Genomic DNA, 117,052 nt, shown 5'->3' with positions numbered 1-117,052 from the left:
TCTGTCACACACTGGCACACAGCAGGCCAGGAGACCGCTAACGAGATAGACTAATAGATTCTGAATGGGGGGCTGACAGAGCTGCTTGGCCGTGCTGCCAGCGGGAGGCGTGTTAAACGATCTCAGAGATAGCGAGCCGCTCCAAGAGGCTAAACGGCCATCTGTGATCCTGCTGGGAAGAGTCTGGCCTGCCCGTCGCCTTGGCAACCGCTCCGTCTCCCTTTCGCACTGTCTTGTCAGGCCCGGGGCTGTGTGCCGAGGGGCTGTCAGCGCGTCTGTACAACACACAACACACACTGTCAGGACCAGGACTGTGTGAGAGGAACTGTCAGCACGTCCGTACAACACACAACACACACTGTCAGGACCAGGACTGTGTGAGAGGAACAGTCAGCGTGTCTGTACAACACACAACACACACTGTCAGGACCGGGACTGTGTGAGAGGAACTGTCAGCACGTCCGTACAACACACAACACACACTGTCAGGACCAGGACTGTGTGAGAGGAACAGTCAGCACATCTGTACAACACACAACACACACTGTCAGGACCAGGACTGTGTGAGAGGAACAGTCAGCACATCTGTACAACACACAACACACACCGTCAGGACCGGGACTGTGTGAGAGGAACAGTCAGCACATCTGTACAACACACAACACACACCGTCAGGACCGGGACTGTGTGAGAGGAACAGTCAGCGTGTCTGTACAACACACAACACACACTGTCAGGACCGGGACTGTGTGAGAGGAACAGTCAGCGTGTCTGTACAACACACAACACACACTGTCAGGACCGGGACTGTGTGAGAGGAACAGTCAGCACGTCCGTACAACACACAACACACACCGTCAGGACCGGGACTGTGTGAGAGGAACAGTCAGCGTGTCTGTACAACACACAACACACACCGTCAGGACCGGGACTGTGTGAGAGGAACAGTCAGCACATCCGTACAACACACAACACACACTGTCAGGACCGGGACTGTGTGAGAGGAACAGTCAGCGTGTCTGTACAACACACAACACACACTGTCAGGACCGGGACTGTGTGAGAGGAACAGTCAGCACATCCGTACAACACACAACACACACTGTCAGGACCGGGACTGTGTGAGAGGAACAGTCAGCACATCCGTACAACACACAACACACACTGTCAGGACCGGGACTGTGTGAGAGGAACAGTCAGCACATCCGTACAACACACAACACACACTGTCAGGACCGGGACTGTGTGAGAGGAACAGTCAGCACATCCGTACAACACACAACACACACTGTCAGGACCGGGACTGTGTGAGAGGAACAGTCAGCACATCCGTACAACACACAACACACACTGTCAGGACCGGGACTGTGTGAGAGGAACAGTCAGCACATCCGTACAACACACAACACACACTGTCAGGACCGGGACTGTGTGAGAGGAACAGTCAGCACATCCGTACAACACACAACACACACTGTCAGGACCGGGACTGTGTGAGAGGAACAGTCAGCGTGTCTGTACAACACACAACACACACTGTCAGGACCGGGACTGTGTGAGAGGAACAGTCAGCGTGTCTGTACAACACACAACACACACTGTCAGGACCGGGACTGTGTGAGAGGAACTGTCAGCGCGTCTGTACAACACACAACAACACACTGTCAGGACCAGGACTGTGTGAGAGGAACAGTCAGCACGTCTGTACAACACACAACACACACTGTCAGGACCAGGACTGTGTGAGAGGAACAGTCAGCACGTCCGTACAACACACAACACACACTGTCAGGACCAGGACTGTGTGAGAGGAACAGTCAGCGTGTCTGTACAACACGCACACACACCGACACGCTGAGGCGCGCGCACAGAGAGCCCGACACACACACAGTCGGCCTGCTCTCTCTGTGCGGCGTGTGTGTGTGAGGCAGAGGCAGAGGCAGAGGGAGTGCGCAGTAGGAGCTCCGCTGGCTGTGCTTGTTTAGCAGAGCCCCGAGAGAGAGAGAGAAACGGGGCCCGGCTATAAATAGCCCTTCCGTGCCGAGCTGATTCCAGCCTGCGAGGAGAGGAGAGCCCCACACACACACACACACACAGCACCACGCCACACAGAGTAAACAACTTCTCTTTATTTCAAAGAGCTGGAGTCGTCAATACTGTGCTGCCATGTTCGTGTGGAGACACCGAGGGAAACCGGGAGAGAGAGAGTGGACATGAAGACCGAACCGCACACCCCCCAGTCTGTCTTCAGAAAGCCCTGTCCCCCAGAACTCCCCCCCCCCCCCCAAAAGAGAGAGCACCTACCGGCCCACATTCAGACAGCCTGACTCCTGCATCTGCTGTGAGCTCACTGCTGGAAAAACCACAGTACAGTGGGGGTCACGCCCAGCGAGATCGGGGTACAAACACAGTACAGTGCAGTAAAGCCCAGTGAGATCAGGGTAAAAGAAGAGTACAGTACAGCGCAGTAATGCCCAGTGAGATCAGGGTAAAAACACAGTACAGTGAAGCAAAGCCCAGTGAGATCAGGGTAAAAGAATAGTACAGTGCAGTGCAGTAAAGCCCAATGAGATCAGGGTAAAAACACAGTACAGTGCAGTGCTGTAATGCCCAGGGAGATCAGGGTAAAAACACAGTACAATAAAGCCCAGTGAGAACAGGGTAAAATCACAGTACAGTGCAGTAAAATCCAGTGAGATCAGTGTAAAAACACAGTCCAGCGCAGTAAAGCCCAGGGAGATCAGGGTAAAAACATAGTACAGTGCAATAACACCCAGGGAGATCCACACAATAAAGTGTGGTATAGTCTAGTGAAAACAGGGTACAATACTGCAGTAAAACCCAGTCAGATCAGGGAACAGCAGTCATGGGCTCATGTTACAGTACTGCAGTAAAGTCAAGTACTGTATGATTAAAGCAACGTAGTGATGTCACGTGACTTTACTTCAGGTTACAGTCCTGCAGTAAATTCATGCGAGATCAGGTTACAGTACTGCAGTAAAGTCATGTGAGATCAGGTGACAGTACTACAGTAAAGTCACATGAGATCAGTAGTGGAGTAAAGTCATGTGAGATCAGGTTACAGTACTGCAGGAAAGTCACGTGAGATCAGTAGTGGAGTAAAGTCACCTGAGATCAGGTTACAGTACTACAGTAAAGTCACATGAGATCAGTAGTGCAGTAAAGTCATGTGAGATCAGGCTACAGTACTACAGTAAAGTCACCTGAGATCAGGTTACAGTACTACAGTAAAGTCACCTGAGATCAGTAGTGCAGTAAAGTCACCTGAGATCAGGTTACAGTACTGCAGTAAAGTCACATGAGATCAGTAGTGCAGTAAAGTCATGTGAGATCAGGCTACAGTACTACAGTAAAGTCACCTGAGATCAGGTTACAGTACTACAGTAAAGTCACATGAGATCAGGTTACAGTACTACAGTAAAGTCACATGAGATCAGTAGTGCAGTAAAGTCATGTGAGATCAGGTTACAGTACTACAGTAAAGTCACGTGAGATCAGTAGTGCAGTAAAGTCACCTGAGATCAGGTTACAGTACTACAGTAAAGTCACGTGAGATCAGTAGTGCAGGAAAGTCACCTGAGATCAGGTTACAGTACTACAGTAAAGTCACATGAGATCAGTAGTGCAGTAAAGTCATGTGAGATCAGGTTACAGTACTACAGTAAAGTCACGTGAGATCAGTAGTGCAGTAAAGTCACCTGAGATCAGGTTACAGTACTACAGTAAAGTCACGTGAGATCAGTAGTGCAGGAAAGTCACCTGAGATCAGGTTACAGTACTACAGTAAAGTCACATGAGATCAGTAGTGCAGTAAAGTCACCTGAGATCAGGTTACAGTACTGCAGTAAAGTCACATGAGATCAGTAGTGCAGTAAAGTCACCTGAGATCAGGTTACAGTACTGCAGTAAAGTCACATGAGATCAGTAGTGTAGGAAAGTCATGTGAGATCAGGTTACAGTACTGCAGGAAAGTCACGTGAGATCAGTAGTGGAGTAAAGTCACCTGAGATCAGGTTACAGTACTACAGTAAAGTCACATGAGATCAGTAGTGCAGTAAAGTCATGTGAGATCAGGCTACAGTACTACAGTAAAGTCACCTGAGATCAGGTTACAGTACTACAGTAAAGTCACCTGAGATCAGGTTACAGTACTACAGTAAAGTCACCTGAGATCAGTAGTGCAGTAAAGTCACCTGAGATCAGGTTACAGTACTACAGTAAAGTCACATGAGATCAGTAGTGCAGGAAAGTCATGTGAGATCAGGTTACAGTACTACAGTAAAGTCACATGAGATCAGGTTACAGTACTACAGTAAAGTCACATGAGATCAGTAGTGCAGTAAAGTCATGTGAGATCAGGTTACAGTACTACAGTAAAGTCACATGAGATCAGTAGTGCAGGAAAGTCATGTGAGATCAGGTTACAGTACTACAGTAAAGTCACATGAGATCAGGTTACAGTACTACAGTAAAGTCACATGAGATCAGTAGTGCAGTAAAGTCATGTGAGATCAGGTTACAGTACTACAGTAAAGTCACATGAGATCAGTAGTGCAGTAAAGTCACCTGAGATCAGGTTACAGTACTGCAGTAAAGTCATGCGAGATCAGTAGTGCAGGAAAGTCACCTGAGATCAGGTTACAGTACTACAGTAAAGTCACATGAGATCAGTAGTGCAGTAAAGTCACCTGAGATCAGGTTACAGTACTGCAGTAAAGTCACATGAGATCAGTAGTGTAGGAAAGTCATGTGAGATCAGGTTACAGTACTGCAGGAAAGTCACATGAGATCAGTAGTGTAGGAAAGTCATGTGAGATCAGGTTACAGTACTGCAGGAAAGTCACATGAGATCAGTAGTGCAGTAAAGTCATGTGAGATCAGGTTACAGTACTGCAGGAAAGTCACATGAGATCAGTAGTGCAGTAAAGTCACCTGAGATCAGGTTACAGTACTACAGTAAAGTCACGTGAGATCAGTAGTGCAGTAAAGTCACCTGAGATCAGGTTACAGTACTACAGTAAAGTCACATGAGATCAGTAGTGCAGTAAAGTCATGTGAGATCAGGTGACAGTACTGCAGTAAAGTCATATGAGATCAGTAGTGGAGTAAAGTCACCTGAGATCAGGTTACAGTACTGCAGTAAAGTCACATGAGATCAGTAGTGCAGTAAAGTCATGTGAGATCAGGTTACAGTACTGCAGGAAAGTCACCTGAGATCAGGTTACAGTACTGCAGTAAAGTCACATGAGATCAGTAGTGCAGTAAAGTCATGTGAGATCAGGCTACAGTACTACAGTAAAGTCACCTGAGATCAGGTTACAGTACTACAGTAAAGTCACATGAGATCAGTAGTGCAGTAAAGTCATGTGAGATCAGGCTACAGTACTACAGTAAAGTCACCTGAGATCAGGTTACAGTACTACAGTAAAGTCACATGAGATCAGTAGTGCAGTAAAGTCATGTGAGATCAGGCTACAGTACTACAGTAAAGTCACCTGAGATCAGGTTACAGTACTACAGTAAAGTCACCTGAGATCAGTAGTGCAGTAAAGTCATGTGAGATCAGGTTACAGTACTGCAGTAAAGTCACATGAGATCAGTAGTGCAGTAAAGTCATGTGAGATCAGGTGACAGTACTGCAGTAAAGTCATGCGAGATCAGTAGTGCAGTAAAGTCACCTGAGATCAGGTTACAGTACTGCAGTAAAGTCACGTGAGATCAGTAGTGCAGGAAAGTCACCTGAGATCAGGTTACAGTACTACAGTAAAGTCATGTGAGATCAGTAGTGGAGTAAAGTCATGTGAGATCAGGTTACAGTACTGCAGTAAAGTCACATGAGATCAGTAGTGCAGTAAAGTCATGTGAGATCAGGTTACAGTACTACAGTAAAGTCACATGAGATCAGTAGTGCAGTAAAGTCATGTGAGATCAGGTTACAGTACTGCAGTAAAGTCACATGAGATCAGTAGTGCAGTAAAGTCATGTGAGATCAGGTTACAGTACTGCAGGAAAGTCACGTGAGATCAGTAGTGGAGTAAAGTCACCTGAGATCAGGCTACAGTACTACAGTAAAGTCACCTGAGATCAGGTTACAGTACTACAGTAAAGTCACCTGAGATCAGGTTACAGTACTACAGTAAAGTCACCTGAGATCAGTAGTGCAGTAAAGTCATGTGAGATCAGGCTACAGTACTACAGTAAAGTCACGTGAGATCAGTAGTGCAGTAAAGTCACCTGAGATCAGGTTACAGTACTACAGTAAAGTCACATGAGATCAGTAGTGCAGTAAAGTCATGTGAGATCAGGTGACAGTACTGCAGTAAAGTCATATGAGATCAGTAGTGGAGTAAAGTCACCTGAGATCAGGTTACAGTACTGCAGGAAAGTCACCTGAGATCAGGTTACAGTACTGCAGTAAAGTCACATGAGATCAGTAGTGCAGTAAAGTCATGTGAGATCAGGCTACAGTACTACAGTAAAGTCATGTGAGATCAGTAGTGCAGTAAAGTCACCTGAGATCAGGTTACAGTACTACAGTAAAGTCACGTGAGATCAGTAGTGCAGTAAAGTCACCTGAGATCAGGTTACAGTACTACAGTAAAGTCACATGAGATCGGTAGTGCAGGAAAGTCATGTGAGATCAGGCTACAGTACTACAGTAAAGTCACCTGAGATCAGGTTACAGTACTACAGTAAAGTCACGTGAGATCAGTAGTGCAGTAAATTCATGCGAGATCAGGTTACAGTACTACAGTAAAGTCACCTGAGATCAGGTTACAGTACTACAGTAAAGTCACATGAGATCAGTAGTGCAGTAAAGTCACCTGAGATCAGGTTACAGTACTGCAGTAAAGTCACGTGAGATCAGTAGTGCAGTAAAGTCATGTGAGATCAGGCTACAGTACTACAGTAAAGTCATGTGAGATCAGTAGTGCAGTAAAGTCACCTGAGATCAGGTTACAGTACTACAGTAAAGTCACATGAGATCAGTAGTGCAGTAAAGTCATGTGAGATCAGGCTACAGTACTACAGTAAAGTCACCTGAGATCAGGCTACAGTACTGCAGTAAAGTCACGTGAGATCAGGTTACAGTACTACAGTAAAGTCACGTGAGATCAGTAGTGCAGTAAAGTCACCTGAGATCAGGTTACAGTACTACAGTAAAGTCACATGAGATCAGTAGTGCAGTAAAGTCATGTGAGATCAGGCTACAGTACTACAGTAAAGTCACCTGAGATCAGGCTACAGTACTGCAGTAAAGTCACCTGAGATCAGGTTACAGTACTACAGTAAAGTCACCTGAGATCAGTAGTGCAGTAAAGTCACCTGAGATCAGGTTACAGTACTACAGTAAAGTCACATGAGATCAGTAGTGCAGTAAAGTCACCTGAGATCAGGTTACAGTACTACAGTAAAGTCACGTGAGATCAGTAGTGCAGTAAAGTCACCTGAGATCAGGTTACAGTACTACAGTAAAGTCACATGAGATCAGTAGTGCAGTAAAGTCATGTGAGATCAGGTTACAGTACTACAGTAAAGTCACGTGAGATCAGTAGTGCAGTAAAGTCACCTGAGATCAGGTTACAGTACTGCAGGAAAGTCACCTGAGATCAGGTTACAGTACTGCAGTAAAGTCACATGAGATCAGTAGTGCAGTAAAGTCATGTGAGATCAGGCTACAGTACTACAGTAAAGTCATGTGAGATCAGTAGTGCAGTAAAGTCACCTGAGATCAGGTTACAGTACTACAGTAAAGTCACGTGAGATCAGTAGTGCAGTAAAGTCACCTGAGATCAGGTTACAGTACTACAGTAAAGTCACATGAGATCAGTAGTGCAGTAAAGTCATGTGAGATCAGGCTACAGTACTACAGTAAAGTCACCTGAGATCAGGTTACAGTACTACAGTAAAGTCACGTGAGATCAGTAGTGCAGTAAAGTCACCTGAGATCAGGTTACAGTACTACAGTAAAGTCACATGAGATCAGTAGTGCAGTAAAGTCATGTGAGATCAGGTTACAGTACTACAGTAAAGTCATATGAGATCGGTAGTGCAGGAAAGTCACCTGAGATCAGGTTACAGTACTGCAGGAAAGTCACCTGAGATCAGGTTACAGTACTGCAGTAAAGTCACATGAGATCAGTAGTGCAGTAAAGTCATGTGAGATCAGGCTACAGTACTACAGTAAACTCACCTGAGATCAGGTTACAGTACTACAGTAAACTCACCTGAGATCAGGTTACAGTACTACAGTAAAGTCACATGAGATCAGTAGTGCAGTAAAGTCATGTGAGATCAGGCTACAGTACTACAGTAAAGTCACCTGAGATCAGGTTACAGTACTACAGTAAAGTCACCTGAGATCAGTAGTGCAGTAAAGTCATGTGAGATCAGGTTACAGTACTACAGTAAAGTCACATGAGATCAGTAGTGCAGTAAAGTCATGTGAGATCAGGTGACAGTACTGCAGTAAAGTCATGCGAGATCAGTAGTGCAGTAAAGTCACCTGAGATCAGGTTACAGTACTGCAGTAAAGTCACGTGAGATCAGTAGTGCAGGAAAGTCACCTGAGATCAGGTTACAGTACTGCAGTAAAGTCACATGAGATCAGTAGTGCAGTAAAGTCATGTGAGATCAGGCTACAGTACTACAGTAAAGTCACATGAGATCAGTAGTGCAGTAAAGTCATGTGAGATCAGGTGACAGTACTGCAGTAAAGTCATGCGAGATCAGTAGTGCAGGAAAGTCACCTGAGATCAGGTTACAGTACTGCAGTAAAGTCACATGAGATCAGTAGTGCAGTAAAGTCATGCGAGATCAGGTTACAGTACTGCAGTAAAGTCACATGAGATCAGTAGTGCAGTAAAGTCACCTGAGATCAGGTTACAGTACTACAGTAAAGTCACGTGAGATCAGTAGTGCAGGAAAGTCACCTGAGATCAGGTTACAGTACTACAGTAAAGTCACATGAGATCAGTAGTGCAGTAAAGTCATGTGAGATCAGGTTACAGTACTGCAGTAAAGTCACATGAGATCAGTAGTGCAGTAAAGTCATGTGAGATCAGGTGACAGTACTGCAGTAAAGTCACATGAGATCAGTAGTGCAGTAAAGTCATGTGAGATCAGGTGACAGTACTACAGTAAAGTCACATGAGATCAGTAGTGCAGTAAAGTCATGTGAGATCAGGCTACAGTACTACAGTAAAGTCACCTGAGATCAGGTTACAGTACTACAGTAAAGTCACGTGAGATCAGTAGTGCAGTAAAGTCACCTGAGATCAGGTTACAGTACTACAGTAAAGTCACCTGAGATCAGTAGTGCAGTAAAGTCACCTGAGATCAGGTTACAGTACTACAGTAAAGTCACCTGAGATCAGGTTACAGTACTACAGTAAAGTCACGTGAGATCAGTAGTGCAGGAAAGTCACCTGAGATCAGGTTACAGTACTGCAGTAAAGTCACATGAGATCAGTAGTGCAGTAAAGTCACCTGAGATCAGGTTACAGTACTGCAGTAAAGTCACATGAGATCAGTAGTGCAGTAAAGTCATGTGAGATCAGTAGTGCAGTAAAGTCATGTGAGATCAGGTTACAGTACTACAGTAAAGTCACGTGAGATCAGTAGTGCAGTAAAGTCACCTGAGATCAGGTTACAGTACTACAGTAAAGTCACATGAGATCAGTAGTGCAGTAAAGTCATGTGAGATCAGGCTACAGTACTACAGTAAAGTCACCTGAGATCAGGTTACAGTACTACAGTAAAGTCACATGAGATCAGTAGCGCAGTAAAGTCACCTGAGATCAGGTTACAGTACTACAGTAAAGTCACATGAGATCAGTAGTGCAGTAAAGTCATGTGAGATCAGGCTACAGTACTACAGTAAAGTCACCTGAGATCAGGTTACAGTACTACAGTAAAGTCACGTGAGATCAGTAGTGCAGTAAAGTCACCTGAGATCAGGTTACAGTACTACAGTAAAGTCACATGAGATCAGTAGTGCAGTAAAGTCATGTGAGATCAGTAGTGCAGTAAAGTCATGTGAGATCAGTAGTGCAGGAAAGTCATGTGAGATCAGTAGTGCAGGAAAGTCATGTGAGATCAGTAGTGCAGGAAAGTCATGTGAGATCAGTAGTGCAGTAAAGTCATGTGAGATCAGTAGTGCAGGAAAGTCATGTGAGATCAGTAGTGCAGGAAAGTCATGTGAGATCAGGTGACAGTACTGCAGTAAAGTCATGCGAGATCAGTAGTGCAGGAAAGTCACCTGAGATCAGGACACACTCACAGGGGGGGTACTCAGAACCAGGTACGTCTGGGACGTGACATTCCTCCTCTCTGGGGTACCACAGCCCCCCAGGCCTGGGGTCAGAGCTCCGGGGGCACTGTGGGGCTGTGGAGGTGTTGGGGGGGGGGACGGGTCTCCCGAACGTCCTTCTCCAGCTCCGGCTGGGGCACCCCCGACACACCGAAACCGGCCGAGCTTGGCATGGGAGCAGTGCAGAGGGGTCTAGACCCGACTCTTTGACAGAGAAAAACCACCAGCCCGGGAAACGGCCTACAGGGACAGGAACCAGCAAAACACGCCTAGAAAGCAAGTTCATCATCAAGGAAGCAGCCACAAAACGTGTATATATATATATCAAAATGGCGCAAAGGGGGAGGAGGTCCTCCAAAGGATTCTGGGAGTTGTAGTCTTTTTTTTTAGAAAAACAAACATGTCCGCAGGCGGGGTGAGGCTTCGTCCGATTTCACGTTTGTGTCCCGCGGGCGGCAGACCAGAAACTGGTGCCATCCCGGCTCTGGGCGCGGGGCCCGGCCTCCTGAAGCGGTGGGTGGAGAGCCGGAGCCAAAATGGCGGCCGGCGGGGGCTCGGTTGCCCCGCGTGCGTTCCTCCAGGTGGCGCCGGCGATGCTGGGGCTGTTCTCTTCTGAAGCTCCCGATACTCTCACCGGAAACTCAGAAACACTCACCCGCCACGCAACGGCAGCCTCAGCCAGTACATTACTCACTCCTTACTCTACACACTCCTCAGACACTGACCACACTCGCGTCCGATACTCAAAACAGTCCTTCGATACTGACCACAGTCTCGTCCGTTACTCAAAACAGTCCTTCGATACTGACCACAGTCTCGTCCGTTACTCAAAACGGACCTTCGATACTGACCACAGTCTCGTCCGTTACTCAAAACAGTCCTTCGATACTGACCACAGTCTCGTCCGTTACTCAAAACAGTCCTTCGATACTGACCACAGTCTCGTCCGATACTCAAAACAGTCCTTCGATACTGACCACAGTCTCGTCCGTTACTCAAAACTGTCCTCTTATACTGACCACAGTCTCGTCCGATACTCAAAACAGTCGTCCAATACTGACAATACTCTCGCGTCCGATACTCAAAACAGTCGTCCAATACTGACCACACTCTCGTCCGATACTCAAAACAGTCCTCTAATACTGACAATACTCTCGTCCGATACTCAAAACAGTCCTCTAATACTGACAATACTCTCGTCCGATACTCAAAACAGTCCTCTGATACTGACAATACTCGCGTCCGATACTCAAAACAGTCCTTCGATACTGACCACAGTCTCGTCCGTTACTCAAAACTGTCCTCTAATACTGACCACAGTCTCGTCCGATACTCAAAACTGTCCTCTAATACTGACAATACTCTCGTCCGATACTCAAAACAGTCCTCCAATATTGACAATACCCATGTCTTATACTCAAAACAGCCCACTAATACTGACAAAACTCGCGTCTGATTCTCAAAACAGTCCACTTATACTGACAAAACTCGCGTCTGATTCTCAAAACAGTCCTCTAATACTGACCACACTCTTGTTTAATACCAAAGACACTAATCAAACACTGACAAAATTCTTGTCTGATACTCAAAACAGTCCTCAAATACTGAGAAGACTCTCGTCCGACAGTCAAGACACTCCAACACCGACGACACTCTTGGCTGTCCAGGAGGAGAGCGAGACAGCCGCCTGCCTTGTCCTCTTGCGCCCCCTGGGGGAGACTGGCGGAGTCGCAGCAGGAGGGAGAGCAGGTCGAACCCCGGCCAGCAGTGCCTCCAGACCAGGAAGTCCTGTATCCGGGGGAGACTCCTCTCGCGCAGATGTGGTCCAGTCGGGCCAGGGGCAGGGTTGAGGGTCCGGCTGGCTCGGGGTTGAGGGTCCAGGGGCCGGTCCAGTCCAGGGTCCAGAGTGCAGGGTCCAGGGTCCAGGGGCCTGTCCAGTCCAGGGTCCAGGGGCCTGTCCAGTCCAGGGTCCAGAGTGCAGGGTCCAGGGGCCTGTCCAGTCCAGGGTCCAGAGTGCAGGGTCCAGGGTCCAGGGGCCTGTCCAGTCCAGGGTCCAGGGGCCTGTCCAGTCCAGGGTCCAGAGATCAGGGTCCAGGGTCCAGGGGCCTGTCCAGACCAGGGTCTAGAGAGCAGGGTCCAGGGTCCAGGGGCCTGTCCAGACCAGGGTCCAGGGGCCTGTCCAGTCCAGGGTCCAGGGGCCTGTCCAGACCAGGGTCCAGAGAGCAGGGTCCAGGGTCCAGGGGCCTGTCCAGTCCAGGGTCCAGAGTCCAGGGGCCTGTCCAGTCCAGGGTCCAGGGGCCTGTCCAGACCAGGGTCCAGGGGCCTGTCCAGACCAGGGTCCAGAGAGCAGGGTCCAGAGTCCAGGGGCCTGTCCGGTCCAGGGTCAAGGGGCTGGTCCAGTCCAGACCAGGGTCGAGGGGCCGGTCCAGCCCAGAGGCCGCCTGCTTCAGGGGCCGGTCCGGTCCAGTCCAGTCCAGGGTGCAACTGGTCCAGTGGCCGGTCCAGTCCAGGGTCCAGGGTTCGACTTCTCGGTCCAGGTTGGGAGGCGGTCGCAGTGTCAGGCAGGGGAATCCGGGAGCGTTATCGATCGCCGACAGGGCAGCAGGGGCAGTGAGCGAGGCCGGTCGGACGATCGGTCAGTGGGTCGGTCAGTCGGCGGGTCGGTGAAGGTGTCCGAGTCTCGGCGGGGGCGGGGCTAGGGCTCCCACTCGTCGTCGTGGTGCTGGGAGGCGATGATGACGACGACGGTGAGGATGGTGCACAGCACCATGGAGGCGATGCCCACCGCCAGGCTGATGAAGGAGAAGTTCCGGGCCTCCCGGGAGGCGATCTCCGCGGACACCATGTCGCCCCGGGCGATCGCCGTCCGCACCTGCAGGAGGAGGAGGAGGAGGAGGGTGAGACGCCAGCTGGGAGACCCGAGAGAAAGAGCGGAGAAGAGGGACGCAGGCCGGGAGAGAGAGAGCGCTCTGGGAACCGAGAACAAGAGGAGCCACTCTACACAGAGGGGGGCGGGGGTGGGGAACAGGCTGCCCAACCCTGTGGTTGAAGCCGATACCCTGGCTTCTCTCCACACACAGCTGGGTGAGCTCCTCCAGTCAGGACAGGAGGCTCTACTGTACACAGAGGGGGGTGGGGAACAGGCTGCCCAGCCCTGTGGTTGAAGCCGATACCCCGGCTTCTCTCCAGACACAGCTGGGTGAGCTCCTCCAGTCAGGACAGGAGGCTCTGCTGTACACAGAGGGGGGTGGGGGCGGGGAACAAGCTGCCCAGCCCTGTGGTTGAAGCCGATACCCCGGCTTCTCTCCAGACACAGCTGGGTGAGCTCCTCCAGTCAGGACAGGAGGCTCTGCTGTACACAGAGGGGGGTGGGGGTGGGGAACATGTTGTTGAAGCCGATACCCTGGCTCCTCCTGGGAACGAGCTGGTTGAGCTCCTCAGATCAATGAGCTGCCACCTGCCCAACAGGTTAAAGGGGCCAAGTAGCTCCTCTAGTTTGTGACCCGTCTTGTGTTCATTAAAAAAAAAACTCACTGTAATCGTAATGATGGCGATGAGGTCAGAGGTCAGCACGAGAGAGGACAGAGGGGGACAGGAAGGAGACAGAGAGAGACCCCTCTCACCTGCACGGCCTTGATGATGGCGATGATGCCGGTGGGCCAGAAGCAGCAGACGGTGGTCAGCACGGCGATGGGCAGGTAGTCGTGGGGGGGGCGGCGGGGCTCCATCAGGGCAATGCCGGGGGGCATCTGCATGGCCATCTGCCCCTGGGCAACGCCGGGGGGGGCAGGGCCGGCCTGCATGTAGGGCTGCCCCTGAGAGGAGAGAGAGAGAGGGGCAGGATCATACACTGACCGACTGGACTAACTCAGCACCGCCCCGACCCCTGACCCCTGACCCCCGACCCCACTCACCTGGGCCCCCAGCGGGTAGACGGGCAGGTAGGCAGTGCAGGGCTGCAGCTGGAGGGGGTACCCCGTCTGCAGGTACCCCGCGGGCGGCATGGGCGCGGCCGACCCCTGGGTCTGCACCGTGTAGCCCTGGGGGCGCCCCAGCGTGCCGCAGTGGAACTGGGTCTCCTGCATGTACCCCTCGGGCGCGGAGTGGGGAGGGGGCGCGGGGGGGTAGGGGGGCTGGGGGTTACAGTGCGGGGGAGGGGGCAGAGGCCCCCCGTCCTGCATGTAGGGGGGAGGGGACATGGCGTGTCGACCGCTGTCTTCTAGACCTGGAGACACAGAGAGAGAGGGGATATTAATACAGCCCAGTACACCAACACAGCCCAGTACACCAACACTGCAGTCCAACACAGCCCAGTACACCAACACTGTACACCAATACGGCCCAGAACACTATCAATCTGGTCCAGTACACTAACACTGTACACCAACACAGCCCAGTACACCAACACTGGACACCAATACAGCCCAGTACACCAACACAGCAGTCCAATACAGCACAGTACACCAACACAGCAGTCCAATACAACCCAATACACCAACACTGTACACCAATACAGCCCAGAACACTATCAATCTGGTCCAGTACACTAACACTGCAGTCCAATACAGCACAGTACACCAACACAGCCCAGTACACCAACACTGCAGTCCAATACAGCACAGTACACCAACACAGCCCAGTACACCAACACTGCAGTCCAATACAGCACAGTACACCAACACTGTACACCAATACAGCCCAGAACACTATCAATCTGGTCCAGTACACTAACACTGTACACCAATATAGCACAGAACACCAACACTGCAGTCCAATACAGCACAGTACACCAATACAGCCCAGTACACCAACACTGGACACCAATACAGCCCAGTACACCAACACTGGACACCAATACAGCCCAGTACACCAACACTGGACACCAACACAGCCCAGAACACCAACACAGCAGTCCAGTACACCAACACTGTACACCAATACAGCCCAGAACACTAACAATCTGGTCCAGTACACTAACACTGTACACCAATACAGCCCAGAACACCAACACTGCAGTCCAATACAGCCCAGTACACCAACACTGCAGTCCAATACAGCCCAGTACACCAACACTGTACACCAATACAGCCCAGTACACTAACATGGCACACTGATACAGCACAGTAAACTAACACAGTACACCAACACTGTAAACAAATACAGCCCAGTACACCAACACTGTACACTAACACTGCAGTCCAGTACACTAACACTATACACCAATACAGCCCAGTACACCAACACTGTACACCAATACAGCCCAGTACACCAACACTGTACACTAACACCTCAGTCCAGTACACCAACACTGTACACCAATACAGCCCAGTACACCAACACTGTACACCAATACAGCCCAGTACACCAACACTGTACACTAACACTGCAGTCCAGTACACTAACACCGTACACCAATACAGCCCAGTACACTAACACTGCAGTCCAGTACACTAACACTGTACACCAATACAGCCCAGTACACTAACACTGCAGTCCAGTACACTAACACTGTACACCAATACAGCACAGAACACTAACACTGCAGTCCAGTACAGCACAGAACACCAACACTGGACACCAATACAGCACACCGATACAACCCAGTACACTAACACCGTACACCAATACAGCCCAGTACACTAACACCGTACACCGATACAGCCCAGTACACTAACACCGTACACCGATACAGCCCAGTACACTAACATGGCACACTGATACAGCCCAGTAAACTAGCACTGTACACCAATGCAGCCCAGTACACCAACACTGCAGTCCAGTACACCAATACAGCCCAGTACACCAACACTGCAGTCCAGTACACCAATACAGCCCAGTACACCAATACAGAACAGAACACTAACACTACAGTACACTAATACAGTCAAATCCATTAACACTGCAGTCCAGAACACGAACACTGCAGTCCAGAATATTAACACTGTACACTAATACAGTACAGAACATTAACACTGCAGTACATTAATACAGTCGAGAGAGACAGTCCAGACACACTGACAGGCTCTAGAGACAGACAGGTGACAGAGAGAGAGAGACAGACACACTGACAGGCTCTAGAGACAGACACACTGACAGGCTCTAGAGACAGACAGGTGACAGAGAGAGAGAGACAGACACACTGACAGGCTCTAGAGACAGACAGGTGACAGAGAGAGAGAGACAGACACACTGACAGGCTCTAGAGACAGACAGGTGACAGAGAGAGAGAGACAGACACACTGACAGGCTCTAGAGACAGACAGGTGACAGAGAGAGACAGACAGACACACTGACAGGCTCTAGAGACAGACAGGTGACAGAGAGAGACAGACAGACACACTGACAGGCTCTAGAGACAGACAGGTGACAGAGAGAGACAGACAGACACACTGACAGGCTCTAGAGACAGATAATTTAGAGATTCCAGGACAGTCGCGATGATGGGGAGAAGCAGAGGGCGGACTCGGAGAGATGAGAGACGGGGACAGACGGACAGACGGTCCAGACAGAACCGGAACAGCAGCACCGGACGCGTCTGTACAAACACGCCTCACAGCAGCCTCGAAAAATCATTCTACACGACACCCCCCAATTTCAAACCCGCAGAGGGGCAGAGAGCCCCCCGCTCGGACACGACACGACACCCCGAGTTTCTCACCCCCCCCAGAGGGGCGAGAGAGACAGATCATACCGAGCCCACCAGCCCAGCCCCCGCCTCTCTCCCGGTACCGGTACCGGCTCCACACCGGCCCGGCGGACGGGCGACCCTACCGTGTTTTTCTGACGACATGGCGGGCGGAGAGACGTCTCTCCCCTGGTCGTGCGATTTCTCCTTTATTTTTCCTTTCTTTTCTTTCTCTCGCTCGCTCGCTCGCTCGCTGGTCTCCGCGTTAAGAACCGAGACGCCCCCCTGTCGTCGTCGTCGTCGTCGTCGTCGTCTTGGTGGTCTTGGTGGTCTTGGAGACGAGGAGGACGAGGATGAGGAGGAAGATGCTCACGGGGCTGGTGCTGAGGCTGAGGCTGTGAATTTCACTCCGCCCTGTCCACCAAGGCGCCGCCCATCGCCGCGACGACCCCCCCTCCCGCGGTTCTCGCCGGGCTGTTGACGAGGGTTAGTGAGGGTGCACACACCAATGATTAGTATTATGATGAGGAGGAGGAGGAGGAGGAGGATGAAGGCAGTCTCGCAGAGCCGGCAGCGTCAGTCCGGCGAATAAGGGTTTTCTGTCGTTTTTCCTCTCTCTCTCACACACAGCGCCGCAGTAACAGAAACAGCCTCTCCTCTCCTCCCCGTGTGTGTGTGTGCCTCTCGCCTCTCTCCTCTCTCCTCTCTCTCTGTGTGTGTGTGTGCGCGCGTTCCCTCCCTCTGTGTGAGAGAGTGCGTGTGTGTGTGTGAGAGAGAGAGCGCGCTCCCTCCCTCTGTGTGTGTGTGTGTGTGTATGCTTCCTCCCTCTCTGCTCTATATTAACGTGCCGGGGTCTCCCGGCGAGGGTCCCGCATTCCGCAGTGCCCGCGATCACGCGTGTGTGTGTGTAGGGGGTCCCTTCTGCCAGTCACACACACACACACACATACTCTTAGACACAGTGACGCATAATAACACTCGCACACACTGCCCCACACAGTGACACACACTCACACAACGACACTCGCACACTGTCACACACAATCACACAACGACACTCGCACACTGTCACACACAATCACACAACGACACTCGCACACTGTCACACACAATCACACAACGACATTCACTAACACACAGTCACGCAAAATCACACAATGACATTCACTAACACACAGTCACGCACAATTCCACCTGCACCGTCACACAGTCACACACTCGCACACACTGTCACACACAGTGACACACCATCACACAATGACATTCACTAACACACAGTGACACACCATCACACAATGACATTCACTAACACACAGTCACGCACAATTCCACCTGCACTGTCACACAGTCACACACAGTGACACACAACGACAAATACTTACAGGGTGACAAATGGCACTCGGGCGCACAGTGCACACAAAGGGGTCCCCTGTCAAACGCGAAGCCCCCCGGGGACGAAAGGCGCTATAGAGACCGAGGGGCCGGCGGAAGACCCCTGCTCGGCGCCTACGCCCGAACCGGAGCCGGTGCCGACCCGCTGGACCGGATCCTGCCACGCTGCTGCCCCGCGCCCGAACCCAAATTTAAAACCCAGCTCCAGTGACCGAGCACGGGGAGGCGGAAAACTTCCTTTCCTTCTCGCCTTTAAAAAAATAAAAATATATTTTTTTAAAAAAAATCAATAATCAATAAGCCGGCAGAGGCGGGATAAAAGACTCAGGGTGTCGGAAACTAAAACCCAGCCAAAACAAAAACCCAACAAGAACCGCCCCCCACATTAATAAGAATAAGTCTTCGTCATTATTATTATTATTATCATTATTATTATCAGAACGCAAATATCAGCACTAACACGAGAGAGAGAGAGAGAGAGTGGGTTGGGCGGGAAGTCGGGGCGAGGTCCGGCCCCGTCGAAAGCGAAACTCGGAACCGCAGAGCACCGAGCCCCGAGCCCCGGGAGCTGGGATTCACAGACACCCCGAAACAGCACCGGGGGAGAGAGAAGGAGGGGGTGACGCCCGCCCGCCCGACCGACCGACCGACCGACAATGGCTCAGGCTCCGGCCAGCCTGGAGACCACCTCCGCCCTGGCCGCCGATCTGGAGTGCCCGGTGTGCCTGGAGCTCTTCCGCGACCCGCTGCTGTTGGACTGCGGCCACAACATCTGCCGGGCCTGCGTGGCCGCGGTCCTGCGAGGCGGGGGGGCCGCGGCTGCTCCCGCGCTGTGCCCCGAGTGCCGGGCGGCCGTGCCGGACCCGGCCTCGCTGAAGACCAACCGGGCGCTGCGGAACCTGGCGGACCGCGCCCGGCAGCTGCTCCTAAGCGAGCCCGGGGATCGCGGTGGGCGGGTAGGCCCGGGTCCGAGCCCCGGTTCGGGCCCGGGCAGCTGGGCGGACCGGTGCCCCCGGCACGGCGAGGAGCTGGAGTTTTACTGCGACACGGACCGGCGGCTGACCTGCCGGGCGTGCCGGGCCACTGGCGATCACGACGGACACGCCGTGCGTCCGCTGGCGGAGGCGGCGGGCGTGTACAAGGTGGGGTAAAAACTTAACAAAACCAAAGAAAGAAACCCACGCAGCGTTCAGATATCGCCTCGCAACAAGCCGAGTCATTATCATTACTATCATTACTATTATTATTATTATTATTATTATTATCATTATCGTGAAACTCCACCCGACGATATTCTGCTTCGAAAAAAAAGCCAGAAATGAATCGTGGGGGTTTTACCCAACATTTCCCGAGTACTGACCACGCGTGACGAGACCGCGCACGGCATCGACCCCTCCATTTCCACGCGCGCACGTGCAGACGTGGGCCAGCTGGCCCCCGCTTCGCCTAATTGAATAATTAACCCCTCCTCACGCGCGGCGTCATCGGGTCGGCTCTGTAGAAAGAGTGTTCTGTTTTGTTTTGTTTTTTTGGGAGGTTGCCGAGTTTCGGGGTACCCCCGGTTAGTTCTGCGACCCGGCAGTGAACAGACGTGTTCATGAACCCGGGAACAGTAACGACTCCCGTTACTAGATTGATCAGTCAGTCAGTCCTGTTACTGGGGCGATTGGGGATCAGTCAGTCCTGTTACTGGGGTGATTGGGGATCAGTCAGTCCTGTTACTGGGGGCGATCGGGGATGAGTCAGTCCTGTTACTGGGGCGATCAGGGATGAGTCAGTCCTGTTACTGGGGGCGATCGGGGATGAGTCAGTCCTGTTACTGGGGTGATCGGGGATCAGTCAGTCCTGGTATTGGGGCGATCGGGGATGAGTCAGTCCTGTTACTGGGGCGATCAGGGATGAGTCAGTCCCGTTACTGGGGGCGATTGGGGATCAGTCAGTCCTGTTACTGGGGGCGATCGGGGATCAGTCAGTCCTGTTACTGGGGTGATTGGGGATCAGTCAGTCCTGTTACTGGGGCGATCAGGGATGAGTCAGTCCTGTTACTGGGGTGATTGGGGATGAGTCAGTCCTGTTACTGGGGTGATCGGGGATCAGTCAGTCCTGTTACTGGGGCGATCAGGGATGAGTCAGTCCTGTTACTGGGGTGATTGGGGATGATTCAGTCCCGTTACTGGGGTGATCGGGGATCAGTCAGTCCTGTTTTTGGGGCGATCAGGGATGAGTCAGTCCTGTTACTGGGGTGATTGGGGATGATTCAGTCCCGTTACTGGGGTGATCGGGGATCAGTCAGTCCTGGTATTGGGGCGATCGGGGATGAGTGAGTCCTGTTACTGGGGCGATCTGGGATGAGTCAGTCCTATTATTGGGGCGATCGGGGATGAGTCAGTCCCATTACTGGGGCGATCAGGGATGACTGAGTCCCGGTATTGGGGCGATCTGGGATGAGTCAGTCCCGTTACTGGGGCGATCAGGGATGACTGAGTCCCGGTATTGGGGCGATCGGGGATGAGGGCGGGCTCGGCGATGTAACCGTGAGCTCGCCCGCGGTGAGAGCTGTGCTCGGACCCGAGCCCAGCAGTCACGCCGGCCCTGCTCTGTGCGCTGCAGGCCGAGCTGAGCGACGCCGTGCAGTTCCTGCTGACGGACAACCAGGCCCTGCGGAGCCTGCAGGAGGCCCAGCGGGCCGAGATCGCCGGGATTCGGGTGAGACCCCTCCCCCTCTCCCCCTCTCTCCTACCCCCGGCTCATACCTGCAGCCCTGACTCGGGGCGACCTGAGAGACTGGGGTCCCCCAGGAACAGTGAATTGGGGTTCCCCCTGGACCGGAGGTACAAGCCCCTGATTTAGGGTGACCTATGACGCGATCTTCATTGGGGTCCCCAGGAGCAGTGTAGACCCCTGATTTAGGGTGACCTTTGACAGTATCTGTATTGGGGTCCACCAGGTGCAGTGTAGACCCCTGATTTAGGGTGACCTATGACACTATCTGTATTGGGGTCCACCAGGAGCAGTGTAGACCCCTGATTTAGGGTGACCTTTGACGCTATGTGTACTGGGGTTCACCAGGAGCAGTGTAGACCCCTGATTTAGGGTGACCTTTGAAGCTATGTGTACTGGGGTTCACCTGGGTCAGTGTAGACCCATGATTTAGGGTGACCTATGATGCGATCTTCATTGGGGTCCCCAGGAGCAGTGTAGACCCCTGATTAAGGGGTGACAGAGTGACCTATGACACTATCTGTATTGGGGTCCACCAGGTGCAGTGTAGACCCCTGATTTAGGGTGACCTATGACAGTATCTGTATTGGGGTCCACCAGGTGCAGTGTAGACCCCTGATTTAGGGTGACCTATGACAGTATCTGTATTGGGGTCCACCAGGTGCAGTGTAGACCCCTGATTTAGAGTGACCTATGACACTATCTGTATTGGGGTCCACCAGGTGCAGTGTAGACCCCTGATTTAGGGTGAGCTATGACAGTATCTGTATTGGGGTCCACCAGGTGCAGTGTAGACCCCTGATTTAGGGTGACCTATGACACTATCTGTATTGGGGTCCACCAGGTGCAGTGTAGACCCCTGAGTTAGGGTGACCTATGGCACTATCTGTATTGGGGTCCACCAGGTGCAGTGTAGACCCCTGATTTAGGGTGACCTTTGACACTATGTGTACTGGGATCCACCAGGTGCAGTGTAGACCCCTGATTTAGGGGTGACATAGGGTGGCCTATGACACTCTCTGTACTGGGGTGCCCTGCCCCAGGAGCGGGGCTCGCTGCAGTGTCCAGTGAAGTACCCCACGGCTCCTCTGCGCCCCCGGCAGGAGAAGTCGCGCTCGCTGGCGGAGGGGCTGGCGGCGCAGTTCGGGGAGCTGCACGCGTTCCTGCGCCGGCGGGAGGACGAGCTGGCGGGCGAGCTGGCGCGGGCGGAGCGCGCGGCACTGGCGCCCATGGAGAGCGGCCTGGCGCGGATCGAGGCCGCGCTGCGCGACGGGACGGCCGCCGAGAGCCAGCTGCTGCCCGGCCTGGACCTCGCCGCGCCTCAGGACTTCCTGCAGGTGCGCGCGTGCGCTGCTCCGAGCCCTGGGGGGGGGCGACGGGAAGCACGGGCTTTACACAGAGGGGGGTGGGGGTGGGGAGCAAGCTGCCCAGCCCTGTGGTTGAAGCCGATACCCTGGCTCCTCTCCAGACACAGCTGGGTGAGCTCCTCCAGTCAGGACAGGAGGCTCTTCTGTACACAGAGGGTGGTGGGGGCGGGGAACAAGCTGCCCAGCCCTGTGGTTGAAGCCGATACCCCGGCTTCTCTCCAGACACAGCTGGGTGAGCTCCTCCAGTCAGGACAGGAGGCTCTGCTGTACACAGAGGGGGGGTTGGGGTGGGGAACAAGCTGAGTGAAACCGATGGGTTGTTTAAGAGCTCAGCCCTACCTGTGCTGATGAGAGTCTGCGCCTGTCTCGGCAGTGGTGGGGTGAGAGGGGGACCGCGGCCGTGGACAGCCTGAAGGAGAGGGACCCCCCGACTCAAGAGGCAGAGGAGTGGGAGGTGATTACAGTCAGCGGGTGAGTCGCTGCCCTTCCGGAGAGAGAGACATCATGATGATAATAATAATCATTATTATTTCAGTTTCAGAGATCAGCCTGGTCTCTAGGCTAAACACCCCCGACTCCCGACTCCTCCTTCCTGCTTCCTGACTTCAGACTCCAGCTTCGTAACTCCCGTCTCCCGACTCAAGACTCCCGCCTCCTGCCTCCTGCCTCCTCCCTCCTGCTTCCTGTCTCCCAGACTGCTGTCTCCCAAACTCCTGTCTCCCGTCTCCCAGACTCAGCTGTATCCCGTCTCCCAGACTCAGCTGTCTCCCAGACTCAGCTGTCTCCCATCTCCCAGACTCAGCTGTCTCCCAGACTCATGTCTCCTGTCTCCCAGACTGCAGTCTCCCAGACTCAGCTGTCTCCCAGACTCGGCTGTCTCCCAGACTCGGCTGTCTCCCGTCTCCCAGACTCAGCTGTCTCCCAGACTCCTGTCTCCTGTCTCCCAGACTCCTGTCTCCTGTCTCCCAGACTGCTGTCTCCCGTCTCCCAGACTGCAGTCTCCCAGACTCAGCTGTCTCCCAGACTCGGCTGTCTCCCGTCTCCCAGACTGCAGTCTCCCAGACTCAGCTGTCTCCCAGACTCATGTCTCCTGTCTCCCAGACTCCTGTCTCCTGTCTCCCAGACTGCTGTCTCCCGTCTCCCAGACTGCAGTCTCCCAGACTCAGCTGTCTCCCAGACTCGGCTGTCTCCCGTCTCCCAGACTGCAGTCTCCCAGACTCAGCTGTCTCCCAGACTCATGTCTCCTGTCTCCCAGACTCCTGTCTCCCGTCTCCCAGACTGCAGTCTCCCGTCTCCCAGACTGCAGTCTCCCAGACTCAGCTGTCCCCCAGACTCCTGTCTCCTGTCTCCCAGACTCGGCTGTCTCCCAGACTGCAGTCTCCCAGACTCCTGTCTCCCGTCTCTCAGACTGCTGTCGACACCCCTGTGGCCCCCCTGCTCCCCCAGTGTCGAGTGGCCTGTGTGACCCTCTCTCCCCCCTGCAGGTACGAGTCCAGGCTGAAGTCTGTGAGCGTGACACCCGGCTCTCTGTCCCTGGGGCCCTACGAGACTCACCTGCAGTACTTCATCTGGAGGGAGATGCAGCAGGTCCTCAGGACAGGTGTGTAGCAGTGTGTGCAGGTGTGTGCAGATGTGTACCAGTGTGTGCAGGTGTATGCAGGTGTGTACAGTTGCATACTGATGTGCACCAGAGTTTTCAGCTGTGTAGGGGTGTGTATTGGATGTGTTCAGGTGTGTGTGGGTGTGTACAGTTGCATAGAGGTGTGCACCAGGGTGTTCAGGTGTGTACAGTTGCATACAGATGTGCACCAGGGTGTTCAGGTGTGTACGGGTGTGTATTGGATGTGTTCAGGTGTGTGTGGGTGTGTACAGTTGCATACATGTGTGCACCAGGGTGTTCAGGTGTGTACGGGTGTGTATTGGATGTGTTCAGGTGTGTGTGGGTGTGTACAGTTCCATACAGGTGTGCACCAGGGTGTTCAGGTGTGCGCGGGTGTATATTGGATGTGTTCAGGTGTGTGTGGGTGTGTACAGTTGCATACAGGTGTGCACCAGGGTGTTCAGGTGTGTACGGGTATGTATAGGATGTGTTCAGGTGTGTGCGGGTGTGTACAGTTGCATACAGGTGTGCACCAGGGTGTTCAGGTGTGTGCAGGTGTATATTGGATGTGTTCAGGTGTGTACAGTTGCATACAGGTGTGCACCAGGGTGTTCAGGTGTGTACAGGTATGTATAGGATGTGTTCAGGTGTGTGTGGGTGTGTACAGTTGCATACAGGTGTGCACCAGGGTGTTCAGGTTCAACACCCATAAGGGCCAATACACAATACGTGCAGAAGCCGCCTGAGCCGAGCCAGCCAGTCACATCCGCCCTGGCCAGGCAGCGACGCCCCTCAGCTCACGGGGTACCCCCCTCTCCCCCCCCCACACCCAGTCCCCGATCGGCTCACCCTGGTGGACGCCGGCGACCCCTCCCTGGTGGTGGGCGCGGATGGGTGCAGCGTGCGGCGCGCGGACGCCCCGGGCCGCCAGCGCGGAGGCCCCCCGCCCGACCCCCCCGCCGCGGCCGTGCGCAGCCGGGAGACCTTCTCCTCCGGCGCGCACTACTGGGAGGTGGAGGTGGGGCAGAAGACGGACTGGAGCGTGGGCGTCCAGCTGGAGAAGGTCCAGGTACCGCAGCTCAGGGGCGTCGCGAGGGGCGGGGGTCGGGGGTCGGGGGTCTTGATGGGAGGGTTGCAGGTTCCAGTCCCGACAGGGAAAAAGGGTGATGGGGTGGGGCTCTTCTGTACACAGAGGGGGGTGGGGGTGGGGAACAAGCTGCCCAGCCCTGTGGTTGAAGCCGATACCCCGGCTTCTCTCCAGACACAGCTGGGTGAGCTCCTCCAGTCAGGACAGGGGGCTCTACTGTACACAGAGGGGGGTGGGGGTGGGGAACAGGCTGCCCAGCCATGTTATCCATGTTGGCTCCAGGGAGGGATACAGGTGTCCAGGGGTCCAGGGGTCCAGGGGTGCAGGTGTCCAGGTGTCCAGGGGTCCAGGGGTCCAGGGGTGCAGGTGTCCAGGGGTCCAGGGGTCCAGGGGTCCAGGGGTCCAGGGATGCAGGTGTCCAGGGGTCCAGGGGTCCAGGGGTCCAGGGGTGCAGGTGTCCAGGGGTCCAGGGGTCCAGGGGTGCAGGAGTACAGGGGTCCAGGGGTCCAGGGGTCCAGGGGTCCAGGGATGCAGGAGTACAGGGGTCCAGGGGTCCAGGGATGCAGGTGTCCAGGGGTCCAGGGGTCCAGGGGTGCAGGTGTCCAGGGGTCCAGGGGTCCAGGGGTCCAGGGGTCCAGGGGTCCAGGGGTCCAGGGATGCAGGTGTCCAGGGGTCCAGGGGTCCAGGGATGCAGGGATGCAGGTGTCCAGGGGTCCAGGGGTCCAGGTGTCCAGGTGTCCAGGGGTCCAGGGGTGCAGGTGTCCAGGGGTCCAGGGGTCCAGGGGTCCAGGGGTCCAGTCTCTAACCCTGCCTGCCCCCCCCCAGGAGAAGCAGACCCGCTGGATCGAGAAGCTGGCCAACTTCCTGTGGCCCCACAGCCTCGTGGTCCTGGAGCTGCGCGAGGGCAGCGGGTACCGGGTCAGCGCCGGCGCCGGGGGGGGCCCGGTGCGGCCCGCGGGCCGGCCCCGGCGCGTGGGGGTGTACCTGGACTGCGGGGCCCGCCGGGTCACCTTCTACAGCGCCGACGACATGAGCCCCCTCCACACCCAGGAGCACTGCCCCTCCCCCAGCATCGCCGCCCACCTGTGCCCCGGCCCGGCCCGCGGGGGGCGGAACCGCGACCCGCTGACGCTCTGCCGCTACTGAGGAGGGGGGAGGGGGCCTTCCTCGCCGCGCAGAGGCTCACTGAGGAGGAGGAGGAGGAGGAGGAGGAGTCTTCCTCACCGCACTGTCTCACTGAGGAGGAGGAGGAGGAGTCTTCCTCACCGCACTGAGTCTCACTGAGGAGGAGGAGGAGGAGGAGGAGGAGGAGGAGTCTTCCTCACCGCACTGAGGCTCACTGAGGAGGAGGAGTCTTCCTCACCGCACTGAGGCTCACTGAGGAGGAGGAGGAGTCTTCCTCACTGCACTGTCTCACTGAGGAGGAGGAGTTCCTCACTGCACTGAGTCTCACTGAGGAGGAGGAGGAAGAGGGGCCTTCCTCACCGCACTGAGGCTCACTGAGGAGGAGGAGGAGGAGGAGTCTTCCTCACCGCACTGAGTCTCACTGAGGAGGAGGAGGAGGAGGGGCCTTCCTCACCGCACTGAGTCTCACTGAGGAGGAGGAGTCTTCCTCACCGCACTCACTGAGGAGGAGGAGGAGGGGCCTTCCTCACCACACTGAGGCTCACTGAGGAGGAGGAGGAGTCTTCCTCACCACACTGAGGCTCACTGAGGAGGAGGAGGAGTCTTCCTCACCGCACTGAGTCTCACTGAGGAGGAGGAGGAGTCTTCCTCACCGCACTGTCTCACTGAGGAGGAGGAGGAAGAGGGGCCTTCCTCATCGCACTGAGTCTCACTGAGGAGGAGGAAGAGGATGAAAGGGATAGAGTGAGGAAGGGATGTTCATTTAGTGAATCGAGAGGATGTGTGATGTGTGAGCCTTCATCATCGCACTATTATTGTTCCAGAGAGAGAGAGTGAGGAAGAGGGGGTGGGGAACATCCCAGGTCAGGGTGTGAAAGGTCAGAGGTCAGGGTGTCACAGGTCAGAGCCTTCGATCCACCGTGCCAGTGGCCTCCTGAGTCACGTCAATAAACGGGGAAAACGCACGCCCGCCTGGTGTCACTTTCTGTCGTCTGCTTTTCCGTCTGGCGTTCGCTCACATGCACTGTCTGTGTGGAGTCTGCATGTTCTCCCTGTGTCTGCCTGGGTTTCCTCCCACAGTCCAGAGACAGGCTGGGGGGTTAATGGGCTTCTGGGAAAACTGGCCCTGTGTGTGTGTGTGTGTGTGTGTGTGTGTGTGTGTGTGTGTGTGTGTGTGTGTGTGTGTGTGTGTCCTGTGATGGACTGGTGTCCTGTCCAGGGTGTGTGAGTGTGTGTGTGTGTCCTGTGATGGACTGGTGTCCTGTCCAGGGTGTGTGAGTGTGTGTGTGAGTGTCCTGTGATGGACTGGTGTCCTGTCCAGGGTGTGTGAGTGTGTGTGTGTGTGTGTGTGTGTGTGTGTGTGTGTGTGTGTGTGTGTGTGAGTGTGTGTGTGTGTGTGTCCTGTGATGGACTGGTGTCCTGTCCAGGGTGTGTGAGTGTGTGTGTGTGTCCTGTGATGGACTGGTGTCCTGTCCAGGGTGTGTGAGTGTGTGTGTGAGTGTCCTGTGATGGACTGGTGTCCTGTCCAGGGTGTGTGTGTGTGTGTGTGTGTGTGTGTGTGTGTGTGTCCTGTGATGAAATGGTGTCCTGTCCAGGGTGTGTGAGTGTGTGTGTGTGTCCTGTGATGGACTGGTGTCCTGTCCAGGGTGTGTGTGTGTGTCCTGTGATGAAATGGTGTCCTGTCCAGGGTGTGTGTGTGTGTGTGTGTGTCCTGTGATGGACTGGTGTCCTGTCCAGGGTGTGTGTGTGTGAGTGTGTGTGTCCTGTGATGGACTGGTGTCCTCTCCAGGGTGTGTGAGTGTGTGTGTGTCCTGTGATGGACTGGTGTCCTGTCCAGGGTGTGTGAGTGTGTGTGTGTGTCCTGTGATGGACTGGTGTCCTGTCCAGGGTGTGCGAGTGTGTGTGTGTGTGTCCTGTGATGGACTGGTGTCCTGTCCAGGGTGTGCGAGTGTGTGTGTGTGTGTCCTGTGATGGACTGGTGTCCTGTCCAGGGTGTGTGAGTGTGTGTGTGTGTCCTGTGATGGACTGGTGTCCTGTCCAGGGTGTGTGAGTGTGTGTGTATGTCCTGTGATGGACTGGTGTCCTGTCCAGGGGGTGTGTGTGTGTGTGTGTGTGTGTGTGTGTCCTGTGATGGACTGGTGTCCTGTCCAGGGTGTGTGAGTGTGTGTGTCCTGTGATGGACTGGTGTCCTGTCCAGGGTGTGTGAGTGTGTGTGTGTGTGTCCTGTGATGGACTGGTGTCCTGTCCAGGGTGTGTGTGTGTGTCCTGTGATGGACTGGTGTCCTGTCCAGGGTGTGTGAGTGTGTGTGTGTGTCCTGTGATGGACTGGTGTCCTGTCCAGGGTATGTGTGTGTGTGTGTGTGTGTGTCCTGTGATGGACTGGTGTCCTGTCCAGGGTGTGTGTGTGTGTGTCCTGTGATGGACTGGTGTCCTGTCCAGGGTGTGTGTGTGTGTGTCCTGTGATGGACTGGTGTCCTGTCCAGGGTGTGTGAGTGTGTGTGTCCTGTGATGGACTGGTGTCCTGTCCAGGGTGTGTGAGTGTGAGTGTGTCCTGTGATGGACTGGTGTCCTCTCCAGGGTGTGTGAGTGTGTGTGTGTGTCCTGTGATGAAATGGTGTCCTGTCCAGGGTGTGTGAGTGTGTGTGTGTGTGTGTCCTGTGATGGACTGGTGTCCTGTCCAGGGTGTGTGTGTGTGTGTGTGTGTCCTGTGATGGACTGGTGTCCTCTCCAGGGTGTGTGAGTGTGTGTGTGTGTCCTGTGATGAAATGCTGTCCTGTCCAGGGGGAGCCCTGCCTTGTGCCCAGTGCTTGCTGGGACAGACTCCAGCCCCCCCCCGTGACCCTGAACTGGGAGAAGTGATCCGACGGTGGGCAGGTGGATGTGCGCCGCAGACTGGTCCTTCTGTGGCTGGATCAGAGAGGAGGGAGCTACAGCATCTGTGCCCCACCTGTGACTCGAACCCGCAACCCCCGGCTGGTGATCCCACCCCCCCCCCGACTGCTGTGCCCTTTCGAGCTTTCTGAATAGAGGGGGCTGAGCCGCAGAAGACACCCCCACCCCTCCACCCTCGAGCTTCTGTAGCTTCGTGAGCCTTATCGTTCATCTGATCGCTCGGGAGATCGTTTCTACGGCAACCAGTCGGCGAATGAGCCGCTGCCTGCGGTGTCCCGGCTCTTGCCGATTCTGCAGATTCCTGGGGTGGATAAGGACGGGGGGGGGGGCGGGCGAGGAAACGGGGTCTGATCTGATGGGTCTCGATCTCTTCCTGAGGGGTGAGGAGAGGAGAGAGAGAGAGGGGTTATGGTGAGTGTGTGAGTGTGAGAGAGAGAGAGAGAGAGAGAAATATCACAGACACTGGACACTTCTACTGGTGCTGCTACTCAACACTGACAGGACAGGTACAAGACACACACTGCAGTCTGATCACAGTAGATCAGACAGAGAAGACACACTCTGCAGTCTGATCGTCAGTGTGATTCAGTAGATCAGACAGGAGACACACTGCAGTCTGATCATCAGTGTGATTCAGTAGATCAGACAGAGAGAAGACACACTGCAGTCTGATCGTCAGTGTGATTCAGTAGATCAGACAGAGAGAAGACACACACTGCAGTCTGATCGTCAGTGTGATTCAGTAGATCAGACAGAGAGGAGACACACACTGCAGTCTGATCGTCAGTGTGATTCAGTAGATCAGACAGAGAGGAGACACACTGCAGTCTGATCGTCAGTGTGATTCAGTAGATCAGACAGAGAGGAGACACACTGCAGTCTGATCGTCAGTGTGATTCAGTAGATCAGACAGAGAGAAGACACACTGCAGTCTGATCATCAGTGTGATTCAGTAGATCAGACAGAGAGAAGACACACACTGCAGTCTGATCGTCAGTGTGATTCAGTAGATCAGACAGAGAGAAGACACACACTGCAGTCTGATCGTCAGTGTGATTCAGTAGATCAGACAGAGAGAAGACACACACTGCAGTCTGATCGTCAGTGTGGATTCAGTAGATCAGGCAGAGAGGAGACACACACTGCAGTCTGATCGTCAGTGTGATTCAGTAGATCAGACAGAGAGGAGACACACTGCAGTCTGATCGTCAGTGTGATTCAGTAGATCAGACAGAGAGAAGACACACACTGCAGTCTGATCGTCAGTGTGATTCAGTAGATCAGACAGAGAGAAGACACACTCTGCAGTCTGATCGTCAGTGTGATTCAGTAGATCAGACAGAGAGGAGACACACACTGCAGTCTGATCGTCAGTGTGATTCAGTAGATCAGACAGAGAGGAGACACATCAGATCAGACACACTTACAGCCCAGCAGTGTAAGGGAAATTGCGTCACAGCTCTCAGTATAAGACACCGACTCTCACACACCCTGAGGCGCTGTGCTTGTCCTGGAGAGATACAGAGCAGAGAGTGATCACAGGGACAGGGTGAGAATGAGTGTGGACACTGAGAGAGGACTGCTGCTGGTGCTGCTACTCCACACTGCTCACCTCGGCACAGGTAAAAGCCTCCCTCCTCAACACACTGCACCTCACAGGACAGGTGATGTCTGCAGAGAGAAATTAGGGAGTTGAACTGCCAGGTTTTACTCTAATCCTCGATGTGAGTACCTGGAGCAGTGTCAACTTGATCAGGATCAGCTATACTCCTGGACTTGACTACCTGGAATGTGCTTATGTGACCGTGTGTGTGAACAGTGTATGAGCAGTGCATGTGTGGACAATGTGTGTGTGTGTGTGGACCGTGTGTGTCTACCATCAGTGTGTGTGTGGACAGTCAATGTGGACAGTGTGTGTGTGTGTGTGTGTCCTGTGATGGACTGGTGTCCTGTCCAGGGTGTGTGTGTGTGTGTGTGTGTGTGTGTGTGTGTGTGTGTGTGTGTGTGTGGACAGTCGGTGGGGACTGTGTGTGTGTGTGGACAGTCAGTGTGGACAGTGTATGTGTGTGGGGAAAGTCAATGTGGACAGTGTGTGTGTGTATTTACAGTCAGTGTGGACAGTGTATGTGTGTGGGGACAGGCAGTGTGGACTGTGTGTGTGTGTGGACAGTCAGTGTGGACAGTGTATGTGTGTGGGGACAGTCAGTAGGGACAGAGTGTGTGTGTGGACAGTCAGTGTGGACAGTGTGTGTGTGTGGATAGTCAGTGTGGACAGTGTATGTGTGTGGGGAAAGTCAGTGTGGACAGTGTGTGTGTGTGTGTGTGTGTGGACAGTCGGTGGGGACTGTGTGTGTGTGTGGACAGTCAGTGTGGACAGTGTATGTGTGTGGGGAAAGTCAGTGTGGACAGTGTGTGTGTGTGTGTGTGTGGACAGTCAGTGTGGACTGTGTGTGTGTGTGGACAGTCAGTGTGGACAGTGTATGTGTGTGGGGAAAGTCAATGTGGACAGTGTGTGTGTGTATTTACAGTCAGTGTGGACAGTGTATGTGTGTGGGGACAGGCAGTGTGGACTGTGTGTGTGTGTGGACAGTCAGTGTGGACAGTGTATGTGTGTGGGGACAGTCAGTAGGGACAGAGTGTGTGTGTGGACAGTCAGTGTGGACAGTGTGTGTGTGTGGGGAAAGTCAGTGTGGACAGTGTGTGTGTGTGTGTGTGGACAGTCAGTGTGGACTGTGTGTGTGTGTGGACAGTCAGTGTGGACTGTGTGTGTGTGTGTGTCGACAGTCAGTGTGGACAGTGTGTGTGTGTGTGTGGACAGTCAGTGTGGACTGTGTGTGTGTGTGTGTGTGGGGACAGTCAGTGTGGACAGTGTGTGTGTGTGTGTGTGTGTGTGTGTGTGTGTGTGTGTGTGTGTGTGTGTGTGTGGACAGTCAGTGTGGACTGTGTGTGTGTGTTTGGGGGGGGAGGACAGTCGGTGCTCTGGGCTACCCTGCTATCCTGTGTCCTCCCCTCTCCCCTGCAGAGCAGCCACAGCCTGATGCAGAGCTGCAGTTCGCCAGCAGAGGGGGGGCGATCTCCCTGACGTGCAGGAATACCGTCATCGAATGCAAAATCTTCCGGCAAACTGCGGATCGACCGGAGGTGGTTTCTGACTTGTCACGGAACACGAGCGCTGTCCCAGACCTAACGGGCCGGGTATCGGTTTCAGGGATGTCTAGTCAGTATTTCGATTCTAAAACCAGTAAGGCATTCAGCGCAGGAACACAAACCATCAAGATCACCAACCTTACTGAGTCTGACTCGGGATTGTACTGGTACGAGGAATGGAAAGATGGCCGCCTCATCAGTCGCAGACAGTACAGCCTGACAGGTGAGGTGAAGGCCTCCTCTCTCTGCCTCGGGCTGCTTGGTCATTTCATACCTGCTGGATAGGCTGTCGGGAAAGAAGTCAGATCTGCTGCCTGTTAAGAGGGAAGTCAGATCTGCTATCGGAGAGGACAGTCCTCAGATCCGCTGACAGTAGCTAGAGAAGTCAGATCTGCTGCCTGTTAAGAGGGAAGTCTGTTTGCACTTTGTCTTGCTTTTTACACTTGTTTTACAATCGAGAGACTTTCTGTAAGTAAGAATTCCATTGTACCAGTACCGGTTACATACGGCAATAAAGTTCAAGTTCAAGTTCAAGTCAGATCTGCTATCGGAGAGGACAGTCGTCAGATCCGCTGACATTAGCTAGAGAAGTCAGATCTGCTGCCTGTTAAGAGGGAAGTCAGATCTGCTGCCTGACAGAACAAGTGAGATCCACTGACTGTAATGAGAGAAGTCAGATCTGCTGCCTGTGGGGAAAGAGAACAGATCTGCTGCCTTTAGAAAGAGGTCAGATCTGCTGCCTGTTAAGAGGGAAGTCAGATCTGCTATCGGAGAGGACAGTCGTCAGATCCGCTGACAGTAGCTAGAGAAGTCAGATCTGCTGCCTGTTAAGAGGGAAGTCTGTTTGCACTTTGTCTTGTTTTTTACACTTGTTTTACAATCGAGAGACTTTCTGTAAGTAAGAATTCCATTGCACCGGTTACATATGGCAATAAAGTTCAAGTTCAAGTTCAAGTTCAAGTTCAAGTTCAAGTTCAAGTTCAAGTTCAAGTTCAAGTTCAAGTTCAAGTTCAAGTTCAAGTCAGATCTGCTATCGGAGAGGACAGTCGTCAGATCCGCTGACATTAGCTAGAGAAGTCAGATCTGCTGCCTGTTAAGAGGGAAGTCAGATCTGCTATCGGAGAGGACAGTCGTCAGATCCGCTGACATTAGCTAGAGAAGTCAGATCTGCTGCCTGTTAAGAGGGAAGTCAGATCTGCTGCCTGTCAGAACAAGCGAGATCCACTGACTGTAATGAGAGATCTGCTGCCTGTGGGGACAGAGGTCAGATCCACTGCCTTTAGAAAGAGAAGTCAGATCCGCTGTCTGTCAGGAGAGGATCTCAGATCTGCTGCCTGTCGGGAGAGAAGTCAGATCTGCAGCAGTTAGACAGAGAAGTCAGATCCGCTGCCTGTGGGGACAGAGGTCAGATCCGCTGCCTTTGGAAAGGGAAGTCAGATCGGCTGCCCGTCAGGAGAGAAGTCAGAACTGCAGCAGGTAGACAGAGAAGAGAGATCTGTGGCTGCCACCCACCCACTCAGTTTCCCTGCACCTCCCACAGTCTGCGCCAGGAAGCTGGAAGACGTCAAGGGGACCTGTCACGAGGGGGACAGCACGAGTCTGAGCTGCACCGATGGCTCTGCGCCCAAGGGCAGGACCGTCCTGTGGTACCATCACCGGAGGGCGGTCCCCACTCTCCCGGGCACCGACCCACCGTCGCTGGCGGAAGATCTGGGGGAGTGGGCGCGGGTCTCCGACGGCAACTCCTCCTCCCTCCTCCTCCGGGACCCCCGCCGGGAGGACAGCGGCGATTACTACTGCGTGGTGCTGGAGGGGACACGCTGCCTCAGCTACCAGGTGACGCAGCTGACCGGTGAGTCACTGCGGGTTCTGCTGCTGGACCCCCGGGCCCAGAGTCCGTTTCCGCTTCAGTTTCTGAGTCTGAATCTGAATCCGCTTCAGTTTCCGAGTCTGAATCCGTTTCCGCTTCAGTTTCTGAGTCTGAATCCGAATCCACTTCAGTTTCCGAGTCTGAATCCGAATCCACTTCAGTTTCCGAGTCTGAATCTGAATCCACTTCAGTTTCCGAGTCTGAATCTGTTTGCATTTCAGTTTCTGAGTCTGAATCTGAATCCGAATCTGCTTCAGTTTCCGAGTCTGAATCCGAATCTGCTTCAGTTTCTGAGTCGGGATCTGTTTCCACTTCAGTTTCCGAGTCTGAATCTGTTTCCACTTCAGTTTCCGAGTCTGAATCTGAATCCACTTCAGTTTCTGAGTCTGAATCCGAATCCACTTCAGTTTCAGAGTCTGAATCTGTTTCCACTTCAGTTTCCGAGTCTGAATCTGAATCCACTTCAGTTTCCGAGTCTGAATCTGTTTGCACCTCAGTTTCCGAGTCTGAATCCGAATCTGAATCCACTTCAGTTTCCGAGTCTGAATCTGAATCCACTTCAGTTTCTGAGTCTGAATCCGAATCCACTTCAGTTTCAGAGTCTGAATCTGTTTCCACTTCAGTTTCCGAGTCTGAATCTGAATCCACTTCAGTTTCAGAGTCTGAATCTGTTTCCACTTCAGTTTCCGAGTCTGAATCTGTTTGCACCTCAGTTTCCGAGTCTGAATCCGAATCTGAATCCACTTCAGTTTCCGAGTCTGAATCTGAATCCACTTCAGTTTCCGAGTCTGAATCCGAATCTGAATCCACTTCAGTTTCCGAGTCTGAATCTGAATCCACTTCAGTTTCTGAGTCTGAATCCGAATCTGAATCCACTTCAGTTTCTGAGTCTGAATCTGTTTCCGAGTCTGAATCCGAATCCGCTTCAGTTTCCGAGTCTGAATCCGTTTCCGAGTGTGAACCCTGTCTAGACTTCAGGTTCTGTGGCTGCTGAAGCCGATACCCCGGCTCTGCAGGGTTGAGATCCCGGGGTCCAGGGAACCTCTGTCTGACGCGCCGGTGTCCCCCCCCCCCCCCGCAGTTCAGATCTATGTCTCCGTGGCAATGGGAGGTCCGGTCGAGCTCCCCTGCTTCCGTGGCTGCTCCAGGGTGGGATGGCCGGTCACCTGGCACACCCCCTTCGGGCAGGTGTCCTGCCCGGACACGGGCGCGGCGGAGACGAGGAGCGCGCGCAGGGAGAAGGGACCCGTCGTGTCCGGGAACGGGTCGCTGGCGATCACCGCGGCGTCGCTGCGCCACAGCGGGCGGTACAAGTGCTCGGCGGGCGAGGCCGTGTGGGAGTTCGTCCTGACGGGTGAGGGCCGCCTCTCCCCTCTTCCTCCTACCCGCCCGCCCCTCCCCCCGCTGACGCTGACCCCCGTCCGCTCTCTCCGTCCCCTCCGCCCAGTGTGTCCCGAGCAGGACCCCGTCCGCCTCTCGGTCCCCCCGGGCGGCCCGGCGGCTCTGACCTGCGTCCCGGACCTGGTGGGCCCCCACCGCGTCGCCTGGTACCGCCGGGCCCCCAGCCATCCGGACCGGCCCCTGTCCGTGCAGGGCGCCCGGGGCCACTCGCTCCCGATCCCCTCGCTGGGCCCGGGGGACGGCGGGGAGTACTGGTGCGAGGCCCTGAACGACGGGATCTGCTTCGCCCGGCGGAGGAGCCGGCTGACAGGTACTGCGCGGGCTGCGAGCGCTCGGTCGCGGGGGGCCGGGGGGGGGGGGCGGGGCTGCAGCGATCTATCTGCCGGCCGCCGGGGCGATCGATCGCGTGGGTTGAGGTGATCGACCGACGCGGACAACAGATGATAAGATGGACCGTGGACCGTGCGGGTGATCGATCAAGCAGGAAGTTGAGCGAGTGGACTGGCGGAGATCTGCTTGGCAGGAGATCGATTATGTGGGCTGCCCGGAGATCGGTTATGCAGGAAATCGATTATATGGGCTGGCAGCGATAGATTATACAGGAAATCGACGATATTGGCTGGAGGAGATCCGAGTACGCAGAAAATCGATTATATGGGTTGGCAGCGATAGATTATACAGGAAATCGATTATATGGGCTGGAGGAGATCCGAGTACGCAGAAAATCGATTATATGGGCTGGCAGCGATAGATTATACAGGAAATCGATTATATGGGCTGGAGGAGATCCGAGTATGTAGGAAATCGATTATATGGGCTGGCAGCGATAGATTATACAGGAAATCGATTATATGGGCTGGAGGAGATCCGAGTACACAGGAAATCGATTATATGGGCTGGCAGCGATAGATTATACAGGAAATCGATTATCTGGGCTGGAGGAGATCCGAGTACGCAGGAAATAGATTATATGGGCTGGCAGCGACAGTTTATACAGGAAATCGATTATATGGGCTGGAGGAGATCCGAGTAAGCAGGAAATCGATTATATGGGCTGGCAGCGATAGATTATACAGGAAATCGATTATATGGGCTGGAGGAGATCCGAGTACGCAGGAAATCGATTATATGGGCTGGCAGCGACAGTTTATACAGGAAATCGATTATAAGGGCTGGAGGAGATCCGAGTATGTAGGAAATCGATTATATGGGCTGGCAGCGATAGGTTATACAGGAAATTGATTATATGGGCTGGAGGAGATCGAGTACACAGGAAATCGATTATATGGGCTGGCAGCGATTAATTATACAGGAAATCAATTATATGGGCTGGAGGAGATCGAGTACGCAGGAAATCGATCATATGGGCTGGCAGCGATAGATTATACAGGAAATCGATTATATGGGCTGGAGGAGATCGAGTACGCAGGAAATCGATTATATGGGCTGGCAGCGATAGATTATACAGGAAATCGATTATATGGGCTGGAGGAGATCCGAGTACGCAGGAAATCGATCATATGGGCTGGCAGCGACAGTTTATACAGGAAATCGATTATATGGGCTGGAGGAGATCGAGTACGCAGGAAATCAATTATATGGGCTGGAGGAGATCGAGTACGCAGGAAATCGATCATATGGGCTGACAGCGATAGATTACACAGGAAATCGATTATGTGGGCTGGAGGAGACGGGTTATGGAGGAAATCGATTACGCGGGCTGGCAGTGATCGAGTACGCAGGGGGCGAGTATCAGGTTGTCAGTGTGAAGTTCCTCCAGGCGGGGCAGAGTGTGGCACCAGTGCCCTCAGCCCTCTCCCTCTTCTGCCCCGCCCAGTGCAGGGGAACCCCTTCGGCATCACCTCCACTTTCTACTCGGCGTACGCGGCGCTGATGGCCGGCGGCCTGCTGGGGATGATCGCAGCTGTGGTCACCGCGTGGCACAAGGCCAGGAGGAGAGGTGAGGGCACTAAAGACCTGACCCCTGGACAGCCAGACCCACACACTGCGCCCAGACTGGCACACTGACTGACCCACACAGACTGGCACACTGGCACACTGACTGACCCACACAGACTGGTACACACAGACTGGCACAGTGGCACACTGACTGACCCACACAGACTGGCACAGTGGCACACTGACTGACCCACACAGACTGGCACACACAGACTGACCCACACAGACTGACCCACACAGACTGGCACAGTGGCACACTGACTGACCCACACAGACTGGCACAGAGACTGGCACACACAGACTGACCCACACAGACTGGCACAGTGGCACACTGACTGACCCACACAGACTGACCCACACAGACTGGCACACTGACTGACCCACACAGACTGGCACAGTGGCACACTGACTGGCACAGTGGCACACAGACTGTCACAGTGGCACACTGACTGACCCACACAGACTGGCACAGTGGCACACAGACTGGCACACACAGACTGACCCACACAGACTGGCACAGTGGCACACTGACTGACCCACACAGACTGACCCACACAGACTGGCACACTGACTGACCCACACAGACTGGCACAGTGGCACACTGACTGGCACAGTGGCACACAGACTGTCACAGTGGCACACTGACTGACCCACACAGACTGTCACAGTGACACACTGACTGGCACAGTGGCACACTGACTGGCACACTGACTGGCACACACAGACTGACCCACACAGACTGTCACAGTGACACACAGACTGGCACAGTGGCACACTGACTGACCCACACAGACTGGCACAGTGGCACACTGACTGACCCACACAGACTGCCACAGTGACACACAGACTGGCACACCCAGACTGGCACAGTGGCACACAGACTGGCACAGTGACACACAGACTGGCCCACACAGACTGGCACAGTGACACCCAGACTGACCTACACAGATTGGCACAGTGACACACAGACTGTCACAGTGGCACACTGACTGGCACACACAGACTGACCTACACAGACTGGCACAGTGACACACTGACTGACCCACCCAGACTGGCACAGTGGCACACTGACTGGCACACCCAGACTGACCCACACAGACTGGCACAGTGACACACTGACTGACCCACCCAGACTGGCACAGTGGCACACTGACTGACCCACCCAGACCGCTACAGTGACCCACAGACTGGACACTGAAACAACAGCTGGCCACTCACACCGGTCCAGCGCCCGGCCCAGGGACCGATCGGCTCTCACAGTGGCTCCTCCCCCTCTCCCGGCCCCGGGCCCCCCCGGCGGCAGTCTCTTCCCAGGCGCGGACGCGGGAGCGCCGCAGAGAGCCCGGAGAGGGCCGGTCCTGAGGGGCCCGTCTCCCCCCGGGGCGGCGAGGAGCACCGCCGCCGTCTCTACCGCTCCCCGGCGCGCATTCCTCATTCCTCACGGGAGCCGGCCGCATTCCGAAGAGAGGGAGCGAGGACCAGCAGGACGGGGAGATCCCAAACCCCCAGGGGACACAATACCTCCACCCCACCCGTCTTCTACCCTCTGTGTGCGGGACGGGTTCGAGACACCAGCCCACTGCAGGGCACGCACACTCACACACAGACACGCACCCAGTCAGGACAGGAGGCTCTGCTGTACACAGAGGGGGGTGGGGGTGGGGAACAGGCTGCCCAGCCCTGTGGTTGAAGCCGATACCCTGGCTTCTCTCCAGACACAGCTGGGTGAGCTCCTCCAGTCAGGACAGGAGGCTCTGCTGTACACAGAGGGGGGTGGGGGTGGGGAACAGGCTGCCCAGCCCTGTGGTTGAAGCCGATACCCTGGCTCCTCTCCAGACACAGCTGGGTGAGCTCCTCCAGTCAGGACAGGAGGCTCTACTGTACACAGAGGGGGGTGGGGGTGGGGAACAGGCTGCCCAGCCCTGTGGTTGAAGCCGATACCCTGGCTTCTCTCCAGACACAGCTGGGTGAGCTCCTCCAGTCAGGACAGGGGGCTCTGCTGTACACAGAGGGGGGTGGGGGTGGGGAACAGGCTGCCCAGCCCTGTGGTTGAAGCCGATACCCTGGCTTCTCTCCAGACACAGCTGGGTGAGCTCCTCCAGTCAGGACAGGAGGCTCTACTGTACACAGAGGGGGGTGGGGGTGGGGAACAGGCTGCCCAGCCCTGTGGTTGAAGCCGATACCCCGGCTCCTCTCCGGTCTAAGGGGCTCGTGTCGTGAGTGGCCCGGCTGATGTCCAGGAGGCGGTCTCCCGGACAGGAAGTGATGCGGGGCGGCGCGACAGACGGAGGAGGAAATAAAGATCAGGAAGCAGCAGACCTGAGAGCTCGGGCGGTTCTTTTATTCTCCAAATCCGCGGACTGGCGGGACCAGTCCACCCCTCTCCTCTCCCACCCTGCCTCAGAGACTCCCAGTGACCCCCCTGTGACCCTCAGCGACCCCGAGTGTCGACCCTTCTGATACTCCCAGTGTCCCCCAGTGTCCTCGATGTCCTCCAGTGTCCAGCCGGACCCCCCCCGTCTCTGTGTCCCCAGTGTCCCTGATGTCCTCCAGTGTCCAGCCGGACCCTCCCGTCTCTGTGTCCCCAGTGTCCTCCAGTGTCCAGCTGGACCCCCCTGTCTCTGTGTCCCCAGTGTCCTCCAGTGTCCAGCTGGACCCCCCTGTCTCTGTGTCCCCAGTGTCCTCGATGTCCTCCAGTGTCCAGCCGGACCCCCCCGTCTTTGTGTCCCCAGTGTCCTCCAGTGTCCAGCCGGACCCCCCCCGTCTCTGTGTCCCCAGTGTCCCTGATGTCCTCCAGTGTCCAGCCGGACCCTCCCGTCTCTGTGTCCCCAGTGTCCTCCAGTGTCCAGCTGGACCCCCCTGTCTCTGTGTCCCCAGTGTCCTCGATGTCCTCCAGTGTCCAGCCGGACCCCCCTGTCTCTTTGTCCCCAGTGTCCTCGATGTCCTCCAGTGTCCAGCCGGACCCCCCTGTCTCTGTGTCCCCCGTGTCCTGGATGTCCTCAGTGGGTGTACAGGGAGGCGGTGAAGACGATGTCCCTCTTGATGGCGGTGGAGGCCTGCTCCATCTTGGAGTGCAGCACCGAGTCGCCCACGATGCGGGCGGCGTTGCGCACGTCCTTCAGGACCTCGTCCAGACGCTGGATACAGCGTACCACGATGCCCTCCTGCACGTCCGTCAGCTGCGCGATCTCCGAGAAGGGCTGGGCAGAGAGAGGACAGGGTCAGACACACACACACACACACACACACACACACACACACACAGACACACACCGATCTCCGAGAAGGGCTGGGCAGAGAGAGGACAGGGTCACACACACACACACACCGATCTCCGAGAAGGGCTGGGCAGAGAGAGGACAGGGTCACACACACACACACCGATCTCCGAGAAGGGCTGGGCAGAGAGAGGACAGGGTCACACACACACACACACACACACACACACACACCGATCTCCGAGAAGGGCTGGGCAGAGAGAGGACAGGGTCAGACACACACACACACACACACCGATCTCTGAGAAGGGCTGGGCAGAGAGAGGACAGGGTCAGACACACACACACAGATCTCCGAGAAGGGCTGGGCAGAGAGAGGACAGGGTCAGACACACACACACACACACACACACACACACACACACACACACACACACACACACACACACACACCGATCTCCGAGAAGGGCTGGGCAGAGAGAGGACAGGGTCAGACACACACACACACACACACCGATCTCCGAGAAGGGCTGGGCAGAGAGAGGACAGGGTCAGACACACACACACACACACACCGATCTCCGAGAAGGGCTGGGCAGAGAGAGGACAGAGTCAGACACACACACACAGATCTCCGAGAAGGGCTGGGCAGAGAGAGGACAGGGTCAGACACACACACACACACATCTCTGAGAAGGGCTGGGCAGAGAGAGGACAGGGTCAGACACACACACACACCGATCTCCGAGAAGGGCTGGGCAGAGAGAGGACAGGGTCCACACACACACACACACACACACACACACACACACACACACACACACACACACACACACACACACGACCTGAGAGGCGCTCTGAGTGGTGCGTCCAGAAAGGCGCTATACGCGGTGAATGTCGGGGACGATGCATTATTAAAACGTTGTGCCTGAAACCCAAACCCCTCCTTCCTTCCTTCACGCTGGCTGCTGGACGCGGCATGGGCCCTGCGGGGGGCGCTGTCTCTCACCATGCCCCGGGCCCAGCAGTACACCACCTCCGTCAGCCCGAACTTGTACTGCCCCACGAACTCCTCCACCGACTGGGCCAGCCCGCAGTCCCGCTGCAGCTCGCCGATCCGCTGGGCCACGGCGACCACGCGCTGCACCCCCTGCAACACAGGGGACACGCCTGCTGGACACTGCGCTGGCTCACTGGACACAGCACAGACTGGACACTGCACACGGCACAGACTGGACACTGCACACGGCACAGACTGGACACTGCACTGGCGCACTGCACACTGCGCTGTCTGACTGGACACTGCGCTGGCTCACTGCACACAGCACCGGCTGAACACTGCGCTGGCTCACTGGACATAGCACAGACTGGACACTGCGCTGGCTCACTGGACATAGCACAGACTGGACACTGCGCTGGCTCACTGCACACAGCACCGGCTGAACACTGCGCTGGCTCACTGGACATAGCACAGACTGGACACTGCGCTGGCTCACTGCACACAGCACAGACTGGACACTGCGCTGACTCACTGTACACTGCGCTGGCGCACTGCACACAGCACAGACTGGACACTGCGCTGGCGCACTGCACACGGCACAGGCTCACTGCACACTGCGCTGGCTCACTGCACACTGCGCTGGCTCACTGCACACAGCACAGACTGGACACTGCACACAGCACAGACTGGACACTGCGCTGACTCACTGCACACTGCACTGACTCACTGGACACTGTGCCAGCTGGACACTGTGCTCACTGCACACTGCGCTGTATGACTGGACACTGTGGCGACTGACTGCACACTGCACACTGCGCTGACTGGACACTGTGCTAACTCACTGCACGCTGCACTGACTGGACACTGGACCGACTGGACAATGTGCTAACCCACTGCACACTGCGCTGTATGACTGGACACTGCGCCGACTGACTGCACACTGCACACAGCGCCGGCTGGACACTGTGCTAACTCACTGCACACTGCACTGACTGGACACTGCGCCGACTGGACACTGCGCTGATTCACTGCACACTGCACACTGCACTGACTGGACACTGGACACTGCGCCGACTGGACAGCGTGAAATCCAAGTCCAGACAGACGGAGGGAGCCCCCGATCCCTCCCCTCCCGCGCCGAGCGCCCCTACCTCCTGCAGCGAGGAGTTGATCTCGGGGGTGACCTGCGTCTTCTGGGTGAAGACCAGGCAGGACAGCAGGGCGGCGCTCTCCTCGGGGGGCAGCGCGCTCAGGCCGCCCTCGAACAGCAGCTCCGTCAGCAGCAGCTCGTGGCTGCTGAGCTCGCAGGCCACCCGGCCCTTCAGCTGCACGGCCCCGCCGGCGTCCACGTAGCTCAGGGACTGCAGCACCTGCAGGACGGACGGGGGACACGGGGGGCTCGCGGATCCAGCGCACACACAGGCCGTCCGGCACGGCGGGGCAGAGGGGGGGCGACACGGCGGCGACCACACACCTTAATTCTTTGTTGGTACTCGGGCAGCAGAGAGAGAGACTGGTCCGAGAGGAGGAACTGCAGCCTGTCCAGCTCTTCCTGAAAAGACATCCGCTCCTGCAGCCTGGAGAACTGAAAGATAGAGTCCAGACCCTCACACAGACCCCAGAGACACTCCTCACACAGAGAGAGGAGTCCAGACCCTCACACAGACCCCAGAGACACTCCTCACACAGAGAGAGGAGTCCAGACCCTCACACAGACCCCAGAGACACTCCTCACACAGAGAGAGGAGTCCAGACCCTCACACAGACCCCAGAGACACTCCTCACACAGAGAGAGGAGTCCAGACCCTCACACAGACCCCAGAGACACTCCTCACACAGAGAGAGGAGTCCAGACCCTCACACAGACCCCAGAGACACTCCTCACACAGAGGGAGGAGTCCAGACCCTCACACAGACCCCAGAGACACTCCTCACACAGAGGGAGGAGTCCAGACCCTCACACAGACCCCAGAGGCACTCCTCACACTGAGAGAGATGCCATGGAATTACCTCGTCCGAGAAGCGGGGGCTGTGCACGCAGGTGAACTGGCTCAGGCCGTCCTGCAGGACGCGGAGCCTCATCGACGCCTCCACCACCTCCACCCCCTTCAGCTGGATGTCGTTCACGGGGTCAAGGGTCGCCACCCCGCCCGGGTGAGCCTCGGCCAATCGCAGCAGCTCCTGGGTGGCCGTGGAGATGGCCTGCCCGGGGGGGTCCATCCTGCGAGAGCCGCCGAGAGCCCAGGAACAGACGCCGGGGCGGGGAGAGGAGACGCGGGCCGGTGACGCGGACGGAGAGAGGAGAGGAGACGAAAGAGAGAGAGAGAGAGAGAGAGAACGTTGCTGAACGGAGAGAGGAGACACAGAGAAACGGACACGGGCGGCGAGGAACAGGGAGAGGAGACACAGAGAGTACAGGTGCAGACAGGGAGAGGAGACGCAGGGAGAAGTGGATCCAGACAGAGAAAGGAGACGCAGAGAGAATTGATGCAGACAGAGAGAGGAGACGCAGATGCGGACAGAGCGGGGAGACAGGGAGACGCAGACGCAGACAGAGAGAGGAGACGCAGGCTCCAGACCGACTGGGTCTCACCTGAAGCGAGGCATCTGCCTCTTGTTGAAGTCGTCGATGATGCGGTCCGGGCTGACCCGCAGGGTCTTCACTGTGATGGCGGCGATGTCGCCGGGCTTGATCTTCTGCACCGTGTGCCCGCAGGGGCCTGGGGGGAGACGCAGCACGCCGGTCACGCCAGGGCACCCCCCAGACCACCAGGGTCAAATCTCTCACCGGATGGAGCCCCGAGTCTCTCAGTGTGAATCGTGCACTGAATCGAGCCCCGAGTCTCTCGGTGTGAATCGTGCACTGAATCGAGCTCCGAGTCTCTCAGTGTGAATCGTGCACTGAATCGAGCCCCGAGTCTCTCGGTGTGAATCGTGCACTGAATCGAGCCCGGTATCTCTCGGTGTGAATCGTTCACTGAATCGAGCCCCGAGTCTCTCGGTGTGAATCGTTCACTGAATCGAGCCCGGTATCTCTCGGTGTGAATCGTGCACTGAATCGAGCCCGGTATCTCTCGGTGTGAATCGTTCACTGAATCGAGCCCGGTATCTCTCGGTGTGAATCGTGCACTGAATCGAGACCGGTATATCTCGGTGTGAATCGTTCACTGAATCGAGCCCCGAGTCTCTCGGTGTGAATCGTGCACTGAATCGAGCCCCGAATCTCTCGGTGTGAATCGTGCACTGAATCGAGCCCCGAATCTCTCGGTGTGAATCGTGCACTGAATCGAGCCCGGTATCTCTCGGTGTGAATCGTTCACTGAATCGAGCCCGGTATATCTCGGTGTGAATCGTGCACTGAATCGAGCCCGTATCTTTCGGTGTGAATCGTTCACTGAATCGAGCCCCGAGTCTCTCGGTGTGAATCGTTCACTGAATCGAGCCCGGTATATCTCGGTGTGAATCGTTCACTGAATCGAGCCCGGTATCTCTCGGTTTGAATCGTGCACTGAATCGAGCCCGGTATCTCTCGGTGTGAATCGTTCACTGAATCGAGCCCTGAGTCTCTCGGTGTGAATCGTTCACTGAATCGAGCCCTGAATCTCTCGGTGTGAATCGTTCACTGAATCGAGCCCTGAATCTCTCGGTGTGAATCGTTCACTGAATCGAGCCCCGAGTCTCTCACAGGTGAGCCCAGGCGAGTGACAGTACCCTCGGGGATGAACAGCCCCGTGTTGAAGAGGAGGTGGGGGGCGGCCGGAGGGCTGCTGCCGGGGTTCGGGGCGCCCCCACTCTCCCTGCCCCTCTCGCACAGGATCAGAGCGGTGAAGGAGCGATTGGCTGCGTCACTGGACACCTGCGAGAGAGAGAGAGAGTGAGAGAAGGCGAGAGAGAGAGAGAGAGTGCAGCGAGCACCAAGAGACCGGGCGGCGCAGAGACGCGCCACGCGACCCTGTCCTGACCTGCAGGACGACCCCCAGGGCGTTGCTGTGCTGCGCGTTGCCGACCACGACCACCCTGCCCACGGAGAGGGCCTTCACGCCGTTCACCGACTCCATCACGGCCTTCTGCGGGGACACGGAGACAGGCGTCCACGTCAGGCCCTGCGCCGGGGCGCCGCGCACCGCGGGGGGGCGGGTCCCGCGCAACGGTACCTGCAGCGTGTCCCGGATCTGCACCAGCTCCTTCACCGTGCGGTAGTACGTCACCAGGTCGGCCAGCTGCCCCTCGGTGTCGACGGGAGGGAGAGACGACAGGGTCTGCTTCAGCTCGGCGATCCTCTTCTCATGGACCTGCGGGGTCACGGAGCGTCAGTGTGAGTCCGGCAGGGCACTCCTTGTATCAAGGCTCCGTATGGGGGTCTATATGAGGGCGTGTGCTGGTCTCTCTGTGTGAGGAGTGCCTCCGGGGTCTGTGTGAGGGTCTGGACCCCTCTCTCTGTGTGAGGAGTGTCTCTGGGGTCTGTGGGAGGGTCTGGGCTCCTCTCTCTGTGTGAGGAGTGTCTCTGGGGTCTGTGTGAGGGTCTGGGCTCCTCTCTCTGTGTGAGGAGTGTCTCCAGGGTCTGTGTGAGGGTCTGGACTCCTCTCTCTGTGTGAGGAGTGCCTCTGGGGTCTGTGTGAGGGTCTGGGCTCCTCTCTCTGTGTGAGGAGTGTCTCCGGGGTCTGTGTGAGGGTCTGGACTCCTCTCTCTGTGTGAGGAGTGTCTCTGGGGTCTGTGTGAGGGTCTGGACTCCTCTCTCTGTGTGAGGAGTGTCTCTGGGGTCTGTGTGAGGGTCTGGACTCCTCTCTCTGCGTGAGAAGTGTCTCTGGGGTCTGTGTGAGGGTCTGTCCTCCTCTCTCTGTGTGAGGAGTGTCTCTGGGGTCTGTGTGAGGGTCTGTCCTCCTCTCTCTGTGTGAGGAGTGTCTCTGGGGTCTGTGTGAGGGTCTGGACTCCTCTCTCTGTGTGAGGAGTGCCTCTGGGGTCTGTGTGAGGGTCTGGACTCCTCTCTCTGTGTGAGGAGTGCCTCTGGGGTCTGTGTGAGGGTCTGGACTCCTCTCTCTGTGTGAGGAGTGTCTCTGGGGTCTGTGTGAGGGTCTGGACCCCTCTCTCTGTGTGAGGAGTGTCTCTGGGGTCTGTGTGGGGGTCTGGACTCCTCTCTCTGTGTGAGGAGTGTCTCTGGGGTCTGTGTGAGGGTCTGGACTCCTCTCTCTGTGTGAGGAGTGTCTCAGGGGTCTGTGTGAGGGTCTGGACTCCTCTCTCTGTGTGAGGAGTGTCTCTGGGGTCTGTGTGAGGGTCTGGACCCCTCTCTCTGTGTGAGGAGTGTCTCTGGGGTCTGTGTGAGGGTCTGGACTCCTCTCTCTGTGTGAGGCGTGTCTCTGGGGTCTGTGTGGGGGTCTGGACTCCTCTCTCTGTGTGAGGAGTGTCTCTGGGGTCTGTGTGAGGGTCTGGACTCCTCTCTCTGTGTGAGGAGTGTCTCTGGGGTCCGTGTGAGGGTCTGGACTCCTCTCTCTGTGTGAGGAGTGCCTCTGGGGTCCGTGTGAGGGTCTGGACTCCTCTCTCTGTGTGAGGAGTGCCTCTGGGGTCTGTGTGAGGGTCTGGACTCCTCTCTCTGTGTGAGGGGTGCCTCTGGGGTCTGTGTGAGGGTCTGGACTCCTCTCTCTGCGTGAGGAGTGTCTCTGGGGTCTGTGTGAGGGTCAGTGTGAATCTGTGGGCGTCGGGGCGGCTCGGCACCTGCGAGTCCTTGCGGGTGTGGCACTCGGAGAAGCTCCTCTTCATCATGTCGGTCACCCTCAGGGCCTCCACGCGCAGCAGGTTCAGGATCATGGTGTAGGTGAGCCGGAACTGAGACTGCAGCAGGGTGGGCTTGCCCTGACGCACGGAGGGGGAGAGGGAGACGTGACTGCCGCCGGCCGACCCCCCCTTCACCCCTCCCAGCGTCCCTCAGCGGGGGGTCGCAGTGACCCCGAGTCGGTCCGGGGAGAACAAGTCCAGAGACTGACGGGGGGGGGGGTCACAGGAACCCCGAGTCGGTCTGGGGAGCCCTGACACTGAAGTGGGAGCTCCGGACTGCACCCGGTGGTTGCTGGGATAGCCCCCCCCCCCACCTTGACCCTGCACCAGATAACGGGGTCACAGCCCGCCCCGTTGCCACCCCCGCCCCCCCCGTCTGCCCCGGGAGACGCCCCCCGGCCCCCCCCGACTCACCAGCATCATCTTGTAGAGGTCGCTCATCTCGTGAACCGCCCCCTTGCACAGGATGATGACCGTGCCCGTGGTGTCCAGCCCGCGGCGCCCCGCGCGGCCCGCCATCTGGATGTACTCTCCTGGAGACGGGGGGGGGGTGGTGAGGAGCAGTTTCAGGGGAGGGGCTCACCTACTCCCTCTGTACCCCAGTGTCCCCCCCTGTACCCCAGTGTCCCCTGCTCCCTCTGTACCCCAGTGTCTCCCTCTGTACCCCAGTGTCCCCTGCTCCCTCTGTACCCCAGTGTCCCCCTCTGTACCCCAGTGTCCCCTGCTCCCTTCCTGTATCTCTCAGTGTCCCCCTCTGTACCCCAGTGTCCCCTGCTCCCTTCCTGTATCTCTCAGTGTCCCCCTCTGTACCCCAGTGTCCCCCCCTGTACCCCAGTGTCCCCTGCTCCCTCTGTACCCCAGTGTCTCCCTCTGTACCCCAGTGTCCCCTGCTCCCTCTGTACCCCAGTGTCCCCCTCTGTACCCCAGTGTCCCCTGCTCCCTCCCTGTATCTCTCAGTATCTCCCTCTGTACCCCAGTGTCCCCCTTCTGTACCCCAGTGTCCCCTGCTCCCTCTGTACCCCAGTGTCTCCCTCTGTACCCCAGTGTCCCCTGCTCCCTCCCTGTATCTCTCAGTATCTCCCTCTGTACCCCAGCGTCCCCTGTCTCTCACCAGGCACCAGGTCCCGGAACGCTGTCCCATCGTGTTTCCGGATGCTGTCGAACACCACGGTCCTGGCCGGCATGTTCACCCCCATGGCGAACGTCTCCGTGGCGAAGAGCACCTGGGAAAGGTCAGAGGTGAAAGGTCAGGGAGAGGCCCGAGACGGACCTTTTAAAAGAGCATCCAAATACATCCATGAAGAGCTGGATGAGCAATGCCTTATTCACATTAAACTTTCCAGGTGTCGGACCTGCGTGACGTAGGTGCTCTAGAAAGAGACACCGTGCCTCTCACCTTCACTAGGCCCTTAGTGAAGAGCATCTCGATAACCTCCTTGAGGATGGGCAGGATCCCACTGTGGTGAACACCTATCCCCTTCTTCAACAGCTCGATCATCTGGAGAACCTGCAGACAGCGGTTTGTGACAGATTAATACAGAACAAACATGGACCTCACACAGACCCCAGAGACACTCCTCACACAGAGAGAGGAGTCCAGACCCTCACACAGACCACAGAGACACTCCTCACACAGAGAGAGGAGTCCAGACCCTCACACAGACCCCAGAGACACTCCTCACACAGAGAGAGGAGTCCAGACCCTCACACAGACCCCAGAGACACTCCTCACACAGAGAGAGGAGTCCAGACCCTCACACAGACCCCCAGAGGCACTCCTCACACAGAGAGAGGAGTCCAGACCCTCACACAGACCCCCAGAGGCACTCCTCACACAGAGAGAGGAGTCCAGACCCTCACACAGACCCCAGAGACACTCCTCACACAGAGAGAGGAGTCCAGACCCTCACACAGACCCCAGAGACACTCCTCACACAGAGAGAGGAGTCCAGACCCTCGCACAGACCCCAGAGACACTCCTCACACAGAGAGACGAGTCCAGACCCTCGCACAGATCCCAGAGGCACTCCTCACACAGAGAGAGGAGTCCAGACCCTCACACAGACCCCAGAGACACTCCTCACACAGAGAGAGGAGTTCAGACCCTCACACAGACCCCAGAGGCACTCCTCACACAGAGAGAGGAGTCCAGACCCTCACACAGACCCCAGAGACACTCCTCACACAGAGAGAGGAGTCCAGACCCTCACACAGACCCCAGAGACACTCCTCACACAGAGAGAGGAGTCCAGACCCTCACACAGACCCCAGAGACACTCCACACACAGAGAGAGGAGTCCAGACCCTCACACAGACCCCAGAGGCACCCCTCACCTGCGGCAGCTGCCGGTCGCTGCCCCGGAGCCGGGAGATGCAGCGCTGGAAGAAGCAGTGGATCTCGCTCTTCTCGGCGGAGGTGGTGAGGTCGAGGGAGGAGAGCGCGCGGGCGTTCTCGTCGCAGCGGGAGCGCGAGAAGGTGAAGGCCACCACGGGCGTCTGGTCCCGCCGGTACAGGGAGGAGAGGAGGGACAGCCACACGGCCCGGTCCTGGGCAGGGGGAGGGGGGGGGGGGAGGGGTGAGAACGGAGGCCGCGAGAGGCAACACGACCTCGCGACCCCGCGACCTCACGACCCCACGACCCCACGACCTCACGACCTCACGCCGGACCGCGCCGCGACGGGACCTGCCTGGTTGGGGGTGGTGACCTGCGAGGCACCCTTGGCTCCGAACGACTGCGCGTGCTTGCTGGTGCGCTCCTTCTTCGCCTCCACGGCAGCGTAGTACCTGTGGGGACAGGGAGGGGGCGCCGGTGAGTCCCCGTGAAGGCTGCCTGACTGACTTAACTCAGTGCCCGTCTCTCTGCCCTGTCTCCCTGCCTGCCTGCTTGCCTATCTGTCTCCCCTGCCTGCCTCCCCTTCTGCCTGCCTGTCTCCCCTGCCTGTCTGTCTGCTTCCCTGCCTGTCTGTCTGCCTGCCTTCCTGCCTGTCTCCCTGCCTGCCTGCCTGTCTCCCCTGCCTGTCTCCCTGCCTGTCTCCCTGCCTGTCTCCCTGCCTGTCTCCCTGCCTGTCTCCCTGCCTGTCTCCCTGTCTGCCCGCCTGCCTGTCTCCCCTGCCTGTCTGTCTGTCTGCCTGCCTGCCTGCCTGCCTGTCTCCCTGTCTGCCCGCCTGTCTCCCTGTCTGCCCGCCTGCCTGTCTCCCCTGCCTGTCTGTCTGCTTCCCTGTCTATCTCTCTGTCTGCCTGCCTGTCTCCCCACCTCCCTGCCTCCCCGCTCCTCCTACCCCTTGGTGAGGAAGTTGCCGTTGGCGTCCACCAGCAGGAAGAGCTCCTTCTGCGTCTTGCTGCTGTTTCCCGTGTACAGGTGGTGCTCCAGGGGCACGGGGCGCCTCTGCGTGCTGATGACGTAGATCCGCTTCTTCTTGATGCACCTGGGAGAGCGAGAGGGAGGAGAGAGAAGGAATCACATCGGAAGGCGAAACGCGTCCTTCGGATTCCAGGGCACGTTCCCAGAGTTCCCCTGCGACACTGCAGGTGTCGAGGTGGAGTGGGGAACACGTCTGTCTCTCACGCACTCTCACCTGCTTCACCTGTGCCACCTGCGTCTTCTACGTCACCTGTGTCACCTGCGCCACCTGCGTCTTCTACGTCACCTGTGTCGCCTGCGCCACCTGCGTCTTCTACGTCACCTGTGTCGCCTGCGTCTTCTACGTCACCTGTGTCGCCTGCACCACCTGCGTCTTCTACGTCACCTGCTTCACCTGTGTCGCCTGCACCACCTGTCACCTGTTTCAACTCCGTCACCTGCACCGCCTGCGTCTTCTACGTCACCTGTGTCGCCTGCGTCTTCTACGTCACCTGTGTCGCCTACACCACCTGCGTCTTCTACGTCACCTGTGTCACCTGCGTCTTCTACGTCACCTGCTTCACCTGCCACCTGTTTCAACTCCGTCACCTGCACCTCCTGTTTCAACTCCGTCACCTGCACCTCCTGCGTCTTCTACGTCACCTGTGTCGCCTGCGTCTTCTACGTCACCTGTGTCGCCTGCACCACCTGCGTCTTCTACGTCACCTGCTTCACCTGTGTCGCCTGCACCACCTGTCACCTGTTTCAACTGCGTCACCTGCACCTCCTGTTTCAACTGTCACCTGCACCACGTCACCTGTGTCACCTGCACCACCTGTGTCACCTATGTCACCTGCTCCCTTTCCCTCCGTTCACACTATCTGTACCCCTTCCCCCACACGGACCTCCACCCTCCCGATCAGCACCAGCCTGTGCCACTCGCCCCCTCTCGAACCCCTTCTCTGACCCCCCCGTCCCCCCGTCTCGTACCCGATCCAGTCGCTGAACTCCACGGCGTTGGGCACGGTGGCGCTAAGCAGGATGATACTGACGTGATCTGGGAGCATAATCAGCACCTCCTCCCACACCACTCCCCTCTGAGAGAGAGAGAGACAGAGAAAGAGAGGCAGGGCTGCTCAGGGAGGACAGAACAAACATGGACCGGGCCCTCACACAGACCCCAGAGACACTCCTCACACAGAGAGAGGAGCCCAGACCCTCACACAGACCCCAGAGACACTCCTCACATAGAGAGAGGAGCCCAGACCCTCACACAGACCCCAGAGACACTCCTCACACAGAGAGAGGAGTCCAGACCCTCACACAGACCCCAGAGGCACTCCTCACACAGAGAGAGGAGTCCAGACCCTCACACAGACCCCAGAGACACTCCTCACACAGAGAGAGGAGCCCAGACCCTCACACAGACCCCAGAGACACTCCTCACACAGAGAGAGGAGTCCAGACCCTCGCACAGACCCCAGAGGCACTCCTCACACAGAGAGAGGAGTCCAGACCCTCGCACAGACCCCAGAGACACTCCTCACACAGAGAGAGGAGCCCAGACCCTCACACAGACCCCAGAGACACTCCTCACACAGAGAGAGGAGTCCAGACCCTCACACAGACCCCAGAGACACTCCTCACATAGAGAGAGGAGCCCAGACCCTCACACAGACCCCAGAGGCACTCCTCACACAGAGAGAGGAGTCCAGACCCTCACACAGACCCCAGAGACACTCCTCACACAGAGAGAGGAGCCCAGACCCTCACACAGACCCCAGAGACACTCCTCACACAGAGAGAGGAGTCCAGACCCTCACACAGACCCCAGAGACACTCCTCACACAGAGAGAGGAGTCCAGACCCTCACACAGACCCCAGAGACACTCCTCACACAGAGAGAGGAGTCCAGACCCTCACACAGACCCCAGAGGCACTCCTCACACAGAGAGAGGAGTCCAGACCCTCACACAGACCCCAGAGGCACTCCTCACACAGAGAGAGGAGTCCAGACCCTCACACAGACCCCAGAGACACTCCTCACACAGAGAGAGGAGTCCAGACCCTCACACAGACCCCAGAGGCACTCCTCTCACAGAGAGTACGAGTACAGACAGGATTGGTCCAGAGTCTCTCACCTCAGTGTCATTAATGTAATGCACCTCGTCAAATATCACCCACTCCAAGTCCCGGATGACGTCCGAGCCGTTGTACAGCATGGACCTGCAGAGCAGAGAGCGTCACTCGGGGACGGGCCCGGGCCCCTGGTTCTGACCCACGGGATCACAGAGACGCTGCCCCCCTCCCCCCCGTACCTGAGGATCTCCGTGGTCATGATCAGGCAGGACGCCTCGGGACTCAGCTGGACGTCGCCGGTCAGCAGCCCCACGTCCTTGAAGGTGGTCTTGAAGTCCCGGAACTTCTGGTTGGACAGCGCCTTGATGGGGGAGGTGTAGATCGTCCTATGGGAGAGCAGGATGGGGAGGGTGACGGACGGGTCTGTGGGCCAACCAGGGTGGACCACACCAATGCAGAGAAAGGGAGGGAGAGGAGAGAGGAGAGAGACAGAGAAGAGAGACAGAGGGGCGCTGACCTGGTCATGTGTTTCTGGGACAGGGCGATGGCGTACTCCGCCACCACTGTCTTGCCGGCAGAGGTGTGAGCCGCCACGAACACAGAGTCTCCCGCCTCCAGCCTCAACACCGCCTGCTTCTGAAACACGTCCAGCTCGAAGGGCCACTGGGCAGAGAGAGAGAGACCCACCGTCACGGACTGGGGCCCAGTACACACACACAGTCACGGACTGGGGCCCAGTGTACACACACACACACACACACACACACACACACACACACACACACACACACAGAGTCTCCCGCCTCCAGCCTCAACACCGCCTGCTTCTGAAACACGTCCAGCTCGAAGGGCCACTGGGCAGAGAGAGAGAGACCCACCGTCACGGACTGGGGCCCAGTGTACACACACACACACACACACACACACACACACACACACACACACACACACACAGAGTCTCCCGCCTCCAGCCTCAACACCGCCTGCTTCTGAAACACGTCCAGCTCGAAGGGCCACTGGGCAGAGAGAGAGAGAGACCCACCGTCACGGACTGGGGCCCAGTACACACACACAGTCACAGACTGGGGCCCAGTACACACACACACAGTCACACTGTCACGGACTGGGGCCCAGTACACACACACACAGTCACACTGTCACGGACTGGGGCCCAGTACACACACACACAGTCAAGGACTGGAGCCCAGTACACACACACAGTCACAAACTGGGGCCCAGTGCACACACACACACACAGTCACAGACACACACTGCAGCCCAGCGCAGTACACAGTAACACAGTAACACAGTAACACAGTAACACAGTAACACAGTAACACAGTAACACAGTAACACAGTAACACACTGCAGCCCAGCCCAGCCCACACACACAGTCACGGACTGGGGCCCAGTACACACACACAGTCACGGACTGGGGCCCAGTACACACACACACACACACAGTAACACACTGCAGCCCAGCACACACACTCAGAGGTCTCACACACACCTTGAAGGCAGGGTCAGGGATACGCTTGTGGAAGTCCTCGCAGGGGGTGTTGATGTCCACTGGGATAGCCCAGCGCTCTCTCTGTGCGGGCTTGTCCTCCGCGCTCTTCATCGCTCCCTGCCTCTCCGCCGAGGAAGAGGAAGACGAGGACGAGGACGAGGACGAAGGCCCGGCCTCCTGCAGAGAGACAGATGAACACACACACTCACACACACTGCGAGGAGAGATCAGGGCAGATCCATACAGACAGACGGTCAGTCCACAGGCAGACACACAGACAGACAGACGGTCAGTCCCACAGGCAGACACACAGACAGACGGACGGTCAGTCCCACAGACAGACACACACTCAGACAGACGGTCAGTCCCACAGGCAGACACACAGACAGACAGACGGTCAGTCCCACAGACAGACAGACACACAGACAGACGGACGGTCAGTCCCACAGACAGACACACAGACAGACGGACGGTCAGTCCCACAGGCAGACACACAGACAGACAGACGGTCAGTCCCACAGGCAGACACACAGACAGACGGACGGTCAGTCCCACAGGCAGACACACAGACAGATGGATGGTCAGTCCCACAGACAGACACACACTCAGACAGACGGTCAGTCCCACAGGCAGACACACAGACAGACGGACGGTCAGTCCCACGGACGGCCAGCACTGCCTTGATGCCCAGCTCCTCCAGGCTGTTGCTCCTCTGCAGCCTCTTGGCCCCGCCCCTCTCCTCCTCCCCTCTCTCCCCGCCCTCCCGCTCGGGGCGCGCGTCGATGATGTCATCAAAGCCCGACAGCAGGGACAGCAGGCTGAGCTGCCCGGTGGGGGGCTTCACATCTGGAAGGGGGGAAGAAAACAGAAGGGAGGGTCAGCAGGCCGGTCGGGCACCGTTTTGGGGGGGGCGTGCGCCCCCAAAACCCCCCAGACGCGCCCTCTGACCTTTCCTCGCGAACTCCATTCCCCTCTTGAAGCCGGGAGGCACTGCCAGCAGGTCTGTGGGCGAGAGGGAACGCACGGCTCTTAGGAGAAAGGGCGACAGCAGACACGCCCCGTCCGCCTGCCCCACCACCCTCGTCGCCATCTTCATCGCCCTCCTCCTCGGCCGCCGCTCCTCAGCCAACGGCAGCGCGCCGGCCCCAGGTCACCTGACTCGCGGCGGCCAATCAGGACTCAGGAGCGAGAGCAGGGAACAGGGGGGGTCAGAGGTCAGGGGGGCGGGGTGGGGTCGCACCCTCTCCCCCGGGGCGGATCCTCACCGTTCTCGAAATCGATGTCCTCCTCCTTCTGTGTCTTGGTCTTGATCTGCTCCAGGCTGGGCTCGTCCATCCCCCCTGCGCGCGCACACACACACAGGGACACACACACACAGGGACTGGTCAGTGCCGGAGACGCAGGACAGCCGGGGGGAGGGGGGAGGGGGGGGCAGGAGGGCGCCTTACCTGGCAGGAAGGGGTAGTTGGTGGTGCTGCCCCTCAGGCTCTGCCCCGGGGGGCCGGGGGGCCGCAGGAGGGAGAGAGAGTTCTTGCAGGAGAGGCCGGTGTCCTCCAGCAGCACCTGCGCACGCCGAGAGAGGGGGAGGGAGGGAGCAAGGGGGGGGGGGGTGAATTCGGAGCCGGTGTGTGTGTGTGTTTGGGGGAGGTGGCGGCGGCGGCGGCGGCGGACACGGGGCCTGACCTCGGCGAAGTCCAGCAGCTCACCGGTGGTGGGGTTACGGACCACAGACAGGGAGGAGTGCAGGGGCGAGACCTGGCAGTGCAGCAGGGCGTCCAGCCGGGTCTCCCTCTTGACCGCCCTGCGGACGGACGGACGGACAGAGAGAGTCTGTGTCCACACCGGCACGAGGCTGTGACCCCGTGACCCCGTGACCCCCACCCCCACCCCCCCGGGACCGCGGCGCTCACCGGCGGAACTTCTCGAAGGCGGCGTCCTTGTCGTGGAGGGGAAGCCATTCGGGGTCGCGCAGGAAGCGCTCCTCCACGTCGGCCAGCAGGTCGGGGGCGAAGGGCGGCAGGCCGTGGGGCAGCTGTGGGGGGGAGCGGACTCTGAGACCGGCCGGGAGAGAGTGTGTGTGTGTGTGTGTGTGTGTGTGTGTGTGTGTGTGCTGGGAAAGGCTTGGCCTGCAATCCCTCACCCACACAGGAGAACTAGTGGGCCCAGCCCTCCAGGGGTGCAGTTTGCACACAGAACTAGTGGGCCCAGCCCTCCAGGGGTGCAGTTTGCACACAGGAGAACTAGTGAGGGCTGCTCTCCAGGGGTGCAGTTTGCACACAGGAGAAACTAGTGAGGGCTGCTCTCCAGGGGTGCAGTTTGCACACAGGTGTACTACTGCGCCCTGTTCTCCAGGGGTGCAGTTTGCACAGTCCCTCCCCTGATCTCGCTGGCTGCCCCGCTGCGCTGTGGACTTTCAGCGGGTCGGCGGTGCTGACCCGGTTCGTCCGGCTCCCCGCCGGGCCTCCTCGCTTCCTTCAAGCTCAGCGCAGGGAGCCGCAGAGACGCCCCGCGTTACTCACGGTGCACTGGGGAGGCAGGGCGTCGGCGCGCCCCAGCGGCCGGGACAGCAGCTGGAACTCCCCGGAGCAGCCCATCTCCAGCGCCGAGAGGGGGAGGTCCAGGGGCCCGGGCGGGGGCAACACTGCAGGGGGGGGGCAGGGCAAGGGTCAGACAGGACACAACAGCAGCTCGCTCGTCACAAAAAAAGATAAAGGTCACCTGGCCTGCCAGGGTATCGGCTTCAACCACAGGGCTGGGAGGCTTGTTCCCCACCCCCGCCCCCCTCTGTGTACAGAAGAGCCTCCTGTCCTGACTGGAGGAGCTCACCCAGCTGTGTCTGGAGAGAAGCCAGGGTATCGGCTTCAACCACAGGGCTGGGAGGCTTGTTCCCCACCCCCGCCCACCTCTGTGTACAGAAGAGCCTCCTGTCCTGACTGGAGGAGCTCACCCAGCTGTGTCTGTGTGAGAGAAGCCGGGGTATCGGCTTCAACCACAGGGCTGGGCAGCCTGTTCCCCACCCCCACCCCCCTCTGTGTACAGTAGAGCCTCCTGTCCTGACTGGAGGAGCTCACCCAGCTGTGTCTGTGTGAGAGAAGCCGGGGTATCGGCTTCAACCACAGGGCTGGGCAGCTTGTTGTCTCAAGAGACTCAGTTCCCTCAGCCTGTCATTGTGGCTGACACCCCCTTCAGACTAAAGAGACCCAGCTTCTCCAGCCTGCCGGTATAGTTCAGTGTAGGGTCAGGGTTAGGGTCTCCTACCCCCGGAGTGACACTGAGCTCCAGGGATCTGACCGGATCTGGATATAGGGGGGGTTAAACTGATGTCACCGTATCCACGTCATAGCCGTAAGACACGGTCAGGACAGGCAAATAACACCCCCCCCCCACCCACACGGGCGAGAAAGTGTTCAGATCTGAAGGTCTGCTTCCTTCTGAGAGCGAACTTTCTGTCACGCCAGTCTTGTAAAAACAAACACGCCACCGGCCGCCTGCGCCTCTCGCTTCCTCAGAGGCTGCTACATCCCTCGCCCGGCCCGTCACCGCGCCGCGCTCCTCCAGGCGTTTCATTTCAGACCAAAATACATATAAAAAAAAACCCCAGAAACGTCCCGCAGCCTACCGATTCTCTCCATGGCCGGACAGTCAGCGGTACGTGGTGACCCTTCACCCGGAACAGAACCCGCACTGCAGCAATTGTTTTTTTTTGAGGGGCGGAAATGGAACTTTACTTCCCGCCCCCTCGGTCTCCACCTCCATTCCCATTGGCTGCCCGGCAGCATCGCCATCTTTTTTAACCAATCAGAAGGAGCAGAGGAGGGGTCCCCCCCCGCCAGCGGCGCTATCGTGACGTCATATCTGCGCGTCCTTGTTTTGTTTTGGCACGGTGACCAGAGGTACGGTACCGGACTGTGCTGTAGGTTTATTCCTCGTCAGTTTGTTTTAATACTGGGGTCCTGGCTCTTTAGAAACGTCAGCATGGCGGGTGGAGAGGCGGTTGCTGACAGAGGTGGCAGCAGCAGAAAATAGTGTCGTGTCGCGTCGCGTCGCGTCAAATGCAAGCGCGGTTTTTTTTTATTGTTTTTAAATTTCCTGCTGTTCACTTTCTGCTTTTATTTCTCTCTCTCTTGACCGGTCGGGACACCAATCGCCCCTCTCCGGTGCCCGGCTGCGTCATCGGGGGGTTAAATATGAGTGCAAACGTGTAGTCCGTGTTGTTTATGCAAAAGCCTATAAACGCGATTTCGCTTCCAGACTGCATGGGCACCGTGTGGCGCCGGGCAGGACTGGCACAAGACTGGCACCGGGGCGTTTACCCTGTAGCTGTCTTTGAAATCGCAGCTCTGATCGATCGATCGATTGAATCACTGATTGACTGATTAAGCAGCCGCCCTCGTCTCAGGCGACGTTTCAAACCAGAATGCAGAGCGCTGAAGGTGAAAGTGGTGGTTTGTTGGGGGGGGGAACCTGCTTTGAAAATGGAAGAATAAAACGTCCCAACGCAGTATATAAGGCGGTGATGTCATTAGGCTAAACCTCCGAGTGCAGGAAGAGTTATGTCACACGCACAGCACTGTGATGCCATTGGTGATATAATGTGACTATAAAGTGCCGTGATGTCACTGGTGATGTCACGTAACTATAAAGCACTGTGTTTTCATTGGTGATGTCATTGGCGGTGTCTTGTGACTATAAAGTGCCGTGATGCCGTTGGTGATCTAATGTGACTATAAAGAGCCGTGAGTGATGTCATTGGGGATGTCATGTGGCTACAGCTCTGAGATGACATCGGGGATCTCAATAGTGAGGTCATGTGATTAATGCTCTGTGATGTCATTGGGGAGGTCATGTGACTGATGCTCTGTGATGTCATTGGGGAGGTCATGTGACTGATGCTCTGTTGTCATTGGGCAGGTCATGTGATTCTAAAGCTCTGTGATGTCATTGGGGACGTCATGTGATTCTAATGCTCTGTGATGTCATTGGGGAGGTCATGTGACTGATGCTCTGATGTCATTGGGGACGTCATGTGATTCTAATGCTCTGTGGTGTCATTGGGGAGGTCATGTGACTGTAATGCTCTGTGGTGTCATTGGACTGCCCGGTCCCTCTAGTGTCCAGGATGGCCCTGTTCCCCACCTCTCTGTCGGAGGAAGAGGAGTCCCTCCAGAAGAAGTACGCCAAGCTGAAGAAGAAGGTGAGCAGGGCAGCGCTCTGCCCGTCTCCTCAGCCCGGCCGCGTGTGATCACCGCTAAACCGAGGAGGGGCGGCGGGTTCGAATCTCGGGCGCGGCCCAGCCCCTGTACCCCAGAGAGGCTGCTCCTGCTGCGATACAGCGCAGTGATGCGGTCGGGGGGGCGGCGGGTTCGAATCTCGGGCGCGGCACAGCCCCTGTACCCCAGAGAGGCTGCTGCTGCTGCTGCTGCTGCGATACAGCGCACTGATGCGGTCGGGGGGCGGTGGGTTCGAATCTCGGGCGCGGCCCAGCCCCTGTACCCCAGAGAGGCTGCTGCTGCTGCTGCGATACAGCGCGGTGATGCGGTCTGGGGGCGGTGGGTTCGAATCTCGGGCGCGGCCCAGCCCCTGTACCCCAGAGAGGCTGCTGCTGCTGCTGCGATACAGCGCGGTGATGCGGTCTGGGGGCGGTGGGTTCGAATCTCGGGCGCGGCCCAGCCCCTGTACCCCAGAGAGGCTGCTGCTGCTGCTGCGATACAGCGCGGTGATGCGGTCTGGGGGCGGTGGGTTCGAATCTCGGGCGCGGCCCAGCCCCTGTACCCCAGAGAGGCTGCTGCTGCTACTGCGATACAGCGCGGTGATGCGGTCTGGGGGCGGTGGGTTCGAATCTCGGGCGCGGCCCAGCCCCTGTACCCCAGAGAGGCTGCTGCTGCTGCTGCGATACAGCGCGGTGATGCGGTCTGGGGGCGGTGGGTTCGAATCTCGGGCGCGGCCCAGCCCCTGTACCCCAGAGAGGCTGCTACTGCTGAGATACAGCGCACTGATGCGGTCGGGGGGGCGGCGGGTTCGAATCTCGGGCGCGGCACAGCCCCTGTACCCCAGAGAGGCTGCTGCTGCGATACAGCGGGTGTACAGAGGCTGTCGCTGCTGCGATACAGCGCAGAGATGCGGTGGGGGGGGGCGGCACAGCCCCTGTACCCCAGAGAGGCTGCTGCTGCGATACAGCGGGTGTACAGAGGCTGTCGCTGCTGCGATACAGCGCAGAGATGCGGTGGGGGGGGGCGGCACAGCCCCTGTACCCCAGGGCGAGGCGCTGCTCCGCACTCAGAGAGGCTGCGCGCGTCGGGGGGGGACCGCGGCGAGTCGGCTGACGGCCTGTCGTTGCTTCTCGTGGCAGAAAAAGGCCCTCCTGGCCCTCAAGAAGCAGAGCTCCAGCAGCCAGACCAGCCAGGGCGGACTGAAGCGCAGTAAGTGGCCTCTTCCTCCCGCCCCGGCCCCGCCCCCTTCCCAGGGGGCAGTGCCCATCCCGACTGCCCCCCTCTCTCTCTCTTTCTCTCCCCCCCCCCCACCCCCGTCCAGCCCTGTCCGACCAGCCGGTGGTGGACACGGCCACGGCGACGGAGCAGGCCAAGATGCTGGTGAAGTCGGGGGCCATCAGCGCCATCAAGTCCGAGAACAAGAACTCCGGGTTCAAGCGCTCCAGGACGCTGGAAGGCAAGCTCAAGGTGAGCCCGGACTACAACTCCCAGGGTGCACCGGGGGGGTGTGGGGGTGGGAAAGGCGGCGGTCGTGGGAGGTGTAGTCTTTGTCTGCTTCCTGACCCCCTCCTTCTCCCTCTGGTCCCCAGGATCCGGAGAAGGGGCCTGTCCCCGCCTTCCTTCCCTTCCAGAGGAGCATGTCCACAGACGAGGAGATGCCGGAGGTACGTGTGGACTCGTGGAATGAGAGACCCGTGGACTGTGAGCCAGTGAGCCAGTGAGCCTTTGAACCAGTGAACCGGGAAAGACAGGAGAGACAGAGAGACATGTGGACTGTGAGACAGACAGACAGGCAGGCAGAGAGACTGTGAAGCAGACACACAGACAGACAGACAGGCTGTGAGGCAGGCAGGCAGACAGGCAGGCTGTGAGACAGACAGACAGACAGGCAGGCTGAGAGACAGACAGACAGGCAGGCAGGCAGAGAGACTGTGAAGCAGACACACAGACAGAGAGACAGACAGGCTGTGAGGCAGACAGGTAGGCAGGCAGGCTGTGAGACAGACAGACAGACAGGCAGGCAGAGAGGCAGGCTGTGAGACAGACAGACAGAGAGACTGTGAAGCAGACACACAGACAGAGAGACAGACAGGCTGTGAGACAGACAGACAGGCCGTGAGACAGACACGTCTGCGCCTGGGCCTCGCTCTGTCCTTCACTCCGTCTCTCTCTACTTGCAGGCTAAGCGGCCTCACAGGAAGTCCCTGTACGAGAGGTAGGTGGACTGGTCAGCAGGTACAGCAGGCAGTGTCCTGTAGTGTCCGGCGGGCCGGTCAGTGCCAGCGTCCCCCCTCTCTCTCTCTCTCTCTCTCTCTCTCTCCCAGCTTCGTGAGCCCAGGGGACCGGTCTCGGGACGATGAGGATCTGGGGGGCTCGTCCTCAAGCAGGGAGCTGGACAGGGAGAGGGAGAGGGAGAGGGACAGGGACAGGGAGCTGGACCGGGAGCGAGGGAGAGACCGGGACCGGGACAGGGATCGGGACAGAGACAGAGACAGAGACAGGGATCGTGATCGGGATCGGGACCGGGACCGGGAGAGGGACAGGGAGGCCCCCTTCAGACGTGAGTATCAGGCCTGGCTTCTCTCTCCCCTCTCCTCCCTCTCTCCTGTCCTCCTCTCTCTCTCTCTCTCTTCCCTCCTCTCCCTTGTCTCATCCCTCTCTCCCTCCCCTCTCCTGTCTCTCCTCTCGCTCCCTTCTCCTCTCTCCCCCTCTCCTCCTCTCTCTCTCCCCTCTCCTGTCTCTGCTCTCGCTCCCTTCTCCTCTCTCCCCCTCTCTTTCTCCCCTCTCCTGTCTCTCCTCTCTCTCTCTTCCCTCCTCTCCCTTGTCTCATCCCTCTCTCTCTCCCCTCTCCTCTCTCCCCTCCTCGTGCTCCCTTCTCCTCTCTCCCCCTCTCCCCTCTCCTCTCTCCCCTCCTCGTGCTCCCTTCTCCTCTCTCTCTCCCCTCTGCTCTCTCTCTCTCTCTCTCTCCTCTCTGTCCACTGTGTCCACTGTGTCCACTCTGTGGTCCTCTCCCCGCCCCCCCCCAGGCTCCGACTCGTACCCGGACCGCCGCGGCTCCAGGAAGGGGAACACGGTCTACGTCTACGGGGCAGGGCTGAGGGAGGAGACCCTGCGCGCGGCCTTCTCGGCCCACGGCACCGTCATCGACCTCAGCATGGACCCGCCGCGCAAGTGAGTCCCGGCGCGGGGCACAGCCCGCGAGCTGGCCGGGGGGCGGCCAGTTCACGTCCCGGCGCGAGGGACAGCCCGCGAGCTGGCCGGGGGCGGCCGGTTCACGTCCCGGCGCGAGGCACAGCCCGTGAGCTAACTGGGGGCGGCTGGTTCACGTCCCGGCGCGAGGCACAGCCCGTGAGCTAACTGGGGGCGGCTGGTTCACGTCCCGGCGCGAGGCACAGCCCGTGAGCTAACTGGGGGCGGCCAGTTCACGTCCCGGCGCGAGGCACAGCCCGCGAGCTGGCCGGGGGCGGCCGGTTCACGTCCCGGCGCGAGGCACAGCCCGCGAGCTGGCCGGGGGCGGCCGGTTCACGTCCCGGCGCGAGGCACAGCCCGTGAGCTAACTGGGGGGCGGCCGGTTCACGTCCCGGCGCGAGGCACAGCCCGTGAGCTAACTGGGGGGCGGCCGGTTCACGTCCCGGCGCGAGGCACAGCCCGTGAGCTAACTGGGGGGCGGCCGGTTCACGTCCCGGCGCGAGGCACAGCCCGTGAGCTAACTGGGGGGCGGCCGGTTCACGTCCCGGCGCGAGGCACAGCCCGTGAGCTAACTGGGGGCGGCTGGTTCACGTCCCGGCGCGGGGCACAGCCCGTGAGCTAACTGGGGGCGGCCGGTTCACGTCCCGGCGCAGGGCACAGCCCATGAGCTAACTGGGGGGTGACTGGTTCACGTCCCGGCGCGAGGCACAGCCCCTTCACGTACCTGGGAGGTTGCTGGTTCAAATCCTAGTATGAGGCACAGCCCCTTCAGGTTGCTGGGAGCTAGCTGGTGCCAGTCCCAGTATGAGGTGGGTATCTGGGTGGTTGGTTGCTGGTTCAAGTCCCAGTACGAGGCACAGGGTGTTAACGAGCAATTAAGGTAATGATCTACTCGATGAAGGGAACTGCGCCACCTGAGCAATACCAGGCACTCGGTGGTCTCCTCAGGTCACAGCGAAGTTGTTTAAGGAGTCTTGAAGAGACTTTGATGCTGGACTCGCACTCGGTCCCAGAGCTTTTCACTGCTCTGCCACTACGACGCCTTACCTCCCTGCAACTCTTTTCTCTCTCTCTCTCCCCGTTCCCAGCTGTGCATTCATCACCTTCGAGAAGATGGAGTCCGCGGATCAGGCTGTGGGCGAGGTCGGTACAGTCTGTGCTCCTCTCTCTCTGTGTGAGGAGTGTCTCTGGGGTCTGTGTGAGGGTCTGGACTCCTCTCTCTGTGTGAGGAGTGTCTCTGGGGTCTGTGTGAGGGTCTGGACTCCTCTCTCTGTGTGAGGAGTGTCTCTGGGGTCTGTGTGAGGGGCTGGACTCCTCTCTCTGTGTGAGGAGTGTCTCTGGGGTCTGTGTGAGGGTCTGGACTCCTCTCTCTGTGTGAGGAGTGTCTCTGGGGTCTGTGTGAGGGTCTGAACTCCTCTCTCTGTGTGAGGAGTGTCTCTGGGGTCTGTGTGAGGGTCTGGACTCCTCTCTCTGTGTGAGGAGTGTCTCTGGGGTCTGTGTGAGGGTCTGGACTCCTCTCTCTGTGTGAGGAGTGTCTCTGGGGTCTGTGTGAGGGTCTGGGCTCCTCTCTCTGTGTGAGGAGTGTCTCTGGGGTCTGTGTGAGGGTCTGGACTCCTCTCTCTGTGTGAGGAGTGCCTCTGGGGTCTGTGTGAGGGTCTGGACTCCTCTCTCTGTGTGAGGAGTGTCTCTGGGGTCTGTGTGAGGGTCTGGACTCGTCTCTCTGTGTGAGGAGTGTCTCTGGGGCCTGTGTGAGGGTCTGGACTCCTCTCTCTGTGTGAGGAGTGTCTCTGGGGTCTGTGTGAGTGTCTGGACTCCTCTCTCTGTGTGAGGAGTGTCTCTGGGGTCTGTGTGAGGGTCTGGACTCCACTCTCTGTGTGAGGAGTGTCTCTGGGGTCTGTGTGAGGGTCTGGACTCCTCTCTCTGTGTGAGGAGTGTCTCTGGGGTCTGTGTGAGGGTCTGGACTCCTCTCTCTGTGTGAGGAGTGTCTCTGGGGTCTGTGTGAGGGTCTGGACTCCTCTCTCTGTGTGAGGAGTGTCTCTGGGGTCTGTGTGAGGGTCTGGACTCCTCTCTCTGTGTGAGGAGTGTCTCTGGGGTCTGTGTGAGGGTCTGGACTCCTCTCTCTGTGTGAGGAGTGTCTCTGGGGTCTGTGTGAGGGTCTGGACTCCTCTCTCTGTGTGAGGGGTGTCTCTGGGGTCTGTGTGAGGGTCTGGACTCCTCTCTCTGTGTGAGGAGTGTCTCTGGGGTCTGTGTGAGGGTCTGGACTCCTCTCTCTGTGTGAGGAGTGTCTCTGGGGTCTGTGTGAGGGTCTGGACTCCTCTCTCTGTGTGAGGAGTGTCTCTGGGGTCTGTGTGAGGGTCTGGACTCCTCTCTCTGTGTGAGGAGTGTCTCTGGGGTCTGTGTGAGGGTCTGGACTCCTCTCTCTGTGTGAGGAGTGTCTCTGGGGCCTGTGTGAGGGTCTGGACTCCTCTCTCTGTGGGAGGAGTGTCTCTGGGGTCTGTGTGAGGGTCTGGACTCCTCTCTCTGTGGGAGGAGTGCCTCTGGGGTCTGTGTGAGGGTCTGGACTCCTCTCTCTGTGTGAGGAGTGTCTCTGGGGTCTGTGTGAGGGTCTGGACTCCTCTCTCTGTGTGAGGAGGGTCTCTGGGGTCTGTGTGAGGGTCTGGACTCCTCTCTCTGTGTGAGGAGTGTCTCTGGGGTCTGTGTGAGGGTCTGGACTCCTCTCTCTGTGTGAGGAGTGTCTCTGGGATCTGTGTGAGGGTCTGGACTCCTCTCTGTGTGTGAGGAGTGTCTCTGGGGTCTGTGTGAGGGTCTGGACTCCTCTCTCTGTGTGAGGAGTGTCTCTGGGGTCTGTGTGAGGGGCTGGACTCCTCTCTCTGTGTGAGGAGTGTCTCTGGGGTCTGTGTGAGGGTCTGGACTCCTCTGTCTGTGTGTGGAGTGTCTCTGGGGTCTGTGTGAGGGTCTGGACCCCTCTCTCTGTGTGAGGAGTGTCTCTGGGGTCTGTGTGAGGGTCTGGACTCCTCTCTCTGTGTGAGGAGTGTCTCTGGGGTCTGTGTGAGGGTCTGGACTCCTCTCTCTGTGTGAGGAGTGTCTCTGGGATCTGTGTGAGGGTCTGGACTCCTCTCTGTGTGTGAGGAGTGTCTCTGGGGTCTGTGTGAGGGTCTGGACTCCTCTCTCTGTGTGAGGAGTGTCTCTGGGGTCTGTGTGAGGGGCTGGACTCCTCTCTCTGTGTGAGGAGTGTCTCTGGGGTCTGTGTGAGGGTCTGGACTCCTCTGTCTGTGTGTGGAGTGTCTCTGGGGTCTGTGTGAGGGTCTGGACCCCTCTCTCTGTGTGAGGAGTGTCTCTGGGGTCTGTGTGAGGGTCTGGACTCCTCTCTCTGTGTGAGGGGTGTCTCTGGGGTCTGTGTGAGGGTCTGGACTCCTCTCTCTGTGTGAGGAGTGCCTCTGGGGTCTGTGTGAGGGTCTGGACTCCTCTCTCTGTGTGAGGAGTGTCTCTGGGATCTGTGTGAGGGTCTGGACTCCTCTCTGTGTGTGAGGAGTGCCTCTGGGGTCTGTGTGAGGGTCTGGACTCCTCTCTCTGTGTGAGGAGTGTCTCTGGGGTCTGTGTGAGGGGCTGGACTCCTCTCTCTGTGTGAGGAGTGTCTCTGGGGTCTGTGTGAGGGTCTGGACTCCTCTCTCTGTGTGAGGAGTGTCTCTGGGGTCTGTGTGAGGGTCTGGACCCCTCTCTCTGTGTGAGGAGTGTCTCTGGGGTCTGTGTGAGGGTCTGGACTCCTCTCTCTGTGTGAGGGGTGTCTCTGGGGTCTGTGTGAGGGTCTGGACTCCTCTCTCTGTGTGAGGAGTGCCTCTGGGGTCTGTGTGAGGGTCTGGACTCCTCTCTCTGTGTGAAGGGTGTCTCTGGGGTCTGTGTGAGGGTCTGGACTCCTCTCTCTGTGTGAGGAGTGTCTCTGGGGTCTGTGTGAGGGTCTGGACTCCTCTCTCTGTGTGAGGAGTGTCTCTGGGGTCTGTGTGAGGGTCTGGACTCCTCTCTCTGTGTGAGGAGTGTCTCTGGGGTCTGTGTGAGGGTCTGGACTCCTCTCTCTGTGTGAGGAGTGTCTCTGGGGTCTGTGTGAGGGTCTGGACTCCTCTCTCTGTGTGAGGAGTGTCTCTGGGGTCTGTGTGAGGGTCTGGACTCCTCTCTCTGTGTGAGGAGTGTCTCTGGGGTCTGTGTGAGGGTCTGGACTCCTCTCTCTGTGTGAGGAGTGTCTCTGGGGTCTGTGTGAGGGTCTGGACTCCTCTCTCTGTGTGAGGAGTGTCTCTGGGGTCTGTGTGAGGGTCTGGACTCCTCTCTCTGTGTGAAGGGTGTCTCTGGGGTCTGTGTGAGGGTCTGGACTCCTCTCTCTGTGTGAGGAGTGTCTCTGGGGTCTGTGTGAGGGTCTGGACTCCTCTCTCTGTGTGAGGAGTGTCTCTGGGGTCTGTGTGAGGGTCTGGACTCCTCTCTCTGTGTGAGGAGTGTCTCTGGGGTCTGTGTGAGGGTCTGGACTCCTCTCTCTGTGTGAGGAGTGTCTCTGGGGTCTGTGTGAGGGTCTGGACTCCTCTCTCTGTGTGAGGAGTGTCTCTGGGGTCTGTGTGAGGGTCTGGACTCCTCTCTCCGTGTGAGGAGTGTCTCTGGGGTCTGTGTGAGGGTCTGGACTCCTCTCTCTGTGTGAGGAGTGCCTCTGGGGTCTGTGTGAGGGTCTGGACTCCTCTCTCTGTGTGAGGAGTGTCTCTGGGGTCTGTGTGAGGGTCTGGACTCCTCTCTCCGTGTGAGGAGTGTCTCTGGGGTCTGTGTGAGGGTCTGGACTCCTCTCTCTGTGTGAGGAGTGCCTCTGGGGTCTGTGTGAGGGTCTGGACTCCTCTCTCTGTGTGAGGAGTGTCTCTGGGGTCTGTGTGAGGGTCTGGACTCCTCTCTCTGTGTGAGGAGTGTCTCTGGGGTCTGTGTGAGGGTCTGGACTCCTCTCTCTGTGTGAGGAGTGTCTCTGGGGTCTGTGTGAGGGTCTGGACTCCTCTCTCTGTGTGAGGAGTGTCTCTGGGGTCTGTGTGAGGGTCTGGACTCCTCTCTCTGTGTGAGGAGTGTCTCTGGGGTCTGTGTGAGGGTCTGGACTCCTCTCTCTGTGTGAGGAGTGTCTCTGGGGTCTGTGTGAGGGTCTGGACTCCTCTCTCTGTGTGAGGAGTGTCTCTGGGGTCTGTGTGAGGGTCTGGACTCCTCTCTCTGTGTGAGGGGTGTCTCTGGGGTCTGTGTGAGGGTCTGGACTCCTCTCTCTGTGTGAGGAGTGTCTCTGGGGTCTGTGTGAGGGTCTGGACTCCTCTCTCTGTGTGAGGAGTGTCTCTGGGGTCTGTGTGAGGGTCTGGACTCCTCTCTCTGTGTGAGGAGTGTCTCTGGGGTCTGTGTGAGGGTCTGGACTCCTCTCTCTGTGTGAGGAGTGTCTCTGGGGTCTGTGTGAGGGTCTGGACTCCTCTCTCTGTGTGAGGAGTGTCTCTGGGGCCTGTGTGAGGGTCTGGACTCCTCTCTCTGTGTGAGGAGTGTCTCTGGGGTCTGTGTGAGGGTCTGGACTCCTCTCTCTGTGGGAGGAGTGCCTCTGGGGTCTGTGTGAGGGTCTGGACTCCTCTCTCTGTGTGAGGAGGGTCTCTGGGGTCTGTGTGAGGGTCTGGACTCCTCTCTCTGTGTGAGGAGGGTCTCTGGGGTCTGTGTGAGGGTCTGGACTCCTCTCTCTGTGTGAGGAGTGTCTCTGGGGTCTGTGTGAGGGTCTGGACTCCTCTCTCTGTGTGAGGAGTGTCTCTGGGATCTGTGTGAGGGTCTGGACTCCTCTCTGTGTGTGAGGAGTGTCTCTGGGGTCTGTGTGAGGGTCTGGACTCCTCTCTCTGTGTGAGGAGTGTCTCTGGGGTCTGTGTGAGGGGCTGGACTCCTCTCTCTGTGTGAGGAGTGTCTCTGGGGTCTGTGTGAGGGTCTGGACTCCTCTGTCTGTGTGTGGAGTGTCTCTGGGGTCTGTGTGAGGGTCTGGACCCCTCTCTCTGTGTGAGGAGTGTCTCTGGGGTCTGTGTGAGGGTCTGGACTCCTCTCTCTGTGTGAGGAGTGTCTCTGGGGTCTGTGTGAGGGTCTGGACTCCTCTCTCTGTGTGAGGAGTGTCTCTGGGATCTGTGTGAGGGTCTGGACTCCTCTCTGTGTGTGAGGAGTGTCTCTGGGGTCTGTGTGAGGGTCTGGACTCCTCTCTCTGTGTGAGGAGTGTCTCTGGGGTCTGTGTGAGGGGCTGGACTCCTCTCTCTGTGTGAGGAGTGTCTCTGGGGTCTGTGTGAGGGTCTGGACTCCTCTGTCTGTGTGTGGAGTGTCTCTGGGGTCTGTGTGAGGGTCTGGACCCCTCTCTCTGTGTGAGGAGTGTCTCTGGGGTCTGTGTGAGGGTCTGGACTCCTCTCTCTGTGTGAGGGGTGTCTCTGGGGTCTGTGTGAGGGTCTGGACTCCTCTCTCTGTGTGAGGAGTGCCTCTGGGGTCTGTGTGAGGGTCTGGACTCCTCTCTCTGTGTGAGGAGTGTCTCTGGGATCTGTGTGAGGGTCTGGACTCCTCTCTGTGTGTGAGGAGTGTCTCTGGGGTCTGTGTGAGGGTCTGGACTCCTCTCTCTGTGTGAGGAGTGTCTCTGGGGTCTGTGTGAGGGGCTGGACTCCTCTCTCTGTGTGAGGAGTGTCTCTGGGGTCTGTGTGAGGGTCTGGACTCCTCTGTCTGTGTGTGGAGTGTCTCTGGGGTCTGTGTGAGGGTCTGGACCCCTCTCTCTGTGTGAGGAGTGTCTCTGGGGTCTGTGTGAGGGTCTGGACTCCTCTCTCTGTGTGAGGGGTGTCTCTGGGGTCTGTGTGAGGGTCTGGACTCCTCTCTCTGTGTGAGGAGTGCCTCTGGGGTCTGTGTGAGGGTCTGGACTCCTCTCTCTGTGTGAAGGGTGTCTCTGGGGTCTGTGTGAGGGTCTGGACTCCTCTCTCTGTGTGAGGAGTGTCTCTGGGGTCTGTGTGAGGGTCTGGACTCCTCTCTCTGTGTGAGGAGTGTCTCTGGGGTCTGTGTGAGGGTCTGGACTCCTCTCTCTGTGTGAGGAGTGTCTCTGGGGTCTGTGTGAGGGTCTGGACTCCTCTCTCTGTGTGAGGAGTGTCTCTGGGGTCTGTGTGAGGGTCTGGACTCCTCTCTCTGTGTGAGGAGTGTCTCTGGGGTCTGTGTGAGGGTCTGGACTCCTCTCTCTGTGTGAGGAGTGTCTCTGGGGTCTGTGTGAGGGTCTGGACTCCTCTCTCTGTGTGAGGAGTGTCTCTGGGGTCTGTGTGAGGGTCTGGACTCCTCTCTCTGTGTGAGGAGTGTCTCTGGGGTCTGTGTGAGGGTCTGGACTCCTCTCTCTGTGTGAGGAGTGTCTCTGGGGTCTGTGTGAGGGTCTGGACTCCTCTCTCTGTGTGAAGGGTGTCTCTGGGGTCTGTGTGAGGGTCTGGACTCCTCTCTCTGTGTGAGGAGTGTCTCTGGGGTCTGTGTGAGGGTCTGGACTCCTCTCTCTGTGTGAGGAGTGTCTCTGGGGTCTGTGTGAGGGTCTGGACTCCTCTCTCTGTGTGAGGAGTGTCTCTGGGGTCTGTGTGAGGGTCTGGACTCCTCTCTCTGTGTGAGGAGTGTCTCTGGGGTCTGTGTGAGGGTCTGGACTCCTCTCTCTGTGTGAGGAGTGTCTCTGGGGTCTGTGTGAGGGTCTGGACTCCTCTCTCCGTGTGAGGAGTGTCTCTGGGGTCTGTGTGAGGGTCTGGACTCCTCTCTCCGTGTGAGGAGTGTCTCTGGGGTCTGTGTGAGGGTCTGGACTCCTCTCTCTGTGTGAGGAGTGCCTCTGGGGTCTGTGTGAGGGTCTGGACTCCTCTCTCTGTGTGAGGAGTGCCTCTGGGGTCTGTGTGAGGGTCTGGACTCCTCTCTCTGTGTGAGGAGTGTCTCTGGGGTCTGTGTGAGGGTCTGGACTCCTCTCTCTGTGTGAGGAGTGCCTCTGGGGTCTGTGTGAGGGTCTGGACTCCTCTCTCTGTGTGAGGAGTGTCTCTGGGGTCTGTGTGAGGGTCTGGACTCCTCTCTCTGTGTGAGGAGTGTCTCTGGGGTCTGTGTGAGGGTCTGGACTCCTCTCTCTGTGTGAGGAGTGTCTCTGGGGTCTGTGTGAGGGTCTGGACTCCTCTCTCTGTGTGAGGAGTGTCTCTGGGGTCTGTGTGAGGGTCTGGACTCCTCTCTCTGTGTGAGGAGTGTCTCTGGGGTCTGTGTGAGGGTCTGGACTCCTCTCTCTGTGTGAGGAGTGTCTCTGGGGTCTGTGTGAGGGTCTGGACTCCTCTCTCTGTGTGAGGGGTGTCTCTGGGGTCTGTGTGAGGGTCTGGACTCCTCTCTCTGTGTGAGGAGTGTCTCTGGGGTCTGTGTGAGGGTCTGGACTCCTCTCTCTGTGTGAGGAGTGTCTCTGGGGTCTGTGTGAGGGTCTGTGCTCCTCTCTCTGTGTGAGGAGTGTCTCTGGGGTCTGTGTGAGGGTCTGTGCTCCTCTCTCTGTGTGAGGAGTGTCTCTGGGGTCTGTGTGAGGGTCTGGACTCCTCTCTCTGTGTGAGGAGTGTCTCTGGGGTCTGTGTGAGGGTCTGGACTCCTCTCTCTGTGTGAGGGGTGTCTCTGGGGTCTGTGTGAGGGTCTGGGCTCCTCTCTCTGTGTGAGGAGTGTCTCTGGGGTCTGTGTGAGGGTCTGGACTCCTCTCTCTGTGTGAGGAGTGTCTCTGGGGTCTGTGTGAGGGTCTGTGCTCCTCTCTCTGTGTGAGGAGTGTCTCTGGGGTCTGTGTGAGGGTCTGGACTCCTCTCTCTGTGTGAGGAGTGTCTCTGGGGTCTGTGTGAGGGTCTGGACTCCTCTCTCTGTGTGAGGAGTGTCTCTGGGGTCTGTGTGGGGGTCTGGACTCCTCTCTCTGTGTGAGGAGTGTCTCTGGGGTCTGTGTGAGGGTCTGGACTCCTCTCTCTGTGTGAGGAGTGTCTCTGGGGTCTGTGTGAGGGTCTGGACTCCTCTCTCTGTGGGAGGAGTGTCTCTGGGGTCTGTGTGAGGGTCTGGACTCCTCTCTCTGTGTGAGGAGTGTCTCTGGGGTCTGTGTGAGGGTCTGGACTCCTCTCTCTGTGTGAGGAGTGTCTCTGGGGTCTGTGTGAGGGTCTGGACTCCTCTCTCTGTGTGAGGGGTGTCTCTGGGGTCTGTGTGAGGGTCTGGACTCCTCTCTCTGTGTGAGGAGTGTCTCTGGGGTCTGTGTGGGGGTCTGGACTCCTCTCTCTGTGTGAGGAGTGTCTCTGGGGTCTGTGTGAGGGTCTGGACTCCTCTCTCAGTGTGAGGAGTGCCTCTGGGGTCTGTGTGAGGGTCTGTGCTCCTCTCTCTCTGTGTGAGGAGTGTCTCTGGGGTCTGTGTGAGGGTCTGGACTCCTCTCTCTGTGTGAGGAGTGTCTCTGGGGTCTGTGTGAGGGTCTGGACTCCTCTCTCTGTGTGAGGAGTGTCTCTGGGGTCTGTGTGAGGGTCTGGACTCGTCTCTCTGTGTGAGGAGTGTCTCTGGGGTCTGTCTGAGGGTCTGGACTCCTCTCTCTGTGTGAGGAGTGTCTCTGGGGTCTGTGTGAGGGTCTGGACTCGTCTCTCTGTGTGAGGAGTGTCTCTGGGGTCTGTGTGAGGGTCTGGACTCCTCTCTCTGTGTGAGGAGTGTCTCTGGGGTCTGTGTGAGGGTCTGGACTCGTCTCTCTGTGTGAGGAGTGTCTCTGGGGTCTGTCTGAGGGTCTGGACTCCTCTCTCTGTGTGAGGAGTGTCTCTGGGGTCTGTGTGAGGGTCTGGACTCGTCTCTCTGTGTGAGGAGTGTCTCTGGGGTCTGTCTGAGGGTCTGGACTCCTCTCTCTGTGTGAGGAGTGTCTCTGGGGTCTGTGTGAGGGTCTGGACTCGTCTCTCTGTGTGAGGAGTGTCTCTGGGGTCTGTGTGAGGGTCTGGACTCCTCTCTCTGTGTGAGGAGTGTCTCTGGGGTCTGTCTGAGGGTCTGGACTCCTCTCTCTGTGTGAGGAGTGTCTCTGGGGTCTGTGTGAGGGTCTGGACTCGTCTCTCTGTGTGAGGAGTGTCTCTGGGGTCTGTCTGAGGGTCTGGACTCCTCTCTCTGTGTGAGGAGTGTCTCTGGGGTCTGTGTGAGGGTCTGGACTCGTCTCTCTGTGTGAGGAGTGTCTCTGGGGTCTGTGTGAGGGTCTGGACTCCTCTCTCTGTGTGAGGAGTGTCTCTGGGGTCTGTGTGAGGGTCTGGACTCCTCTCTCTGTGTGAGGAGTGTCTCTGGGGTCTGTCTGAGGGTCTGGACTCCTCTCTCTGTGTGAGGAGTGTCTCTGGGGTCTGTGTGAGGGTCTGGACTCGTCTCTCTGTGTGAGGAGTGTCTCTGGGGTCTGTGTGAGGGTCTGGACTCGTCTCTCTGTGTGAGGAGTGCCTCTGGGGTCTGTGTGAGGGTCTGGACTCCTCTCTCTGTGTGAGGAGTGTCTCTGGGGTCTGTGTGAGGGTCTGTGTTCATCTCTTTCAGTTGAATGGCACAATGGTTGGCGATGTTAACATTAAAGTCAGCATCGCCAGGAAACAGCCTATGCTTGAAGCTGCTACAGGGAAGTCAGTCTGGGCCTCTCTAGGTAAACATCTAAGTAACACCATTATTACTGTGTGTGTATGAACCCCTCTCTCTCTCTCAGTGCAGTGTTCATGTACTGGAGTGTCCAGTCAGTGTGTGTGTATGAACCCCTCTCTCTCTCTCAGTGCAGTGTTCATGTACTGGAGTGTCCAGTCAGTGTGTGTGTATGAACCCCTCTCTCTCTCAGTGCAGTGTTCATGTACTGGAGTGTCCAGTCAGTGTGTGTCTGTATGAACCCCTCTCTCTCTCAGTGCAGTGTTCATGTACTGGAGTGTCCAGTCAGTGTGTCTGTATGAACCCCTCTCTCTCTCAGTGCAGTGTTCATGTACTGGAGTGTCCAGTCAGTGTGTGTGTATTAACCCCTCTCTCTCTCAGTGCAGTGTTCATGTACTGGAGTGTCCAGTCAGTGTGTGTGTATGAACCCCTCTCTCTCTCAGGGCAGTGTTCATGTACTGGAGTGTCCAGTCAGTGTGTGTGTATGAACCCCTCTCTCTCTCAGTGCAGTGTTCATGTACTGGAGTGTCCAGTCAGTGTGTCTGTATTAACCCCTCTCTCTCTCAGTGCAGTGTTCATGTACTGGAGTGTCCAGTCAGTGTGTCTGTATGAACCCCTCTCTCTCTCAGTGCAGTGTTCATGTACTGGAGTGTCCAGTCAGTGTGTGTGTGTGAACCCCTCTCTCTCTCAGTGCAGTGTTCATGTACTGGAGTGTCCAGTCAGTGTGTCTGTATGAACCCCTCTCTCTCTCAGTGCAGTGTTCATGTACTGGAGTGTCCAGTCAGTGTGTGTGTATGAACCCCTCTCTCTCTCAGTGCAGTGTTCATGTACTGGAGTGTCCAGTCAGTGTGTCTGTATGAACCCCTCTCTCTCTCAGTGCAGTGTTCATGTACTGGAGTGTCCAGTCAGGGTGTCTGTATGAACCCCTCTCTCTCTCAGTGCAGTGTTCATGTACTGGAGTGTCCAGTCAGTGTGTGTGTATGAACCCCTCTCTCTCTCAGTGCAGTGTTCATGTACTGGAGTGTCCAGTCAGTGTGTGTGTGTGAACCCCTCTCTCTCTCAGTGCAGTGTTCATGTACTGGAGTGTCCAGTCAGTGTGTGTGTATGAACCCCTCTCTCTCTCTCAGTGCAGTGTTCATGTACTGGAGTGTCCAGTCAGTGTGTGTGTATGAACCCCTCTCTCTCTCAGTGCAGTGTTCATGTACTGGAGTGTCCAGTCAGTGTGTCTGTATGAACCCCTCTCTCTCTCAGTGCAGTGTTCATGTACTGGAGTGTCCAGTCAGGGTGTCTGTATGAACCCCTCTCTCTCTCAGTGCAGTGTTCATGTACTGGAGTGTCCAGTCAGTGTGTGTGTATGAACCCCTCTCTCTCTCAGTGCAGTGTTCATGTACTGGAGTGTCCAGTCAGTGTGTCTGTATGAACCCCTCTCTCTCTCAGTGCAGTGTTCATGTACTGGAGTGTCCAGTCAGGGTGTCTGTATGAACCCCTCTCTCTCTCAGTGCAGTGTTCATGTACTGGAGTGTCCAGTCAGTGTGTGTGTATGAACCCCTCTCTCTCTCAGTGCAGTGTTCATGTACTGGAGTGTCCAGTCAGTGTGTCTGTATGAACCCCTCTCTCTCTCAGTGCAGTGTTCATGTACTGGAGTGTCCAGTCAGTGTGTCTGTATGAACCCCTCTCTCTCTCAGTGCAGTGTTCATGTACTGGAGTGTCCAGTCAGTGTGTCTGTATGAACCCCTCTCTCTCTCTCAGTGCAGTGTTCATGTACTGGAGTGTCCAGTCAGTGTGTCTGTATGAACCCCTCTCTCTCTCAGTGCAGTGTTCATGTACTGGAGTGTCCAGTCAGTGTGTGTGTATGAACCCCTCTCTCTCTCAGTGCAGTGTTCATGTACTGGAGTGTCCAGTCAGTGTGTCTGTGTGAACCCCTCTCTCTCTCAGTGCAGTGTTCATGTACTGGAGTGTCCAGTCAGTGTGTGTGTATGAACCCCTCTCTCTCAGTGCAGTGTTAATGTACTGGAGTGTCCAGTCAGTGTGTGTGTATGAACCCCTCTCTCTCTCAGTGCAGTGTTCATGTACTGGAGTGTCCAGTCAGTGTGTGTGTGTATGAACCCCTCTCTCTCTCAGTGCAGTGTTCATGTACTGGAGTGTCCAGTCAGTGTGTGTGTGTATGAACCCCTCTCTCTCTCAGTGCAGTGTTCATGTACTGGAGTGTCCAGTCAGTGTGTCTGTGTGAACCCCTCTCTCTCTCAGTGCAGTGTTCATGTACTGGAGTGTCCAGTCAGTGTGTCTGTATGAACCCCTCTCTCTCTCAGTGCAGTGTTCATGTACTGGAGTGTCCAGTCAGTGTGTCTGTGTGAACCCCTCTCTCTCTCAGTGCAGTGTTCATGTACTGGAGTGTCCAGTCAGTGTGTCTGTATGAACCCCTCTCTCTCAGTGCAGTGTTCATGTACTGGAGTGTCCAGTCAGTGTGTCTGTATGAACCCCTCTCTCTCTCAGTGCAGTGTTCATGTACTGGAGTGTCCAGTCAGTGTGTGTGTGTGAACCCCTCTCTCTCTCAGTGCAGTGTTCATGTACTGGAGTGTCCAGTCAGTGTGTCTGTATGAACCCCTCTCTCTCTCAGTGCAGTGTTCATGTACTGGAGTGTCCAGTCAGTGTGTGTGTATGAACCCCTCTCTCTCTCAGTGCAGTGTTCATGTACTGGAGTGTCCAGTCAGTGTGTGTGTATGAACCCCTCTCTCTCTCAGTGCAGTGTTCATGTACTGGAGTGTCCAGTCAGTGTGTGTGTATGAACCCCTCTCTCTCTCAGTGCAGTGTTCATGTACTGGAGTGTCCAGTCAGTGTGTGTGTATGAACCCCTCTCTCTCAGTGCAGTGTTAATGTACTGGAGTGTCCAGTCAGTGTGTGTGTATGAACCCCTCTCTCTCTCAGTGCAGTGTTCATGTACTGGAGTGTCCAGTCAGTGTGTGTGTGTATGAACCCCTCTCTCTCTCAGTGCAGTGTTCATGTACTGGAGTGTCCAGTCAGTGTGTCTGTGTGAACCCCTCTCTCTCTCAGTGCAGTGTTCATGTACTGGAGTGTCCAGTCAGTGTGTCTGTATGAACCCCTCTCTCTCTCAGTGCAGTGTTCATGTACTGGAGTGTCCAGTCAGTGTGTCTGTGTGAACCCCTCTCTCTCTCAGTGCAGTGTTCATGTACTGGAGTGTCCAGTCAGTGTGTCTGTATGAACCCCTCTCTCTCTCAGTGCAGTGTTCATGTACTGGAGTGTCCAGTCAGTGTGTGTGTGTGAACCCCTCTCTCTCTCAGTGCAGTGTTCATGTACTGGAGTGTCCAGTCAGTGTGTCTGTATGAACCCCTCTCTCTCTCAGTGCAGTGTTCATGTACTGGAGTGTCCAGTCAGTGTGTCTGTGTGAACCCCTCTCTCTCTCAGTGCAGTGTTCATGTACTGGAGTGTCCAGTCAGTGTGTCTGTATGAACCCCTCTCTCTCTCAGTGCAGTGTTCATGTACTGGAGTGTCCAGTCAGTGTGTCTGTGTGAACCCCTCTCTCTCTCAGTGCAGTGTTCATGTACTGGAGTGTCCAGTCAGTGTGTCTGTATGAACCCCTCTCTCTCTCAGTGCAGTGTTCATGTACTGGAGTGTCCAGTCAGTGTGTGTGTGTGAACCCCTCTCTCTCTCAGTGCAGTGTTCATGTACTGGAGTGTCCAGTCAGTGTGTCTGTATGAACCCCTCTCTCTCTCAGTGCAGTGTTCATGTACTGGAGTGTCCAGTCAGTGTGTCTGTGTGAACCCCTCTCTCTCTCAGTGCAGTGTTCATGTACTGGAGTGTCCAGTCAGTGTGTCTGTATGAACCCCTCTCTCTCTCAGTGCAGTGTTCATGTACTGGAGTGTCCAGTCAGTGTGTGTGTGTGAACCCCTCTCTCTCTCAGTGCAGTGTTCATGTACTGGAGTGTCCAGTCAGTGTGTCTGTATGAACCCCTCTCTCTCTCAGTGCAGTGTTCATGTACTGGAGTGTCCAGTCAGTGTGTGTGTATGAACCCCTCTCTCTCTCAGTGCAGTGTTCATGTACTGGAGTGTCCAGTCAGTGTGTGTGTATGAACCCCTCTCTCTCCCCTCTCTGTCTCTCCAGCTGTACAGAATAGTGCCAAGGGCTCCTACAGAGACAAGCGGAACCAGGTTGTGTACAATGATGACTTCCTGTGAACCGGGGTCCATTTCCTGTCCAGCCCCGCCTGGCGAAGTATGGACTAGTGTCAGAGCGACTCAAAATGTATTAAGAATTCTGCTGGAAGCCGAGATATCGTTTATGACGTCTAAGGTCGTTTAGGAGCCTGCAGGTTGGGGGCTGTGTGATCACTGTGGTTGAGCAGAATACCGTGGACAGTTTGAACAGGAGATGGGCGAGGCCAAACTGTACTGACGTTTTCATTTCTTAAAAAGGTTTTTTGTGTTGTGTTTTTTTTCTCCCCATTATCATCGAATGTTTCTCCATACTTGACAAAAATAAACAGTTATGTCAAAACGAGTCTCTGTCTGTCAGTCCCATCTTTACAATGATGAGCCCTTTGCTGTAAGATCACAGTTGGGGTCCCAGTGCAGGACGAGTCTCTACAGTCAGGGTCCCAGTCTGGGATGAGTCTCTACAGTCGGGGTCCCAGTGCAGGATGAGTCTCTACAGTCGGGGTCCCAGTCTGGGATGAGTCTCTACAGTCGGGGTCCCAGTGCAGGGTGAGTCTCTACAGTCGGGGTCCCAGTGCAGGGTGAGTCTCTACAGTCGGGGTCCCAGTGCAGGGTGAGACTCTACAGTCGGGGTCCCAGTGCAGGAGGAGTCTCTACAGTCGGGGTCCCAGTCTGGGATGAGTCTCTACAGTCGGGGTCCCAGTGCGGGGTGAGTCTCTACAGTCGGGGTCCCAGTGCAGGAGGAGTCTCTACAGTCGGGGTCCCCCCAGGATGTCCCTACAGCCCCACGCTGTGTGTGTACCTGTATCTCCTGCGTCTGGGTGTGATCCTATCGGGTCTGATAAAAACACACACGCTCTAGAGCTCAGCAGCTGAAGTGAAGGGGTTTATTGGTCTCAAGAGAGCCGAGCCAGGGGAATCTCACATACTGGAGGTCTCTCTCCCTCTCTCTCTCTCTCAGTCGATGAACTCCAGGCGCCCCGGGGGGGCCGCTGCGTCCTTGGCAAGGTGTTTCTTGAGGAAGTCCTGCACCTTGAACAGGCTGATGTGATAGTCCCTGGAGGTGGATGTGGCTTCCTCACGAGAGTGAGACGTGGGACACAGGTTTGTGTTTCCCCAGCTGATCACCCCCACCTTAGAGACACCGAGAGAGGGGTTAATACACACACACACTGACTGGACACTCCAGTACATGAACACTGCACTGAGAGAGAGAGGGGTTCATACAGACACACTGACTGGACACTCCAGTACATGAACACTGCACTGAGAGAGAGAGAGGGGTTCATACAGACACACTGACTGGACACTCCAGTACATGAACACTGCACTGAGAGAGAGAGAGGGGTTCATACAGACACACTGACTGGACACTCCAGTACATGAACACTGCACTGAGAGAGAGGGGTTCATACACACACACTGACTGGACACTCCAGTACATGAACACTGCACTGAGAGAGAGAGGGGTTCACACAGACACACTGACTGGACACTCCAGTACATGAACACTGCACTGAGAGAGAGAGGGGTTCATACACACACACTGACTGGACACTCCAGTACATGAACACTGCACTGAGAGAGAGAGGGGTTCATACACACACACTGACTGGACACTCCAGTACATGAACACTGCACTGAGAGAGAGGGGTTCATACACACACACTGACTGGACACTCCAGTACATGAACACTGCACTGAGAGAGAGAGGGGTTCACACAGACACACTGACTGGACACTCCAGTACATGAACACTGCACTGAGAGAGAGAGGGGTTCACACACACACACTGACTGGACACTCCAGTACATGAACACTGCACTGAGAGAGAGAGGGGTTCATACAGACACACTGACTGGACACTCCAGTACATGAACACTGCACTGAGAGAGAGAGGGGTTAATACACACACACTGACTGGACACTCCAGTACATGAACACTGCACTGAGAGAGAGAGGGGTTAATACACACACACTGACTGGACACTCCAGTACATTAACACTGCACTGAGAGAGAGAGGGGTTCATACAGACACACTGACTGGACACTCCAGTACATGAACACTGCACTGAGAGAGAGAGAGGGGTTCATACAGACACACTGACTGGACACTCCAGTACATGAACACTGCACTGAGAGAGAGAGAGGGTTCACACAGACACACTGACTGGACACTCCAGTACATTAACACTGCACTGAGAGAGAGGGGTTCATACACACACACTGACTGGACACTCCAGTACATTAACACTGCACTGAGAGAGAGAGGGGTTCATACACACACACTGACTGGACACTCCAGTACATGAACACTGCACTGAGAGAGAGAGGGGTTCATACACACACACTGACTGGACACTCCAGTACATTAACACTGCACTGAGAGAGAGGGGTTCATACACACACACTGACTGGACACTCCAGTACATTAACACTGCACTGAGAGAGAGGGGTTCATACACACACACTGACTGGACACTCCAGTACATTAACACTGCACTGAGAGAGAGAGGGGTTCATACACACACACTGACTGGACACTCCAGTACATGAACACTGCACTGAGAGAGAGAGGGGTTCATACAGACACCCTGACTGGACACTCCAGTACATGAACACTGCACTGAGAGAGAGAGGGGTTCATACAGACACACTGACTGGACACTCCAGTACATGAACACTGCACTGAGAGAGAGAGGGGTTCACACACACACACTGACTGGACACTCCAGTACATGAACACTGCACTGAGAGAGAGAGGGGTTCACACACACACTGACTGGACACTCCAGTACATGAACACTGCACTGAGAGAGAGAGGGGTTCACACACACACACACTGACTGGACACTCCAGTACATTAACACTGCACTGAGAGAGAGAGGGGTTCATACAGACACACTGACTGGACACTCCAGTACATTAACACTGCACTGAGAGAGAGGGGTTCATACACACACACTGACTGGACACTCCAGTACATGAACACTGCACTGAGAGAGAGAGGGGTTAATACAGACACACTGACTGGACACTCCAGTACATGAACACTGCACTGAGAGAGAGGGGTTCATACACACACACTGACTGGACACTCCAGTACATGAACACTGCACTGAGAGAGAGAGGGGTTCATACAGACACACTGACTGGACACTCCAGTACATGAACACTGCACTGAGAGAGAGAGGGGTTCATACAGACACACTGACTGGACACTCCAGTACATGAACACTGCACTGAGAGAGAGAGGGGTTCATACACACACTGACTGGACACTCCAGTACATGAACACTGCACTGAGAGAGAGAGGGGTTCATACACACACACTGACTGGACACTCCAGTACATGAACACTGCACTGAGAGAGAGAGGGGTTCATACACACACACTGACTGGACACTCCAGTACATGAACACTGCACTGAGAGAGAGAGGGGTTCACACACACACACTGACTGGACACTCCAGTACATGAACACTGCACTGAGAGAGAGGGGTTCATACACACACACTGACTGGACACTCCAGTACATGAACACTGCACTGAGAGAGAGAGGGGTTCATACAGACACACTGACTGGACACTCCAGGACATGAACACTGCACTGAGAGAGAGAGGGGTTCACACACACACACTGACTGGACACTCCAGTACATGAACACTGCACTGAGAGAGAGAGGGGTTCATACACACACACTGACTGGACACTCCAGTACATGAACACTGCACTGAGAGAGAGAGGGGTTAATACACACACACACTGACTGGACACTCCAGTACATGAACACTGCACTGAGAGAGAGAGGGGTTCATACAGACACACACTGACTGGACACTCCAGTACATGAACACTGCACTGAGAGAGAGAGAGGGGTTCATACAGACACACTGACTGGACACTCCAGTACATGAACACTGCACTGAGAGAGAGAGGGGTTCATACAGACACACTGACTGGACACTCCAGTACATGAACACTGCACTGAGAGAGAGAGGGGTTCATACAGACACACTGACTGGACACTCCAGTACATGAACACTGCACTGAGAGAGAGAGGGGTTCACACAGACACACTGACTGGACACTCCAGTACATGAACACTGCACTGAGAGAGAGAGGGGTTCATACACACACACTGACTGGACACTCCAGTACATGAACACTGCACTGAGAGAGAGAGGGGGGTTCATACACACACACTGACTGGACACTCCAGTACATGAACACTGCACTGAGAGAGAGAGGGGTTCATACAGACACACTGACTGGACACTCCAGTACATGAACACTGCACTGAGAGAGAGAGGGGTTCATACACACACACTGACTGGACACTCCAGTACATGAACACTGCACTGAGAGAGAGAGGGGTTCATACACACACACTGACTGGACACTCCAGTACATGAACACTGCACTGAGAGAGAGAGGGGTTCATACACACACACTGACTGGACACTCCAGTACATGAACACTGCACTGAGAGAGAGAGGGGTTCATACACACACACTGACTGGACACTCCAGTACATGAACACTGCACTGAGAGAGAGAGGGGTTCATACACACACACTGACTGGACACTCCAGTACATGAACACTGCACTGAGAGAGAGAGGGGTTCATACACACACACTGACTGGACACTCCAGTACATGAACACTGCACTGAGAGAGAGGGGTTCATACAGACACACTGACTGGACACTCCAGTACATGAACACTGCACTGAGAGAGAGAGGGGTTCATACACACACACTGACTGGACACTCCAGTACATGAACACTGCACTGAGAGAGAGAGGGGTTCATACACACACACTGACTGGACACTCCAGTACATGAACACTGCACTGAGAGAGAGAGGGGTTCATACACACACACTGACTGGACACTCCAGTACATGAACACTGCACTGAGAGAGAGAGGGGTTCATACACACACACTGACTGGACACTCCAGTACATGAACACTGCACTGAGAGAGAGAGGGGTTCATACACACACACTGACTGGACACTCCAGTACATGAACACTGCACTGAGAGAGAGAGGGGTTCATACAGACACACTGACTGGACACTCCAGTACACTAACACTGCACTGAGAGAGAGAGGGGTTCATACACACACTGACTGGACACTCCAGTACATGAACACTGCACTGAGAGAGAGAGGGGTTCATACACACACACTGACTGGACACTCCAGTACATGAACACTGCACTGAGAGAGAGAGGGGTTCATACAGACACACTGACTGGACACTCCAGTACATGAACACTGCACTGAGAGAGAGAGGGGTTCATACACACACACTGACTGGACACTCCAGTACATGAACACTGCACTGAGAGAGAGAGGGGTTCACACACACACACTGACTGGACACTCCAGTACATGAACACTGCACTGAGAGAGAGAGGGGTTCATACACACACACTGACTGGACACTCCAGTACATGAACACTGCACTGAGAGAGAGAGGGGTTCACACAGACACACTGACTGGACACTCCAGTACATGAACACTGCACTGAGAGAGAGAGGGGTTCATACACACACACTGACTGGACACTCCAGTACATGAACACTGCACTGAGAGAGAGAGGGGTTCACACACACACACTGACTGGACACTCCAGTACATGAACACTGCACTGAGAGAGAGAGGGGTTCATACACACACACTGACTGGACACTCCAGTACATGAACACTGCACTGAGAGAGAGAGGGGTTCACACAGACACACTGACTGGACACTCCAGTACATGAACACTGCACTGAGAGAGAGAGGGGTTCATACAGACACACTGACTGGACACTCCAGTACATGAACACTGCACTGAGAGAGAGAGGGGTTCACACACACACTGACTGGACACTCCAGTACATGAACACTGCACTGAGAGAGAGAGGGTTCATACAGACACACTGACTGGACACTCCAGTACATGAACACTGCACTGAGAGAGAGAGGGGTTCATACAGACACCCTGACTGGACACTCCAGTACATGAACACTGCACTGAGAGAGAGGGGTTCATATAGACACACTGACTGGACACTCCAGTACATGAACACTGCACTGAGAGAGAGAGGGGTTCATACACACACACTGACTGGACACTCCAGTACATGAACACTGCACTGAGAGAGAGAGGGGTTCACACAGACACACTGACTGGACACTCCAGTACATGAACACTGCACTGAGAGAGAGAGGGGTTCATACAGACACACTGACTGGACACTCCAGTACATGAACACTGCACTGAGAGAGAGAGGGGTTCACACAGACACACTGACTGGACACTCCAGTACATGAACACTGCACTGAGAGAGAGAGGGGTTCATACACACACACTGACTGGACACTCCAGTACATGAACACTGCACTGAGAGAGAGAGGGGTTCACACAGACACACTGACTGGACACTCCAGTACATGAACACTGCACTGAGAGAGAGGGGGGTTCATACAGACACACTGACTGGACACTCCAGTACATGAACACTGCACTGAGAGAGAGAGGGGTTCATACACACACACTGACTGGACACTCCAGTACATGAACACTGCACTGAGAGAGAGAGGGGTTCATACACACACACTGACTGGACACTCCAGTACATGAACACTGCACTGAGAGAGAGAGGGGTTCATACACACACACTGACTGGACACTCCAGTACATGAACACTGCACTGAGAGAGAGAGGGGTTCATACACACACACTGACTGGACACTCCAGTACATGAACACTGCACTGAGAGAGAGAGGGGTTCATACACACACACTGACTGGACACTCCAGTACATGAACACTGCACTGAGAGAGAGAGGGGTTCACACACACACTGACTGGACACTCCAGTACATGAACACTGCACTGAGAGAGAGAGGGGTTCATACACACACACTGACTGGACACTCCAGTACATGAACACTGCACTGAGAGAGAGAGGGGTTCATACACACACACTGACTGGACACTCCAGTACATGAACACTGCACTGAGAGAGAGAGGGGTTAATACAGACACACTGACTGGACACTCCAGTACATGAACACTGCACAGAGAGAGACACACTGGTTTGCCCTCTGACCTGGAAGAGACGGCTCTTTCTCGACATGAACACAGCTCCTCCTGAGTCCCCTGCAGAGGGAGGGAGAGAGACAGGTGACAGAGCTGGAGAGGACTTGGAGGATGAACACAGGAGAGAATACGGTACAACAGACACTGGAGCTCCAGATCAAAGTGATGTCACACCTTTGGTCCCCCTCCTGATCCATGTGATGATGTCATACCTTTCCAGCCTCCAACCCCCCCGATTCATGGGATGATGTCATACCTTGGCCCCCCCATCCATGTGATGATGCCATACCTTTGCCCCCCCACTGATCCATGTGATGATGTCATACCTTTCCCACCCACCCTGATCCATGTGATGATGTCATACCTTTCCCACCCTCCCCCCCACCTTGATCCATGTGATGATGTCATACCTTTCCCTCCCCGATCCATGTGATGATGTCATACCTTTGCAAGTCATGTCGTCGCGGGTCGGTTCTGTCCCACCGGTACAGAGGAATCGCTCTGTCACAACCTTGTAGGGGTCCGTCGCTGTGATCCCTTCAGCCTGCAGGGCGTCTCTGACACAGCTGTCTCTCTGCGCAGACCACACAGCGTCAACACAACACCAACACAACTGACACGGCGTCAACACGACACCAACACAGCATCTTCACAACACCAACACAACTGACAGTGTCAACACAACACCAACACAGCTGACACTGCAATACAGCATCTTCACAACACCAACACAGTTGGTCATGTTGACGCTTGTTCACAGCGTCAACATGACACCAACACAACTGACACAGCGTCAACACAACACCAACACAGCTGACACCCCAACACAGCATCTTCAGAACACCAACACAACTGACACAGAGTCAACACGACACCAACACAACTAACACTGCATCTTCACAACACCAACACAACTGACAGTGTCAACACAACACCAACACAGCTGACACCGCAACACAGCATCTTCACAACACCAACACAACTGACACAGAGTCAACACAACACCAACACAACTGACACAGGGTCAACACGACACCAACACAGCATCTTCACAACACCCACACAACTGACAGTGTCAACACAACACCAACACAGCTGACACTGCAATACAGCATCTTCACAACACCCACACAACTGACACAGCGTCAACACAACACCAACACAGCTGACACAGCATCAACACAACAGCAACACAGCTGACACCTCAACACAGCGTCAACACAACACCAACACAACTGACACAGCGTCAACACAACACCAACACCACAACTGACACAGCAACATCATCATCACAACTGGCAGAGCCCACACTGTGTCTGACAATGCAGTCTCTCTCACACACACACACACACACACACACACACACACACACACACACACACACACACACACACACACACACACAAACACACAAACACACACACACACACCCTCTGACCTTGCCTCCCAGCTTGATGATGACGTTCCTGGAGAGAATTTCATCTCTGTCTCCCTGACTCTCAGGGCTCATGAAGTTGGCCGACACCTCATCCTTGTCCAGCAACATCGCCTCTGGACAGCAGAGCACAGAGAGGAGAGAGCAGTCAGAGACAGGAGAGAGAGAGTGAGCCTGTCTCCCAACACTGCTCCGTCTGTCTACAGTACACACACTGGACACAGGCCGACCTGGCTGTCCAGAGAGGACAGGCTCAGTGACCACAGCCTGGACACAGACACTGGACACAGGCAGACCTGGTTGTCCAGAGAGGACAGGCTCAGTGACCACAGCCTGGACACAGACACTGGACACAGGCAGACCTGGTTGTCCAGAGAGGACAGGCTCAGTGACCACAGCCTGGACACACACACTGGACACAGGCAGACCTGGCTGCCCAGAGAGGACAGGCTGTGCTCCCACTGCCAGCGGGGAGAAATAGAGACAGAGGTGCACTTCCTACTGCACTGGGACAGATACTCTGGGATTAGAGAAACGTTCTTCCCGAAAATTCAGAAATCTAGTCCCAGAGTTCCCACACCTGCCAGAATCACGAGCAAAAGCCATCAAGCATCTTCAGTCCTGAGCTTCAACAACATGAATGCGCAGTTTGTTCCCCACCCCCACACCCCTCTGTGTACAGTAGAGCCTCCTGTCCTGACTGGAGGAGGATCCCCTGGATGATCTCAAAACACTTAAACACACGGCGATGAAAATAATCAAAGAAAGAGAAAGATAAGAAAAAAACTCAAACTCACCATGATCAGCGCAAGTCACCTTACCAAACAACCTCAGAGCTCGACTGGCACCTTTGGTACATGGGATACAGATGGGCCTGAGAGAGAAAGATGAGTACAGACCCTCACACAGACACCGGGGACACTCCTCACACAGAGAGAGCAGCACAGACCCTCACACAGACCCCAGAGACACTCCTCACACAGAGAGAGGAGTCCAGACCCTCACACAGACCCCAGAGACACTCCTCACACAGAGAGAGGAGTCCAGACCCTCACACAGACCCCAGAGACACTCCTCACACAGAGAGAGCAGCACAGACCCTCACACAGACCCCAGAGACACTCCTCACACAGAGAGAGGAGTCCAGCCCCTCACACAGACCCCAGAGACACTCCTCACACAGAGAGAGGAGTCCAGACCCTCACACAGACCCCAGAGACACTCCTCACACAGAGAGAGGAGTCCAGACCCTCACACAGACCCCAGAGACACTCCTCACACAGAGAGAGGAGTCCAGACCCTCACACAGACCCCAGAGACACTCCTCACACAGAGAGAGGAGTCCAGACCCTCACACAGACCCCAGAGACACTCCTCACACAAAGAGAGGAGTCCAGACCCTCACACAGACCCCAGAGAGACCGTGTTACTCATGGTCACCTGGCTTGTCTTGACATTATCACGTCTTTCTCCAGTTCAATCAGAGCAACGTCATAGTCATAGAACTCTGGGATCCCCTCGTCCTTCTTCAGCCCGATGTTATAATCAGGGTGAATGCGTAGACTCTTTATTTCCTTCTCTGAAAGAGGCAGAGAGAAGGGCTGGCGATGAGAAATTGCCTTGGAAGGAAAAAGAGATCAACATCCGGCCATGTTGTTTCGAAACCGTACAGTTAACGCAGACCGATAACCTGGCTTCTTTCTACGAATGAAACCCTGGATGATATAATCAACACCCTGACATAACATCCCAACATCAGAAAGATGACAAACTTCGGCCAATTTGGCGGTTAATAGTTAATCATCAGGGCTGGGCAGCTTGTTCCCCACCCCCACCCCCCTCTGTGTACAGAAGAGCCTCCTGTCCTGACTGGAGGAGCTCACCCAGCTGTGTCTGGAGAGAAGCCAGGGTATCGGCTTCAACCACAGGGCTGGGCAGCCTGTTCCCCACCCCCGCCCCCCTCTGTGTACAGAAGTGTCTTCGGCGAGAGGGCGATTCTCACCCATCTTGTTGGACGTCTCCACACTGTCGTCGACGAGGACCTTGACCTGGTGCATCTCGTCGTCGGGCTTGAAGCAGTGGGCGGCGGTCAGCACGAAGCGCGAACTGAGCAGCGAGCCCAGGCAGGACTCGGAGGTGGGACTGCGCTGCGGTGGAGGGTGGGAGAGGGAGGGGTTTATCGCCCCCACAGCCACGGTCGGCTCCAGAGAGAGAGTGTGTGTGTGTGTGTGTGTGTGTGTGTGTGTGTGTGAGAGAGTGTGTGTGTGTGCGTGTGTGCGAGAGAGTGTGTGTGTGTGCGTGTGTGTGTGTGTGTGTGTGTGTGTGTGAGAGAGTGTGTGTGTGTAAGTGTGAGTGTGTGAGTGTGCGAGTGTGCATGCGTGTGTGTGTGTAAGTGTGCGTGTGTGTCTGTGTAAGTGTGCGTGTGTGCGTGAGTGTGTGTCTATGTAAGTGTGCGTGTGTGTGTGTGTGAGTGCGTGTGCGTGTGTAAGTGTGCGTGTGTGTAAGTGTGCGTGCGTGTGTGTAAGTGTAAGTGCGTGTGTGCGTGTGTGTGTAAGTGTGTGTGCGTGTAAGTGTGTGAGTGTGTGTCTGTGTGAGTGTGTGTCTGTGTGAGTGTGTGTGTGTCTGTGTGAGTGTGTGTGTATGTTTGTGTGCGTGAGTGTGTCTGTGTAAGTGTGCGTGTGTGCGTGTGTGATATGTGTAAGTGTGCGCGCGTGTGCGTGTGTAAGTGTGTGTGAGTGTGTGTGAGTGTGTGTGTATGTGTGTGTAAGTGTGCGTGTGTGCGTGAGTGTGTCTATGTAAGTGTGCGTGTGTGTGTGTGCGTGAGCGTGTGTGTGTGTGCGTGAGTGTGTGTAAGTGTGCGTGCGTGCGTGCGTGCGTGCGTGTGTGTAAGTGTGCGTGAGTGTGTCTGTGTAAGTGTGCGTGTGTGCGTGTGTGAGTGTGTGTGTGTAAGTGTGCGCGCGTGTGTGTGTAAGTGTGCGCGCGTGTGTGTGTAAGTGTGCGTGCGTGTGCGTGTAAGTGTGTGTGAGTGTGCGTGTGTGAGTGTGTGTAAGTGTGCGTGTGTGTGAGTGTGCGTAAGTGTGCGTGTGTGTGAGTGTGCGTGTGGCTGTGGCCTGTCCAGTTGGGGCTCTGAGCTAGCTCTACTCACAGTGATCTTGATGGTCACCAGCCAGGGATAGTTCTGCCTCTTGGTCTTCGTGGTGTCCATGGCCTCATCCTTGTAGGTCCTGTACAGCCCACACAAGCCCACATTTTCACCCTCATCTACACAGGAGGAGAGAATGGAGCTGGAGACCGTCTCTTCTGCCCGAGACACGCGGCTCTCCCGTCCAAAACACAGACACTCATATTCAACAGTGGATGAAAACTGTGTCTGTTTCCAGACCGGTTCTTCCAACTCAGGATCGCGGAGGAGGTGGGGACCACACACACACTCACACACCCTGGACAGGACACCAGTCCATCACAGGACACACACACACACTCACACAGCCTGGACAGGACACCAGTCCATCACAGGACACACACACACACACACACACACACACACACACACACACACACACACACACACACACCCTGGACAGGACACCAGTCCATCACAGGACACACACACACACACACACACCCTGGACAGGACACCAGTCCATCACAGGACACACACACACACACACACACCCTGGACAGGACACCAGTCCATCACAGGACACACACACTCACACACCCTGGACAGGACACCAGTCCATCACAGGACACACACACACTCACACACCCTGGACAGGACACCAGTCCATCACAGGACACACACACACTCACAGACCCTGGACAGGACACCAGTCCATCACAGGACACACACACACTCACAGACCCTGGACAGGACACCAGTCCACCACAGGACACACACACACACTCACACAAACTCGGACCAATTTACCCAGAAGGCAATTCACCCAATGCTGTTTGGACTTCTTTAAATTGAGCTCCAAGAGGAAACTCCTGCAGAGACGGGGCGAACACGCAAACTCCACACAGACAGCACCTGCGCCGCAGAGTAATACATGATTGGACGCCTAACGAAGAGCTCGCTGGTGAGTCCCATACCTATGATGTCATCAAACAACTTGTCTAGGTTGGTCACATCCTGCATCACAAAGAAATGCTTCTCTCTTGGCTTGTGTGACACCAGATCGTTAATCTCATCTGGCTCAATCTCGCTTCCCACGCCGAACACATACATATCTGAGTGAAGAGAGAGAGAGGGGTTAAAGGTCACTGTGGCTCTGGGCTCATGAGGACAGTAACTGGCTCAGTTCAGTCTCTGAGACCCCCAGTCCTTCAGGGGCTCTGGGGGTCCTCAGTCAGGGGTTAAAGGTCACAGGCCCTGAGAACTCCAGTCCTTCAGGGGCTCTGGGGGGGGGGGGGGTCTTCAGTCAGGGGTTAAAGGTCACTGTGACTCTGGGCTCGTGAAGACAGTAGCTGTCTCAGTTCAGTCTCTGAGACCCCCAGTCCTTCAGGGGCTCTGGGGGTCTTCAGTCAGGGGTTAAAGGTCACAGGCCTTGAGACCCCCAGTCCTTCAGGGGCTCTGGGGGTCCTCAGTCAGGGGTTAAAGGTCACAGGCCTTGAGAGCAGAGCTCAGTCCTTCTGGGGCTCTGGGGGGTCTTCAGTCAGGGGTTAAAGGTCACAGGCCCTGAGACCCCTAGTCCTTCAGGGGCTCTGGGGGGGGGGGGGGGGGGTCTTCAGTCAGGGGTTAAAGGTCACAGGCCCTGAGAGCAGAGCTCAGTCCTTCTGGGGCTCCGGGATGTGGAGTCTTCAGTCGGGGGTTAGAGGTCGCCGCCAGCCTGGCCTCTTCCTGTGACGTGTCTCTCTCACCCAGATAGTCCTCCTTGTTCTCCTCTCGGAGGGCGTAGACCAGTTCCTTGATCTTCCTCACCACCTCCAGTGGATTCCCACCCATGTTGGCTCTGCCTGGCGAGGGAGAGACACCCGGAGAGGTGACCCCGGAGCACCACGGCGGGGCCCGCCCACACCCCCCCCGTCCAAAGACAACACCTGAGGCCCGAGCTATTGACCGATACCATGTCAATCGATCCATCACGCGCTCAATTAATGAATGTCCTGTTCACGAGGAGGAGGATGTAGAGTTTACCGTCGGTGAAGAGGATGATGACGTGTCGAATGTCCTTAAATTTCTTCTCATCTTGTGCTTTCAGGAAATTCATTTTGTTGTAGATGCTGTTAAAGGCTTCTCTAATATTGGTGCCGGTCGCATCTCCATGACCTGAAACACAAAGAAAATGCCTGACATCACTGACTTCATGGACTGATCTGACCTATTAACATCATTAACCCTGACTTTACTGTAGGCCCCAGACTGGGCTGTGTATTAACATCATTAACTGTGACTTTACTGTAGACCCCAGACTGGGCTGTGTATTAACATCATTAACCCTGACTTTACTGTAGGCCCCAGACTGGGCTATGTATTAACATCATTAACTCTGATTTTACTGCAGACCCCAGACTGGGCTGTGTATTAACACCATTAACCCTGATTTTACTGCAGACCCCAGACTGGGCTGTGTATTAACATCATTAACCCTGATTTTACTGCAGACCCCAGACTGGGCTGTGTATTAACATCATTAACCCTGATTTTACTGTAGACCCCAGACTGGGCTGTGTATTAACACCATTAACTCTGATTTTACTGTAGACCCCAGACTGGGCTGTGTATTAACACCATTAACCCTGATTTTACTGCAGACCCCAGACTGGGCTGTGTATTAACATCATTAACTCTGATTTTACTGTAGACCCCAGACTGGGCTGTGTATTAACACCATTAACCCTGATTTTACTGCAGACCCCAGACTGGGCTGTGTATTAACATCATTAACCCTGATTTTACTGCAGACCCCAGACTGGGCTGTGTATTGACATCATTAACCCTGATTTTACTGCAGACCCCAGACTGCGCTGTGTATTAACATCATTAACCCTGATTTTACTGTAGGCTCCAGACTGGGAGTTGTATTAACATCATTAACCCTGATTTTACTGCAGACCCCAGACTGGGCTATGTATTAACATCATTAACTCTGATTTTACTGTAGACCCCAGACTGGGCTGTGTATTAACACCATTAACCCTGATTTTACTGTAGACCCCAGACTGGGCTGTGTATTAACATCATTAACCCTGATTTTACTGCAGACCCCAGACTGGGCTGTGTATTAACACCATTAACCCTGATTTTACTGCAGACCCCAGACTGGGCTGTGTATTAACACCATTAACCCTGATTTTACTGCAGACCCCAGACTGGGCTGTGTATTAACATCATTAACCCTGATTTTACTGTAGACCCCAGACTGGGCTGTGTATTAACACCATTAACTCTGATTTTACTGTAGACCCCAGACTGGGCTGTGTATTAACATCATTAACCCTGATTTTACTGTAGACCCCAGACTGGGCTGTGTATTAACATCATTAACCCTGATTTTACTGTAGACCCCAGACTGCGCTGTGTATTAACATCATTAACCCTGATTTTACTGTAGACCCCAGACTGGGCTGTGTATTAACATCATTAACCCTGATTTTACTGCAGACCCCAGACTGTGCTGTGTATTAACATCATTAACTGTGACTTTACTGCAGATCCCAGCCCATTACTGTAGTTCGCATCATTAACCCTGATTTTACTGTAGTTAAACAATGACTTTACAGTAGACCACAGCCTGGGTTGATGTATTAATATAATTAACATCCGACTTTACTGTAGACTACAGACCAGGGTGGCGTATTAGGGTCTTGAACACTGACATTACTGTATACCCCAAACTGGCCTGGTGTATTAACATAATTAATATCTATTTCACCATAGAGCACAGCCTGGGATGGTGTATTAACTTTACTGTAGACCCCAGACTGAACAGGGGTATAAATATAATTAATTCAGAAAATATATACTATGACACTCACTGCTGTATTGGAATGTTTTCAACTGGTGCTTTACAATGGCCACATCATTTTGATCGTCGAGGATATTTACAATTTCCTTCACATCAGTGGCGAAAGACAGGATGTTGTAATTTGGGGTGACTTCAAAGTTACTGATCTGGGCATAGAGACAGAGAGATGAGTACAGACCCTCACACAGACCCCAGAGACACTCCTCACACAGAGAGAGGAGTCCAGACCCTCACACAGACCCCAGAGACACTCCTCACACAGAGAGAGGAGCCCAGACCCTCACACAGACCCCAGAGACACTCCTCACACAGAGAGACGAGTCCAGACCCTCACACAGACCCCAGAGACACTCCTCACACAGAGAGAGGAGTCCAGACCCTCACACAGACCCCAGAGACACTCCTCACACAGAGAGAGGAGCCCAGACCCTCACACAGACCCCAGAGACACTCCTCACACAGAGAGACGAGTCCAGACCCTCACACAGACCCCAGAGACACTCCTCACACAGAGAGAGGAGTCCAGACCCTCACACAGACCCCAGAGACACTCCTCACACAGAGAGAGGAGTCCAGACCCTCACACAGACCCCAGAGACACTCCTCACACAGAGAGAGGAGTCCAGACCCTCACACAGACCCCAGAGGCACTCCTCACACAGAGGGAGGAGTCCAGACCCTCACACAGACCCCAGAGACACTCCTCACACAGACCCCAGAGACAGGGCCAGTCACTCTGTTCCCCGAGGCGTGTCTGTCTCACCTTGTCTATGAGTGTGTCGATACAGTTCTTGGAAACCTCAAAGTCCTTTTTCCCCACGCTGTCAGACGCGTCCAGAGCGATGTAGATGTTCAGCTTTCCTCCCTTTATCATCCTGATCCTCCTCCCCAGGTCCTTTTCTGGGGGAAATCGAGAAGGAGGAGGGGGAAGGGGGTGACGATGGCGGTGAACCCACTCTTCGGAAATCCCTTCGCTACGCGGCTATGTTTTTTGTCCTGCGCCCTCACGCAAACAGCTAACGTCTTCCCGACACTGCCTCGCAACGCTCTGGGGTTTGGGGTCAGTTCTGGAGATGGGGGAGGCTGTCTGTGTGGAGTCTGCACGTTCCCCTGACGTTCGCGTGGGTTTACTCCAGACGTTCTATTTGACAGCCCCACCCTCCAGAGACATGCTGGCAGGTGAACTGGCTTCTGGAAACAGTGGCCCAGGTGTGAGTGTGTGTGTCTGTGTGTGTACTAATCTGAGCATCTCTCCCAGTGTAATAACCTGAGTATCTCTCCCGGTGTAATAACCTGAGTATCTCTCCCGGTGTAATAACCTGAGTATCTCTCCCGGTGTAATAATCTGTGTATTTTCTCCCAGTGTAATGACCTGAGTATCTCTCCCAGTGTAATGACCTGAGTATCTCTCCCAGTGTAATAATCTGTGTATTTTCTCCCAGTGTAATGACCTGAGTATCTCTCCCAGTGTAATGACCTGAGTATCTCTCCCAGTGTAATAACCTGAGTATCTCTCCCAGTGTAATAACCTGAGTATCTCTCCCAGTGTAATGACCTGAGTATCTCTCCCAGTGTAATGACCTGAGTATCTCTCCCAGTGTAATGACCTGAGTATCTCTCCCAGTGTAATAACCTGAGTATCTCTCCCAGTGTAATGACCTGAGTATCTCTCCCAGTGTAATGACCCGAGTATCTCTCCCAGTGTAATGACCTGAGTATCTCTCCCGGTGTCATGACCTGAGTATTTTCTCCCAGTGCAATAACCTGAGTATCTCTCCCAGTGTAATGACCTGAGTATCTCTCCCAGTGTAATGACCTGAGTATCTCTCCCAGTGTCATAATCTGAGTCTCTCTCCCGGTGTAATAACCTGAGTATCTCTCCCAGTGTAATGACCTGAGTATCTCTCCCAGTGTAATGACCTGAGTATCTCTCCCAGTGTCATAATCTGAGTCTCTCTCCCGGTGTAATAACCTGTGTATGAAGATGATTTAAAAGTGTTGGAAAATGGCTGAATGAGCCCGTGAACGCTGGCGCCCGTGAGGGGCCTGTATCTGCTCACCGGATGGGCCCGCGCCCTGCTGCTGCTCGCTCCCAGAAACCTCCAGCACGTTCCCCAGGGAGGCTGTGAAGGCCTGGGCCGCCTCAGCAGGTGTGTCGTAGGTGTGCTTGTCTGGGGGGGGAGAGGGGCGCGGAGTGAGACAGGAGGTGGGGACACACTGCCCGTCTGTCTGTCTCTCTCTCTCTGTGGGTCCCTGTCCACTCTGCTGACCCTCTGTGTGCCTGTCCACTCTCCTGACCCCCTGGATGTCTCTCTGTGGGTCCCTGTCCACTCTCCTGACCCTCTGTGTCCCTGTCCACTCTCCTGACCCTCTGTGTCCCTGTCCACTCTCCTGTCACACTGTCTGTCTCTCTGTGTCCCTGTCCACTCCACTCTCCTGACCCTCTGTGTGCCTGTCCACTCTCCTGACCCCCTGAATGTCTCTCTGTGGGTCCCTGTCCACTCTCCTGACCCTCTGTGTCCCTGTCCACTCTCCTGTCACACTGTCTGTCTCTCTGTGTCCCTGTCCACTCTCCTGACCCACTGTCACTCACAGTAGCAGCTGGGCTCAGTCCCACTCCACTCTCCACTCTCCAGACAGACTCGCTCGTTGGACCCCAGCAGGTAGAGGTCTCTCTCGCAGCGGTAGGTCACCTTGTCATCAATCCCAAAACGACTTCCTGTCCGCTGCATACCTGGGGGGACACCAGGGTCTGGACACTTACCAGCTAAGAGAATATGAGAGAGAGAGGGGTTAATACAGACACACTGACTGGACACTCCAGTACGCTGAGAGGAAGGGGCTGCCTCTGCAGTGAGAGCTGATTGGCCCAGGGCAGGCGTCACTCACAGCTGCTGTCACAGATGGGCGTGGCCCCGCTCCACTTCCCATTGGGCTGGCAGGTGCGGGAGGCGGAGCCTATGTGCTTGTACCCCCCGTAGCAGCTGTAGTGCGTCACGTTGTTGACGTAGTAGAGCCTCTGGGTGGGAGACACGGAGCCATACTGGATCACCAAGGGGTTGGGACAGGTCACCACTGGGAGAGAGGGGAGAGGAGAGGGGGGTGTCAGAACTACCAGCACCACACGCATGGGTCACACCTCAGTACTGACCAACACCAGCCAACACCTCACCACTGACCACCACTGACCAACACCAGCCAACACCTCACTCATCACTGACCACAACTGACCAACACCTCACTCATCACTGACCACCACTGACCAACACCTCACTCATCACTGACCACAACTGACCAACACCTCACTCATCACTGACCACCACTGACCAACACCAGCCAACACCTCACTCATCACTGACCACCACTGACCAACACCTCACTCATCACTGACCACCACTGACCAACACCAGCCAACACCTCACTCATCACTGACCACCACTGACCAACACCTCACTCATCACTGACCACAACTGACCAACACCAGCCAACACCTCACCACTGACCAACACCTCACCACTGACCACCACTGACCAACACCAGCCAACACCTCACTCATCACTGACCACAACTGACCAACACCTCACTCATCACTGACCACCACTGACCAACACCAGCCAACACCTCACTCATCACTGACCACCACTGACCAACACCTCACTCATCACTGACCACCACTGACCAACACCAGCCAACACCTCACTCATCACTGACCACCACTGACCAACACCTCACTCATCACTGACCACCACTGACCAACACCTCAATCATCACTGACCACCACTGACCAACACCAGCCAACACCTCACTCATCACTGACCACAACTGACCAACACCTCACTCATCACTGACCACCACTGACCAACACCAGCCAACACCTCACTCATCACTGACCACCACTGACCAACACCTCACTCATCACTGACCACAACTGACCAACACCTCACTCATCACTGACCACCACTGACCAACACCTCACTCATCACTGACCACCACTGACCAACACCTCACTCATCACTGACCACAACTGACCAACACCTCACTCATCACTGACCACCACTGACCAACACCTCACTCATCACTGACCACCACTGACCAACACCTCACTCATCACTGACCACAACTGACCACCACTCACTCATCACTGACCACAACTGACCAACACCTCACTCATCACTGACCACCACTGACCAACACCAGCCAACACCTCACTCATCACTGACCACCACTGACCAACACCTCACTCATCACTGACCACCACCTCACTCATCACTGACCACAACTGACCAACACCTCACTCATCACTGACCACCACTCATCACTGACCACCACTGACCAACACCAGCCAACACCTCACTCATCACTGACCACAACTGACCAACACCTCACTCATCACTGACCACCACTGACCAACACCAGCCAACACCTCACTCATCACTGACCACCACTGACCAACACCTCACTCATCACTGACCACCACTGACCAACACCAGCCAACACATCACTCATCACTGACCACCACTGACCAACACCTCACTCATCACTGACCACAACTGACCAACACCTCACTCATCACTGACCACCACTGACCAACACCTCACTCATCACTGACCACAACTGACCAACACCAGCCAACACCTCATCACTGACCACAACTGACCAACACCTCACTCATCACTGACCACAACTGACCAACACCAGCCAACACCTCACTCATCACTGACCACCACTGACCAACACCTCACTCATCACTGACCACCACTGACCAACACCAGCCAACACATCACTCATCACTGACCACCACTGACCAACACCTCACTCATCACTGACCACCACTGACCAACACCTCACTCATCACTGACCACCACTGACCAACACCAGCCAACACATCACTCATCACTGACCACCACTGACCAACACCTCACTCATCACTGACCACCACTGACCAACACCAGCCAACACCTCACTCATCACTGACCACCACTGACCAACACCTCACTCATCACTGACCACCACTGACCAACACCAGCCAACACCTCACTCATCACTGACCACCACTGACCAACACCTCACTCATCACTGACCACCACTGACCAACACCTCACTCATCACTGACCACCACTCACTCATCACTGACCACCACTGACCAACACCTCACTCATCACTGACCACCACTCACTCATCACTGACCACCACTGACTCACTGCTGGTGGCGGGGGGGCTTTGCTGAAATTGAGTGACAGGAGCTTTTTCCACCACCCCTGCCCCCCCCCACAAAAAACTGAGCAGAACCGCCCCCCCCCGTCTCCCGGCGCCGCAGTCCCGGTCCCGGTACCGGAGCCGACCCGTCCCACTCACTCTTGCAGCGCGCGGGGAAGGCCGTGGGTCTGGGGAACCAGTTCCCATCCCTCCTGCAGAGGCGCGTCGGGGGGGAGGGGTAGAAGTTAGTGGGGCAGGAGTACTTGACCACACTGCCCACAGTGGTTCCATTCGACAGGGAGAACTCTCCTCCGGATATAGACAGGTCCACGTCCGCACACCTCTTACCTGAGAGAGAGAGAGACACACCGACTGGACACTCCAGGACATGAACACTGCACTGAGGGAGAGAGGGGTTCATACAGACACACTGACTGGACACTCCAGTACATGAACACTGCACTGAGAGAGAGAGGGGTTCATACAGACACACTGACTGGACACTCCAGTACATGAACACTGCACTGAGAGAGAGAGGGGTTCACACAGACACACTGACTGGACACTCCAGTACATGAACACTGCACTGAGAGAGAGAGGGGTTCATACAGACACACTGACTGGACACTCCAGTACATGAACACTGCACTGAGAGAGAGAGAGGGGTTCACACACACACACACTGACTGGACACTCCAGTACATGAACACTGCACTGAGAGAGAGAGGGGTTCACACAGACACACTGACTGGACACTCCAGTACATGAACACTGCACTGAGAGAGAGAGAGGGGTTCACACACACACACACTGACTGGACACTCCAGTACATGAACACTGCACTGAGAGAGAGAGAGGGGTTCACACACACACACACTGACTGGACACTCCAGTACATGAACACTGCACTGAGAGAGAGAGGGGTTCATACACACACACTGACTGGACACTCCAGTACATGAACACTGCACTGAGAGAGAGAGGGGTTCATACAGACACACTGACTGGACACTCCAGTACATGAACACTGCACTGAGAGAGAGAGGGGTTCATACACACACACTGACTGGACACTCCAGTACATGAACACTGCACTGAGAGAGAGAGGGGTTCATACACACACACAGACACACACTGACTGGACACTCCGGTATAATTTCAGTGCTCCAGATGGTTTAAGAGACTCAGAACTTACCCGCTGCGGCCCAGAGAGAGACAGAGGCCCACACCAGTCCCCAGAGCACGAGAGCCATCTTCGCCGATCAGCGCAGGGTGGAGAGTGAACCGAGGGGGACAGGGACAGAGGCGGCCCCATCACGACCCTGTCACTGTTTAACTGCTGATCAAACACGGCGATCGATCACAGCCTGGCCCCTCACCCTCATCCAAACTCCTCCGATCTCTACAGGACTGACGAGGTGGCGCCCTCACTCCTTTCCCGAGGGCTCCCTTCTCGATCCCAGTGGCGGAAGCTCCCAGCTCCTCGGTCGCCCGCGGGGCTCGGCTCTGACGGCCTCAGAGCAGACGAGAGATCGCGGTCGGGGGGGGGCGATCCGAGCCCCACCCAGAATCAGGGGAGACGGGCAGAACCGGGAGGAATCTGGGGCCGAAGGCTGTCGTCTTCAGCGTTTAAGAGCTATACAAACTGTATAGACACACACACACCTGTACAGACTCTTATTGGACACACTGTATAGACACACACACTCCTGTACAGACTCTTACTGGACACACTGTATAGACACACACACACACACACACACACTCCTGTACAGACTCTTACTGGACACACTGTATAGACACACACACAGCTGTACAGACTCTTATTGGACACACTGTATAGACACACACACACACTCCTGTACAGACTCTTACTGGACACACTGTATAGACACACACACACACTCCTGTACAGACTCTTACTGGACACACTGTATAGACACACACACAGCTGTACAGACTCTTATTGGACACACTGTATAGACACACACACACACACTCCTGTACAGACTCTTACTGGACACACTGTATAGACACACACACACACTCCTGTACAGACTCTTATTGGACACACTGTATAGACACACACACACTCCTGTACAGACTCTTATTGGACACACTGTATAGACACACACACACACACACTCCTGTACAGACTCTTATTGGACACACTGTATAGACACACACACTCCTGTACAGACTCTTATTGGACACACTGTATAGATACACACACACTCCTGTACAGACTCTTATTGGACACACTGTATTGACACACACACACTCCTGTACAGACTCTTATTGGACACACTGTATTGACACACACACACACTCCTGTACACTCTTATTGGACACACTATATAGACACACACACTCCTGTACAGACTCTTACTGGACACACTGTATAGACACACACACACTCCTGTACAGACTCTTATTGGACACACTGTATTGACACACACACACTCCTGTACAGACTCTTATTGGACACACTGTATTGACACACACACACACTCCTGTACACTCTTATTGGACACACTATATAGACACACACACTCCTGTACAGACTCTTATTGGACACACTGTATAGACACACACACACTCCTGTACAGACTCATACTGGACACACTGTAGAGACAGTTTCTTTGGAGGTAGAAGCACTGTAATCAGTGTATTTGTGGTTGCAGTACAAAGGCTACAGGCACTTCCTGTGTGTTTAGTCTTATTTACAAACAGTCAAAGTTCAGTCAGCAAACAGAGACACAGGTTAATATTTACAGGGCAGGGAATTCACGTCAGATAGCAGCGTTCTCCCAGAGAAATACTGCAGATCCTGTCAGTGTGGGAGACTCCCTTCAGACTGAAGAGACTCAGTTCCCTCAGCCTGTCAGTGTGGGAGACTCCCTTCAGACTGAAGAGACTCAGTTCCCTCAGCCTGTCAGTGTGGGACACTCCCTTCAGACTGAAGAGACTCAGTTCCTCCAGCCTGTCAGTGTGGGACACTCCCTTCAGACTGAAGAGACTCAGTTCCCCCAGCCTGTCAGTGTGGGACACTCCCTTCAGACTGAAGAGACTCAGTTCCCCCAGCCTGTCAGTGTGGGACACTCCCTCCAGACTGAAGAGACTCAGTTCCCCCAGACACCCTGGACAGGACGCCAATCCATCACAGGACACACTCACACACTCACACACCCTGGACAGGACACCAGTCCATCACAGGACACACACACACACACACTCTGGACAGGACACCAGTCCATCACAGGACACACACACACACTGTCGATGTGACAACAAACCCATTTTTCACAGTATCACTGAATAATCAACGCCCGTTGCGTGGTCCCCCGTCTGTTGGGTTGGGGGGGGGGGTCTGCTCTTCATTTTCTTGAGAAACGGGGTCTCCATTTAGGTTTGTTTCTGGCCTCTGTTGCTTAAAAAAAAAACTGGCTTCTTCCCAAGTGAAACTCTAGCAATCGGGCAAGTTCGAGTCCTGATAGGCGCCTGTGCAGGGCTCAGGAGAACAGCTCCTTTGTGTCCACAAGCACCACGCCTGTCGTTTGACTCCGGGAGTGGCGTTTTCTCGTTTGACTAAAAGATCCGAACATCACACGTTCGCTGCGTCAGTGTTCAAATCGATTCTTTTATCAGTTTGTATATTAATGTCGGCAGCCGTCTCACCCTGCAGCTCCCAGCTGGCAGCTCACAGCCCCACTGGAGCCCAGCAGGGGGAGCCTGGCCAGTGCCTGGAGGGGAGATTCCTGGGAGAGGTGTGAGTGGGGCCAGCAGGGGGCGCTCTCACCCAGCTCCCAGCCCCACTGGAGCCCAGCAGGGGGAGCCTGGCCAGTGCCTGGAGGGGAGACTCCTGGGAGAGGTGTGAGTGGGGCCAGCAGGGGGCGCTCTCACCCAGCTCACAGCCCACTGGAGCCCAGCAGGGGGAGCCTGGCCAGTGCCTGGAGGGGAGACTCCTGGGAGAGGTGTGAGTGGGGCCAGCAGGGGGCGCTCTCACCCAGCTCACAGCCCCACTGGAGCCCAGCAGTGTGAGCCTGGCCAGTACCTGGAGGGGAGACTCCTGGGAGAGGTGTGAGTGGGGCCAGCAGGGGGCGCTCTCACCCAGCTCCCAGCCCCACTGGAGCCCAGCAGGGGGAGCCTGGCCAGGACCTGGAGGGGAGACTCCTGGGAGGAGAGCTGAGGCTGCTGCTGGAGGAGGTGTGAGTGGGGCCAGCAGGGGGCGCTCTCACCCTGCGGTCTGTGTGGGTCCTGATGCCCCAGTATAGTGACGGGGGACACTGGACTGTAAACAGGCGCCGTCCTTCGGATGAGACGTCAAACCGAGGTCCTGACTCTCTGTGGTCATTGACAATCCTGGGGTGTCTCTCGAGAAGAGTAGGGGTGTTACCCCAGTGTCCTGGCCAAATACCCCCCTGGTCTTGACCCATCATGGCCTCCTGATCACCCCCCTCTCTGAACTGGCCTCACCCCTCTGCTCTCCTCCCCACTGAGAGCTGCTGTGTGTGAGAGGACTGGAGCATCATGCAGGTGGGGTACACACTGGGGGGGCTGGGGGGGATCCCCCTGACCTGTACAGCGCTCCGAGTGGAGGGTCTCTGTCTCCATCTCCTGTACTGCGTGTCTCTCTGTCTGTCTGTCTCCTGTACTGCGCGTCTCTCTGTCTCCTGTACTGTTTCCTGTACTGTGTGTCTGTCTGTCTCCTGTACTGTCTCCTGTACTGCGTGTGTCTGTCTGTCTCCTGTACTGTCTCCTGTACTGCGTGTGTCTGTCTGTCTCCTGTACTGTGTGTCTGTCTGTCTCCTGTACTGCGTGTCTGTTTGTCTCTCTGTCTCCTGTACTGCGTGTGTCTGTCTGTCTCCTGTACTGTCTCCTGTACTGCGTGTGTCTGTCTGTCTCCTGTACTGTCTCCTGTACTGTGTGTCTGTTTGTCTCTCTGTCTCCTGTACTGCGTGTGTCTGTCTGTCTCCTGTACTGCGTGTCTGTCTGTCTCCTGTACCGTGTGTCTGTCTCCTGTACTCCTATAATTAACAGGAGACCTGAAACGTTGTTGAATTAAGCTGGAGACCTGAGGAGTACAGGAAGGAGGATATGACCTGACACATGTGAGCGAACAGGAACTCTCCAGAGGCCTCTCCAGCCCGGGGCCCTTCCGTCTTCACGAACAGCTCTCTCTGGGGGGGCTGGTGGGCTCATGATGCCGAGGCTGACGAGAACTCATTCATTCATTCATTCATTCATCGAACCTGCCCAGAGCCTCAGCTCCACTCGAGAGAGGCAGCTGCCCCCTGGAGAAGGAGGAGGAGGAGTGAACTCGGCGCCGATGGGTCTCCCACGCAGGGGTCCGCACGCGTGGGGACTGCCCCCGCCCGGTCCCGTCCCGTCCCCCGGACCCGTTAGGAAGCCGCGCTAATAAAAACCGATTCCAACATCTGGCACGAGCAGGTCGGGTGAAAATATCCGTCTGAGCGGGCTGGGACTCTGGAAGGGTCGTGTTCTCCCGTTCCCGGCTCGGTCCGGCCCGGTCCTGCCCAGCCCAGGTCCGGGTCTGGGTCACCCGCGGACGGGGAGCGCTGAGCGCTGTGATACACGGGACCGGCCACAAGGGGGCGCCCGAGATCCAGCGTCTCCCCCGCAAGCGATCCCGGAGACGGCTCTGCTCTTAAATACGTTCTCACAGAGAGCAGCGAAACTCTTTCTTTCCTTTTATGTTTTTTTTAGACTCACCCATGAATAACGCCGGAACCGGCACCGCGCTCGTCTTGTTAAACATTCTCGCAACAGCACCAGCACGCCCAGATGAATAAAAAAAACAAAAAAACCCTCATTCTTACTGTCAAGGTTGCGAAGACGCGTTCAAAGCCGCCCATTGCAAGACGCGGGAATGAAAGAGACGCCGCCACCGCCGCCGCTCCGGGCGATCCACGCGTGAGAAACAGGGGCTTGAGCTCACACCCACCTCCCCACGGCGCTGCTCTGCTCCGACTGGTGGGACGAGCTGTCCATCAGAGGGGCCCGGCCATTCAGAGAGCCGCGGGGGAGGGTCGTGTCTCAGTCAAGGGAAGGTCCGGCTGACACGAGCTCTTTTCCACAGTCCAACCCCTGTACTGGACCCCCACCACTGCTGCTACTGGGACCCGTGTTCTTGTTGTCACTGCGTTGCTGTTTTTATTTTATTTTTTTTTTGTCTAGGAGGGGTAGACAGCTATCTCAGCATCTGTCTGTATGAACTTGAACTCTATGAACTTGAACTTGAAAGTTCAAGTATACAAAAACAGAATATACAAACAGAATATATCACACTCCCTGCCCTGCTCACACCCTGCTCACTCCCTGCACACAGGACACAGTCTCACCCCCTGCTCACTCATACAAAAACAGAAGACAACAGACCCCCAGGTACCTGCTTGTGGTACAGCTTGAAGAGAAATGAGGGTGTTGTGTTGTTGTTGTTGTGTGTGTACTGAGTAAGACACATAAACGATCTGATGTCTCAGACTTGGTGCCCAAGTGATCAAGCACTCCTCACACAGAGAGCTGCGCACTCTGATCACTCCCTGCTCACACCCTGCTCACTCCCTGCTCACAGGACACAGTCACACTCCCTGCTCACACCCTGCACACTCCCTGCTCACAGGTCACAGTCACACTCCCTGCTCACACCCTGCACACTCCCTGCTCACTCCCTGCTCACAGGTCACAGTCACACTCCCTGCTCACACCCTGCACACTCACTGCTCACTCCCTGCTCACAGGTCACAGTCACACTCCCTGCTCACAGGTCACAGTCACACTCCCTGCTCACTCCCTGCTCACAGGTCACAGTCACACTCACTGCTCACTCCCTGCTCACAGGTCACAGTCACACTCCCTGCTCACAGGTCACAGTCACACTCCCTGCTCACTCCCTGCTCACAGGTCACAGTCACACTCCCTGCTCACTCCCTGCTCACTAATTGCTCACAGGTCACAGTCACACTCCCTGCTCACTCCCTGCTCACAGGTCACAGTCACACTCCCTGCTCACTCCCTGCTCACTAATTGCTCACAGGTCACAGTCACACTCCCTGCTCACTCCCTGCTCACAGGTCACAGTCATACTCCCTGCTCACAGGTCACAGTCACACTCCCTGCTCACTCCCTGCTCACAGGTCACAGTCACACTCCCTGCTAACTCCCTGCTCACTAATTGCTCACAGGTCACAGTCACACTCCCTGCTCACTCTCTGCTCACTAACTGCTCACTCCCTGCTCACAGGACACAGTCACACTCCCTGCTCACTCCCTGCTCACTAATTGCTCACAGGTCACAGTCACACTCCTGCTAACACCCTGCTCACTAACTGCTCACTCCCTGCTCCCACCCTGCTCACTAACTGCTCACAGGACACAGTCACACTCCCTGCTCACACCCTGCTCACTCCCTGCTCACACCCTGCTCACACCCTGCTCACTAACTGCTCACTCCCTGCTCACAGGTCACAGTCACACTCCCTGCTCACTCTCTGCTCACTAACTGCTCACTCCCTGCTCACAGGACACAGTCACACTCCCTGCTCACTCCCTGCTCCCACCCTGCTCACTAACTGCTCACAGGACACAGTCACACTCCCTGCTCACACCCTGCTCACTCTCTGCTCACTCCCTGCTCACACCCTGCTCACAGGACACAGTCACACTCCCTGCTCACTCTCTGCTCACTCCCTGCTCACAGGTCACAGTCACACTCCCTGCTCACACCCTGCTCACTAACTGCTCACTCTCTGCTCACTCTCTGCTCACACCCTGCTCACAGGTCACAGTCACACTCCCTGCTCACAGGTCACAGTCACACTCCCTGCTCACTCCCTGCTCACAGGTCACAGTCACACTCCCTGCTCACAGGTCACAGTCACACTCCCTGCTCACTCCCTGCTCACAGGACACAGTCACACTCCCTGCTCACTCCCTGCTCACTAATTGCTCACAGGTCACAGTCACACTCCCTGCTCACTCCCTGCTCACAGGTCACAGTCACACTCCCTGCTCACTCCCTGCTCACTAATTGCTCACAGGTCACAGTCACACTCCCTGCTCACTCCCTGCTCACAGGTCACAGTCATACTCCCTGCTCACAGGTCACAGTCACACTCCCTGCTCACTCCCTGCTCACAGGTCACAGTCACACTCCCTGCTCACACCCTGCTCACTAACTGCTCACTCTCTGCTCACTCTCTGCTCACACCCTGCTCACAGGTCACAGTCACACTCCCTGCTCACAGGTCACAGTCACACTCCCTGCTCACTCCCTGCTCACAGGTCACAGTCACACTCCCTGCTCACAGGACACAGTCACACTCCCTGCTCACACCCTGCTCACTCCCTGCTCACACCCTGCTCACACCCTGCTCACTAACTGCTCACTCCCTGCTCACAGGTCACAGTCACACTCCCTGCTCACTCTCTGCTCACTAACTGCTCACTCCCTGCTCACAGGACACAGTCACACTCCCTGCTCACTCCCTGCTCACTCCCTGCTCACTAATTGCTCACAGGTCACAGTCACACTCCTGCTAACACCCTGCTCACTAACTGCTCACTCCCTGCTCCCACCCTGCTCACACCCTGCTCACAGGACACAGTCACACTCCCTGCTCACTCTCTGCTCACACCCTGCTCACTCCCTGCTCACACCCTGCTCACACCCTGCTCACTAACTGCTCACTAACTGCTCACAGGACACAGTCACACTCCCTGCTCACTCTCTGCTCACTCCCTGCTCACTCCCTGCTCACACCCTGCTCACAGGACACAGTCACACTCCCTGCTCACTCTCTGCTCACACCCTGCTCACAGGACACAGTCACACTCCCTGCTCACTCTCTGCTCACTCCCTGCTCACTCCCTGCTCACTCTCTGCTCACTCCCTGCTCACTCCCTGCTCACTCCCTGCTCACTCCCTGCTCACTCTCCGTTCCCAGGACACAGTCCCACAATTCCACAGCGACGGCACGGCGTACTTCCAGAAACGCTTTATTAACCCCTCCCCCCCCAACACAGACGCACACACGAGCCTCTCCGGGGGCGGCCGGCTCACTGCCCCCCCGCCCGCCCCCCGCGGGCCCTCAGTCGACGAACGTGAGCTGCGAGGGCACGTCGGGGGTCTCGGGCTCCAGGTGCCGGCGCAGGAAGTCCGTGACGCGGAAGAGGCTGATGTAGTAGTCGCGGGCGTGCTGCCGGTCCCTGGGCGTGATGTCGGGGCGCAGACCCCTGTCGTCACACAGGTTCTTGTTGCCCCAGCTGATCACCCCCACCTGCGGGGGGAGCCGGGGAGACAGACAGAGTGCCAACTGCTCCCTGCTCACACCCTGCTCACTAACTGCTCACTCCCTGCTCACTCCCTGCTCACACCCTGCTCACAGGACACAGTCACACTCCCTGCTCACTCTCTGCTCACTCCCTGCTCACACCCTGCTCACAGGTCACAGTCTCACTCCCTGCTCAAACCCTGCACACTCCCTGCTCACTCCCTGCTCACAGGACACAGTCACACTCCCTGCTCACTCTCTGCTCACTCCCTGCTCACAGGACACAGTCACACTCCCTGCTCACACCCTGCTCACTAACTGCTCACTCTCTGCTCACTCCCTGCTCACACCCTGCTCACAGGACACAGTCACACTCCCTGCTCACTCCCTGCTCACTCCCTGCTCACAGGTCACAGTCACACTCCCTGCTCACTCTCTGCTCACACCCTGCTCACAGGACACAGTCACACTCCCTGCTCACTCTCTGCTCACTCCCTGCTCACAGGACACAGTCACACTCCCTGCTCACTCCCTGCTCACACCCTGCTCACACCCTGCTCACAGGACACAGTCACACTCCCTGCTCACACCCTGCACACTCCCTGCTCACTCCCTGCTCACTCTCTGCTCACTCCCTGCTCACACCCTGCTCACAGGACACAGTCACACTCCCTGCTCACTCTCTGCTCACTCCCTGCTCACAGGACACAGTCACACTCCCTGCTCACTCTCTGCTCACTCCCTGCTCACTCCCTGCTCACTCTCTGCTCACTCCCTGCTCACAGGTCACAGTCACACTCCCTGCTCACTCTCTGCTCACTCCCTGCTCACTCCCTGCTCACAGGTCACAGTCACACTCCCTGCTCACACCCTGCTCACTCCCTGCTCACACCCTGCACACACCCTGCTCACTAACTGCTCACTCTCTGCTCACTCCCTGCTCACTCCCTGCTCACAGGTCACAGTCACACTCCCGGCTCACTCTCTGCTCACTCTCTGCTCACTCCCTGCTCACTCTCTGCTCACTCCCTGCTCACAGGACACAGTCACACTCCCTGCTCGCTCTCTGCTCACTCTCTGCTCACTCCCTGCTCACTCCCTGCTCACTCTCTGCTCACTCTCCGTTCCCAGGACACAGTCCCACAATTCCACAGCGACGGCACGGCGTACTTCCAGAAACGCTTTATTAACCCCTCCCCCCCCAACACAGACGCACACACGAGCCTCTCCGGGGGCGGCCGGCTCACTGCCCCCCCGCCCGCCCCCCGCGGGCCCTCAGTCGACGAACGTGAGCTGCGAGGGCACGTCGGGGGTCTCGGGCTCCAGGTGCCGGCGCAGGAAGTCCGTGACGCGGAAGAGGCTGATGTAGTAGTCGCGGGCGTGCTGCCGGTCCCTGGGCGTGATGTCGGGGCGCAGACCCCTGTCGTCACACAGGTTCTTGTTGCCCCAGCTGATCACCCCCACCTGCGGGGGGAGCCGGGGAGACAGACAGAGTGCCAACTGCTCCCTGCTCACACCCTGCTCACTAACTGCTCACTCCCTGCTCACTCCCTGCTCACAGGACACAGTCACACTCCCTGCTCACTCTCTGCTCACTCCCTGCTCACTCCCTGCTCACAGGACACAGTCACACTCCCTGCTCAAACCCTGCACACTCCCTGCTCACTCCCTGCTCACAGGACACAGTCACACTCCCTGCTCACTCCCTGCTCACACCCTGCTCACAGGTCACAGTCACACTCCCTGCTCACACCCTGCTCACTCCCTGCTCACAGGACACAGTCACACTCCCTGCTCACTCCCTGCTCACTCCCTGCTCCCACCCTGCTCACTAATTGCTCACAGGTCACAGTCACACTCCTGCTAACACCCTGCTCACTAACTGCTCACTCTCTGCTCACACCCTGCTCACTAACTGCTCACAGGTCACAGTCACACTCCCTGCTCACACCCTGCTCACTAACTGCTCACTCCCTGCTCACAGGTCACAGTCACACTCCCTGCTCACTCCCTGCTCACAGGTCACAGTCACACTCCCTGCTAACTCCCTGCTCACTAATTGCTCACAGGTCACAGTCACACTCCCGGCTCACTCTCTGCTCACTCTCTGCTCACTCCCTGCTCACTCCCTGCTCACTCCCTGCTCACTCTCCGTTCCCAGGACACAGTCCCACAATTCCACAGCGACGGCACGGCGTACTTCCAGAAACGCTTTATTAACCCCTCCCCCCCCAACACAGACGCACACACGAGCCTCTCCGGGGGCGGCCGGCTCACTGCCCCCCCGCCCGCCCCCCGCGGGCCCTCAGTCGACGAACGTGAGCTGCGAGGGCACGTCGGGGGTCTCGGGCTCCAGGTGCCGGCGCAGGAAGTCCGTGACGCGGAAGAGGCTGATGTAGTAGTCGCGGGCGTGCTGCCGGTCCCTGGGCGTGATGTCGGGGCGCAGACCCCTGTCGTCACACAGGTTCTTGTTGCCCCAGCTGATCACCCCCACCTGCGGGGGGAGCCGGGGAGACAGACAGAGTGCCAACTGCTCCCTGCTCACACCCTGCTCACTAACTGCTCACTCTCTGCTCACTCCCTGCTCACACCCTGCTCACAGGACACAGTCACACTCCCTGCTCACTCCCTGCTCACACCCTGCTCACAGGACACAGTCACACTCCCTGCTCACACCCTGCACACTCCCTGCTCACTCCCTGCTCACAGGACACAGTCACACTCCCTGCTCACTCTCTGCTCACTCCCTGCTCACTCCCTGCTCACACCCTGCTCACAGGACACAGTCACACTCCCTGCTCGCTCTCTGCTCACTCCCTGCTCACTCCCTGCTCACTCTCTGCTCACTCTCCGTTCCCAGGACACAGTCCCACAATTCCACAGCGACGGCACGGCGTACTTCCAGAAACGCTTTATTAACCCCTCCCCCCCCAACACAGACGCACACACGAGCCTCTCCGGGGGCGGCCGGCTCACTGCCCCCCCGCCCGCCCCCCGCGGGCCCTCAGTCGACGAACGTGAGCTGCGAGGGCACGTCGGGGGTCTCGGGCTCCAGGTGCCGGCGCAGGAAGTCCGTGACGCGGAAGAGGCTGATGTAGTAGTCGCGGGCGTGCTGCCGGTCCCTGGGCGTGATGTCGGGGCGCAGACCCCTGTCGTCACACAGGTTCTTGTTGCCCCAGCTGATCACCCCCACCTGCGGGGGGAGCCGGGGAGACAGACAGAGTGCCAACTGCTCCCTGCTCACACCCTGCTCACTAACTGCTCACTCTCTGCTCACTCCCTGCTCACACCCTGCTCACAGGACACAGTCACACTCCCTGCTCACTCTCTGCTCACTCCCTGCTCACTCCCTGCTCACAGGACACAGTCACACTCCCTGCTCACTCTCTGCTCACTCCCTGCTCACTCCCTGCTCACAGGACACAGTCACACTCCCTGCTCACTCCCTGCTCACAGGTCACAGTCACACTCCCTGCTCACTAACTGCTCACACCCTGCTCACAGGTCACAGTCACACTCCCTGCTCACTCCCTGCTCACAGGTCACAGTCACACTCCCTGCTCACTAACTGCTCACACCCTGCTCACAGGTCACAGTCACACTCCCTGCTCACTCCCTGCTCACAGGTCACAGTCACACTCCCTGCTCACTAACTGCTCACACCCTGCTCACAGGTCACAGTCACACTCCCTGCTCACTCCCTGCTCACTCTCTGCTCACAGGACACAGTCACACTCCCTGCTCACTCTCTGCTCACTCCCTGCTCACAGGACACAGTCACACTCCCTGCTCACTCCCTGCTCACTCCCTGCTCACTCTCTGCTCACTCCCTGCTCACTCTCCGTTCCCAGGACACAGTCCCACAATTCCACAGCGACGGCACGGCGTACTTCCAGAAACGCTTTATTAACCCCTCCCCCCCAACACAGACGCACACACGAGCCTCTCCGGGGGCGGCCGGCTCACTGCCCCCCCGCCCGCCCCCCGCGGGCCCTCAGTCGACGAACGTGAGCTGCGAGGGCACGTCGGGGGTCTCGGGCTCCAGGTGCCGGCGCAGGAAGTCCGTGACGCGGAAGAGGCTGATGTAGTAGTCGCGGGCGTGCTGCCGGTCCCTGGGCGTGATGTCGGGGCGCAGACCCCTGTCGTCACACAGGTTCTTGTTGCCCCAGCTGATCACCCCCACCTGCGGGGGGAGCCGGGGAGACAGACAGAGTGCCAACTGCTCCCTGCTCACACCCTGCTCACTAACTGCTCACTCCCTGCTCACTCCCTGCTCACAGGACACAGTCACACTCCCTGCTCACTCTCTGCTCACTCCCTGCTCACTCCCTGCTCACAGGACACAGTCACACTCCCTGCTCAAACCCTGCACACTCCCTGCTCACTCCCTGCTCACAGGACACAGTCACACTCCCTGCTCACTCCCTGCTCACACCCTGCTCACAGGTCACAGTCACACTCCCTGCTCACACCCTGCTCACTCCCTGCTCACAGGACACAGTCACACTCCCTGCTCACTCCCTGCTCACTCCCTGCTCCCACCCTGCTCACTAATTGCTCACAGGTCACAGTCACACTCCTGCTAACACCCTGCTCACTAACTGCTCACTCTCTGCTCACACCCTGCTCACTAACTGCTCACAGGTCACAGTCACACTCCCTGCTCACACCCTGCTCACTAACTGCTCACTCCCTGCTCACAGGTCACAGTCACACTCCCTGCTCACTCCCTGCTCACAGGTCACAGTCACACTCCCTGCTAACTCCCTGCTCACTAATTGCTCACAGGTCACAGTCACACTCCCGGCTCACTCTCTGCTCACTCTCTGCTCACTCCCTGCTCACTCCCTGCTCACTCCCTGCTCACTCTCCGTTCCCAGGACACAGTCCCACAATTCCACAGCGACGGCACGGCGTACTTCCAGAAACGCTTTATTAACCCCTCCCCCCCCAACACAGACGCACACACGAGCCTCTCCGGGGGCGGCCGGCTCACTGCCCCCCCGCCCGCCCCCCGCGGGCCCTCAGTCGACGAACGTGAGCTGCGAGGGCACGTCGGGGGTCTCGGGCTCCAGGTGCCGGCGCAGGAAGTCCGTGACGCGGAAGAGGCTGATGTAGTAGTCGCGGGCGTGCTGCCGGTCCCTGGGCGTGATGTCGGGGCGCAGACCCCTGTCGTCACACAGGTTCTTGTTGCCCCAGCTGATCACCCCCACCTGCGGGGGGAGCCGGGGAGACAGACAGAGTGCCAACTGCTCCCTGCTCACACCCTGCTCACTAACTGCTCACTCTCTGCTCACTCCCTGCTCACACCCTGCTCACAGGACACAGTCACACTCCCTGCTCACACCCTGCTCACAGGTCACAGTCACACTCCCTGCTCACTCTCTGCTCACTCCCTGCTCACACCCTGCTCACAGGACACAGTCACACTCCCTGCTCACACCCTGCACACTCCCTGCTCACACCCTGCTCACAGGACACAGTCACACTCCCTGCTCACACCCTGCTCACAGGTCACAGTCACACTCCCTGCTCACTCTCTGCTCACTCCCTGCTCACACCCTGCTCACAGGACACAGTCACACTCCCTGCTCACACCCTGCACACTCCCTGCTCACTCCCTGCTCACAGGTCACAGTCACACTCCCTGCTCACTCCCTGCTCACAGGTCACAGTCACACTCCCTACTCACACCCTGCTCACTAACTGCTCACAGGTCACAGTCTCACACCCTGCTCACACCCTGCTCACTAACTGCTCACTCTCTGCTCACTCTCTGCTCACTCCCTGCTCACAGGTCACAGTCACACTCCCTGCTCACTCCCTGCTCACAGGACACAGTCACACTCCCGGCTCACTCCCTGCTCACTCCCTGCTCACTCCCTGCTCACTCTCCGTTCCCAGGACACAGTCCCACAATTCCACAGCGACGGCACGGCGTACTTCCAGAAACGCTTTATTAACCCCTCCCCCCCCAACACAGACGCACACACGAGCCTCTCCGGGGGCGGCCGGCTCACTGCCCCCCCGCCCGCCCCCCGCGGGCCCTCAGTCGACGAACGTGAGCTGCGAGGGCACGTCGGGGGTCTCGGGCTCCAGGTGCCGGCGCAGGAAGTCCGTGACGCGGAAGAGGCTGATGTAGTAGTCGCGGGCGTGCTGCCGGTCCCTGGGCGTGATGTCGGGGCGCAGACCCCTGTCGTCACACAGGTTCTTGTTGCCCCAGCTGATCACCCCCACCTGCGGGGGGAGCCGGGGAGACAGACAGAGTGCCAACTGCTCCCTGCTCACACCCTGCTCACTAACTGCTCACTCCCTGCTCACTCCCTGCTCACAGGACACAGTCACACTCCCTGCTCACTCTCTGCTCACTCCCTGCTCACTCCCTGCTCACAGGACACAGTCACACTCCCTGCTCAAACCCTGCACACTCCCTGCTCACTCCCTGCTCACAGGACACAGTCACACTCCCTGCTCACTCCCTGCTCACACCCTGCTCACAGGACACAGTCACACTCCCTGCTCACTCTCTGCTCACTCCCTGCTCACAGGACACAGTCACACTCCCTGCTCAAACCCTGCACACTCCCTGCTCACTCCCTGCTCACAGGACACAGTCACACTCCCTGCTCACTCCCTGCTCACACCCTGCTCACAGGTCACAGTCACACTCCCTGCTCACACCCTGCTCACTCCCTGCTCACAGGACACAGTCACACTCCCTGCTCACTCCCTGCTCACTCCCTGCTCCCACCCTGCTCACTAATTGCTCACAGGTCACAGTCACACTCCTGCTAACACCCTGCTCACTAACTGCTCACTCTCTGCTCACACCCTGCTCACTAACTGCTCACAGGTCACAGTCACACTCCCTGCTCACACCCTGCTCACTAACTGCTCACTCCCTGCTCACAGGTCACAGTCACACTCCCTGCTCACTCCCTGCTCACAGGTCACAGTCACACTCCCTGCTAACTCCCTGCTCACTAATTGCTCACAGGTCACAGTCACACTCCCGGCTCACTCTCTGCTCACTCTCTGCTCACTCCCTGCTCACTCCCTGCTCACTCCCTGCTCACTCTCCGTTCCCAGGACACAGTCCCACAATTCCACAGCGACGGCACGGCGTACTTCCAGAAACGCTTTATTAACCCCTCCCCCCCAACACAGACGCACACACGAGCCTCTCCGGGGGCGGCCGGCTCACTGCCCCCCCGCCCGCCCCCCGCGGGCCCTCAGTCGACGAACGTGAGCTGCGAGGGCACGTCGGGGGTCTCGGGCTCCAGGTGCCGGCGCAGGAAGTCCGTGACGCGGAAGAGGCTGATGTAGTAGTCGCGGGCGTGCTGCCGGTCCCTGGGCGTGATGTCGGGGCGCAGACCCCTGTCGTCACACAGGTTCTTGTTGCCCCAGCTGATCACCCCCACCTGCGGGGGGAGCCGGGGAGACAGACAGAGTGCCAACTGCTCCCTGCTCACACCCTGCTCACTAACTGCTCACTCTCTGCTCACTCCCTGCTCACACCCTGCTCACAGGTCACAGTCACACTCCCTGCTCACTCCCTGCTCACAGGTCACAGTCACACTCCCTGCTCACTAACTGCTCACACCCTGCTCACAGGTCACAGTCACACTCCCTGCTCACACCCTGCTCACAGGACACAGTCACACTCCCTGCTCACTCCCTGCTCACTCCCTGCTCACTCCCTGCTCACTCTCCGTTCCCAGGACACAGTCCCACAATTCCACAGCGACGGCACGGCGTACTTCCAGAAACGCTTTATTAACCCCTCCCCCCCCAACACAGACGCACACACGAGCCTCTCCGGGGGCGGCCGGCTCACTGCCCCCCCGCCCGCCCCCCGCGGGCCCTCAGTCGACGAACGTGAGCTGCGAGGGCACGTCGGGGGTCTCGGGCTCCAGGTGCCGGCGCAGGAAGTCCGTGACGCGGAAGAGGCTGATGTAGTAGTCGCGGGCGTGCTGCCGGTCCCTGGGCGTGATGTCGGGGCGCAGACCCCTGTCGTCACACAGGTTCTTGTTGCCCCAGCTGATCACCCCCACCTGCGGGGGGAGCCGGGGAGACAGACAGAGTGCCAACTGCTCCCTGCTCACACCCTGCTCACTAACTGCTCACTCCCTGCTCACTCCCTGCTCACACCCTGCTCACAGGTCACAGTCACACTCCCTGCTCACTCCCTGCTCACAGGTCACAGTCACACTCCCTGCTCACACCCTGCTCACACCCTGCTCACAGGTCACAGTCACACTCCCTGCTCACTCTCTGCTCACTAACTGCTCACACCCTGCTCACAGGACACAGTCACACTCCCTGCTCACTCTCTGCTCACTCCCTGCTCACACCCTGCTCACTAACTGCTCACACCCTGCTCACAGGTCACAGTCACACTCCCTGCTCACTCTCTGCTCACTAACTGCTCACACCCTGCTCACAGGACACAGTCACACTCCCTGCTCACTCTCTGCTCACTCCCTGCTCACTCCCTGCTCACACCCTGCTCACAGGACACAGTCACACTCCCTGCTCGCTCTCTGCTCACTCCCTGCTCACTCCCTGCTCACTCTCTGCTCACTCTCCGTTCCCAGGACACAGTCCCACAATTCCACAGCGACGGCACGGCGTACTTCCAGAAACGCTTTATTAACCCCTCCCCCCCCAACACAGACGCACACACGAGCCTCTCCGGGGGCGGCCGGCTCACTGCCCCCCCGCCCGCCCCCCGCGGGCCCTCAGTCGACGAACGTGAGCTGCGAGGGCACGTCGGGGGTCTCGGGCTCCAGGTGCCGGCGCAGGAAGTCCGTGACGCGGAAGAGGCTGATGTAGTAGTCGCGGGCGTGCTGCCGGTCCCTGGGCGTGATGTCGGGGCGCAGACCCCTGTCGTCACACAGGTTCTTGTTGCCCCAGCTGATCACCCCCACCTGCGGGGGGAGCCGGGGAGACAGACAGAGTGCCAACTGCTCCCTGCTCACACCCTGCTCACTAACTGCTCACTCCCTGCTCACTCCCTGCTCACAGGACACAGTCACACTCCCTGCTCACTCTCTGCTCACTCCCTGCTCACTCCCTGCTCACAGGACACAGTCACACTCCCTGCTCAAACCCTGCACACTCCCTGCTCACTCCCTGCTCACAGGACACAGTCACACTCCCTGCTCACTCCCTGCTCACACCCTGCTCACAGGTCACAGTCACACTCCCTGCTCACACCCTGCTCACTCCCTGCTCACAGGACACAGTCACACTCCCTGCTCACTCCCTGCTCACTCCCTGCTCCCACCCTGCTCACTAATTGCTCACAGGTCACAGTCACACTCCTGCTAACACCCTGCTCACTAACTGCTCACTCTCTGCTCACACCCTGCTCACTAACTGCTCACAGGTCACAGTCACACTCCCTGCTCACACCCTGCTCAC

At 56.4% G+C, this 117,052-nt stretch overlaps 6 protein-coding genes across 15 annotated transcripts; 3 read left to right on the top strand and 3 right to left on the bottom strand.

The window, feature by feature from the left end:
• Nucleotides 1-11,851: 11,851 nt before the first annotated feature.
• Nucleotides 11,852-19,800, bottom strand: prrt1 (proline-rich transmembrane protein 1). Of its 2 annotated transcripts, none has more exons than XM_088632008.1 (5): nucleotides 19,711-19,800; nucleotides 17,105-17,432; nucleotides 14,248-14,558; nucleotides 13,957-14,148; nucleotides 11,852-13,205 (listed from the first exon to the last, which is right to left on the bottom strand). In XM_088632008.1, the coding sequence occupies exons 2-5, from the start codon at nucleotides 17,121-17,123 to the stop codon at nucleotides 13,029-13,031; spliced, it is 699 nt and encodes a 232-aa protein (XP_088488134.1). In that variant the 5' UTR covers nucleotides 17,124-17,432; nucleotides 19,711-19,800; the 3' UTR covers nucleotides 11,852-13,028. The 2 variants fall into 2 exon arrangements, with proteins under 2 accessions (XP_088488134.1, XP_088488133.1); XM_088632007.1 differs by lacking the exon at nucleotides 19,711-19,800 and adding an exon at nucleotides 18,341-18,650.
• LOC148662397 (E3 ubiquitin-protein ligase TRIM11-like) lies at nucleotides 19,007-27,215 on the top strand. 4 transcript variants are annotated; one of them, XM_088631905.1, is made up of 8 exons: nucleotides 19,007-19,492; nucleotides 20,961-21,056; nucleotides 22,175-22,408; nucleotides 22,812-22,909; nucleotides 23,923-24,038; nucleotides 24,872-25,107; nucleotides 25,951-26,264; nucleotides 26,748-27,215. In XM_088631905.1, exons 1-8 carry the CDS (start codon nucleotides 19,007-19,009, stop codon nucleotides 26,752-26,754), a joined length of 1,587 nt encoding a protein of 528 aa, XP_088488031.1. In that variant the 3' UTR covers nucleotides 26,755-27,215. The 4 variants fall into 4 exon arrangements, with proteins under 4 accessions (XP_088488031.1, XP_088488030.1, XP_088488029.1 ...); XM_088631904.1 differs by having other exon boundaries at nucleotides 25,951-26,338; nucleotides 26,556-27,215; XM_088631903.1 differs by having other exon boundaries at nucleotides 25,951-26,338; nucleotides 26,553-27,215.
• Nucleotides 27,216-27,318: 103 nt separating this feature from the next.
• Nucleotides 27,319-41,671, top strand: LOC148662396 (uncharacterized). The gene is made up of 7 exons (XM_088631868.1): nucleotides 27,319-29,648; nucleotides 29,844-32,512; nucleotides 33,830-34,141; nucleotides 35,241-35,513; nucleotides 35,607-35,870; nucleotides 37,398-37,520; nucleotides 38,823-41,671. Exons 2-7 carry the CDS (start codon nucleotides 31,642-31,644, stop codon nucleotides 38,879-38,881), a joined length of 1,902 nt encoding a protein of 633 aa, XP_088487994.1. The 5' UTR covers nucleotides 27,319-29,648; nucleotides 29,844-31,641; the 3' UTR covers nucleotides 38,882-41,671.
• On the bottom strand, nucleotides 39,840-58,180 carry skic2 (SKI2 subunit of superkiller complex). Of its 4 annotated transcripts, none has more exons than XM_088631822.1 (30): nucleotides 58,056-58,178; nucleotides 56,956-57,077; nucleotides 56,347-56,468; nucleotides 56,120-56,237; nucleotides 55,885-55,999; nucleotides 55,702-55,776; nucleotides 55,385-55,438; nucleotides 55,113-55,282; nucleotides 54,437-54,610; nucleotides 53,444-53,589; nucleotides 53,166-53,312; nucleotides 52,989-53,073; nucleotides 51,838-51,944; nucleotides 50,786-50,932; nucleotides 50,195-50,291; nucleotides 49,841-50,053; nucleotides 48,903-49,013; nucleotides 48,618-48,729; nucleotides 47,921-48,039; nucleotides 47,447-47,584; nucleotides 45,892-46,029; nucleotides 45,700-45,804; nucleotides 45,449-45,593; nucleotides 44,331-44,457; nucleotides 43,748-43,958; nucleotides 43,212-43,322; nucleotides 42,889-43,107; nucleotides 41,747-41,887; nucleotides 40,509-40,719; nucleotides 39,840-40,437 (listed from the first exon to the last, which is right to left on the bottom strand). In XM_088631822.1, the coding sequence occupies exons 1-29, from the start codon at nucleotides 58,066-58,068 to the stop codon at nucleotides 40,519-40,521; spliced, it is 3,783 nt and encodes a 1,260-aa protein (XP_088487948.1). In that variant the 5' UTR covers nucleotides 58,069-58,178; the 3' UTR covers nucleotides 39,840-40,437; nucleotides 40,509-40,518. The 4 variants fall into 4 exon arrangements, with proteins under 4 accessions (XP_088487948.1, XP_088487947.1, XP_088487946.1 ...); XM_088631820.1 differs by lacking the exons at nucleotides 39,840-40,437; nucleotides 40,509-40,719 and adding exons at nucleotides 41,055-41,142; nucleotides 41,191-41,491 and having other exon boundaries at nucleotides 58,056-58,180; XM_088631823.1 differs by lacking the exons at nucleotides 39,840-40,437; nucleotides 40,509-40,719 and adding exons at nucleotides 41,150-41,369; nucleotides 41,468-41,491 and having other exon boundaries at nucleotides 58,056-58,179.
• A 52-nt stretch (nucleotides 58,181-58,232) lies between these two features.
• On the top strand, nucleotides 58,233-77,973 carry nelfe (negative elongation factor complex member E). Of its 3 annotated transcripts, none has more exons than XM_088631968.1 (11): nucleotides 58,233-58,329; nucleotides 59,548-59,630; nucleotides 60,786-60,855; nucleotides 60,968-61,113; nucleotides 61,236-61,310; nucleotides 61,827-61,861; nucleotides 61,971-62,206; nucleotides 62,673-62,817; nucleotides 63,924-63,978; nucleotides 73,363-73,465; nucleotides 77,578-77,973. In XM_088631968.1, the coding sequence occupies exons 2-11, from the start codon at nucleotides 59,556-59,558 to the stop codon at nucleotides 77,649-77,651; spliced, it is 1,014 nt and encodes a 337-aa protein (XP_088488094.1). In that variant the 5' UTR covers nucleotides 58,233-58,329; nucleotides 59,548-59,555; the 3' UTR covers nucleotides 77,652-77,973. The 3 variants fall into 3 exon arrangements, with proteins under 3 accessions (XP_088488094.1, XP_088488092.1, XP_088488093.1); XM_088631966.1 differs by having other exon boundaries at nucleotides 58,285-58,349; XM_088631967.1 differs by lacking the exon at nucleotides 58,233-58,329 and adding an exon at nucleotides 58,478-58,869.
• Nucleotides 77,974-78,500: 527 nt separating this feature from the next.
• Nucleotides 78,501-99,679, bottom strand: LOC148662393 (complement factor B-like). Its single transcript, XM_088631834.1, has 18 exons — nucleotides 99,529-99,679; nucleotides 98,493-98,681; nucleotides 96,027-96,212; nucleotides 95,731-95,904; nucleotides 95,198-95,308; nucleotides 93,901-94,037; nucleotides 93,148-93,283; nucleotides 91,307-91,438; nucleotides 91,030-91,125; nucleotides 90,262-90,399; nucleotides 89,309-89,424; nucleotides 88,166-88,310; nucleotides 87,604-87,742; nucleotides 86,961-87,037; nucleotides 86,167-86,279; nucleotides 85,173-85,302; nucleotides 84,739-84,788; nucleotides 78,501-78,761 (listed from the first exon to the last, which is right to left on the bottom strand). Exons 1-18 carry the CDS (start codon nucleotides 99,584-99,586, stop codon nucleotides 78,585-78,587), a joined length of 2,304 nt encoding a protein of 767 aa, XP_088487960.1. The 5' UTR covers nucleotides 99,587-99,679; the 3' UTR covers nucleotides 78,501-78,584.
• Between the last annotated feature and the right edge of the window lie 17,373 nt (nucleotides 99,680-117,052).

This window comes from Lepisosteus platostomus, chromosome 5, assembly GCF_059453375.1.
Source record: "Lepisosteus platostomus isolate fLepPlt1 chromosome 5, fLepPlt1.hap1, whole genome shotgun sequence".
Taxonomy (NCBI): domain Eukaryota; kingdom Metazoa; phylum Chordata; class Actinopteri; order Semionotiformes; family Lepisosteidae; genus Lepisosteus; species Lepisosteus platostomus.
This window is presented reverse-complemented; position numbering and strand designations above follow the sequence as displayed.

Excerpts from the sequence above, each read along its gene's own strand:
- prrt1 (XM_088632008.1), bottom strand. Across the intron at positions 14,149-14,247 it reads TCTACCCGCTGGGGGCCCAG|GGGCAGCCCTACATGCAGGC; the intron begins GTGAGTGGGGTC and ends CTCTCCTCTCAG. Across the intron at positions 13,206-13,956 it reads CCATCATCAAGGCCGTGCAG|GTGCGGACGGCGATCGCCCG; the intron begins GTGAGAGGGGTC and ends CTCCTCCTGCAG.
- LOC148662397 (XM_088631905.1), top strand. The coding sequence starts at position 19,007 with ATGGCTCAGGCTCCGGCCAGCCTGGAGACCACCTCCGCCCTGGCCGCC. Across the intron at positions 19,493-20,960 it reads AGGCGGCGGGCGTGTACAAG|GCCGAGCTGAGCGACGCCGT; the intron begins GTGGGGTAAAAA and ends TGTGCGCTGCAG. Across the intron at positions 21,057-22,174 it reads CCGAGATCGCCGGGATTCGG|GAGAAGTCGCGCTCGCTGGC; the intron begins GTGAGACCCCTC and ends CGCCCCCGGCAG.
- LOC148662396 (XM_088631868.1), top strand. The coding sequence starts at position 31,642 with ATGTGGACAGTGTGTGTGTGTATTTACAGTCAGTGTGGACAGTGTATG. Across the intron at positions 32,513-33,829 it reads CAGACAGTACAGCCTGACAG|TCTGCGCCAGGAAGCTGGAA; the intron begins GTGAGGTGAAGG and ends CACCTCCCACAG. Across the intron at positions 35,871-37,397 it reads GCGGAGGAGCCGGCTGACAG|TGCAGGGGAACCCCTTCGGC; the intron begins GTACTGCGCGGG and ends TGCCCCGCCCAG.
- skic2 (XM_088631820.1), bottom strand. Across the intron at positions 47,585-47,920 it reads ACCTCTACAAGATGATGCTG|GGCAAGCCCACCCTGCTGCA; the intron begins GTGAGTCGGGGG and ends TCCGTGCGTCAG. Across the intron at positions 43,108-43,211 it reads AGTACCAACAAAGAATTAAG|GTGCTGCAGTCCCTGAGCTA; the intron begins GTGTGTGGTCGC and ends TCCGTCCTGCAG.
- nelfe (XM_088631967.1), top strand. Across the intron at positions 62,818-63,923 it reads AGCATGGACCCGCCGCGCAA|CTGTGCATTCATCACCTTCG; the intron begins GTGAGTCCCGGC and ends CCCCGTTCCCAG. Across the intron at positions 73,466-77,577 it reads GTCAGTCTGGGCCTCTCTAG|CTGTACAGAATAGTGCCAAG; the intron begins GTAAACATCTAA and ends CTGTCTCTCCAG.
- LOC148662393 (XM_088631834.1), bottom strand. The coding sequence starts at position 99,586 with ATGGCTCTCGTGCTCTGGGGACTGGTGTGGGCCTCTGTCTCTCTCTGG. Across the intron at positions 86,280-86,960 it reads GGTGACTTGCGCTGATCATG|AGGCGATGTTGCTGGACAAG; the intron begins GTGAGTTTGAGT and ends TCTGCTGTCCAG. Across the intron at positions 78,762-84,738 it reads GAAAGAGCCGTCTCTTCCAG|GTGGGGGTGATCAGCTGGGG; the intron begins GTCAGAGGGCAA and ends GGTGTCTCTAAG.